Below are 144,179 nucleotides of genomic sequence, written 5' to 3'. Positions count from 1 at the left end.
TTCAGAGGAGAAGATTTTTGTAAAAGATCATGGAGATTTACGAAAAAATGTTAAAAATTGACTATAAAGGGCAATAACTCCTAAAGGGGTCAACTGACCATTTTGGTCATGGTGACTTATTTGTAAATCTTACTCTGCTGAACATTATTGCTGGTTACAGTTTATCTCCATCTATAATGGGGCAGCAACCCAACAATGGGTTGTCTGATTCATCTAAAAATTCCAGGGTAGATAGATCTTGACCAGATGAACAATTGTACCCCATTTCAGATTTGCTCTAAATGCTTTGATTTTTGAGTTATAAGCCAAAAACTGCATTTTACCCCTATGTTCTATTTTTAGCCATGGCGGCCATCTTGGTTGGTTGACCGGGTAACAAAACACACAATTTTAAACTAGATACATCAATGATGATTGTGGCCAAGTTTGGATTAATTTGGCCAGGTAGTTTCAGAGAAGAAGATTTTTGTAAAAGATCATAGAGATTTGCGAAAAAATGTTAAAAATTGACTATAAAGGGCAATAACTACTAAAGGGGTCAACTGACCATTTTGGTCAAGTGACTTATTTGTAAATCTTACTTTGCTGAACATTATTTCTGTTTACAGTTTATCTCCATCTATAATAATATTCAAGATAACCAAAAACTAAAATTTCCGTAAAATTACCAATTTAGGGGCAGCAACCCAACAATGGGTTGTCTGATTCATCTTAAAATTTCAGGGCAGATAGATCTTGACCAGATAAACAATTTTACCCATTGTCAGATTTGCTCTAAATGCTTTGGTTTTTTAGTTATAAGCCAAAAACTGCATTTTACCCCTATGTTCTATTTTAGCCATGGCGGCCATCTTGGTTGGTTGGCCGGGTAACAAAACACAAATTTTAAACTAGATACATCAATATTGATTGTGGCCAAGTTTGGTTTAATTTAGCCCAGTAGTTTCAGAGGAGAAGATTTTTGTAAAAGTTAACGACAGACGACGGACGCCAAGTGATGAGAAAAGCTCACTTGGCCCTTCGAGCCCGGTGAGCTAAAAAGGTGTGGTATGATTGCCAAAATGACAACTCTCATCAACAGACCAAATGACACAGAAATTAACAGCAAAAGGTCACATTATGGTCTTCAACAATGAGCAAAGCCCATTCTGTATAGTCAGCTATTAAAGACCCTGAAATCATCTATGTAAAAAAATCAAATGAGAAAACAGTATGTTTTTAAAAGATTTGTAAGAGTTCCGCGGAACCCAGTGTCTCGCCTATTTTTGCTGTAAATCGCAGGCTCAACAACAATGAGGAAAAAAATCAATAAAAATATTCCTCTTGTTACTATTTTATGATTGTAAGAAAATCTAAGTCCATTTAAAAGTAAATTACAGAAAAAACGGAGTAATCTTTTTACAAACTTTACTTCTGGATACAATCTTATGATTATAAATAAGCTTCTGTCCAAGTTTGGTACAAACCCAGGATAGTTTAAGAAAGTTATTAAAATTTTAAAAACTTCAACCACAGAGTGAATGTAATGGTTCCCCGCAGAAAAACTAAGTCCATTTAAAAGTAAAATATGAAAAAAAAGAATTTATTTATTTACAAAATTTACTTCTGGATACTATATTATGATCATAAACAAGCTTCTGTCCAAGTTTAGTACAAACCCAGGATAGGTTAAGAAAGTTATTAAAATTCTAAAAACTTTAACCACAGAATGTATGTAATGTTTCCCTGCAGAAAAATCTAAGTCCATTTATAAGTAAAATACGGAAAAAATGAAATTTTATTTTTACAAAATTTACTTCTGGATATTATCTTATGATCATAAACAAGCTTCTGTCCAAGTTTGGTACAAACCCAGGATAGCTGGAGAAAGTTATTAAAATTCTAAAAACTTTAACCACAGAGTGAATGTTTTGTTTCCCCGCAGAAAAAACTAAGTCCATTTATAGTAAAATATGGAAAAAATGGAATTTCATTTTTACAAAATTTACTTCTGGATACTATCTTATGATCATAAACAAGCTTCTGTCAAAGTTTGGTAGAAATCCAGCATGGTTTAAGAAAGTTATTAAAATTTCAAAAACTTTAACCACAGAGTGAATATTTGTTGACGCCGACGCCGACGGAATGTAGGATCGCTTAGTTTCGCTTTTTCGACTAAAGTCGAAGGCTCGACAAAAAGCACTGTGGGTTCCAAAAAGAAGTAGATGCATCTTTTTTTCGTGTTGAATTTTTCGTTTCATTTTCATAACTTTAGTTTACCTTAACTAAATTCTTATGTAGCACATGGGGCATCATCAGTGTTCCATGGACTCATTCCCCATTTATTGTTTTATGTTTCTTCTTCTTAGTATTTATCTGATAAGATATACTTTTCAAATGATTTTTGGTCCCCTATTGACAAAGGGGACTTTTTAGGGTTTCACTCTGTCCATTCGTCAACTTTAAAAATTTGACTTGATATTTGTTGTATACGGTAGTTTACACCATGACAAGTTAATGATCAAGTAAGCATTTTGTTACAGTGAATGATTTTTTTAACCAGCAGAGGATTATGTTCTGCAAGGCAACACTCACAGAATGCTTGTAGTATTTTGTTCTGATCTTGTGCTGTTACACCAAAGTCCAAGATGTGGTGGAGGGTTGAATGCTCACAAATATGTTTCACCTCACCACATTCTCTATGTGTCTGTCCCAAGTCAGAATCCGGTAGTTCAGTGGTTGTTGGTTCATGTCGGTCAGATTTTTTTGGTAATTTATTTGTTTTCATTAGGCCTTTAGCTTTCTAAATGAATTGTTTCATATTTCTCACGTCAGGGCCTTGGCCTTTTATTGACTACTTTACGGTATGGGTTCTCCTCATTATTGAAGACTGTACAGTTGACAATAGTTGCTTACATCCACTTCATAATAACATTAGTGGATAGTTGTCTCATTGGCAATCATACCACATCTCCTTTTTTTTATATTCACCAGCTTTGAGGTGAAAACCTACTGTTTAGTTTTGTTCAACTGTTTTTACTACTTTTTTTCTCTTCATGTTGCCTTCTTTGATCTTTTTTTTATCATCATGGTATCATGATATTTGTCCTTAATTTTACATTACCATGATTACACAAATTAATTAAAGTCAAATTAATAGTGACAGGCCAGGAATAAAAGATATAAATCAAAAATGAGATTTTGCTTCTAATCAGTGAACATGAATTTAACAGCTTTTGTCAGACCTTTTAAGTGTTGAGTGGTGAATTTGAAAACCCATCGCACAGTATAGCTCATTTATATAAACCTTGAAACCAAATTTCAGAAATCCTTGTGATGCAGTTTCTAGAAAAGATGTGACTAAAAATATTCATGGTACAGTTGGATGGACAGATGCATGGATAGACAGAGGTAAAACAGTATAACCCAACTTTAATTAGTTATTCTTGACCACTCCAGTGAATATTTATAAAAGTAAATCAGGTTGAAACATGGTGTTTTTTTTTGTGATTTGCAGTGATAATTTCTGATTTATGACCTATTACATCATACTACGGTACCAAAAATACATAGAGATACTTCAGAGAAAATTGCCCATCAGCAAAATCTTTGATTAGTAACCAGTAGGAGCGATTATGAAGTGAATAACATTGTGGATACTGCATATTGTATGGAAGACTTTTAAAATCCAAAATCATATTAACAAAACACTTATTTTGTAAATGAATGTTTCTTTCTTCTTAAAAAATATGTTTAACTACAATTCAAATGTACATAAACATGATAAATGCAATATCTGTTCTATAAATGTGTACTGCTGCACCATAAATAAATATATATAAATAGATGTCCTTCATCAAAATATTGATATAAAATGAAACTATAATTACGTATAATTACTAATTACTAAAATACTGATTCTGGTAGCTGTAGAATTTCAAACAGAAACAGATAAAGTATACATGTAGTATAGCAATTACAAAAGGTTACACCCAGACTTTAGAGAAACTATTACTTTATATTGCAAAATTGAAGTGACTTAATTAGATTATACCCTTTTAACATGTGGGAAATCGTTTATATTCTATGTCATGTATGTAGTAATTCTAATTACATGTAACAATTTTTAGACTTTTGAAAAGGAGATTGTTACACTTTTCCCAGATTTTTAAATTGCCCATGTTGTGCAATCTTTTTTTTAAATTTTAAATAAACTGTACTTTTCAGATATAATGTTCATTGGTTTTAAGTTTTTCATGGACAGTTTTGAAACAAGTCAAAGCAAATTTCTTTTTTTATATGTTCTCCACAATTAGATTTTTCAATATCACAATTTACAGTTTAAACGAAACAAAGAAAATTTCAGACTTAACATTAACAACGATATCGATGACAACAAAAGAATGAGCCTTTTTTTGAAAACAAGCGTAATTTACACTTTTGCCAATAGGTTTAGATTTTAATCATTTTTTAATGTTCAACATATACATGATATAAAAGTGACAACATTCAATACCAGTAGTGTTCGAAAGGATCATCAAAAGCTTCATAATCATCATAGTAATCGACCCAATGATCAGAGAGGTAGTCATCGTCATTTGAGTAATCGGTACACTCATCCTCATCGGGAGGATACTCAACATTGTACAAAGCCTGACTACGTCGGGAATGGTACAAACAATGTGGACACTTTATATGGCACCGTACATCAGTCACTGGAAACTTGGCAATACAAATAGCACTTTGCATTAAAGCTTGAGGCATATCTTCTAATTTTGTCCATGATTTTGTTCTATATGTATATTTGTATGCTGTTTCCAAAGGTTTTTTCGTGGATTGGTCTTTTCCGCCAAATAGGAAAAAATCGTTTCCGTCAGAAATGCTTGCGAAATCTGTCCTTGCTGGGTCTTCTGGTGGGAATGGTAGGACTTGATCAGCTATAGGTTTCCATCTTCTGTCATTTAGATTAAACCTCCTAGCATGAAACTTTCCCATTCTACAAACAGTGATGTCATTTCCAATGGAAAACATATGGGTTTCAAATATTGAACCCTTCGAATGATCAAATCTTCTTTGACTTCGCACATCGTAAACAATAAATTTGGCATAATGACGACTTTTCTTTACCTTTATGCCATGCTTCCATGCCAATACACATATGTGGGAGTTATTAAACACATGAACGCTAACCTGAGTTGAAGGATTGCTGTGGAACAACTGACATTTTATTTCACTTTCATTTCCATCTTCTTTCACTTCCAAAAGTACAGCCTGCTGACTCGAAATAACAGCATACAATCTGTTGTTACATGCTACGATTTTCTGAAGTGAGGCATTCAAATAAGCCTCTGGTACATTGATTTTGAAACTTGTCCAACTCTTGTCACTAATTCTGAACTTGTAAATGTAAAACATTGTACTGTCATGTGTGTGCTCTGTGTCAAATACGTACAAATGTCCTGAATTATCGTAAGTTAACAATGGCCTTCTCATCTGATGAGGTAGGGGAGCTATTTCCGTCCATCTTTGGTCCTGAATCACATATCCATAGATATTACTAACAGCTATCGAATTGATGATCGATGAAAAATGATGGAAAAAGTTATTAACATACACACTGTGACTACAACCACCTGCTACGAGTATAACATCGCGCTGTCCAGTTTCTTGGTACGCCAAGTCTTTCGACAATTTAGCTCGTAGGATGTGAGCTTTACAGTCTTCATGTCTGCTAACCAAATTGTTTTTCTCAAGAATTGTTTCTAACACTTGTTTAGACATTTGTATCAGATCTAACGCACAAAACAATTCACTGAAACAATGAAGTCTATTTGCCTCATCATGTTTTACCCATCTGATTATAAAATTAAAGAATTCTTCTTGGGGAATGTATGATAAGGTCTGATCCATAATAAATGCCAGAATGGAATCATGGGTAAGTGTTAGAATGTCATCTTTCTTCATGACCTCAGGTAAATGTCCCCTGAGAAAGTCATAAGTTTTGTTATAAATGTCAAGGTCATACTGACTGCACAGCAGACATATTTGAACACAGTTGTCAACTGTGACCTCCACACTGAAGAGGTAATCACGACATGCTTGTTTCAAATCACTTATTTGGAAGTATTCTGCCACTTCTAGTAAATCCCTTACATTTTCATATGAAATTTCTACCGTTCCAACATATAGAAAGGCTATAGCTGACCTAATAGCTGCTAATTTCCCTATATGCAGTATCACTTTACCTACAATAAAATAACAAGATTGATTACAAATATAAACATATGTATTTGTTTATTGGTGTAACTGTTTAAAAACACTAAACTCCTAAACTTCATGGCTGTATCATGGTGGCCATTTTTTATTGCGGGAGGAAGCTAGAGAATCATATCATCAACCTACAGTGTATGACCAGAAATCTGGCAAACCTTGCAAATTAAGCTCTGGGTCAAACACTGGAAAGTGCAGGGTTCAAACTAAACCTCAGTTGACAGACCGATATATAATGCCATGTATTTCACTTGTGCAGCAGGATCAGCCTAAGGGGGGTTCGTGTTGTTTATTCTTCGGTTTTCGATGTTGTGTCATGTGTACTATTGTTTGTCTCTTTGTCTTTTTTCATTTTTAGCCATGGCATTGTCAGTTTGTTTAAATTTATGAGTTTGACTGTCCCTTTGGTATCTTTCATCCCTCTTCTACCACTCATGGAGCACCTGATAGTACTTCTGGATTTTGTGGGTTATGTGTTTCTCAGTCTTTCATTTTCTGTGTAGTGCTTCTTTTCAGCATTATTTCTTTTTTTGCCATAGTTTAATTTTTGTCTCAGTACAACCTTTGATTTTTTATTGTCCCTATGGATCCTGCTGGGTTCTTTTAATACTCTGCAACTGAGGTCCCAATTAAATATTTAAGATTGTCATAAAACATAAACATGTTTTAGATGTCAAGAAATATTAAAGTCATAAGAAACGAGTGACCGGTGAAAAATAATGTTCTTTAAATTCTTGAACCAATGCATACAAACATCATAAACTTAGTCTTTTGTGCTCGAATTTATCATTTTTTTCGTGTAAATTTCGTATAATTGTCAATTTTTTTTTCAATCGGTCAGTGTTATTGTGAAAATATGGCAGGTAATTAAAGTTTGTGTTTTGAAGCCGAAGTTTAACGATTGTCACCTGTTTGTCAACAATTGACGAAAAATAAACAAAAAAGCATGGAAATTGAGCACGTGTTTAACATGTAAATTCAGATAATAGTTTATTTAAGGACATCCATGCGTATTGTGGTCACCGGATTTTTTCGAGATGGGTCACACTGAGGTCACCTTGCATACGGAAAATATGTCGGGGGAATTGCTTGCTGGAAGGAAGCTATTCAAATAAAGTAAACTTCTTCTAAATATGAATAAATTAAAGAATTTTCTTCAGAAAAAAGTATATGTACATAAGTTTTATAATGAAAACTATCAATTTAGTTATTAAAATCATATGCATTATTTTTTTTTGATTTGAGGTTTCTTATGACTTTAATGAATAATAAATCAACAAAAGTCAGATTTCCTATTTATAATTATGAATATAACACCTTCCAAATTTTGGGGTTTTCAGATATCAGAGAGACATTTATCATATCATAAGCATATTTAAACTTTATAACAGCTCTGCTAAAAATACCATTAACTTGTATATTATGTCATCTAAAGTGTGTTAAATTCCATCTTTAAACTACACATTTCAAGAATTTTGTTGTGATTCCTATTTAAGTGTTTAATTTGTAGACACAATTTCAATGTTGTAAACAGAGTTAAATTTTGTGACAACTCTGCTGAAAATACTATAAATTTGATTATTTTAGCAGTTAAATTGATTAGTTGATTTCTTAAAACATATATGTATTTTAACAGTTTGTATAGACAATTTCATTACCTGATACTTTTTCATCCATCCCACTATCATATAAGGACTGAAAGTAGGGACAGGATACCAATACATTCCAGTGGGCCTTGACTTCCTAAAATAAAATCATCAATTATTTCATAAAATCAAAATATGTACACATCACCTATTTTTAAGGATCCTTGATTTATCATCTTATCAAACATATTTTATACACAGAGTCTGTCAGATATTGATGGCAGAGTAGTTTAAGTAATTATGCTATGGATAAGAACATGTAGAAAGGCTTTCTACAGGGTAATACATTAATACTTTGTTTCAATTTTCACATAAATACTTACAATATCGCCAACCATCAGGATGACATCACAGAATTCAGTTTGAGATGACATCTGATCGTATAAATGTTGTTGCAACTTTAATGCATGGGAACTTTTATTCCCCATATTTCTGGGGTATGCTTGAAAGTCCATTTTGCTGACTGTAGACCTGTAAACAGAAGAAAAATGTATTACATATCAGTAAATAGATTCGGCAATAAGCAGCAATTCCTGTAACAACCTGTCAAATTACACTTCTAACTAACAAATAACTGAAATTTCACTAAAATTAAAATGTAAATGTTTATTACATAAGTTTCCATAACTCATTTTAACTTTGCATCAGTGATATAATACTATTCATTTACATAACCAATAAACAGTGTCAGATAAAAACCAAAAAAATAGCAATAGGTATTGGCCAATCAGAAAAATTATTGATATCTTTCAGTTTGATTAGCATGACAAAATTTGTGATTTTAATTGTTTTTTTCCAACTGTTTCTGATGGAGCACAATATTTGCTTTGAAATATTAGAAATACAAATGTACCAGGGGATCTAATATCAATCGGGTATTCTTTTTTCGAATTTCGGGACCTCAAGATTTCATGTTTTTTAAGCCCGGGATTTTGGGATTTCGGGATCAGGACCCCTCCTACCCTCCCTCTTGAAGGCAATGATTTGTAGACAATACAAATCCTTGTTAAAGGTAAATAGGTATATATTTGTTAACATCTTTACTAGCATGACTAGTGACATTAATTAGTGTCTGTGTTTGAGGAATTTGTTATTTGGACTCTGTCTGTTGGAACTAGGAGATCAGAAATTTATAGAAGAGATCTGTCACATTGACAGGGCGCATGACCAACCATTGAAATGCTTCATTCCGAAACCATTCTTTACGCAATTTAGGACATTGCAAATAGATAAATAATTTGATAATTACAGTGTTTTAATCACAGAGTGATTGCGAAATTCTTCTTCAGCTCATGGAGCTCTCCAACATCTCAATTACATGGTCCAATTACAGAACATTTGATTGGGTTAAATCTGAAATTTCAGCCAATAGAACGTTGTTTAATATTTTTTCCTCACAAATTTCTAAAAGACAAAACTTAACCGGAATCCTTTCCGTATAAGAATTACAGCTGTTTATACTGATCAGGTCTCCATAACTTGCAAAAGGCTTAGCTTATTTATATAGGAATACTCAGTGCTAAAGAGTTAGTTAAAACTTTCTAAGGACATTTTTTTTTCATTTCATGAGTTTACAGATATTCCATATTATTTTTTTTTTAAATGAATTCACATATATATCTAATATCAACCTAAATATCAATGTCATACATCCGGTATTGAGTTGGCGCAGTTTCATATTCAAATTATTCAAATGGACCGATTTTTGAAAGTTATGTATGAGGTGTGCATCAGAATGGATTTGACTTTTGCCTTCTTTTATTATTCAATCAATAAATGTGTTAACAATTACCAATTAAGTTAATTTTCAGAACACATGCTTTCACCAGCATTATGTCAAATGTGGCGTAAAGCAACCAACAATCAATCAAGTTATTCTAAATTCAATTTAAATAATTAATATGCACAGCTTATATTTTTTTTCACACAATGGGAAAATCAAATGTATAAGGGCCATTGTAATATATATTAAAATCACTGTGTATCATCGCCACCGGAAATTGGGTACTAACGAAGCGGAGAGAAATAGAAAAAAAAAGTAAACAAGTTAAGAATTCATTCAATTTAAAGCATTTCCTCTCATTTGATGAGGGTGCCGCTTAAGAAATGATTTTCTGATATATAATTCTTCAAATTATTAGGCAGATAAGTACAAAATTAATACAAGATTTTGTGTAATACTCCAAAACTTGCCACTTAGTACCGGAAAATTTCGAGGTCGATCGTCCTCTGTGGCCCCATTCTCAAGATATTGAACTGTTTTTCATTATTTTTCCAGACACGTTTTTAGATTATTATAGTCTGGCATCATATTTGCTGAAATTTGTTGTCAAAAACATGTTTTTTAAAGAATATGGACAAAAACATTGTTTGTTTGTTGTACGGCGAATTGCAAAATAACAATTTTTGTCAGTACGGCGTCTTGCAATATATTATAATTTTAAGAGGAAATTAATCACTGTTTAGATAATATCAAGTGACGATATATTGTTGATATCAAAGCTTTACAGGCTTACACATATACAAAATGTCACATTTATACAAATATAAGTCGTTAATTTAGTTCAGAAGTCCTCGTTGCGTACCGCTTTTCGATTTTGTACAAGAAGTTTTTTTTCAACCATATTATCCTAAATACATTTATATATCGTTATACTACTAACGACTGTTGTCTTATTTGTTGTTAGGTTGAAATTGTGTAAGTTCAATAAAATAAATCGTCCATTCATCTTTTCTTGGTGCTAGCTTTTTTTTTTTAGATAAAAACAGTGGAGATGTGGTATAATAGCAAATAAGATAACTATCCATCAGGATAAAATAAAGTGTATGCAAGCAATTATATGCTATCGTACGGCCTTCAACAACGAAAACTCGTACCTTATAGTCGGCTATAAAAAGCACCGACAGAAAAATGTGGAATGACTCAACAAGAAAACTATCGGCCTAAATCATATACAGTGTAACAAAACAATTTATGAAATCAACCAATAAGATAGAGATGAAGAAACAACAACCACCGAACCACAGGATCGAGAATTCGGACAGACAAAATTAAGAAAATACTTTGTTTTCATCGAAATTAAGGAGAAACAAATCGTGAATTGCCTTTCGAATTAATTTTCTTGTCAGTTTCTTTTTGAAAATATATAATTTGCATACATCTTAAATGCTGTCAAGCAAATGGTATTTCTATCTAATGCATTTTATCTAATGCATAATTAGATGGGGGGGAGGGGAGGGGGTCAGTTAACATGTTAACAACACCTCGACTTTGGCAAAAACAGTTAACAACAAATTTAAAATGCTGATAAGAGTTAACAGCAACTTTAATTTACCCTTTTTTCCAAACGAACCCAAAAGCAATGAAAAGGGGAAGTGCATATCTTCAATGTATTCAAAAACTTGAGAACCACTGTACAAAGTCGCAGAAATGCCAAGCTCCATAAGGAATCTTTTATAAAGCTGACTTATTTTCAGAAGACACATGCAAGTACCATATGTTTTTATTGACACATGGACAGACAATTGAACGGATGGAAAAGCAGACGGAGTAATTGACTCCAAGAAAAAGGACTATGTCATGAATAATCGAAAATGCTTCTAACAGCAAAAAGGAGGCTTCTTCTGGTTATGTATATTGTTGAGTAAACGTTTTATGTCAGTCAGTCGTAGCAAACTTGAGTTATCGTCATGACGTAGGAAAGTGTAACAAACAGATAGAATGAGTGAATACTATAGGGCGCGAACAATTTTTTTTTTTATGGCGGGGGCTCTTATAAATTATGGTTACATCTCAGTCAGGGTATTCATACGACTCATTGCTTTCATGATTTTATTAGGAATTACGAAGGTTTACTGACTTTTATTTTAAATCATCAAAACCAGTGTATAAATCAGAAAGTAGCATGTAAGGTGTCACAAATTGAAGCGCTCTTTTATCTCCAAGTCCCAATTAAGAACTCTGAGCTGATATGAAAAAAGCCTTGGTCCATCTTTACATTTCCGAAGTCTTAGACTAGCAAATTTGACATCAATTTGCGAACCAAGTCCTCATTTTCGGCCTCTTCTACCAGGCCACACTGTTCAGTTATTTTACGAATTGCAAATTGAAAAGGTACTTTATTTTTCACAATTCCGTCCAGGTACTCTGGGTCAATATAACTTATCAAACATTCCATATACATCTGAATTATTTTCATCATAGGACTGACTAGGGTTTTAGCTTGATAAGAAGTGGCCTTTCCTTTTAACGTTTTGGATACATTACAAATAGAAGGCATATATAACTACATTGGTTAGACTTATAAAGAGGGGTATGAGATATCCCTAAACATGTTTAACACTGCTGCATTTGTTGCACCTGCATGACCCAACTTGAGTCCGTAACCTTTGCTACATTTGTATATAGTCTTGTATTTATTTCATTTTTTTAATTTTGGTTCATTTATATGTTTCAAGAAACAAACATTGAACTTTTACACCCTTTTTGTAGTTAAATGAGTGCTTACGTAGGAGACAGCTTCAGGTATATCAATACACAGTTACAAGTTTAGTTTCGCATTATAGCCATGGTGAATTTTTTAAATATGAAAGTTTTTGTACAATTGAATTGATATTTAGGTAGTTGAATAATAATATAGCCTTCCTAGTGGGTTTATATGAACATTTAGATTTAGAAATTTTGTATTGTTTTTCAACAAAGATTTGATGCTCGATCTTTTCAATTCAATTTATGGAAAAAAACAGCAGAAATGCATATGATTTTTTTTTAACCTTTTGATAGATATTTGTCTATGGTTTCAGGAAAGGTATCACTCTTATTGATTGAAAATTGAAATTTTCCTTTGGACCAAACTTTTTAGATCTTTGTGACATGTTCAACCCCCTATTTTGCAATATTTGGTATCAAATAAATGCTGATTGTTGCCATGGTAACACAAAAAAAAAAGATTATGTTTCACCATTATTACTATTGGAAATCGAATCTATGGACGATTCTCTTTCCATAAATATACACATGCATAACTCAAATAGTAAGCCTTATTTATTAGGAAGGAAGGGAAAGAGGGTGTTTAAAAATTATGAGTGTCAGTTCTAAGTTTTTTTCCTATCTGTGAATTCACATCCACCCTAGTGCATAATTTTCTCGTTGCGTTGGGATGTTTCTTCTATTTGGTTGGGCTTCTGTTTCTTTGACATTTTCCTCATTTCCATTCTCAATTTTATCAAGGATTTACTATACTCAATTTTTTTTAAAAGACATGAACAGTTACATATATGCTGTATATGTCACTCCTTTGCGGAAGCAACGTAAAGAAGGAGATGGACAGCAAATTTTAAAATGATTCTTGTAAAAAACAGTTAAGAGCAGTTAACGGAGAAAATAATGTCAAAAACAGTGAACATTTTAAGTATTTTAAAAGTAACAGATAACAGGAATCTCAATTTCAAATAAACAGTTAACAACATTGCAAAGTTTAACAAAACAGAAAATCTGATTACAGACAGTGGGTCGAAAACAGTTAACAGTTTTTAAAATTTATCAGTCAAATAAAAATTTTAAACAAAGTTAAACCTTGAAAATGACAAAAGCAGTTTAACATAAAAGGGTACCTTTTAAATACTTTATTTTCTTTGAAAGGACGGTAAATAATTATTCTAAAATTAGCAAGTTGCCTTACAGTTGAAAACAAGTTGCCATACAGTAAATTTGTCAACACGAGCAAGTTGCCGTACCCTAGACTTTGTTTTTCATGGTCTATATTCTTTAAAATACATCTTTTTGACAACAAATTTCAGTAAATATGATGCCACACTATAATAATCTAAAAACGTGTCTGGAAAAATAATGAAAAACAGTTCAATATCTTGAGAATGGGGCCACAGAGGACGATCGACCTCGAAATTTTCCGGCACCCTCATCAAATGAGAGGAAATGCTTTAAATTGAATGAATTCTTAACTTGTTTACTTTTTTTTTCTATTTCTCTCCGCTTCGTTAGTACCCAATTTCCGGTGGCGATGATACACAGTGAAAATAGCCTCAGGGAAAAATACAGACGCTCATTTTTTTGGTGGAATGTTTTCCTACAGGTGTCACAGAAGGCCAGATTTAACCATGCTGTGGGTAATTTTTTTTATTTTGACTGTTTTTATCCCACATTGAAGGAAGCTGAAGGCATCAAAGCAATAAATTAAAATATCCTCCAAACTTGTCAAAGATGTCATAATTATTTGGACTAACATATAATGAGGTCTTGCAAGGCTTCTTTATTTTTTTTACTTTGACGCCTTCCTGCAACTAAGCAAAAACAAGATCTGAATTGCAAATTAGCTTGACTTGACATTAAAATGTGTTGGCTAGGTCAGTAGCTGAAGGCAATGATTTGTAGACAATAAAAATCCTTATAAAGGTATTATCGTAAATACCACACACTTCATGTTTACTATGCACCGCCCCTTATGTAACGTCAGGTCTCTTTGACATGTAACTATGCTTTTCTAATACATCTGTCAAATAGTCAAGACATCTTTTATTTCTATCACCCACTTAATGATATTATGGTGCCGTGACCAAAAGGGAAAATGGACTAACATCGCGTCCGATCACAAAATTGTACCCACTTGAAGTTAGTTAGAATAGCATGATGACAATACAGACTGTGCAATAAAAATATGGAGAAGATAAAGAAATGGACTAATTGAATAGACCACTTTCGAGTTCATCCGTCACCGGAAAAAACTCGTCAATTATACGCGCCTTTATCATCGTCATTTGTGCGTTTAGGGTCGTCGTCACTTCCTTCCAATGTTGAGCGAGTGGTTGGAAAACTATAATTCTATATTGTACAAATTATTCGGCAAATTGAATTCTCAAAATTGACAATCAACACTGCTGTCATTAGGGAAATGTCAGTAAGTACCTACAGAGCAACCATTACTTCTAGTTTATCCTGCACAAAGACGATCACTAAGACGCTTGATGAACGTAAATAGTGCAGGGATACAGGCGAGCCCCTCTATCTGGTAAATGACGTCATAAAGGTGTGTATAATTGACGAGTTTTTGCCTGTGACGGATGAACTCGAAAGTGGTCTATTATACAAAGACTTTAAATGTGTTAATAGCGAGATTCAATTTAGTTTTTCATCTACATTAATTCATTTGAGAAATGCTGAAAGTTTTCAGTTATTTTATTTTCTTAATAGTGAAATTCAATGGTTTTTTTTTTATAATTTCACTTTTGTGTGCCCCCCAGTATACCTTAAATACCGCACACTTGATGTTTACTATGTACCACGCTTTATGTAACATCACGTCTCGAGGTGTTACTATGCTTTTCTAATACATCTATCAAATAGTCAAGACATTTTTTATTTCTATCACCCACTTTATGATAGGTATATAGGTATATATTTTTTAACATCTTTAATAGCACGACTAGTGACATTAATTAGTGTCTGTGTTTGATGAGTTTGTTAATTTATTTGGACTCTGTTGGAGAGTAGAATAGACTAGTCCAAATAATTGTGACGTCTTGAAAGGCTATTGACAAGAAAAAAAATTATAATAGCCTTTCAAGACGTCATTATTTGGACTAAGAATAGACATGATAGAAGAGATCTGTCCCATTGGCTGTTGACAGGGCATGAACAACCATTGAAATGCTATATTCCGAAACCATTTTTTACGCAATTAAGGACATTGCAAATAAATGATTAGTTTGATAATTACAGTGGTTAATTACCGAGTGATTGCGAAATTATTCTTCAGCTCATCGAGCTCTCCGTCTCACATCTCAATTACATTATCAAAGTACAGAACATTTGATTGGGTCAAATCTGAAATTTCAGCCAATACAACGTTGTTTAATATTTTTTCCTCACAAATTTCTAAAAGACAAAACTTAACCGGAATCATTTCCGTATAAGAATTACAGCTGTTTATACTAATCTGAGTAATCAGGTCTCTATAACTTGCATAAGATGCTAATAATTAATCATATAAGTATACTCAGTGTTAAAGAGTTAGTTAAAACTGTCTAAGGACATTTTTTTTCTTCATTTCATGAGTTATACAGATATTCCATATTTTATTTTTTTAAAAGTAACCCTATCATGCCTATGGCTAATGCAGTAATGGTAAGCATATGGCAGATTTTACAATAAGAAGGAATTATTGTTTTTGTGTATCCATCAAAAAAGCAATTGCTGAAACTGTGAAACAGACTTTGTAATGGAGTAATGCATTATGTTATTGAATAAAATGTGTCTTTCTGAGTAAATAAAAATAAAAATTACTCTGTGTTTGTGTTTTTTGTTGGAATTAGAGGGTTTTCAATTTCAAAATATTGGACATGGAATAGACATCATGACCTACTTTACTGACATCCAGCTTATTTGGAGTGGAATTTTGAAGTATAATTTATAAGTGGAGCCTAATAACATGGACTTATATTTTAATAAAAAGTCTTCTTTTGTGTTTTACTCATAACTTTAAGGCAGATTTTTATTGGTAAAGGCTAAAAAAGGTAATTTAATAATATTGTTGCTAACGTCACGTCTTTTCTGTCCATTGTGGTATGTCACAATCGCAATTTTCTTGTTGGTTCTCAGACAGCCAATTGTAGTTATTTTTATCCCGGGTTTTATAAATAATTGAAAATAGCAATCATATTAAATTTGGGTGACGTAAGGGGGTCAAAGGACTTGAGGAATCAATATCATTGGCTGTTTTATTTTTTGCGAACGTTACTGCTCTAGGTTTCCGTCCAAATCAGTGTCACGTGAGCAACATATATTTAGATCTGTAACTCTCCTGTATAGGAGTTACGATATCGCCCTTTGCAGAAATAGATTCGGAGTCAGTTCCTTCACATGATGGGGAAGCAAAGAAGGCAAGTTGTATGTAATATCGTTACAAGAGGACCTTAAATGTATTCCGTCCATCAAAAAGACATTCGCAACAAAACTTAATATCATGATAGTAGATGTTGCTAATGTTACTATTACGAATTGGTTTCTTGTGTATTCATTTGATATAAAGTACACCTGCAAATGACATTCTGTATATTTAGAAATTCTAAACCAGATTGTACAATTTTATTACTCCAGGCATATATTAAACATCACTGTTTGCATACATTTTAACTTTTAAAGATGTTGTTGCTCATGTGACATGTCCAAATGTCGCTAACGTTACTATTTTTTTGGTTTCTTGTGTATTCATTTGATATAAAGTACACCTGCAAATGACATTCTGTATATTTAGAAATTCTAAACCAGACTGTACAATTTTATTACTCCAGGCATATATTAAACATCACTGTGTGCATACATTTTAACTTTTAAAGATGTTGTTGCTCATGTGACATGTCCAAATGTCGCTAACTTTACTCATTTTTGTCTCCGTCACGTTAGCAACATGAAAGTAGGAGACAGAACACAATACTGTAAAATCTGCCATATCACTAATGATTATGACTTTTTAAGTTAAGATTACCTTATTCTTTATAATAATTAATGGAATTTTTTTTTTTGGTTAAAGTCATATGAATCTTGAAATAAAAAAAAGTAAACATTTTGAATAGTTTACTTCAATTTTTACTTTTAGTCATTAAAATACATTTAGCCAGCAGAGTGAAAGTTCATGTATGAGGGAAGGAATGCTCTTTACCGTCAGCAGTCAAACAGTGATTTTTGGCTATTTAATAATTAATTATTTAATTTTACTTTGCTTAAATAGTCAAAATATCATTGTGATTCGTCAGCTGGTCAGTGTTCTCAAGTAATGAGGGGGACAGGACCTTTATCAGGACTCAGGTATAGAGTGTTTTTAAGCTCGGGATTTCGGGATCCAGGAATTCTTTTTTTTTAATTTCGGGAAGTTGGGAATTATTTTATTTAAGTTTGGGACCTCAGGATTTCATGTTTTTAAGCCTGGGATATGGGGATCAGGACCCCTCCTATCCCACCTCAGTAATTATCTTTTCCATCAATTTTGTCAAAATCAGTCGATTTTTTTTTATGATCTAACCACAGTCACTTGTCTTAGAATATATTTTTCCTATATACCTTTATACAACACTATATAAAGGTTTATAGGAATTTTTTTTCTGAGACGAGTGCCTGCATGTGCATCTAACAGAAAGTGTACATTTTAGGCTTTACAACCTGGCTGCATGCATTGGTTTGGTTGTTTTTTTTTGGGGGGGGGGAATCCTTGATATTAATTCAGTATAAACATTATAGATTATACATTTATTAAATATAGAAAATTAAAAAAAGTACATGTAAATGTAAAATTTGTGTGTTCTCCACAACCTCATTATTTTCCAATTTATATTGCATCTCCTCTTTTTTGAAAATCTTGAGTACCAATGGTGGTCAAAGAGCACTTTGAATGTCAATTATGGCAAAGGGTCTTGATAAAGGGTTAAACGATTATAGAATACTAATTATTAAGCCCCAAAAAAATTGTGAATAAAGAGAAATATTACCCCAATATCCAGTACCAGTGACCAAAAATGTGATTTCTATATTAAAGAGTAATCCACAAAATGCATTTCAAAAATCTGATGAAAAATAAATGCTTTGTTTCAAAACTAGTTCAGAAGAATATTTAGTTTTCCACTTTAAGACTAATTATGCTAATGTTTTAGTAATAGTTCCAAAACACATTGATTTCTTTAAAATCCATTTCTGACATAATTACATACATACATTGTATATATATACAAAACAATAGTCTATAAGAATATAAAAAGAACCTTCTTATTACTTTTCTCCACATCACAATTAATGTCTAAAATTAATGAATTGCTAGAATTAAATATATAATAAATTCTTTACAAACTGTCTTATAAGAGAAGACTAACTTTTATATATACATACTCATGATATTGTAGATAGCTATAAGGGTCTTCAGAACCCCAGTGCCCAAGTCCATGAACCAACATTTCTAAAATCAAATGTGTTGCATAAAAATTGTGTTGTTCTATAAACCAGAGAAATATAAATGAAACATATCTAAAGTAGGAAGTGCAGATTTGTGTTTTTTGAAATGATAGCCTGGGTATAAAAGCTAGTAACAGGTAAAACTGTGATAATCCTTAAGTTGGTAATCATGATAATCCAGTGATTATGTAATCACTAATTGTTATCATGTATATTCTTTTGTTAATAACAATACAGAAACAAAAAAAAAGGTGTGAGTTACTAGTGGTTTAAAATGTCTGGTTCTCTAATTGACAAAAAAAACATATTTTGAGGTCATAGGCTTAAATGTCAAGGTCATATAAATAAGTAATTATCTTTTTAATTTGTTTTAAGTGCAGAACTCAACATATTAATCAAAGGGAATTATTATTAAATATAATCTGTAATACTAAAAGAGGTCATACATATGCTTTAAGTCAAGGTCATAAAAATAGGTAATTTCTTTTTACAGTTTTTTAGGAGAAGTGCAGAACTATATTTATCAAAGGGAATTATTTAATCAAATTCAAATATCTGACATTATATATAAAAAAAAAAAAAAGTAAAAACACAAAAATAATCAACTCTGAGGAACATTCAAAAAGGAAAATCAAAAATCAAAAGGCAAAATCTAAAGTCCAAACACATAAAACGAATGGATAACAACTGTCATATTCCTGACTTGGTACATATAATATAACTGTAATACTTATACCTTTTCTTCATCAAATTTGCACTCAGAACCAAAGTAGGTGCACCATCCTGATGTAGATTAAGATGAAAGGTCAAGGCTTAACGGGGTGAACTTTGGATCAAGAACATGGAAAATGCGAGCAATTGCTGTGATAATGATATCAGTTCCAGCTGCTCAAAAAAACAGTTCACTGGAGAACCAACTTTGATAATAAAACAACCTGAAGCAGTTTTAGATGATGTTTATTATCGTTCACTTGAGTTAGGTTTGTATGAATAATTTCTCATTTAACAATATTTTGTTCTTTCATGGTTAAGATCTTTGGAAAAAAAAATTATTATGCCCCTGTCGAAGTTGACAGGGCATTAAGTTTAACCCTTGTCTGTCTGTACATCTGTATGTCCCAAAATTGGTTTCCATTATCTAACTGAAGTTTGCCTCACCAATAGTTTTGAATCTTATATACAGTGCTTGTTACTACAAAACACAGATCATGTTTGTATTTGGGTAGTGTCATGTTTACCATTCTAGAGTTATACCCCTTTACAAATGGAAGAATTGCTGAAATTTTTTGTTTCAATTCTCTAACTTTAGTTTGCCTCAATCAAATGTTATGAAACTTCTACACAATACTTCTTACCACAAAACACAGATTAAGTACAAATTTATGAAGTGTCACTTTTACAGTTGTTGAGTTATGTCTCTTTATAATTATATATGCAAGCCGGGGAATCATTTGTGTCCCATGGACACATTCCCCATTTATTTTGATTCAATTTTCTCGTGTATATTTTCTAGAAAAAAAAATTTTATTAAAAAAAAAGTCCATCTGATTTAAAGGTAAATTTTTAAAATACAACACCAATAATATATATGTAACCAGGTGCTCCACAGGGCACAGCTTTATTCAACCACAGACATAAAACCCTGAACAGTTGGAGCAAGTATGGACACAACATTCACCTTATACAAGTAGTGTAAGGGAGGTAAATCCAAACATACTAGACATTGTATGTTAAATGTTTTAGAATTACCTCCCTTACACTGCTTGCTTTTCAATTGTCTTAATTGTCTTTTGACCAGAAATACCTAGTTTTTCCCCTTCTATGCCCCTAATTCCTGAACATTTTGAGATATAACCCCCCGCAGTCAATATCAACCATACCTTCATGGTATGGAAATATGTGGTTTAATTCAGAGAGATTCATACACTTAAACATAAGTTATTGTTTGAAAACTAAAAATATTATTAATTTGGGCCCCCTCAAAATCAATCCCAACCTTCCTTTAGTGGAATTGAACCTTCTGGTAAACAATTATAGAGATCCATACTCTTATTCAAAAGTTATTTTAATTTTGGCGGTCGTATAAAAACAGTTGTTTATGATTCTAAGAAACTTTGATTTGATTTATTAATTTTGCAGTTGACATATTTGTGTGTACAATAAAAGACAAAAAGAAGACCTCAGAAATAGTGAAGTAAGTTGCACTAAAAAAAAGTGAAGTTTTTTTGTTAAGGTAGATTTAAGATGAAGTTTAAGTTCAATCAAGTTGAAAATTAGTACACATGTTCTCTATGATATGATCTTTCTAATTTTAATGCAAAATTTGAGTTTTGCTCCACTGAACATAAAAAATGGAAGTGCAAAAAGGGTATCCATTTACCTACTATGGACACATTCTTGGTTAGTTTTATCTTTCTGTTTTATTTTTTTTATTTTTTAAGTGATGGTACAACTATGTATTCTTTTAAAAAAAAAATATTAATTTTATTTTCAGAAACATTTGTAAACATTTACCTTTGGACAAGTTATCTCACCTGAAAAGAGTCAGATCAAATACAAATCAAGGTAATGTTTTATTGATAATATTGTTATATATATTTATTTATTCATAGATGGAAAAACACGGAAACTGGATATTAGCGAGACAGAAAATTCCCAGAACTAAAAGAAATAGTATATATGTTTAAAAAAGAAGATGATTGCCAATGAGACAACCCTCCACAAGAGACCAAATAACACAGAAACAACTGTAGGTTACTGTACAGTCCTGAGCAATAAGCAAAGGCCTGTACATACTGCATAGTCAGCTTTAAAGGCCCTGAAATATTATTTATTCGTTTCATATTGATTGATTGATATTTGGTGTTTAACACCTCTTTCTAACCTTTAGGCTATTTTGTGGTGACCAGTTTTATTGCTGGTTGAAGCCAGAGTGCCCGGAGAAAATCCTCTGACCTTTGATAATAAAACTGATAATCCTAGTCAATTGAGATTTGAGTTAAGTACACTCGCAAGAGCAGGATTGGAACCTACAACCTCAGTGTTGACTGGCTAGTGATTACAGAAGTAACTACTGCGACCATTCAGCCTCCAAGGCCCCATATTGGTTTCATATAATTTATTTCTTAATTGCCTTAATAAAATTTAGGAAAAACATCTTGCTCATATAATCTTATGAAATATTCAGTCCTGTATGTGATATTTGTTGAATTGACTTTGAAACAGAAAAGACAAATGCTATGTTTTGAACAGATTGGTTATGCAATATGCAAAAAACTTTATTATGTTGTGTAATTATATTTCAGCCAATGAATTGCAGATAATTGTTGCTGAGAATTATAAAGAAGATTTCTTAACTAATACCTGGTTAGATTTGTGTGAAAATAATCCAGTCTATTGTCATGTTAGTAAACCATACATGGTAAAAGTACCCAAATTACCTCCCTTGACCAGACAACAGTATAACAATGCAGTACAATATTGGCCATGTAGTTTCCATGAAGATAAAAGGTATAATATCTCTATTGAAATAAACAAGAATGTGTCCAAAGTACACGGATGCCCCACTTGCACTTACACTATCATTTTCCATGTTCAATGGACCATGAAATTGGATAAAAAATATAATTAGGCATTAAAATTAGAAAGATGATATCATTAGGAACATGTGTACTAAGTTTCAAGTTGATTGGACTTCAACTTCATCAAAAACTACCTCGACCAAAAACTTTAACCTGAAACATGCACTTTCATTTTCTATGTTCAGTGGACCGTGAAATTGGGGTCAAAAGTTTAATTTGGTTTAAAAATTAGAAAGATCATATCATAAGGAACATGTGTACTAAGTTTCAAGTTGATTGGACTTCAATTTCATCATTAACTACCTTGACCAAAAACTTTAACCTGAAGTGGGACAGACGGACTAACAGATGGATGAACTATCGTAGGTGGGGCATAAAAAGAATATATTAGAGTACTATTATTGCATTGTTTTTAAAGTTGACCCTAACGGGGCCTAACCGTAGAAACAAGATTTGTCACTGAATAATTTATTGTAAGACATGCACTTTAAAACCATTAACCAACAATTTCCCGCAAACATCAAAACCAAACTATTCATTCAAACACTCAGACTTTGAAAATGACAATACATGATCAAGAAAAAAATAACCAAATTCGAAATCCAGACAAAAAACTTGTTTTTTCTTTGACAGTACAGTATGGTCCATGATGCTGTGAAATTTATGTTTTCCTTGATTTGAGCAAAATCAAATACTTTTGAATTTCCATGAAGAATCTGTTAATCATTTAGAATGAGAAAGGGATATTTACTTTAAGATAGGTTTATCTTTGTTTACAGGATAACTAGACTTTTGAACAGAAGTTTTTTCAGTGCAGAAGAAGTCAGGCATATCTATAAGAACATGGAAGAAGCCATTTCTGTTGCCAAGTCTTCATTATACAAGGTTTACTGTTATATCAATTTCAATGCAGATTCTAGAGAGGAAACGATAATAAATTATAAATTTAACATCACTCCATATTAAACTTTCAAGCATTGTTAATTCTGTAGTTTTTCTGGGTTTTTTTTCTATAGATAAGATTGTTCTCTGCACATATTAAAAATAATTTATCACATTGGGATTTTTGTCCTTTGAATACTAAGGTATACATCAGTTTGAGTTTTTGATAAACCATGTTCTTTTTTCTTTAAGTTAATTAAACATTTTTCATATTATTATTAGGGATATTCCATTTAAACATATGTGAGAGGGTAGGAAGAGAAGTTTAGTTATCAAAAGTGGCTCATGGGTCTTTTTTCAGTATACGTCTATTATCATTATGCAAAATTATCTAAAAAATAGTTCTTGATTCTAGGGATATTTAAAGTCCCTTCCTACCCTCCCACATACATTTTTAATGGAATATTGCTTTCCATTTTCGTTTGCGGATTTAAGCCATGTATATTATTTTTTTAAGGTACATATAGGAGCTGTGATAGTAGATCCTAAATCTGACACAATCATAGCAAAGTCATGTGACCTACGACAAGGAAAACATCCTCTCCAACATGCTGTAATGGTGGAAATAGATCAGGTGGCCACAGTACAAGGTGGTGGAATGTGGCGATTATCAGGTATGTTTTAAAAAGTAAGGATTTTTTTAAGAAGATTTACAACACACACAAAATTACTAAAAAAAAATCCTTGAATTCATCTGGTGGAAAAAATTGCACTGATAATATTTGAATCAGGATTGCAAAACTTATTTGGTTGATCAAATAAGTTAAAAAATAAAACTTTTGTTGTTTAGATTGAGCAATAATCCCATGAAATGTGTATTATAAATCTTTTCATTGTTATATTTAGGCATGCTCCCATACTATGAATTGCAAACGTAATGGGATAATATTCTAATTTTCCTGTAAAACAAGACACATTGCTTGTTATTTGGTCATCCATTGTGGTATATGATCAAGACTTAATGTACCCGTCATGAGACTTCTAATAACAAGTACTGTTGGGTTTTTAGTTGCATATTTGATTTACTTTGCAGATAAATGTTTGAGCAATTCTGTACAAAAACATTCCTGTGGTATAGAGAAGGGAGACAAAACAGGCCCCTATTTATGTACTGGTTATGATTTGTATGTCACTACAGAACCATGCATTATGTAAGTGTTAAAATACATATATGTTGTGTTAAATTTGTACCAAACACCTTGATTAAAACTAATTTGCCTCGTTTTATTTTCTTTGAACTGACAAAATATTAACTTTGACACTTTGACAAAAATATAAAATTACAATAAACTTCAACCAATTATCAGAGATATTTCATTTGGTTTAAAGCAGTTTGACAAACACTTATTTTTATCATTGAAAGTGCAATATCATTCCTTAAAAATAAAACGTTAAGCTAATTTTTAGATTGTTATCTCCATGTAGTGTTATGCTACACCTTTATAAGATAATACAATTCTCTTGAAACTGCTATAGGCTGATAGACTATAGCAGTTGTTTCAAAATGTGTAATCTATGAGTATTGTTTTATGCCTGTTTATATGACAAAAAATACCAATTAATGCTGAATATATCAAGGAAAATTTTGTATTTATGTGTTTAGACTTGACAATAGTTGATAACAAAATCAAGGAAAGGCACAGTTTAGTTAAGCTATATACAATTGGGTCAATACTGCTGCTGGTATAAAATGTCCACTGGACATTTTTGGTGGTTTGTAACTGTGGATACATTGTTGTTATGTACACATATGTACACATTTTCATTGGTCTCGGGTATCAAATAACCCAGAATTCAGCTTTAGTACAACATGCATAATAAAATACAAGTTGTGTATACACTTTTAATCAGAATTTGTCACAGCCACAAAATTATGCATCCATGAAAAAAGAATTTTACCCTCAATCTTTGAAATCACAGTGCAAACATTTTGACAAATTAATAACCAAATTTAATGAATTTTACAAAAATAAAGGCTGAAACTGCTTCAAAAAAGTTTACCCTTATTATTGTCGAGCCTTCGACTTTAGTCGAAAAAGCGAGACTAAGCAATCCTACTTTCCGTCGGCGTCGGCGTCGTCGGCGGCGTCAACAAATATTCACTCTGTGGTTAAAAGTTTTTGAAATTTTAATAACTTTCTTGAACTATACTGGATTTCTACCAAACTTTGACAGAAGCTTGTTTATGATCATAAGATAGTATCCAGAAGTAAATTTTGTAAAAATAAAATTCCATTTTTTCCGTATTTTACTATAAATGGACTTAGTTTTTTCTGCGGGGAAACAAAACATTCACTCTGTGGTTAAAGTTTATAGAATTTTAATAACTTTCTCCAACTATCCTGGGTTTGTACCAAACTTGGACAGAAGCTTGTTTATGATCATAAGATAATATCCAGAAGTAAATTTTGTAAAAATAAAATTCCATTTTTTCCATATTTTACTTATAAATGGACTTAGATTTTTCTGCAGGGAAACATTAAATTCACTCTGTGGTTAAATTTTTTAGAATTTTAATAACTTTCTTAAACTATCCTGGGTTTGTACCAAACTTGGACAGAAGCTTGTTTATGATCATAAGATAGTATCCAGAAGTAAATTTTGTAAATAATTAAATCCATTTTTTCCATATTTTACTTTTAAATGGACTTAGTTTTTCTGCGGGGAACCATTACATTCACTCTGTGGTTAAAGTTTTTTAAATTTTTATAACTTTCTTAAACTATCCTGGGTTTGTACCAAACTTGGACAGAAGCTTATTTATGATCATAAGATTGTATCCAGAAGTAAAGTTTGTAAAAAGATTACTCTGTTTTTTCTGTAATTTAGTTTTAAATGGACTTAGATTTTCTTACAATCATAAAATAGTAACAAGAGGAATATTTTTATTGATTTTTTTCCTCATTGTTGTTGAGTCTGAGATTTACAGCAAAAATAGGCGAGACACTGGGTTCCGCGGAACCCTTACAAATTTTTCCTAGATGGTATAAGCTATTGCATATTCAGAAATAATTGTGTGTATTTATTATTGCGATTTTGTCATTTAAGACTTAAATGCGTTTTTTTATTTTTTACGATTGTGAGAAAAATCTGGTTTAATTCATATAAAAAATTTCCAAATGCGAGTTTTGATTATTTCGTTAACAAATCTGTTTCATTTTTCGCAATAAAGAAAACCTCACATTAATTTCTGAATTTACAGTACTCAATTATTTGGCTCTTAGCATTCCTTATTAAGACAAATTAAGAACACAGCAAACCCAGTAGACTAGTGTACAATTACAGTTCGAATCAAAATACTGTTCTGGACATTCCATAAGAAGGCAAATAAAGAAATATGCCTTTTTTAACACAACAAAATCAGTATTATACAATTACAGTTCAAATCAAAATACAATGAACAATAGTTGACAAAATCATTTTTATTTTAGGTGTGCAATGGCTTTAGTACATTCCAGAATATCAAGGGTTTTCTATGGAAGCTCACATCCAGAGGGTGCTTTAGGATCTAAATATAAACTTCATGTACAGCCAGGTATCAATCATCACTATGAAGTATTCTGTGGTGTCCTCAAGGACAAGTGCGACAAACTGATGATTGACACAACTTGACCTACTAAATTAACATATTTACACCCGTATATGGTTAAATGTTGGAATTCCTACAAGTCGTCTGCTACGTAGGAATTCAGTGATGTCTAGAAGCACAGGTGTGAGAATTTATCATCCGACATTGGGTGATAATTATTTCCCATTATGGTCATTTTAGAGTACTTGGATGTGCTTGTGCCTTTTAAAATATATTCAGGATTACCACAAAGACATTAAATAGTTTCCTGTTTTAGCAGCAGTGTAAAGAACAGTTTTATTTATGAATGGATATTTAAAAAACAAAGATTTATTTGAATAAATGAAATGGTCACCATGCTTTATAGTATCAGAAAAAAGAATCTTTATGAAAGTTTAAACGAACACCAAGATAAGCTTGCAAATATGTAATATTTATAGGTACCAGTCTTGTATTACAATTCCAATTTCCGGTGCATGTCAAAACATGGAGGGAAACAAAATAGTGCATTTTTTTCTGAATTTTTTTCTGAACTCAAATTTTTCTTTTTGATTATAGGTTTATGCTGATTTGAAACATATATATTGACTTTTAAAAAAAATCTTGCATCTTTTGTGAGTATCAATCCAGGAAAGTGGAAGGATATCATGTTTACTGGAGGTGGTGCGGCCTAGTAAAAATAGCAAACAGAAAGTAGAAAAACATGTTTTGACTTCAGGATTGCGTAACTTTTTAATCTTCGTGGCAACACCTCCTTTTTTTCCGATTAAATCACAATTTCACATTAGTACATACATGATATGAACATGAAATTTTTTTTCTATGTAGCATTTTTTTATTTTTTATTTTCACAGATCAGCTGCTTAACATGTAAGCCTATGGAGCAGTCAATTACAAGACTGCAACCTAAATGATTTTTCGATCATGTTGCATTTAGATCATAAAGGTTTTATTTGGTATGACTGATGGCAAACATAAATTCAAAATGTCACTGACAAAAGTCATTACTTTTTTTTGAAACAATAAAGTAGAACTACCAAACATGGTGCATTAAGAACATAATTTTATTCTTTATTTTTTTAAGAAAACATCATTCAAAATGTAACAGACAAAAGTTATTACTTTTTTTGAAACATTAAAATAGAACTACCATCATTGTTAACAACAAAGAGGTAAAATTTGTTGACACTTTCAAATGACATCAGACCTCTAGATTTTTCGACAAAAGTCTATTGCCTGTGGTTTGTTACATCAAGGACACATCAAGAACAAGTCCACTTTTACATGATTTGGTATCAATTTTTGTTACAGCATTTGAAGAATTGATAATGTAGAATTTGTCAAAGTCTTCTTTTGCAAGACATGATGGCATTTTAGAGTAAACTTTAAAACGTCCATTCTCAGCTCCTGAATTTATTTTCAAAGTTATAAAGTCGTTTGTTTTTGACTTGAAAATACAAACATTATCTACACCAAATTCATGTATGTCCAATTTTCCAGTGTACTCTATAAGTCTTCTGCTTTTTGTGTCTAATACATTATACAACAGAAGACCCCTCCTTTGACAGTTAATGATCAAAATATTATTGACACAAGCAATCCCAGTACACTCGTCATGGACATCAATGCTTTCTTTTTTTGATGGTTGATATGGGTTCCAGATGAGCACTTTCTGCAGATCAAACATCGTTACTGCAATTCTCCCATCTTTTGTGAAAGTAAGACATCTTGGCCTTCCTTGAAGAGATTCTTCCAACATTGTCAATCCATATTGATCAATAATAAGAACTCGACTATTTTCACTATCGGTCATTGCAAGGTATCCATTAGGAAGGCATTTGATATCTCTTATAACATTCTCTTTCTGTGCTTTCGGTTGCGGAATGGCAAATTGGCGTACTAGAACAAAGGTGTCACCAAATGGTCTTGCTTCAGATTTTTTTCGTACATCAGAGGAGGGGACCTTATTGTAACTCGTCGCTATCGAAGATGTATTTGTTAACTTTGCTGGGTTTTTTGTTGGCACCATGGCTTTATTTGTAGCAGCGAGCCTCGCTGGACATTTGATTGAACTGATACCTGTCCAAAGGAACGCACTGTATCCCTTCAACGCAGGGCATTCAAATTAAAATCAACAGCAAGTTTTTTTGTGAATACATGTCCGTCTAGACTTTGTAGGTATTCTTCATGTTTTGAAACATCTCTGTTCATGTCTTCTAGAGACAAAACCATTTGTTCATTTGATGCATACTCCACCATTGTTTTTACATCAGATAATTTCTTCTCTAAAACAGACCTTTTGGTTTTATAATTGTTTATCTCTAAATCTAAAGCTGATGCTTCTGTGGTATATTTCTTATGTGCTTTTGATTTTAAGTCAGTTGCTAGCTGTTTTAGATATTTTTGGTTTTCATCAAGAAGGTTCCGGACTTTTGCATCAATAATATCTTTTGCTGCTTTTAGGTTGTCCTTATTAGTCTTTCGATCTTTGTGTAGCTTTTCAAAGACATCAACAAAATCTTCTAAGGTAGCCATTATGTCTGTGACAGCTGCAGACGTTTTGGTTCCTGATGCAACATCTTTTAGTTTGCTATGGCTTTTGTATAACGAATGATCTTCTTTCATGCTAGTAAAGCATTTAGCAGTAACATGAATATTACAATAGAATTCAAGATGCTTATCGGAATGTTTATGGCATTTTCTGCTGATAGCTGATGCCATATTTGGAAGTTTTTCATATTCTATCTTTGATAGCAAAGTATGTGCTTTAGTAGCAGTCAGACGTTTGTGATATTTCTGCAACTGTCACAAAACCATTGTTGACACTCGTAGCACCATCGTGTTGCTTCAAGGTATGACCCAACTTCAGCACATGGCTCACATTGGGGTACATTACTTGCAATGATGTAACTTTTCACTACAAAACATAAAGGGTATCAAATTTAAGATTTCTGTAATTGTGGAAAACACTCCTACACAACATATTTATAGATGTGAACAAACGGGCATAATAATCTGTTTGGAACAAGAAAATTACTCTAAATACGGACAAACCTTTCAACAGGAAAAGTTTTAATGCTGAGCAGCAGATAAACTAAAATGAAATGCAACACTTTATGAAAGAATTTAATTTGTATGAATCATTGTGCTGATAGACTTGATTGGATTATGGAAGTATTATATTGATATTGTCGATATAATAATCCATGATTGGATCGATTAATTGATTGTTGGTTGCTTATATTACGTCCAGTGGCAAATATTTCATGCATATTCAGGATGAGAACAAGTTGATTATAAATACAATAGTAACTCTAGTAATAAAGGACATTCAGAATTATGGTTGGGGTCAGTTTGGACTGCCACTGGAAAATGAGTGTATGTTGGATAGTGATATAATGTTTGCCTTGCAACAGGCCACCTCAAAGTGTTGTTACAATGATTCTTAACGTGCAGAGAGTGTGGCACTCTCTTTATACGAGGCATCGGGTTTGACGTCCCCATTCTGACCGGATGTAGCTGCAAACTTTTACATCCCACTCAGTCATAAGGACACCTTATTTTGACCAGCGTTTTACTGCCGGTTGGAAGAAGGCCAATTGACCATATTTCTATTCCCCAGTCGCCCTTGGGTGCAGTAGACTTTAGAATATTTCCATCTGCACAGATTCATCTGAATGAAGAGTAACTTTTGAATAATCTATCAGGATGATCCTTCATTAAATAATTTAGGCATCATATTGAGTACAAACATTGCCCATGAAAAAATAATGAAACATAAGTAATACATTAAGTCCAGGACTATTTAAATAAAATTGAGAATGGAAATTGGGAATGTGTCAAAGAGACAACAACTCGACCATAGAAAAAAAACAACAGCAGAAGGTCACCAACATATCTTCAATGTAGCGAGAAATTCCTCGCTCGGACACACATTCCATAATCTAGTATATTATAACCACATTTGAAAAAATACAATTTGAAAAATGATACATAGGATATTTAGCAAAGGCACTTGGGTAACTTTTAGTAAATATAATTCAACATTTTAACTTCTTTAATGTGTTCTTGGAGAGAGAAAGCACACATTAATATGATATTAAGGGCTTACTATGCAGTAGGAAATTAAAGGAGCTCGAGCCCCTCACAAGGAACTACAAGTGTGGTAAACAGGTTAAAAATGTATAAGGGTTCCGCGGAACCCAATGTCTCGCCTACTTAATGATTCTAAAAAAAAAAGGTTTAGGAACTTTAACTGCAGACTGCATGTATGACACATTCAATAACTGGAAGAAAAACTAAGTCCCTCTATAAGTAACATACGGAAAAACTGGAAGAAAAACTAAGTCCCTATATAAGTAACATACGGAAAAACTGGAAGAAAAACTAAGTCCCTATATAAGTAACATACGGAAAAACTGGAAGAAAAACTAAGTCCCTATATAAGTAACATACGGAAAAACTGGAAATATTTTTTTACGAAATTTCCTTCTAGATACTACCTTTAAACATAAAAAAGCTTCTGTCCAAGTTAGGTAGAAATCCGGGAAAGTTAAAGAAAGTTATTAAAATTTAAAAAACTTTCACCACAAAGTGAATGTAATGTTAACTGGCAGAAAAACTAGGTCCATTATAAAGTCCCTATGTAAAGAACTTGAAAGGGAAAATAAAATTGGAACTGAAGAATGGATTAACTAACATCTTTAACCCCGCCACATTATTTATGCATGTGCCTGTCCCAAGTCAGGAGCATGTAATTCAGTGGTTGTCTTTTGTTTATGTGTTACATATTTGTTTTTCGTTCATTTTTTTACATAAATTAGGCCGTTATTTTCTCGTTTGAATTGTTTTACATTGTTCTATCGGGGCCTTTTATAGCTGACTATGCGGTATGGGCTTTGCTCATTGTTGAAGGCCTTACGGTGACCTATAGTTGCTAATGTTTGTGTCATTTTGCTCTTTTATGGGTAGTTGTCTCATTGGCAATCATACCACATCTTTTTTTATATATTAATATTATAATGGATAGAAAGAAATCATCAACACAAAAATTATCATTAATACCAGATCTATTAATAATGCAAAAATTGAACCAATTCATTGGAGGACTTCTTTTATGAGTTATTTACTTGCATGACTCTTTTGGACTTATAAATGTAGTTCCAATTTTTGGTGTCAATTGTCTAAAATAGATGGGTAGTAAATTCGAGAAGCAAAATTTCAATAAAAGCTATACATCCAGAAAATCGATCGTCAGAAGCTCATGTTTTTATTTTCATTTATGTTTTGCTTGTCTGTGTACTTGGATTTTTTTTCAATAATCGTTCGGTTATATATAATTATAAGTCCTGAAAGCTCGTCGATGCTTCATTTCAATGCATGTAAATGTACTATGAGTATCCGAATTCACAGATAGTGAGATTAAAGACACGACATCTGTGAGTAGTTACAATGGTGGGTCCAGAACTTTTCATTATGGCTGACTGACCTTAGAGGGGGGCTCCAGTCATGTTTCAGTGATTCCCTATATAATCAACTGACCAGATTGCTTGTACTTTGGTGTTCAATTGTCGATAAATTCTGCATTGACATCGTATAAATTATTGTCTCACTCTAAATAAACCCATAATCATGAAATTGTGATACAAATATGGTATTTGCATGGAAAAAAATAATTACATATAGCATGTAAAGGCCTGACCAACACCCTATCAACTTTTTTCCCAATAGCTTAATTACTTGTTATTTTTACCAGGAAATAGATATACCGGTAGTTTTTACTAACAATATGCCACATCTGAGACCGCGGTCACCTAGGAATATTTGTGTTCCCGACGAAGTAATGGGGAGATTATCCCCCTCCTTCGAATGTACAGATCCGCTCAAATTCCTAAGGGCAAAGAGGATTGTTGCAGTTTGCTAAATTACAATGTATGATCGTATACTACCGATGCACTCTCCCCAAGATGTATTATTTTTTACTTGTATATCCAACATATATGCGAACCGTTGGTTTTGTCTTTGAATGGTTTTACACCCTTTAGAGCTTGCTGTGCGTTGTGAGCCAAGGCTCCGTGTTGAAGACAGGTCAGTACTTCAACCTATTATGGTTTACTTTCATAAATTGTGACTTGGATAGAGTTATCTCATTGCCAATCATATCACATCTTCTTATATCTATACACATAAATCTTGTTGAATTAAAATAGTGTACGTATTTTCCCATAGATATCTTTTTATCTATAAATCAGTTCGAATAAAGTAAATCCATAATTATTCTCAACTAGAAATATACAGATAAACAAAAAAATCTTCCGTCCTTTTGTCATGTATTTAAAAAGATATAAGAAGATGTGGTATGAATGCCAATGTCGGAGACAATTCTCCACAAGAGTCCAAAATAACACATAAATAGTAGACCGTGCGCCAATGTAGTTGATTTTAAATAAAAGAATATGTATGTTTGTTAACTTTTTATTTTTGCACTATTGATTACTATTTCATAACATATAAACAATAACAAAATCTTTTAACAAACATTTTGCACTAGTAATATAAAATTTCCGCACCATAAAACTGAAGCACCATTTGTCACATCGCACTATTCTACAATATACATTTGAATAAAGTAAGTATAATAAAAAATCATAAAATAGCTATTTCAACATGAATATATAGTTTATACCGGTAATGTCATTGATTGTGGTTAAATAATCCATCTAGCACTGAAAACAGATCTCTATCATCACATGTAAATGCTTGCTTCCGTTTAGCTGGAGGATTGTTTTCTTCATCCGAGAACAGTCTGCGCTTTGTACCTCTCTTCTGAATGGCGTGAGACAAGGTTGTCCGCTCCGGTGTCTGTTTTTCAGCATTTCGTAACGATGTGGTGATATCGGGTGTAAATAGGTCTGTGATCGATGCTATTCCGTTATATAGGTATTCATCATCGATACTAAGAGTAGTAGAACAGTTTGAAAAATCATCATCTGTGTTTGATGGTGTCGAGGAGTAAACTGAGTTTTCTTCATCGCTATCATCAAGAAATTCATCTATGAAACTGTCTGATTCGTTGCACTCTAAGTCTGTACATGATTCTGAAAACAGAAAATGATATTTAGTATACTGGTAAGAAGGTTTACATAAGCCAATTTTCTTGAATATGTAAATGTTAACTATAAACTTTTCCTCACATGAAAAAATGAAAATAATTATTAATTAATTTTTACCTCAGACCATATAGTTCTAAGTCAGACTCAGTGTAAGATCGTGTAAAGCTTCTTTTTATATTGCGTCAAACGTTTTAAACGTGAATTTGTATTTCACAACAGTTCGCTAAAAAAAACAGATTGTTTTTATGGCATGTGCTAACGTTATTTATAGGAACTCGTAATAATTTTTTTTCAATAATTTTTTTTTGTAATAAAGTAAAAAATATATTATACAATATCTGTTTAACAGTATACGAACCTATTAATTCTTGCAATTCAGCATATGAATCTTGTTTACAGACACAACCGCCTCTTGAGTGTATCAGTAATGTTGGTTGAAGTCTGGCTATAGGATCATTTATTCCCGGAAACATTGTCATATCCAAATCGTATTCATATTCCGTATCAACTGTAAGAGGTGTTATTAACTCGCTTTTAACTTTTATATACATGTTGAGCATACTGAAATTGCTTGAAATATGTCAAAAATAGTAGAACACCCGTTTTTATAATAGCCCATTGAAGTTTTTAGATGCGGCCATTTCATTGGTCCTCGAATAATGTCGTATTGTTTTAATCTGTTAATTGCACTTTACACAAGTAGTGGTAATTAGTCCGATCTGTGTACAATACACGGGGTGACTTGAAACTCACTGGGCGTGGAAAGAATTGCGTAATCACAAGCCGATGAATTAATTAGTACTCGGAATTTAAGTTGATCAAGTGATTATCGGCATAATTTTGAAAGCTTTCATCTGCCGCTGTTGGGTAACCACACAATGTTCTTTCTGTTTGAATTAATTGATTCGAGACTTAAAATTATTGCAACATTTCGGGGATCGAAACAAAAAGTGTGATTTTTTTTCTTTTTTTTAAATCATGTTTAATGAACTTTAATTATGTTAAAATAATTTTCCCCTTAAAATATATACATGTAAATCATTTGACATGAAGAAACAAAGTTTGTCCTGTCGTTATAGTCTCACAAATATCACAAGATTTTTTCATTAAATTATATCTTAAATCTGCATAAAAATCGCACCCTAAAAAAAAAAAAAAATCATCCTCAACACATTTCGCTGTAAAATATATACAAGTACGCTCATTTAAAGGGATTTTTTGCTAGGTGTATCTACCCTTTCAACTGCAAGTGGTAATTGACACTTCTAAGACTTCTAAAATTTGAACATAAGAACTGAAATCTAAAACATGTTTATACTCCCTATAAGTACGTAATTTATTACCGTTACATATGGTATAGTAAATATATATGTTGGATTTTGCTGTGTGTCAAATTAAAATTCTTTTCATTTTTTTTTCATTGGGTTTCTGTCTCACCGAGATTTATACCCCTCTGTCTATTAATAATGAAATGTCTATTTTAGGGACCATTGTATTAGTTCATTATTACTTTCACAACTTTTGTTTTCAAATATATAAATTTTGGCAAATAAAATGCATCGAAACATCGGGGCCGCCCAGATATTCCAACACCCCATTAGTACAGAGATGAAACCTTCGCTAGCCGAGGGTTAAGATCCAGTACCCTCGTGAAAAAATTGCAGAAAGGCATAAATTGGAAAAAAAGTAAGACATTTTCAAAGCACCTTGACTGGAACTTTGGACAAATCTATGGTTGGTCTTTTTATAATTTTAGAAAATAACTTAATACAAAATTTAAATAGATGATAATGATGGTTTTAAATAATCATTGTACTTGTCTGATTTTAAACAACAAAAAATAAGCTACCTTGACCATAAATAACCACAATTTTGGAATGGGGCGGTTCTTGATTTTTTTTATCCTCCATATTTTCATATTTTACATTTTTTAAATTTTTGCCTAAATATCTTAGAAAACTATACTATAGATACAGAGAAACATTAAATTGCAAAAATAATTAACAAGACAAGTTTTACAAATAAGATCATTGAAACACTGAAACATTGTATTTCACTAAAGGCCTCACATGAGGCATGATAGTACAACAATATAACAAATATGAAATAATGCATGAACAAATTAAACGTATTAACAAATGCACGAATAAATGGGAAGGTACATGTTATTTGTAAACTGACATTACAATTTTACAAACTTAGCTAAGCAAACAAGAACAAATGTGTCGTTGCTGTTCATTTAATTAGAGAAACTCGTAGTATATTTTAACTTCACAAATATCTGCTGTCAAAATTTCAGCCGTTCAACATTAAAGAAAGTACAATCATTTCTGTAATGAAATTCATCTCCTCGCACATTTCTGTTACATAAATCGTCAGCCTAATTCTTTTGAGAGTTATTGTCCTTTCATGATGAATTTTACAATGTTTTGCGTTTGTGCCGTATTTCTTTAAAATTAGAATAGAAAGACAGAAAATTATATAGGCAAAAGTGATCAGCAAGACAAGATCAAGGTAGTAGGCTGTCACTTTTTATAGGAGTTATCGCCCAGCCCCTAAAAAGGATCTCTTTTTAACCCTGTGTTATGTTTTGAGCAAAAATTAAAGAAGATAGAGAGAAACAAACAGACTAAACGATCAGCAATACAAGATCAACACAACAGAGATTTTTATGTCCCATTTATGGGCATTATGTTTTCTGGTCTGTGCGTCCGCTCGTCCGTCCGTCCGTCCTCGGTTCTTCTGTTATTCCGTCCGTCCCGATTCAGGTTAAAGTTTTTGGTCGAGGTAGTTTTTGATGAAGTTGAAATCCAATCAACCTGAAACTTAGTAAACATCATTGTTGTTCAGCCTGAGACTAACAGCCAAAGGAGGCGATACATCGAGTTCAGCAGCACCCTTAATAAATTTTGAATAAACTGGTTAAATAAAATTTGCATCACAACAATTGTATCACAAAATGCTACTTAGTTTGAAATCAGTTTAAACAATATTTTATTTTTTCAAAAGTGCACAAAATACAATTATATAAGATGAAACAAGAAGAACTTATATAAACCCGTCTCCCTTGAAGGTAATCAAAATATGATATTAGAATTTTTTTTCTCTATGTATATGCTAATTGATTTTAAGAATACTCAAAATTAGTGAAAGCAATACTGACCAAACTATTGTTGCATGAACTATATTAATATAACGAAAGAAGAATCAATCAAAACAAATGTTGCTAACGTCTCCTGAAAATTCTGAGTTCATTTTTACATCGGATGTGACATTGAGAGGGCATACCGCGGTGTTATGTTGTCGCAGAAATTTCTTCAAACGTCCTTTGCGCTATTGAATGATAACATCATTTTAAAATATCTGTGCACATGTACCGAAGAAACGTGTTTGTCATTTAATCATAATCAAATATAAGTTGCAGTCATCCGATGTTCAGTACCTCAGTACTTTGATTTAAATTATGGAAGAAAAAAAGATACCATTGGCAATACAAAAATTATCGTTTAAAGAAATTTTGCTTTCCCTCTTGAGCGGTTATTCTTGGTCGTAATTCCTTCAGTCCCATGACAGAGTGTGGAAGTGAGTCAAACACTATCAAGTCTTGACCAGAAGAAACATTTATTGTTGGTCTTTCCCTTTCCATGGCACTACACCGTGGTAAAGTTGCATTTAAGTTTTGAAAAGGACCAGATAAATGCCTTGTTGGCTGCTGTGGTGATACACTTTGACAGCGTTTAAGTGAGTCAAATATTGTTTTTTTTGCGGGGAGGAACGGGAGGTGGAAGATCACTAGGAGGGATTTCAGGAGCATTGTCATTTTTTGGTGAACCGTCTTTGCTATAATGATTTTCCCTCCTTGACGATAATGGTGGTGGGGCTGGTAAAAGTCCATCCATTGGTAATTCTTTTTCTTGAAATTCATTATTCTGTGACGGATTTGAACTGTCGTCTGCAAAATACCAAAAAAAACCCGATATCAACATAAATTGGTTTAAATATTTCTAACACAGATTGTCAAAGAAACTAAAATTGGTTTACAATGATTGTAATTTTATTTAGTTACAAGTCAACCTAGATACTGACTGCCAGTTTTTCAGTCAAATGGACAAACACGTAGGCTCTCGAGATCATCACAATGATGGAATGTATACAAAGGAGCAGTAATAAATGAAAAGAGCGAAATGAAATAAATGAATTACAAAATATACGCATTCGACATTTTTTTTTAGCTCCAAGTTAAAGGTCGGTATAATCAGCTAGACAAGACAATACAAGACATTATCTTACTTAAGTCACACATCCTATAATCATTTACATAATATTACAACTTTACATAAAACAAGCATCTAATAATAACTAAAGAGAAATGAGAGACTATAAGAATGATATATTACAATGATATTACATACGTTTTAGTTGTTTTAGTTGTTTTAGTTGTTTTAGTTGTTTTAGTTGTTTTAGTTGTTTTAGTTGTTTTAGTTGTTTTAGTTGTTTTAGTTGTTGGCGAAGCACTAGATGGGTTTCAGTATCTAAAGTAGTAGTTTTCAATTTTAATGTCTTGTATTGTCTTGTCTAGCTGATTATACCGACCTTTAACTTGGAGCTAAAAAAAAAAGTAGTAGTTTTCAATTTTCTTGTGTCTAAAGTAGTAGTTTTCAATTTTCTTGTGTCTAAAGTAGTAGTTTTCAATTTTCTTGTGTCTAAAGTAGTAGTTTTCAAATTTTCTTGTGTCGTCATTCTGAAAATTGTGCACTCTTCAACCTATCAACGACGTGGCTTTTTGTTAAAATTCATTTTGTCCCTAAATCTTTAATTTCTAGCGTTACTCTTAAACCTGAAAAAAAACCGGAAATTATGTAATTAGTTAATAATGGTTCATTAAAATTTAATAGTGAATCGTCAGTATAAAATTAACATAATAAGTTTTGTTTTGTTTTATGTAACTATATTTTAACTTTTAGTTTAGGAAATACCTTTTTGTTGAAACCATTGACATTTATATATCAAGTAGTCTAAAAATACATATTTATTTCAAACAACAAATGGAAGTTGTTTACGACCTTGACTACATTTTTAAAATTATAACAAAATACTTCCCCATACTTTCAACATTGGCCTTATATTGATCTTTACTACTTCCTCATACTTTGTACATTGCCTTTATCTGGTCTGTATTTCAAATAACGTTTTAAAGCTGTATAGACATTAGACATTAGACATTAGACATTATTTTATTTTTCCAATCATGGGCCCTTGTCAGGCAAGATACAAAAACATCATAATACAATGATTATATAAACATTAGTGAAATACACAATAAGTAATACATAAATAATAAATTGATAATATGAGCAATGTAGGATATAATTATAGTAAGAGACATTGAGTGCAATGAGGCCGATTTAATATTAAAAGGATATGATATTAAGTTTATTTTAAAATACGTAAAAACTAAAAAATAGCAAAAATAGAACCGGGAATATAGTATCTCAATCTGCAGTAGTTCTCCTCATGACCAGTGCACAGTAGGGAGGGACTTCATCACAACAATGCAAAGGTCATCAAGGGGGATCCTTCAGAACTAGCTACAGATACACGAGATTACTCCAATAGTGATTCTCCTCATGACTAATGCACAATAGCAAGGGTTAACATTGCTACTGGACAATATTCATCAAGGGACGGTGCTCTAGAACTCACTATATATGGAAATAGTGTGTTAAGCTTGTGCAATTGTATGTCAATGCCTTTTCTAAAAGGATCAGTTTTATTAGATTGCCTTGAATGAAGAATGTCTAAATCTGCATTGAATAGTACATCAGAAACACATAAATTACATTCTGAATAGAAAATGTTTTGTATACAGTAAAAACACTACACCGTAAAAAACATGAAATGCTTCGAGTCAAAATAAACTATAGTATGACTGAACTAGTATACATTTTTGGGTGCGGAATTTTCTCGCTGTGTGAAAGACCCATTGGTGGCCTTCTGTTGTTTTTCTTTGGTCTGGTTGTATTCTCTTTGACACGTCTCAATTTTATACAATCTATAAATTATGAAATATGGTAAGGTAGGTAATGCAACTTTCCATAGGAACTCATTCTTCAACGACTAAAACTATTACTATAAAATATTGTGTCTTAGAATGTTAAGTTTAAATGCAGTACTATTTTTTCATAGGCTAACTGTGCAGCATATTTTTAACATTAAATATGCCTCGAAATTCTAAGAGAGTAACGGTATATATACTTAACCTGTACTACCAAACCTTCACTGTGGGTCTTCATCGGAATTAAATATGGTCGCTATCCATGTGTGTTTATCCTGGTAAGATTCCCTACAAGATGAAACTTGTAGATCATATCTGGGAGCCAGTTGGTAAACAAAACAAACTATCTGAATAATATAAATCTTCCAAAGAGAGGAAGGGTTTGTGAAATAGCTGTGTTTACAAAGTGCAACATGAAATGTCACCAATCTTTAGTATACTTGCTAAAGTATGTAAGAAGTAATTGGAAGTCTTGATGTGGCAGACTGTGTGAATGGAAATAGGGAATATGACAAAGAGACAACAACTCGAGCAAAAATTAGAAAACAGCCGAAGCCCACCATTGGGTCTTTAACGCAGCAAGAAAATCCCGCAACCGGTGTCGGGCTTCAACTGGCACAGGACCTCGGAATTCAAACTCATAAGTAGAAAATAAACTGATAGTTGTCTCATTGGCACTCACACCACATCTTCCTATATCTATTGACAACGCCATAACTTAAAAATTAAAAAGATCAACACCAAATATAGTTGACCTACTGAAAACAGACCGAACACACAAAACTTAACGTTGACCAATTAAGGGGGCTCGGACTCCTGGGTATAATTCAATTTTTTTTCTTATATAGGATTTCGCTATATTTTTTTTAAAATGAACTTTATCATATACTAAAAAGAAAAATGAAATTAAAAAATGGGGTCACCGTCCATTTAAGCTGAAAATAAGCATAATTTTTGATAATGTCCTTTAATCTGTTGAGCTAATAGGAGAAATAGAGGTAATATAATCGAAATATAAAAACTAGAGGCTCTAAAGAGCCAGTGTCGCTCACCTTGGTCTATGTGATTTCAGAATATTAAACAAAGGAAGCAGATGGATTCATGACAAAATTGTGTTTTGGTGATGGTGATGTGTTTGTACATCTTACTTTACTAAACAGTCTTGCTGCCTACAATTATCTCTATCTATAATGAACTTGGCCAAGTAGTTTCAGTGGAAAATGTTAATAAAAATTTACAAATTTTATAAAAATTGTTAAAAATTGACTATAAAGGACAATTACTCCTTAGGGGGTCAATTGACCATTTCGGTCATTTTTACTTATTTGTAAATCTTACTTTGCTGAACATTATTGCTGTTTACAGTTTATCTCTATCCATAATTATGTTCAAGATAATAACCAAAATAAGAAAAATTTCCTTAAAATTACTGATTCAGGGACAGCAACCCAACAACAGGTTATGTGTTAATTTCAGGGCAGATAGATGTTGACCTGATTAACATCTTAACCCCATGTCAGATTTGCTCTAAATGCTTTCGTTTTCGAGTTATAAGCCAAAAACTGCATTTTACCTCTATGTTCTATTTTTAGCTGTGGCGGCCATCTTGATTTGATGGCTGGGTCATCGGACACATTTTTTAAACTAGATACCCCAAAGATGATTGTGGCCAAGTTTGGATTGATTTGGCCCTGTAGTTTCAGAGGAGAAGATTTTTGTAAATGATAACCAAGATTTACGAAAAATGGTTAAAAATTGACAATAAAGGGCAATAACTTCTAAAGGGGTCAACTGACCATTTTGGTCACTTGACTTATTTGTAAATCTTACTTTGCTGAACATTATTGCTGTTTACAGTTTATCTCTATCTATAATAATATTCAAGATAATAACCAAAAACAGCAAAATTTCCCTAAAATTACCAATTCAGGGGCAGCAACCCAACAACTGGTTGTATGATTCATCTGAAAATTTCAGGGCAGATAGAAACAATTTTACCCCAGTCAGATTTGCTGTAAATGCTTTGGTTTTTGAGTTATAAGCCAAAAAATGCATTTTACCCCTATGTTCTATTTTTAGCCATGGTGGCCATCTTGGTTGGTTTGGCGAGTCACGCCACACATTTTTTAAACTAGATACCCCAATGATGATTGTGGCCAAAACCTAATTACAGAAATCTCTTAAATTTTAAAATTATTTAGTTTATGTACAGCTTATTTGAAATCATAATAAAAATATAGGTCACCGATAACAAGGACTGATAATATATACTATATAGTATATACGTCCCTGCCGATGAGTTATAAAACAATTTCAAATATGATACCAAACTAGAGGCTCTAAAGAGCCTGTGTCGCTCACCTTGGTCTAAGTGAATATTAAACAAAGGAAGTAGATGGATTCATGACAAATTTGTAAAATTAAATGAGGCTTAGTTATAAGATGATATTTGATTAAAATTTTTATAAACCAATAGTTATGTTCTAGTTTTAGCCATGGCGGCCATCTTGGTTGGTTTGGCGGGTAACGCCACACATTTTTTAAACAAGATACCCCAAAGATGATTGTGGCCAAGTTTGGATTAATTTGGCCCAGCAGTTTCAGAGGAAAAATTTTTGTAAAAGATATATAAAATTTACGAAAAATGGTTAAAAATTGACTTTAAAGGGCAATAACTACTAAATGGGTCAACTGACCATTTTGGTCATGTTGCCTTATTTGTAAATCTTACTTTGCTGAACATTATTGCTGTTTACAGTTTATCTTCATCTATAATAATATTCAAGATAATAACCAAAAACAGCAAAATTTCCTTAAAATTACCAATTCAGGGGCAGCAACCCAACAACGTGTTCTCTGATTCATCTGAAAATTTCAGGGCAAAAAGATCTTGACCTTACAAACAATTTTACCTTTGTGTCAGATTTGCTCTCAATGCTTTGTTTTTTTAGTAATAATCCCAAAACTGCATTTTACCCCTATGTTCTAGTTTTAGCCACGGCGGCCATCTTGGTTGGTTTGGCGGGTAACGCCACACATTTTTTAAACAAGATACCCCAAAGAGGATTGTGGCCAAGTTTGGATTAATTTGGCCCAGCAGTTTCAGAGAAAAAATTTTTGTAAAAGATATATAAAATTTACGAAAAATGGTTAAAAATTGACTTTTAAAGGGCAATAACTACTAAATGGGTCAACTGACCATTTTGGTCATGTTGACTTATTTGTAAATCTTACTTTGCTGAACATTATTGCTGTTTACAGTTTATCTTCATCTATAATAATATTCAAGATAATAACCAAAAACAGCAAAATTTCCTTAAAATTACCAATTCAGGGGCAGCAACCCAACAACGTGTTCTCTGATTCATCTGAAAATTTCAGGGCAAAAAGATCTTGACCTTACAAACAATTTTACCTTTGTGTCAGATTTGCTCTCAATGCTTTGTTTTTTTAGTAATAATCCAAAAACTGCATTTTACCCCTATGTTCTAGTTTTAGCCACGGCGGCCATCTTGGTTGGTTTGGCGGGTAACGCCACACATTTTTTAAACAAGATACCCCAAAGAGGATTGTGGCCAAGTTTGGATTAATTTGGCCCAGCAGTTTCAGAGGAGAAGATTTTTGTAAAAGATATATAAAATTTACGAAAAATGGTTAAAAATTTACTTTAAAGGACAATAACTACTAAAGGGGTCAACTGACCATTTTGGTAATGTTGACTTATTTGTAAATCTTACTTTGCTGAACATTATAGCTGTTTACAGTTTATCTCTATCTATACTTATATTCAAGATAATAACCAAAAACAGCAAAATTTCCCTAAAATTACCAATTCAGGGGCAGCAACCCAACAACTGGTTGTATGATTCATCTGAAAATTGATAAACAATCTGATAAACAATTTTACCCCAGTCAGATTTGCTGTAAATGCTTTGGTTTTTGAGTTATAAGCCAAAAAATGCATTTTACCCCTATGTTCTATTTTTAGCCATGGCGGCCATCTTGGTTGGTTTGGCAAGTCACGCCACACATTTTTTAAACTAGATACCCCAATGATGATTGTGGCCAAGTTTGGATTGATTTGGCCCAGTAGGTTCAGAGGAGAAGATTTTTGTAAAAGTAAACGACAACAATGACGAGGGACGCCGGACGCTGGACGCCAAGTGATGAAAAAAGCTCACTTGGCCCCATTACACTCATTCTATACACTGTTGATCTACTGCTTATAGTATTTGAGAAACTGACCTAATCTCTTAATTTTAACCGTGTTTGGTCAGGTGAACTATGTCTGATCGACATATAAATATATATATACAAAGAGCCCAACAATGTTAGCAGGATTCAAACCATTGATTCTGACTGACATCATGACAACAAAGCCTGCGACCTGTCCAGAGCATTAGACTACTCTAAAAATGTAGCTTTTGTTGGTTGATGTAATGCCTTTGCTTATTGCTTTAATTACAGTTGTAAAACATTACACATTGTATAGTAGCATGTGGATGGTGTACTTTTTAGTGTCATTTGGTCTTTTGTGGATAGTTGTTTCATTGGCAATCATACCACATCTTCTTTTTTATATTTTCAGGTCAGCTATTATGTCTGTCATCAAAGATGATAAAGCTAATGACTATGCCGCAACATTATTTTTTAAATTTTATTGTACATGTCTAAATATATGACAACTTTATATATCTATAAAGTAAATTTGCAAATTATCGTTAGACTTTGTTGATATAATCAATCATCCCAAAGATGATAATATCAGATTATTACATGGCATTTTTCATTTCGCATGTATTATCAGCCCTAGGTTCAATATCAGCCCAAGAGCAGCATGGCTCAAGGGCTGATATTGACCGAGGGCTGATAATACATGCAATATGAAAAATGACATGTTATGATCTTTTTATCATATGCTTCAACGATTGAGAAAATCAGATTCATATATTGATCCTTCTACGTGGTTCCCAAATAGAAGTTCAAAGAGTGAAAAGTTCACGGACATCAGACCCTAAATTTAGTACATTCGATATGAAATTTTTCTATCATATGCCTCAACATAGAAGAAAAACATTTAAATTTTGACGAAACGACAAAAAAATAATTAAAAAATATACATAATGAACACTGTTTTGAAAAATCAACTTTCTAAATTATGTTTTAAACTTTAAAAAATGCATTTATTTAATAATTTGATTGTTTTTGTTTTATTTTACAAAATATACTTTCCAGTATCCAAATAATTGTTTTGTACTACACTTCTTTGTAATGTTTTTCAGTGAAAACGTAGCATTGAAGTGTATTTTACTGAATTTGCCGAGTTTCACTGGAATGCCATGCGATAACGTTACGGAAAGACATTAGATAACACTCGAAGCATGTGATAAACTTTTCATATCAGCCCGCTAAGCACCAATTTGAAAAATATGGAATTTACGTTAATTTAATGATATTATCATACAGTAAAAATCATATGTTACTTAGTCTAAGTATGTGATAAATATCAATATCATCAAAAATATTGGAATATAAAAGTAAAAATAATCAATACTATGGATTTCATACATTACAGATAGTTATGGAAAACTTTATACAATAAAAATGTTTATACATTTGAGTTTTAGAGCTGTTCATATAAAAAAAACAAAGTATGCAATGCTTTTTAAAAGTTGCACCAGATTTCATTTCACATGTTAAATTGTTGTGAGATGTTTGATAGTAAATTCTAAGTGTAGCATTATAAAACATGTGATTTCTATTTAGAAAAAAAACTGTTGAAAATAACTCCAATCCTATATAAAACCTGTTTTTTTAATCCTTTTTTTTAAAACATCAAATGGATTAATCATATAAATGAAAACAACAGGATGTAAACAAACAATGATTGAATCCATTCATTTTGTTTGTACACAAATATAATGCCCTTTTTTCATACGTTAAAATCTTGGAGCTCTAATAAAATTGTTCTGCCACATAGACATTATCCTAATCCCGAAATAATCATAAAATTCATTATTCCTACATATTCCTAAGTTTCATTCCTTATTTTTTGTATGCTTTATGTCAAGTGGCAAATAGTTCAAATATATTCAGGATAGTTTTCATTTTTTGCCCTTTTGCCATTTGATGTTTGAAATTTTCCTTGATGTTGTTATCTTACTTTTTTCATAAAGAATATAGTTTTCATTGTGTTTTTTGAGTGTAAAATCTCCTTATATTTATTGATTACTTTCAGCATACTCCTTACCAAAATCAGTTTGAAAGCAGTGAAAATGTGCATGCAGTATGGGCTTTGTTCATTGTTGAAGGCCATGTATTGACATATTGTTGTAAATTTCTATGTCATTTGGTCTCTTGTGGATAGTGGTCGCATTGGCAATAAAACCACATCTTCTTTAATATATAATGGTAACCTCTAATAATTGAAAACCTGACTATATGCGATATGGGCTTTTCATTGTTGAAGGCTGTACGGTGACCTAAAGTTGTTAATGTTTGTGCCATTTTGGTCTTTTGAGGATAGTTGTCTCATTGGCAATCATACCACATCTTCTTTTTTATACTGTCTTCTCAGGTTAAATTCTTAGTGCCCCACTAAGGTGGTACCTAACATTACAGGAAGATAACTCTGTAAAATCAGGTATTCTACAGGGAGATAACTCTGTAAAATCAGGTAAACCTTTTAATCACGTTGTATTGTTAAGGATATTTAAGCTCCTCAATAATCAAAATTCATGATTTTCAAACTGCTATATATCCAATGCAAATTTTCCGAGATATGGTTCAAAGATTTTGAATTTTTTTATATTTTGGTCAAAGGGTCAAAGTAAATGTTGACAAAATTTTATGAAAATTAAACGAGCCAAACTAATTTAAGTCAAGGTGTTAGGTACCACCTTTAGTTATACTTCTGTATAAAAAAGAAGATGTGGCATGATTGCCAATGAGACAACTCTCCACAAGAGACCACATGACACAGACATTAATACATTGTACATATATTTCAAGGGTCACCTCTCGCATTAGGTCAGATTTCTATGGTTTTACCATTGGCATTTATACACAGGTTTCACTGTAATAATTATTATGGGATTTTCTTACCCTTGCTTTTTATGGCAGAAAAAAATTGTCAGGAAAAATAATTATTCAAATTAATGTACAAGTTCAGATCTAAATTCGAGATTTCTATAGGACTTTTTAAAACAACAATATAATTTGAAAATGCACAAAATATTAGCTGTAACATCATCTCTTACATTTCACTGTTATGTACAATTTTTATAAACATCATTTTTATGAAAGAATTATTAACATGACTCTTCTCAGGATTGATGGAGAAAAATAGATTGTTCGAAATATGTCAAATATGGATTTCTTGTATAGGAACATACATATATAAAAAATAGAAAATAAAAAAAATAATACAACTCAATTAAGTCATCTTAGGGTTAGGAAAAACATGTACATGTAGAGTTGTACTCAGTATACAGTGTATATATAATATGTCAATTTATACAAATTTATTTCCAAATGCAGTTTTGACAATTAACTATATCAATTTGAGGACAGCAAAAACTATTCAGTACTTTTGAGTGAAATGAACTTCACAATGAACTGTGGAATTGTTAATATCTTGCAGTACCAATTTTTGTGGGTATATGTGAGTCCAATTAAGTACAAATTTCCTATTGACTTGTATGCAGATTTTGGAAAAAAAGGGAAATTAACTTTAAAAAATATAATGTTTCCTGAATCCACATTATTTGATACTCATGAAAATAAATGAATCCACAATAATGATTTTGGATGTTTGGTTTCTGTATACTTATTAGGAATTGATCTTTTAAATATAGGTGTAACTGTTTACATTTTACTTATAGACAGTGCTATAAAAAATAACAAAAATGAATTATATTCAATGAAAAACAAACACAGGCAACAAATGAAAAAAATGTATGTAAATGCTCAGCATGAAAACATATTGTTAATAAATTTTGCTTAAAGCAAGAATGATTTGAAACAAACATAGAAGTCATGACAATAAAAAAGTTATCACAAGAATAAGTTAGGATTATTGAGAAAATAAGTTTAAAAATCTGAAAACCAAGCTACCTAAATGATGATCTTGTCTTTGATCCAAAAGTTTGAGTGTTAAATTATATTATAAAATTTTAGCACTATTTCTGTAAATTTTATTTATCGATTAAATAAAAACAAACAGTAGACTTCATTTAAGGGAAGACATTGTATTTACTGTTTTTTTTTATTTAATCGATAAATAAAATATACAGAAAAAGTGCTAAAATTTGTCTGATTTGTTTGATGAACTTGTCTTTGACAATATATGAATGTTTATATTAATGATAAAAAGCCAGCTATTTTGAAAGAGGATTCCAACCCAGGATGAAAGGGGTCCAACTTCAAACCATATGTCCCCATTCAAAAGCATTGATGGTTAAAATAAAGGGGTCCAACCCCTGTAACCCCCTGGATTAGACAACACAATTATAATGGTAAATACTGTTTATAATACACAGTTTATATAACTAACTTTGTACATGTATACATCTTCATTGTATTATGTAACATTATCACATCACAGACCATAGCTCCCTTTAAACATGATATTTACACATTAAAAATATATATGATATAATGCACTAAAGATATATATGATATTTTCACGTTAAAAATATATATGATATTATGCACTAAAGATATATATGATATTTACACATTAAAAACATATATGATATAATGCACTAAAGATATATATGATATTTACACGTTAAAAATATATATGATATTATGCACTAAAGATATATATATAGATTCTTACATTGATACCAGTGGATTATGGGATTTATCCAATCGAGATAGTTAAATTATCAATTTTAAAGTCCGAGCCGCCTCGGCGAGGACTTTAAAATTTATAATTTAACTATCGAGATTGGATAAATCCGATAATCCACGAGTAACTATGTAAGAATCTGTTTCTCTAATGATTAAAAAGACATTTCCTTTTTTTGTTAACCGAAAATCCCCTTCGAGTGCCTTTCACATTGCATGAAGTTGTCAATTTCATCAACACCTGTTATAAGATTTTGATTCATCCAGTTGGCTAAAAAGGTCATGACCCTAAAATTCATCCAATGGTCTTTTGAGATCACCATCAACCACACGTTGATTAAATATTTTTATACAATGGGTTCGGAAAAGGATAAATTTCCATAGAATTAGAGAAATGATATTTACACGTTAAAAACATATATGATATTATGCACTAAAGATATATATGATATTTACACGTTAAAAACATATATGATATTATGCACTAAAGATGTATATGATATTTGCACATTATAGATATATATATATATCATATTGACATATTTCAGCTATATATGATATTTACACATTAAAAATATAAATGCTATTTACACAAAAATATACATTGTATATGATATGTACACAAAGATGTAAATGATATTTACACATAAAAGAATATAAAATTTCAAACATCTAATATTCATGGCTTGCCAAGTAAATAATGCTAGTGCCAGTGAAAAGGAATATTGGATTAAAGAGGTAGAGACTGGTTCCCTTAAGAATAAAACATGCTTTTTTACTTTTTACCCTTTGGAATATCAAATTTCAACAAACAATGGTAAAATTCCATTGGTACCAAATTTCTTTTATTGCACGCCTTTATAGGAAATATTTAAAGCACATGTGTAAAATTCAAAAATTGGCCCTAATTGTCCTTGATGAACAAAACTTTTTTTCAATTTCCAAACAACAAAAAAATCATAAATATCATAAAAAATTTAATTCAATTTCAATGAAATTTACATTAAAATGATTAAATAAATTTGATTTCAATTACATTTGATTCATTTACAATTGATATTGAAATCTATATTAATATAAGATATTTAGTGTAAATTTTACATGTACAGGTAACTTAATATTTTATATGAATATAGATTTCAATATCAATAAAATTCTCTTTAATAATAAATTAAATTGAACTCTTTTTTTTTTTTTTTTTAACTTTATATCTTTGATAATAAAATTATTCAATTCAATAAAATTAAAATCGAATATCTTAGAAAAAAATTGATGCACATATAAAAATATATTATGTCATAATTGTAATGTATAAATTAAAAATCCTGGGACTAGTATGATAAAGATGATTTGCAAAAGACTGTTTGCTCCCACACGACCTTATCAGAAGGTGACAGGAGCATTTTTGCAATGAAATAGCCCTATATGTTATAAATGTGCCCTATTAGTAAATACCAAACAAAAATTATGCATTATTTCTAACAATCACCAAATTCGCCAATCCTAATTTTATTACAAACATTTTTGTCAACGAAAAAAATGACCTTTCTTTCTTGGCATGAATGAGGGGGAGTAGGAGGGGTCCTGATCCCGAAATCCTGAGGTCCTGAAATTCAAAAAAAGAATTCCCTTGATCCTGAAAGGGTAAATCCTGAAATCCAGAGCTTCAAAACACTTGATCCTGGAGTCCCAATAAAGGTCCTATCCCCCCTCATGAATGTGCCTTATCTAAACAAAAAATTAAAAGTGTTTTATATGTTAACACCGAAGCTCAAAACATGTAGAAGTTTACAATAAATTGTAAGAATTTCAAAAAGCTATCTTTGTGCCAGAATGTATACGTTTTTAACTTTACCACAGTATTTACAGTCTGACTACACTTATGAAAATAATAATTATAGTCCTATTTTTTTCCAGGCATGACTGTATAAACATCATGTTACATGTATATAGATTTTTTTACACAAATCAGGAATACAAAATATACAAATGAAGGTATATGTATAATGTAATTTTCTATTTACAAAGTATAGATGCTGAAAAAGCACATTAAGATTCTTAACACTTTGGCAGTTATTGCTTTGTTTATACCACAAAATTTATTCTGAGTACATAAAAACATGTGCAACTGGAAAAGTTTTAAGGCATGGTAGGACCTAGATATATAATGTTTAAATGTAGTTAAAATCTTTTGTCAGTACTCTGAATAAATAATATGGTGTGAAACAAGGCCTATTTTTCCAAAGGGTTATGATTAACCTTGTCGGGGGCTTCTTATATCATCTATCTGATTAGGTGAAATATCAAAACAGCTGTATTGGATTTAACCCTGAAAATGCATATCTGGATTTTAAATATCATCAGTACTTTAAAATTCTTCATCGTTACAGTAATTAATCAAGATACTTTAAATTCAACACCTAAAAACACTTTGCATAGTGAATAATGAAAGTTTAACATTTTTAATTATCTCCCTTGAATTTGTGACGGTGATCTAATTATGGAACAACATTCCTCCCCTCTGAAGTTCCTCTATTTTGTGCAACAGATCTTTTCTTGGGATTTGTTTCAAATCTTCCTTCAGATCTAGAAGGGTATAATGCTGAAATTCTTCAATCAGATGCATGAAAGGACTCTCGATTTTACGACTCTTCCACTTCTGTTCAAGCTGGTATATTCGACCAAAGGACCACTTATGGAGGTCGGCAAGTTTCTTCCAGTTGTAATAATCGGAACAATCAAGGGTGTCTCTTATCATTACCATAACTGCTTCCTTTAATTCTAATACACTGATTTTGTCGGGATTCGTGTATTCTTTCTCTGTCATACCAGAAGCACCACCTTTAAAGATAAATATTCAATACTTATAACTTTTCCGGTGAAAATACTCATTCACGTTAGGAGAAATGTGTACATCTTGCAATTTTATATAGATAAGATAAGAAAGAGAAGAGAAAGAAACTAAAACACTCAAACACACAAGGTCATGTCAAAAAACAAAAAGCATTTGAAAAGACAAACATCAGCACATAAATCACATAAAATACAGCTGACCAATTGCTCATTATAAATGAAGATATTTTTGTACAAGCAATTACTAGTATAATTTTTACTGAGAAAAAAGATAATAACTTGTACAAATCATTATTCTTTCTTAGCCTAAGTGATGTTCTCAACTGTTCGTTATTATTTAACAAATATTATATGAATAAAACATAAAGGTATAAACATTCAACATGTGTGTACTTTTTGTTTATCACATAATATGAGCAAAACTTTAAAAAAACAAGAATGTGTCCATAGTACACAGATGCCCCACTCGTACTATCATGTTCTATGTTCATTGGACTGTGAAATTGGGGTCAAACTTTAATTTGGAATTATATTTAGAAAGATCATGTCATAGGAAACATGTGTACTAAATTTCAAGTTGATGTAACTTTAACTTCATCAAAAACTACCTTGACCAAAAACTTTAACCTGGACTTCGTACTATCATTTTCTATGTTCAGTGGACCATGAAATTGGGGTAAAAACTATAATTTGGCATTAAAATTAGAAAGATCATATCATTGGGAACATGTGTACTAAGTTTCAAGTTGATTGGACTTCAACTTCTTCAAAAACTACCTTGACCAAAAACTTTAACCTGAAGCGAATGGACGCACAGACAGACGAACGAACGGAGGCACAGACCAGAAAACATAATGCCCCTCTACTATCATAGGTGGGGCATAAAAAGTGTAGAGACAAAAGAGCATGATGACATGATTAATTTTGGAATGAAAATAATTCTTCTAATAATTCGACATTCACACACGTAAGCATAGTATTTATGTAAAGGAAGTAAAATTAAGAGATCTAAAATAGACAGCACATCAAAGATATTTCATACGTCATTATGTTGTTTTGAATGAAGCAGAAATCGCAAAACTCATTTGCAAAGGAGATGAAATTATTTTTTATTGTACAGTTGATAAACCGAGGTCTGGACGCCTTTAGAAATATCAAGAGTAATGCTGAATATTGCCTAAAAATGGATACAAAATAGAAACAAAAGTTGAAATTATGATTGGTTTAATTACTAAAAATCAATCGGAAAGATTCAGACTCAATGTTGGAAATACCAGAGAACACTGAGGCTAACATCATGAAAGTAGTACAATTGCTTTCTTTTAGTGGTGACCATGGCCATGTTCATTGCAGCTGTCAACGTGGCTGTAAGACAGGCACATCTAAATCCAAAAAGTAAAATCACAAAAAATATTGAACTCCAAGGAAAATTCAAAGGGGAAAGTCCCTAATCAAATGGCAAAATCAAAGGATAAAACATATAAAAACTGCCATATTCCTGACTTTGTACAGGCATTTTCAAATGTAGAAAATGGTGGATTGAACCTGGGTTTATAGCTAGCTAAACCTCTCACTTATATGACAGTGGCATCAAATTCTGTTATTTTTACAAAGATGCGTGAACAAAACAGACATAATTGTTAAAATAGTCAAAAAATGGTTACAGCAGTCATCGCTGTCTTTCAATCTCAAGACAAACAAACATATACAACAAACACAAAAAGCACAAAAAGCATCTACCAAATTAAAAAACACATTCCTTGTTTCGCATGTTGGGCGTCATAAAAATGCAAACGTCTTAATAAAAATAATTTTGTCTATTTAAATCAATTATAATTTCACATGGAGAATGGTGCTATGCAGGATTGAGCTTATTGTGTAGTTCCAGATGTCATGAGTCCTTGTCTTGGGCAAACCAACAGATTATTTGATTTATCAAGCATTACTTTTGTTTCCAATACATATGATATTACATATGCAACTTTTTATCATGATTTATACTTGAAAATAAATGGTAGAAGGGTTTTATTCTATCCTTGATTTTAACAACTTTGTCACTTTGCACCAGTAGTCCGTGTATGTGGCAACAAGCTGTTTAGCTAAATTTGCTCAAGGTGTCATATTACCTCATGTTGCTACTTTGGGTCCGTTGTTTTTTTGTTATCTTCTAACATTTAAAAAAAATATCATTGATACTCAGTTGATAAAAAAGAAAAGAAAAACAAACCCAATATAGATTTATAAAACATACGTTGAATGGTAAGAATAAATCAAAAAACAATTAAATAAATACCCAACAGTGGACAAATGTTTCCCAGACTTACAAACCCAAGTTTGTACAAGTAATAACTTGTATGATGGCATCATACAAGTCATTACTCATACAAAGTTTTTGTACAAGTAATAACCTGAACAAAATAATAAAATGAACACGACACATATATATAGATTTAATGCAGTGCAGAATTTTAATAATGAAAGTGAGATCAAGGGCAAGTGTAATTTACAATGTTTTTGTTTTTGCTTTTTACTGTGATAATTGATTGAAGCATATATAAGATATAAGATGTAAGATAAATACAATATATTTTTATAACACAGGGTTCAAAAATTGGCATCAGGTGTTGATCTTGAAGTGAGCTGTTTACTTTGGCATACTTTCCAGAAATCCATTGTTATGGCTGTTTTTTTTTCTCCCATTAAAACACACACTGCACCCTGCTGGGGAGGCAATTTAATTTCAACTATGGATTTGTGTAAAGTAAAGAGAAAATGTAAATGAAATATTCCCATTTGAAAGTGCCTTCCCTTGGTACTATAATTTTTAGCCAAAAATTTATTAACAAAACATACCAGCAGAATGATGAGTCTCATATGAAGGTCCAACATCACTCTGAAAATGCAAAATTTGAAACATTTAAAAAGTACATATACAATAGAAAATAGATTATTAAAACATGAAAAAAACCCATTAAAATCTAAAATAAATCAATATTTTCTGCAAAATAAAACACAGAAGTACAGAAAAAAAAACCAAAAAAACTAAATGATGTGTTAGGATAAAATGGGTGTCTCATTTAAAAAAAACACTATATGATGTGTCAGAAAAAAATGGGTGTCTCAATTTCATTTTTTTTTTGTGGCAAACCAATTTCTTGGGCCTTGATTGAAGGTAAAAAATGTTCATGATTGAGTCTTTAAAATTTGAAGGAGAAACAAAGCCTATATGCAAAAGCCACAGTAAAGATGGTCTAATAACAATATGTCCTACATCTCATAATTTTTTTATTCTGTTTTTTTTTTTAGCTTATATTGCAACTTAGTCACACTTACATGGTTGTAGAGAACAATTGTAACTAAGTGTAATAAACAATTATGAATAATTACCATTTCATGTTTTGGGATAACAGAATGTCCACAATGGTCACAAGAAAGGGTCCTGTTATCTGAAATAAAAAACAAATATTTTTTTTTTAAATGAGAGGAAGGAGCTATTCTTAATGAATTAACAGAGCTAGTTAAATAAGTTATTTGATTACATGAACTTTCTCTGTCCTTCCTTTACAATTCTTAAAAAAAAAAAACATTGACAAAAACACAGTTAATTTGTACAATTTACGTTTGATTCATTACTATTATTTGTAGGATACCTATTATCTTTTACCAACACTTTCCCTAAAATAAATTTGTCTCGTCTAAATTTCATAAAATTATGACAAAGTATTTTACTCTGACCCTTTAACAAAAATTTTAAAATTTCAAAAATTTTGAACCAACCTTTTGTCAGAAAAAATACACTGGTTATATAGCAATTTGACAAACACCATTTTTGATCATTGAGAAGCTTATTATTCCCTTTACAACACAATGTAATTAAAACGTTAAGCTGACTTTACAGAGTTTTCTCCCTGTAGTGTTAGGTACCACCTTAATTTTAAGATTATCTCAACAATTTCGAAAATACATAGAAAAAACTTACAGCATAAGGTGAAAAAGTAGTGTGCAAAAATAATGAAAGATGCATATGATATTTCAATGAAACAATAAAGCCTTTTAATTGAGTTGCAAAGCTCACTTGAAGTATATGTCACTGATTTAAATAATGCCATGTTGTCGGCTAAAATTTCACTGTTCCTATATACTGTTATCAACAATCACAATTTTAATTCCATTACCCAATTTGAAAGGATTACCCAGAATGCAGCTGTTTTAAAATGCTAATTTGCAAACCTGATCCATCTGTCTGTATATTAGGATTATATGTTGGTGTAAAACCTCTGTTGATGGCAATTATCTCTGGTCTAAAGTTCATGTTATTGGTTGTATCAGGTCTGCCAGTGGAACTGCCTGCTATAGATTTTGGCTGTAAGGTATGGAACTGAGGAAAACTTGCAGAGTGTTGATGCAGCGTTTGGCATGAACCACAACGACAACTGTATCCCTGGCCACTCTGACAAGTCATAGCCTGAGGACCAGATGAATTAAAGCTACATCCATTTGGAGAAGACCAAGGTTGTAATGGTCTATTCAGGGTTGGGGACTGGAATTGACTTTGTGACTCTGAATGACAATGTGTTGGCAAATTGCCATGTGACTGTGCATTGCCATATGACATTCCTGCTTCCATATATGATGAAATTCCACTCAACCTTGGATATAAGTTGTTTGTAGCAACACTCTGTAAATCATTTGGTAAACTTTTCCTGTCTCCTTTGTGTTCAAAATTATTCTGTTTGTTTTCTGGTAAACTAACTGAGGAACCTGAAAAAAACAATGAAACTTACAAACTATATGAGGGGGGTTTAGTTTAAACATATTTGTTTATAGTGGATTGGGAAACAAGTTTTACAACTTATATTAATCCCTTTCCACTTTGCGGGTGCAAGTGCTGCCTTGTAGCAGCATTAGCCTACTCTTTTTCGAAATCTACAAGGGTGTCTTTAACGTGCAAGAGATATGACTCTCTCTTAACACGAGTCAGCCATTTATCGTCCCCGTCCGACGGACTATCATCGTTTCCTCAAGACCATACTCGCAAATGGTGTCAAGAGAGAGCCGAAAATTGAGTTCCTGAAATTTTCATCCCAAACGAGAATCGAACCAGGAACCTTTGTGTTAGTAGTCCGATGCACTAACCACTACACCACAGCCGTGGTGTATGAGGGGGGTTTGGAGGGGTCCAAAAAATCATGGTCTTAAAAACATGAAATCCGAGGTCCTGAATTTAAATAAATTCAAATCCCAACATCCTGAAATCCTGAGCTTAAAAACACCTGATTCCGACGTCCTAAAATTGGTCCTGCCCCCTCATTTATGAATTTACATCTTTGCTAGCAAATGGTTACAATCCAGTCCCCTACTCTCCACCTATGGCCGTTAGAATTTCGGATCAATGGGGAAATGATATTCATATGGCGTGTTTAACTAACTGTACTCAATCAAAAAATCGATTTAGGAGCACTTATTTATCTTCTAACAGATACTGCTATCTAATGCAACAATCATCAGAACTGAAGAAGCTGTTAGGAACTTTAGACTAGACTTGTGTGCATGATGATGGTAATGGATGGCTATTTTAATTTTCCAGTGGCAAATCAAAATCAGAAAATGTTAATGAGACATGAATATAAACCCTGCTGTGTACTAGATAAACACACAATATTAAATAATCAAATTTATGAATGTATTTACCAAGATTTTGTTCACTCTTTGACTTATTAACACCTTTCTCCTCAGATTGTATTTTCAAGTCATTCTGGCATTGTTTCTCATCATGATTGTCATCCCCACTAGAGAAAGAATGTCTACTTTCTACAGCTTCTGGTCCTACAAAAATAAATGCAAATCAACATGGACACCAAAAATTTCTATTCTTTGAAACAAATTAATACAAAGTAAGTCAAGGGAGAGAATCAGACACAATTTTAACCAATTTTACAAAAACAGGATAATTCACTTGTCTTATATTACTACATTGTGGATTTATCTATTTCATAGGTACCATTTTTGTGAATATTTGATTTAGCTGTTTTTCCAAAGTCTGCATACAAGCATAAATTAAATTTATACTTTGTTGAAACATTTTTAATTTGTGGTTCATCTATTGTGATCCTCGAGATTGATATCCAACAAATAATGATGAATCCACAATATTGAAAAACTTTGCAGATACATACTTGCATGAGTAATTTTCAATGACTGGTTCACAGCTGGTTCATTTGTAAACAACGAATTGGACAAAGACTCTGCACTCTGCAAGCTCAATGACTGCATTGTTTGACATGTATTTGATGTTTCTGAAATTGTGAAAAAATATATAACATATAAAACTAGAGGCTCTAAAGAGCTTGTGTCGCCCACATTGGTCTATGTGAATATTAAACAGGGGACACATGACAAAATTGTGTTTTGGTGATGGTGATGTGTTTGTAGATCTTACTTTTCTAAACATTCTTGCTGCTTACAATTATCTCTATGAGTATCTATAATGAACTTGGCCCAGTAGTTTCAGTGAAAAATGTTAGTGAAAATTAACAAATTTTATGAAAATTGTTAAAAATTTACTATAAAGGGCAATAACTCCATTTTGGTCATGTTGACTTATTTTTAGGTCTAACTTTGCTGTACATTATTGCTGTTTACAGTTTATCTCTATCTATTATTATAAGAAGAAAAAAAACGGCAAAATTTCCTTAAAATTACCAATTCAGGGGAAGCAACCTAACAACCGGTTATTCGATTCATCTGAAAATTCTAGGGCAGATAAATCTTGACTTCATAAACAATTTCACCTCCTGTCAGATTTGCTCTAAATGCTTTGGTTTTTGAGTTATAAGCCAAAAACTGCATATTACCCCTATGTTCGATTTTTAGCCATGGCAGCCATCTTGGTTGGTTGGCCAAGTCACTGGACACATTTTTTAAACTAGATACCGCAATGATGATTGTGGCTAAGTTTGGTTTAATTTGGCACAGCAGTTTCAGAAGAGAAGATTTTTGTAAAAGATATAAAAGATTTACGAAAAATGGTAAAAAATTGACTATAAAAGTCAATAACTCCTAAAAGGGTCAACTGACCATTTTGGTCATGTAGACTTATTTGTAAATCTTACTTTGCTGAACATTATTGCTGTTTACAGTTTATCTCTATCTATAATAACATTCAAGATAATAACCAAAAACAGCAAAATTTCCCTAAAATTACCGATTCAGGGGCAGCAACCTAAGTTACCTAACGACGGGTTGTCTGATTCGTCTGTAAGATCTTGACCTGATAAACAAATTTACACCATGCCAGATTTGCTCTAAATGCTTTGGTTTTTGAATTATAAGCCAAAAACTACATTTTACCCCTATGTTCTTTTTTTAACCATGGTGGCCATGTCACCCAACACATTTTTTTAACTAGATACCCCATTGATGATTGTGGCCAAGTTTGTTTAAATTTGGCAAAGTAGTTTCAGAGAAGAAGATTTTTGTAAAAGTTAAAGACGACGGATGATGATGGACGATGGACGCCAAGTGATGAGAAAAGCTCACTTGGCCCCTTTCACAGGTGAGCTTAAAACTAAAATATAGAGTGTGAGGGATTTAAAAAAAATCATAAATATTTACCCCAACTCTTGTTCTAAAATAAATCTATGTATGAATGACAGAAAAGGTTGGAACATGGTGATGTAATAATCAACTAGACGCAAATCCCATGGCCTTTACTAATAAATGTACATTTTTCTTTATAAAAAAATTGTGATAAATTATGCCATTTATTGACTCCCTCAATTCAAAACAAAAACTTGTGAATAAGTTTCAACAAATAAACAACACAACAATTTTAAGGCGAAATATCTAAATCACCACACCAGAACTTAGATCTAAAATTCTTCCTTACTGTTTCCATTTAATGTTTTCTTATGTACAGGTATACAGTTCATAAATTTCTTCATACATTAAAATTAGATCATTTAATGTTTAAAAGAACTGAATATTTTTTTTTCTTTAGAATTTTTTATGTACCTACCATCAGACTCTGTCGGAGATTTACATATTTTTGTTGTATAAATTTTGATCAGTTCCTCCTCCGAGTTAACACATTGCCTCCATTCACATTCGTCAAACATTTCCATTTTCTCGCAAGTAACAAGTTTGAAATATATCAACTTGTTAGGCTTTGATGTTATCTCTGAAAAGTACAGGAAGGTTAGAGTAGGCCCCAAAATGGTCCCCTGTTTCTAACAGAAAATTTCAAATTAATATTAGTGGTAATTATCACAATGAATTAAAGTTAAAACATTGACTACATAAAACATTTGTCTAATTTCAAAATTTATATAGATCAGCGTTATCAACTTCACAATAAGCAACATTTTAAAAAATGTCAGCTAAATCAAATGAAAGCACTGCCAATACAAATTAGTTTACCAAAACCAATTGTACATCAAGCGTTTTTTTACCAAAATTATACACGTAAAACACGCAACATTTTGCATGTTGAACATACTTTTATGGCAGGCGAATATGCTTATTTATTCAAAATTCCATTCATATAGAAAACCCACTAAAGTTTTATCAATATGGAATACTTAGTTTTATTGTATATGCTTTTTCTACTTATTTTTTCATAAAATCTGTTTTGAAATGATGTAAACACTTTTGAAAATTAATTTTCAACAGTCTGAGAATAAATAATAAACATCCAATAAACTTCAGGATAAAATGATAAGTGCCCTTTCCTATAATTCTCCCTCCTTTCAAGTTTAAAATCAACCATTCATACTTAGTATTTTGGCCACAAGTCTTCCACAACTTTCTAATAAGTCAACCAGTTCATCATCTAGTATTAGCACACAGCATTTATTTACATCAAGTTCCAATCTTTTAACATCTTCAATTCCTGAAAAATAAAGTTTGATTTTGCTATTGGTATAAATACAATATATATATCACTACTATAAATACAAAATACAAAACAAATAAAATCTTTTGTAAACACAAATAATTCATCTCTTAAAAGGGTGACTTCTTTCATACATATAAAATAACTCTCAACCTGGCTATTGCAAGGACTGTTTGTTCTAATTTGGGTTTAAATTAGACCAGAAGATCTTTAAAAAGTGAATCAGTAATTGACAAGATAGCAAACAAAATAGCCACAGAACATATGGCAAAATCATGATCTGCAAAACTAATTTTTCATTTACTGTCAAATGTATTATGTATTAAAAAGATATGCACAAAATAAGAACTATTCTTCCATTCTATTGTTAAAGATTTAGATAAATTGAACAGCAAGAATGCATACAACAGGGGGGGGGGGGGGGGGGTAAAAACACACACACACTTGAAATCAAACATTTTAGCCACTTAAAAAACTTGACAATACATACCTTTACATTGCCTAACAGTTACAGATATATCCTTTCCTGTACAAATATCTTGTATCTGCTTTACTCTTCTACTGGTAGCTGCATGACATGAACAAATTAACTCCATCTTAATCTTGCAGTGTTTTCATACCCTTTTAACCAGCCTTTTCAAAAATCTTTGGCTGCAAGTATTAAAACAAGTTCATAGTAAGGTAAATAATCAATTCTAGTGTAAAATAATTTTGAAGAGATCAGGTGCATGTTTTTTTTTGAGAACTGCACATTGAAGTCTGCTAAGTATATAAATTATCAAATAAATGCAAAAACTTTTAATCAGCATCTTTTTTCTTTTATATGTACCAGAATGTTTATGAGTTTGATCTCTTGGAAGATACTGATTTTCGGATGAAACAATTTTGCAACTAAGGGAGCTACCATTTGATTTTTATGGGGGGCTAGGATGAAATTTGAAATAAAAGGCAGGACAGGATTTAGAGTTAAAAAAAAAAAGGCAGGATGAGTAACTTGGCAAAAAAAAAGACAGGATGACAATTGTTGTAAAAAAGTCAGGATAAGCTAAGAAAAAAGAAGAAGACAGGACCGAATAGACTGAAAAATAAAAAGGCAAGACAGAGATTACAAATTTAAAAAAAAGGCAGGACACAATTTTTCATCCTAGCCCCCCCCCCCCCCCCCCCATAAAAATCAAATGGTAGCTCCCTAATTCATTTTCGGGAAAAGTTGCCAACCTAAATTTCTATTTTGTAGTTATTCTAAACAAATGCACTGAAAAGCAGCTTTGCTTATCAATTGATATATTTGGCAATTTGGCATTAAAAATCTATACCCCATTTGAACTTTAATATCCTAAATGGATTGTTATGATCTATGCCCATCCCGAAAAAATGCCATTCATGTCACATGGGAATAGGGGGAAGAAGTCGCTTCGCTTTTTTAAGGCAAATTAAGATGTCTATGACAGTGTCAACTGTGTCATCAAATGCAAACCACATATTTGAATAATCTTCAAAAATGAAAATAACTCTTTATATCTTACTTGTGTCCTTGAGATCAAGTTGGACTCTTGTTTTTATTTTCTGTGACTCACGAGACAAGTGGTTATATTTTTTGGGAATTCCCTACTTTCGTTTTGATTTACAGAAGAAAAATCCTGAAGAATTCCGAGTAGACTTTCATTTTACTCAAAGAATAAAGTTATAATCATGTGTCACATTGTTTAAATACGAAACATTAGCGGATGAAAGAAGTTTTCAAATATCAAATCATCTGTTTCTCTGAGTATATATATTTTTAAGTAAAAAAAAAAAGATTTGTCTACACTCCATTGAATGAGTTTTGGGTTTTTAGTTTGAGCAACGAATTTACATCCGGTTATGCCAAGAGTTATTCCCCGTCCTGCCAGCAGTGCAAAACAAGTTGGGACTATGACAGGAGACCCAAATAAAGCGGTACCACTTCCTAGTGGTCCTGCGTCTCTGTGCTTTGACAAAGATGTGTTTATGAAGGTAATATTGCTTGCTGTTCATAAATAAACACTCAGCTTTCAACCTGTATGTCATTTTAAATCTCTAATACTGGTGGCAGAACTTACTAATTTTTCAGGAAAGGTTTAAAAGCATGAGACAGAACTGAGGTTTAAAATGCATCCTATTGTACAAGAGTAACAATGTCTCAATGGGTCCTTTTTCTTTGTATAATGTAATAAATTTGATCCATATTGCGGGTTGTGCCAGTCAGTCTGATTTTCATTATTTATTGAAACATTAATAATTTACACTTGTATGCAGATTATTGTGCCATTATTTAAAACATTAATTGTTGTCACAAGTTATTGCATTGAAATTTAAAACATCTGACACGATGTAAATGTATGTGTAGCTGTGATGATGTTGGAAGGTTACATATGTATTTGTGTTTTAAATGGATTCCAGTTTGTTCTACTCATCATAATACATTTCGGTAAAGCAATATACAAATAATTAATTTGCAGGAATTCATATAATGTTGTCTGACAGGTACAAATATGTAGACAAAATAATTTGTATACCTCTGCCATTGGAGACAGGGCATTAAGTGTACCCTTGACCCACCATCTTTCTGTCTTTTAGTCCTTTTGTCTTTCAGTCTATTTGTTACATTTTTTTTTTTAACATTTGCTTGAAGCATCAGCAGGGGCATTGTATCCTCAGACCAAGGGTCTGGAAACGGTCATATTTGCCAGTCCTGTCCTTAACTGAAACTATAATGTCCTAAATTTTTAATAGGGATTTAGGTCAAATTTTATTTTTCAAACGTAATAATTTCGGTCATTTTGTTGAGATCGACTTTCAAAGAGAGGAGGTTTGCAAATTTTATCAGGAGTCGTCTGAATTCAGCCACTTTTTATTTACAGGATGGATTTGATGTAGATAATTTTGTGATGGAATGCAGGAGAAGAGTACCACTGGAGACACTGAGAGATGATCTAAACACATACTTGAAAATTCTCCGCAGTGCCATGATAGAACTTATTAATAAAGACTATGCTGATTTTGTCAACTTATCTACAAATTTGGTAAGGTTATTGCTAGGTATAATTGCAATTGGTTACTAGGCATTTTAAATATCAATTGATTGAATGGTTGATTCAAACTAAGAAAGCATGAAGCTCAAGGAAATGAAAAATGATTTTTTTTAGTTTAAATTGTAATGTAAATGAATAAATCTATGTAAGTAGAAAATTCAAGAAAATAAATTAAGTCAGATAGAAAGAGATGAATGCTTAAAAACAGGGTGAAAAAGAAGTTGGTATTCAGTTAACTTTGAATTTAATTTACTGTCAAACAGTCTTTAAAAAATATCACTTTAATAACCTGACTTACATGACTAAAAATTGAAAATCACACAATTTCTAAATTTTCATCGACTTAACCCACATAAACATCACTATACAAAAACTTTTTTTATAGAATACAGTACTACATTTATCCTGAACAATGCACTCTTTGCAAACTGCATAAGTAAACAAACAAATAACACAGTTGTAATAGGTTTGTTACAATTTTATATTGTAATGCTTACCATGCTTACATTTTAAATTAAATGAAAAATGGTATACTTTTTTTGTGTATTATGCATTTAAACATGTTCATTCTCTTTAAAGTAAACATTGAGTTCTGTTTACAACATACTCAATCTAGAGCATCTTTTCAGGTTGGAATGGATAAAGCTATTACTAATTTGACAGTACCATTGGGAGAAATGAAAGACCAAGTTATGGTAAGTCCTATATTTTTCTTTTTTTTCTGCAGTGCTGTTTATAAGGGATGAGATGTGAACAAGTGAAATATTTGATTGTTTTTTAATGGGCATCTTAGTTATATTCAATATTGAAAACTCATAGATACCAGACTTAAAAATTCTGGTAGCAAGATTTATGTTTTGTCTACAAAATAGACTCATCAGTGATGCTTGTATCAAAAAAGTTATAAAAGTCAAAATATATACCAATTTTTTTTTACATTTACACATTTGAAGAGCAGTTAGGACCAACATTCCAAAAGAGTTTGTAAAATATAACTTAAGTTAATCTATTCCTGGGTAACTTAGAAAATATTTGAAAGGGGCAAAGACAGGAATAAATCACAATAAAGTTGCTGTAGAGTGTAAATTTATAAAAGTGGATGGTGGAAAATTTGGATGATTTCCGTCTGAGAAATATCCTCTGTATTCTATTTTGGACTATAATACTATAATTGCATAATAGACCAAGATTCTATGGACATTTCACTTATATGATAGTGTTATAAATTTGAGTATTGTTATCTTTTTTCAACATTTAAATTATTTACTATGGATGATACACAAGATTTTGTCTCCTTAACTGATTATGACATTGTTCTCAATGGTGTTTGTCCTTCATGTATGGAATAGTTTTTGTTAGTATAGCCTGCACATTGATTGAACCCTAGGTAATATTTGACTGAAATAGAATTTATGAATGCATTTTCAAGTTTGTTATTAACATTGGTATCCAATTATTGTATATCTTTTGTTGTAGACTGTGAAAGTAGCAATGGAAGAAGCTGTACATGCTGTTGAAGAAAAACTAAAACATAGGGAGCAAATCAGGGAGAAAAAAGTATTGAAATTTGAATAGTTACAAAAATTTGTTTGGGTCATTCTGAAAACAGTTGTCATCCATTGTATATGTTTTAAACTACTGGTATACTTTTATCTGTATGACTAGCACATGTTTTTTTGTGTATTGGAGTTAAAAAAGAAGAAAAATATCTTGAGAAATTGTCTAGGGTTGAATACTGATACTCTTTATTCAGAAGCAATTCCACACTAGTTGCTGGTTTTCATTTTCCTGACTATTAGACGATAAAAAAAAGTCATGAAGACAAAGTGAAATACGGTAATTGATTCCCTCTTTTCATTATGAAAAGTTGGTAAGAGTTAACACTTATTAAAGTAATCAATTTCAATAAGTTTATACAAAATAGACATTTTCAGTGTAAAATGAAAGTAAGCAAAATGTTGTCTAAAACTAATTTTGTCACATAGATTTGTTTGACATGTGTCTATTAATTTTCTGTTTCAGGCATGCTTACAGAGACTGATGAATATCATAAGCTCAGTGGAGAAAATTGAGAAGCTACTGGGTATCTCAGACAATGAGTCCACTACTGGGTGAGTAATTAAAAAAAAATATTTTACAATCAAAAAGCTGCATATTCTGATAGGAAGGAGTCATAGCCAAAATTGTGTACCCTATGTTGAAAGACTGCCATGCTTGCAATATCTTTTTGAAATTTCTGATAATAACCTTTTGCAAGACAAATTTTTCCCTTCATAAAAAAATTCCTGTTTTCCAGTTGCAGTCCTTATTTCTTATTTTCATCTCTGTTAATCTACTAACTAACCTAGTTGTACATGTATCATGTGTATAGCTTGACAGTTTTGCAACTAGATGCACACAATAGTTATTCAATAGATATGATAGATATCAGATCAAAATGAAAACTTAAGAAGACTTTTGCTTGTAATCTTGTTTTAAGTTTTATATATGATTTAACTTCTTTACAGAACACTGACTGGACAGTTGATTGAAAGAGTAGCCAATGAATTCAACAAGTTACAGTTTAATGTTACAAAGAGCAAAGGACATGCCTTAGTAGACAAAATAAGACCAGTAAGTTATCTTTCCTTGAAAAAAATCTGAATTGAATTTGAACTTGAAGAACACATTGTGTACAATTTGGAAATTAGTATGGCGTTCATTATCACTGAACTAGTATATATTTGTTTAGGGGGCCAGCTGAAGGACGCCTCCGGCTGCAGGAATTTCTCGCTACATTGAAGACCTGTTGGTGACCTTCTGCTGTTGTTTTTTTATTTGGTTGGGTTGTTGTCTCTTTGACACATTCCCCATTTCCATTCTCAATTTTAGCTAACCATCTGAAGACTTAGATAGTCTTTATAGTTACAATACACAATGCACATTTAATACTATTTCACAAAAGGTTCCAAAAGTTAATTTTTGTCATGACTCTTAATATTATTATTAGTAAGAAGTGCATTGTAAAGCACTCTAAAATTTAAATGCTTTTTATCATTTTCCAATATGAAAGATGTAAATGTCAGTCCATCAACCATGTGCTAATAAAGATAATTGTCTACCCAAAGAACTATTGAAAATTTCAGGAAAACAAAATCTATCACTAGGATTATTATTTTGGTTACCTCCATTGGAAGCCAGGACATTTCTAACCATAATGCAAGGTTCTGGCTCTAGAATAAATGTTTTGGGTTGTACTTTTGACACAAGTATTTATAAATACATTCTGTACACAGATTTTTGGAAATTCTGTTATTCACTGTAATTAAAACACATTATTTCATTGCAATCTTTGTAGACTAGGGTTGAAATCATTGAAATCAATGGAGGAAGAAGATGTTTTGAATATAAAAAAGAAGGACTGGGAACCAGTCAACACTGATTTTGATTGAGCATGTTGATTAAATAGTTCATACTCAAAGTTTTCAATGGAAGTAGCTGTTGAGTTATATCATGTCCAAGGTTGATTATTTCCCCTGTAAGTTACTCTTAAATTGTCTCCCTTTTATATACTGTTACATATAAATGTTGTTAATTTCTATTTCAGAGAATAACAACAATCACAACGACACTGCAATACAGTTTAGAAGGACATTTTGTTGAGGGTCTAGAAAATGGGAATGTGGAAATCTTGCAGCAATGTCTGAGGACATACGCCCTGATAGATAAGATTAAAGATGCAGAAAATTTGTTCAGAATTAATGTTGTACGACCATATATGGAAAAGGTAATATATTGATTACAACTTTGACATTTATTTTGCATGAATGAAGGGATCTCTACTACAGCTTGAAAGTTTTATTTCACAATTCAAATGTAGTCTTACGGTTTTGATTCTTGTTTATTAGGACCAATGATAATATTTTTGAAAGCACACATAGACCAATCAAAGTACTGGATTTGGTGTTTTAAGAAGAAATTGTGTACTGAGTAAAGTTGTATGATAGAGAACCAAGAAAATTTATATCTACAAGAAAACATATACCGGTAAACAGAGAAATGCAGACATTCACTTTGACACCATTCTAATTTTTTTAAAACAGATCTCCTCAAATTTTAAACATAGAACACAGCTTTGACCTCTAATACTGTAGAATGTATCATTGGAGGAAAAAACTTTTAACAGGAACACACTTTTAACTGTCATTCAGTCTACATTTTTAATTAATATAACAAACTAAGAATTTGATTTCTTTTATTGTGATATTAGAAAGCCAGAAAATGAACTATACATGTTACTATCACTGTTAACTGTATAACTACCATCTGCTGACTTAACTGCTATTTGGTCCCCTTTCTTCAGACTTAATATAATACTGGTTGTTCCGGTCTCATATTGAGAACCTATCATCCATGTAGTTTGTTGTTTGGTATTATTAAGAGCAAGGAAAACGACCAGGTATTTTCCTGGCTTTGACATGACTGTATAAGTAAAATGATAAATTCCACCAATAGGTGCTGTAAAAATACCAGTGGTTGGATTGTATCCATTTCCTATATTGGTGACTGCTTTGTCAAACTTGATGGCATTATTAGTTTGAGGGGTTTGTGATTTAGTCAGCATTGCTGAAAAGGCTGGGATCTTGGTTCTCCTTGGACACTGACAGACTTTATCTAAAATGAATATAAGAAAAAGATATAAGATAAGATCATAACAGTTATGTGTGAATCTTGAAAACTAACAACATTGCTTATTTGTGAACCTTTCTAAAAGATGGTTTGTCACTTAAGTCTTTCCACTTCTAGATGTCAATTATTTAGAATAATAATTTCTAGAGTAAAAAAAATAGAATTATGTAAGGAAGAACGTGAAATAAACTATAAAGAAACATTTAACATAAAATTGTATGCAATCACACAATAATACAACCATCCTTAAAATGAGAGAGATTTCATCATCATAAAGTTTATTTCTTTTCAGTTCTTTGATTTGATTTTTATGTTATTGGAATGGATTGATGTCTCATTGGCATTTCCCATACATCTCCATTAATAAATGGCATATCAAGTTCAATTAGTATTGTCTTTATATACAATCTCTTCGAAAACTGATACAAAGGAAATTATTTAGACAAAATATGAACTTGATGTGGAAGACATGAAATTTTTGCCAATCTGTATACTTTTACTTGGCCATTTATAAAATTCTACTGGAAAATGTTGTCAACACCAGAGATATATACATGTAATACAATTTATCGCTATTTTGTGCATTTTTCCTTTAGATCTTTTTTTTGTGAAAATTTTTAATGCTACTTGCTTGAGATGGAAAATTATCGGTAGAAACTAAGGAGGCACATGGCATTGCTAACGAAAATTGACATGAAATTGACTACGTCTTCATAGGTAAAGTAGCGATAAACAGATTATCATCGGTTATCTTAACTTGATAATTTTTCTGCTTTCTCTGTCCCGGCTCAAGTGAGAAATCAATCTTGTTGACATGATCAAAGATAATTTATCAATAAATGTCTCTGTCAACACCAATAACAAGGATTCATTAGATCAATGATTATATAAAATTGCCATAGTTTATGTGTTTGCAGCATTTAGATTGCACAAGTATATGTAATAGCTACTGATAAATTCTAATAAAACATGGTATGAAACTTACCTGGACTTTTTTGTTTCATTGCCATTTCTAGCAGATCACCAAGAAGTGAACAATCTGAAATTAAATGTTGTACATGTACTTTGAAATGTTTTTTAATATTTTTTTACTGAACTTCTTTTTGTAACTTCAAAAATCAATGTGTATGGTAAGTGTTTGCTCTGGTCTCTGATAGAGAACTCTCTAAAAAAAAAATAGCCCTTTTTGATAAAATAGTAATGTTATCTTCTAAGCCCAAATAGACAATAGTATTTTTCAAGCATTTAATTAGAAGTTCCTTCAACATGTTCAAATAATTTTATATTTTTTGTTATCTTATATCTTATAAGCTAAAAAATATTATTTACCTAATTTTCTGTCAGACTCGCATGTTCCCATAACCATTTCTGCCATTAACAGTAGTGTCAATATGGAAGTGTAGTAGTTAGTTAGTTTCATCTTGAAAGTGATTTCCAAACATACTATAGTTTCTGTGCTGCAACATTTTTATACTGATGGAATTGCGTGACTTTACATGCTTTATGATAACAACCATCAATTAAAATGAAATAGATATTGTTAATGAGTTTTTGTCATGCACTTTGACATGACAGCAATATTATGAGTTTAAACTAGATTTTCCTTTCAGTGATAAGTTTTTGATATGGTCTTGTTACTCTTTTAACTTTTTTTTGAATTTATTTTTTCTAAGGGAAGTCATGAAGGCGTGACATAGTGTTTTTATTTCCTGGCGCATTGTCAGTATTTGTTAAGTTTCCCACTTGAATCAGAATGATAGGAACTACTGGTGGTAAACCAATATTATTTTTTATAGAGTTACATTACTATCAGTGTATATCAGTGTATATCATTATTTATAGGTCCTCTCCTCTAGGTCCTCCCGTTCAGGTCACGGTCAAGTGAGTTTGAATTAACTAGAGATTTCATTAATAAGTTTTTTTTTGCACAAGTCAGTTTGATAGGAGGCCCTACCTCCTTAGATCATGTTCCACTGACAATTAATTACCAATTTACAATTTAATTGGTTTCATTGTTATTCAATAAGTTTTCTGATTACCAGTATGTTAGTTTGATAGGAACTGTTTATGTTAGACAACGTTATTTTCTTTAAAGTTACATGACTATCAGTACACCTCAGTTAGTCCACCACTACTAGGACCCAACAAAACACACATTTGACTTTGATATGACTCTGCTTTTTGTGGAAAAAAACCCACTATCAGCTGGTATTGTATCTACATTTTTAATTAAGTTTAACAAACTAAGAACTTTAATTTCTTTTATTGCGCTATGAGATAGCCAGAAAATGAGCAATACATGTTGCCATCACTGTGAACTGAATATATACCATCTGCTGACTTAACTGCTACTTGGTCTCCTTTCTTTAGATTCAATATAATACTGGTTGTTGCAGTCTCATGACTAGACCCTTTCAGCCATGTAGTTTGTTGTTTGGTATTATTAAGAGCAAGGTAGACAACTAGGTATTTTCCTGCCTTTGACATGACTGTATAAGTAAAATGATAAATTCCACCAATAGGTGCTGTAAAAATACCAGTGGTTGGATTGTATCCATTTCCTATATTGGTGACTGCTTTGTCAAACTTGATGGCATTATTAGTTTGAGGGGTTTGTGATTTAGTCAGCATTGCTGAAAAGGCTGGGATCTTGGTTCTCCTCGGACACTGACAGACTTTATCTAAAATGAATATAAGAAAAAGATATAGATCATAACAGTTATGTGTGAAACTTGAAAACTTACAACATTGCTTATTTGTGAACCTTTCAAAAAGATGTTTTGTCACTTAAGTCTTTCCACTTCTAGGTGTCAACTATTTAAAATAATAATTTCTGGAGTACAAAATATAGAATTATTTAAGGAAGAACATGAAATAAAAAGTATAATGACACATTTAACATAAAATTGTATGCAATCACATTATAATACAACCATCCTCAAAATGAGAGAGATTTCATCATCATAAAGTTAATTTCTTTTCAGTGCTTTGATTTGATTTTTATGTCATTGGAATGGATTGATGTCTCATTGGCATTTCCCATACATCTCCATTAATAAATGACATATCAAGTTCAATTATTTTTGTTTTTATATACAATCTCTTGTGAAAACTGAAACAAATGAAATTATTTAGACAGAATATGAACTTGATGTGGAAGACATGAAATTTCTGCCAACCTTGTATACTTTCTCTTGGCCATTTATAGAATTCCAAGGAAAATGTTGTCAACACCAGAGACATATAATACAATTTATCATTATTTTGTGCATTTTTTCTTTAGATCTTTTTTTTGTGAAAATTTTTAATGCTACTTGCTTGAGATGGAAAATTATCGGTAGAAACTAAGGAGGCACATGGCATTGCTAACGAAAATTGAAATGAAATTGACTACGTCTGCATAGGTAAAAAAGCGATAAACAGATTATCATTGGTCATCTTAACTTGATAATTTTTCTCACTTTCACTGTTCCGGCTCAAGTGAGAAAATCAATCTCGTTGAGATGATCAACGATAATCTATAAATATATATCTCTGTCAACACCCATAACAAGGATTTATTAGATCAATGATTATATAAAAAATGCCATAGTTTATGCATTTGCAGCATTTAGATCGCACAAGTACATGTTATAGTAGCTAATGATAAATTCTAATTAAACATGGTATGAAACTTACCTGGACTTTTTTGTTTCATTGCCATTTCTAGCAGATCACCAAGAAGTGAACAATCTGAAATTAAATGTTATACATGTATTTTGAAATGTTTTTTAATATTTTTTACTGAACTTCTTTTTGTAACTTCAAAAATCAATGTGTATGCTAAGTGTTTGCTCTGGTCTCTGAAAGAGAACTCTCTAAAAAAAAAATTCGCCCTTTTTGATAAAATAGTAATGTTATCTTCTAAACCCAAATAGACATTAGTATTTTTCAAGCATTTAATTAGAAGTTCCTTCAACATGTTCAAATAATTTTATATTTTTTGTTATCTTATATCTTATAAGCTAAAAAATATTATTTACCTAATTTTCTGTCAGACTCACATGTTCCCACAACCATTTCTGCCATTAACAGTAGTGTCAATATGGAAGTGTAGTAGTTAGTTAGTTTCATCTTGATAGTGATTTCGAAACATACTATAGTTTCTGTGCTGTAACATTTTTATACTGATGGAATTGCATGACTTTACATGCTTTATGATAACAACCATCAATTAAAATGAAATTGATATTGTTAATGAGCTTTTGTCATGAACTTTGACATGACAGCTATATTCAGAGTTTAAAGTAGATTTTCCTTTCAGTGATAAGTTTTTGATATGGTCTTGTTACTCTTTTAACTTTTTTTTTAATTTATTTTTTCTAAGGGTAGTCATGAAGGCGTGACATAGTGACATAGTGTTTTTATTTCCTGACGCAGTGTCAGTATTTGTTAAGTTTTCAGCTAGAGTCAGAATGAGGTACTTCTTCTGATAGACCAATATTTTTTTTTAATAAACTTGCATTACTATCAGTGCATATCAGTTTGAAGACTACTTTTAGGGTCCTTCTCTCTAGGTCCTCCCCTCTATGTCATGGTCAAGTGACTTTGAATTAACTAGCAATTTCATTTATAAGTTTTTTTGCACCAAGTCAGTTTGATAGGAACTACATGTGATAGATCAATGATGTTTTCTGTAAATTTGTATTACTATCAGTACTTATAAGTTGGACTCATATTTTGAGGCCCTGCCTCCTTAGATCATGATCCACTGACAAATAATTACCAACTTACTTAATTTATTGGTTTCATTGTTATTCAAAAGTTTTTTCTGCTTACCAGTATGTTAGTTTGAATGATAAGAACTTTTTATGTTGGACAATGATATTTTCTATAAAGTTGCATGACTATCAGTACATCTCAGTTAGTCGACCATTTCTATGACTTGACTCCTAGGTCATGATCCAGAGACTTTTGATTTATAAGCAATGTTGCTGTTCATCAGATTATCTTTTTCTGAATTGTATGCCAACAGGAAAGACATATCTCTGTGTCAACAGTTTAATTTCGTGAAAAGACAGATTTTTTACAAAAACGAATAAAAAGTATTGTGTATGTTAATGTGAGCTTTGTGATCATTGTCAAAAACAAAAATCACAGGCTGGACGTGGCAGGGTAAATATACATTGTACATCTGTACAAAAAAAAAGACACTGATCTGAAAGTACTCACAGTTACTGAAAACTGGTTCAAAGCCAATAACAACTTACACAAAAACTCATGTATCTAAGTCTGAAGTATCAATCAACACACATCAAATAAAGCATAGATTTGACTTGGATACTAACAGTTTGATTTTTTTTATTATGCTATAAGATAGCCAGAAAATGAGCTATACATGTTACTATTACTGTTAATAGAAAAACTATCATCTGCTGACTTAACTGCTATTTGGTCTCCTTTCTTCAGATTTAATATAATACTGGTTGTTCCAGTCTCATGTCTAGAACCTAACAGCCATGTACTGTGTTGCTTTATATTATTAAGAGTAAGAAATACAACCAGGTACCTTCCATCCATAGACATGACTGTATAAGAAAAATGATAAACTCCAGCAAGAGGTGCAGTGAAAATACCAGTTGTTGGATTGTACCCATTATACATATTGGTGACGACTTTGTCAAACTTGATTACACCATTTTTGCCAGGCCTTTGTGGTTTAGTCAGTATTGCTGTTAAGGCTGGGATTTTGGTTCTTCTTGGACACTGACAGACTTTATCTAAAATGAATATGATAAGAACAAGATATATTTTTTAAAGAATAACTTATCGCTGCCCCTCTGATATCTTTCATCCCACTTTTATCGAAGAATTCATATAGAGAAAAATATTCAGCAAGTGACTGAACAACACATAACTCACGAATGTGTGTAGTGCATGAGTTAATTATCAATGTTGTAGGGTCAAGAGTTGAAAATTTATTCTTTTTAGTACATTGACAAATTTTTTTATGAAATTAAGAGTAGAAAATCTAATGAACTATATCTTTTTCAACACATTCACAATGGGTTTTGATCGGACGTTATTGATGTCTTGACAACACCTACTGTTGTATGATGTCAGCGGAGTAAAATTATCTCATTTATTTCATAATTTGACATGTGAAATTATCGGCTTTAAATCACTGGGAAATCATGTTATTCATTGCAACCAAAAAAAACAGTTAGATATGAATCTTGAAAACTAACCAAAAAAAATGTAAACCTTTTTAAGTGGTCATGAATTAATTATCATTTTTTTTCAGTCACGAGTTGATTTTTTTTTTCAATATTTGAATTCTTTTATTAGTTATTCTTTTATTACATTGACAACGGGGGATTTACTTTGGAATTAAAGTAGAAAATGTAAGGAACTCTATCTTTGTCTTCCCATTAGCATTTTGACTGCACAAATAGCGCATCTATTATATAAAAGAAAATAGGTATGAAACTTACCAGGACTTTTATTTTTCATAGCCATTTCTAGCAGATCACCAAGATGTGAACACTCTGAAATAAAAAAAAATATTAGAAACAATAGCTTACAACTGGTATATAAGTTCCTTAAAGCAATTTCTTCTAGGACAAGAAATTGGATAATTCTATATTTTTTTTTATCTAATAAGCTAATCAAAGTGCTTGTAAGCACTGAATGGTAAAGATTGTTTCAATTTATCAAGTGTATATTTATCTTGTTAAATAAGATATTGCATTTTATAAAGCATTGGTTGTAGTTGATTTAATAGTCTAAACAAAGGAAGATAACTCCAATTTTTAAAGATGAGTTTGACAATAACATCATTTATATTTATAGAATTTATGATTTATATAAAATTCCTGCACCTTGCAACAGTTATTTAATTTTCTTCTCAAGTGTAACATCATCTTGTGCCTTGAATATGCCTTGAATATCTGAGCATATATTACATCGATAAATTTCGGGAAATGTTCGTTGGTAGGACGTATAGAATGTTATGATTAATGCACTATATTTTGTGTATCAAAAAGGTAGTGATCAGCCTTGGCAGATTAAGATATCAAGTCAGTTAGTCCATAAGGTTTTGATTGCATTTCATTCATTATGTACCTATAAAAATGGTACTATTTTATTTACCTAGTTTTGTGTAACATGTTCCCATGACCATTTCTGCTAATAACAACAGCGTCAATACAGTGGTGTAGTAATTCATCTTGATCTTGTTCGAGACTAATATTTAGGATAAGATAATTGTTTCTGTGTTTTCACATTTTTATACACTAGTTGAAATGATGGCATCACTTGACTTGAAATGAAGCCATCAATTAAAATGAAATAGATATGGATAATGAGTGTTTATCATGCACTATAACATGATAGGAATATCAAGTTTATATTGCTGATAAGTTGTTAAAATAGTTAACAAGGAACTTACTTTGGAAATTATTGATAGATTTTTCTTGGAATACATACATTTTTATGACATTGCTTCCAATGAATTACCAAGATGTCCCAGTGAAATAATATTCATTAATTTCACATGTAAAATATACTCGTTTATTTCACTCCTCTGAAGTCATACAACAAAAGGTGTTGTCAAGATGCTGTTGAAGATGTGGCATCAAAGCTGACTATGGGGTATGGGCTTTGCTCATTGTTGAACGTTTTACGGTGACCATTAGTTGTTAATTTCTGTGTCATTTTGGTCTTTTGTGGAATGGTGTCTCATTAACAATCATACCACATCTTTTTTTTATTTGTGAATGCGAAGACAAAGATAGGGTTCCTTACATTTTCTACTTTAAGGGGGCTCGCAGGTCTAAATCATTTTTTTTACTTAATATAGGATTTTGCTATATTTTTCTATAAATGAACTTTATCTTATACTTAAAAGAAAAAGAAAAAATGGGTTCATCGTTCTTTTACACTCACAATCTGCCTTCAAAAGAAGCATAATTTGAGAAAAAGTGGTAAATTGGTAATATCTAAATAAAAAAGAAATTACCCAGGTAATAACAGAAATCGCCAAAATTTTACAAAAGTTTAGTTGAGGTACAGCTTGTTTGAAAATATTAATAAAAATATAGGTCACCGATGATTTAAAAAGACATTTCAATTTTAATGACAAAAAATGGCATTTTTGCACTAAAGGGATATAATTTGGAGCTTTTTCAATGATACATACATTTTAAAAGTCATCTTGGGCCAAAATGAATTGATTTATTTGAATAATATTTGCACCATATGATAAAGTAACAACTAATAAAGTAACAATTAAAATTTGTAATGAAAAAGATAAATGTGTTTATTTTTTTTCTGAAATGTTTATACCCTCGAGCCTCCTTAATTCCTCTAAAAAGTTACAAAAAGAATAACTAATCAAAGAATTCAAATATTGAAAAAAATAAAACTTGTGACTGAAAAAAACTGATACTTAACTCATGGGCCTAGAACATCCATAAATAAACGTGTTGTTAAAATCCTCATTGAATATTTTCTTCTATTTGAATTCTTCAATTTGTTAAATTATATAAATATTTCAGAACTATCAATTTATATCCTTTGGGACGATTATCCTTAAATGATTATTTCAAAAGTAATACCTGTATGTCCTTTCAGAAACATATTTTATAATCCAATTGCCATCAGTCGCTCTGACCAGTACTGAAATGGAAAGGCCAATTGCTACTGAATTGTAGTTTATATTCTTAACCACCAATAAAATGGGAGTTTACTTATTGAAAAAAAAGGGCAATAAAATTTAGAAATGTAAACTATGATATGTAATATTAATGATCCTCTAAGTTTGGATGATTACCATTACATGTACTAACTTTTTTTTCTTGACCTTTTAGCAATTATGGTTTTATTTTCTAGGTAATCACAGAACAGTTTTTGAAAGCTAACAACCTTCAAGGAATGTATGCAAAAATACTGGAGTTTGTGCCACTGCATTGTAAAATTCTCAGGGATGTCACCACAGGGTAATAATATTTATTATCATTATTTTATTTGGAAATCATTATTTCAACTTAGAATTAAAAAAATAGAAAAAAGCGATTGTCACACTTATATTATAACATGTTTATTTTTTCAACGATATTTTTAAATTTGTCTACAGTCACTTCTCTAGGATAATGATGCGGCTTTTTGCATGGCAAGAAATATTGCAATTTACCGATTTGATAGACTGCTTTCGGCAGAAATGTTGTTGTTCACTATATTGAATAGCATAAATAATTTCATAAGTAGAATATATTTACAGAAATTTCATTTTAATTTGATGAAATAGATTCAGAATTATTACCAGTTGAGTTGATATTTTAATTTATTTTTTGAAAAACAATAACTAGAAGGAAACAGTTCTATTTAAGATATTCCACTTTTAAAATGCTTTTATGTAATATTTTATTTTTTTAATTTGCCGGAAAAAAAGGGATGACAGGTATATATGCATTGTGGGAAAATATCCTTTAGATTATCGTTAGTATGGTAGTAACTTATTATCATTGAAGTTTATTGACGAATCAGCAATTTTTTTCCATCACACTTTTCTTTCAGCATATCAGTGAAACTTTGCACTTTTATATGTTTTATTTTTTCTTCAGAATAAGTTCATTGTATTTGACACATGCTTTGTGTATTTCAAATGTTAAATTTTATTTAGTTTCTTCTTTCTTGTGACCCCGTATTATAAATGAACACATTTTTCCCTACATTTGATAGAACTCTGAATGTTTTGGTTGCTATTTGGAAAATTTAAAATATGCTGTTTTTTTTGTTTTTTTTATTAAAATTGTAACTTTTGTCTATGAAATTCCAGTAACATTAATAGAAATTGTCTTTATTAAGGATTGCAGAAAATATATCATTGTTCATAAAATTTATGGTTACTGCTTTACTATAATCCTTTTCTTAATATCCATCAAAAATGTTAATCCTATATATGCAAATTAAGTGGACTCTTCCATTTCCAACGAGGGATTATTGTATATTATATGGTGATGATACTATTTAAACTATTTAGAAATCACAGCAAAAATTATTTTAGTGTTCAATAATTTTCTTGTATTTGAAATTTTAAAGTCTTTGAATTTATATTGCTTGGACAAACACAATTGATTCTAAAATTTATCAAAGTTTGGCCAAAGCAATTATTGTTGTTTTAAAAGCTTTTCTTTGAAATTAAAATGTTGATAATATTTAAACCGATGAATAGTTTTTGTTGTGATAACATGACTGTTTCTGATACTTTTTCAATATTTACTGTTTTATATATGGTACCAGTATACAAAATCCTGTCATTTTTGATGTTATGTGATATGGTAAAATTCTTTAGGCTAGTTTTGTGCTCCCAAAGTTCTTGTATAAACATTTTTGAGGAGAAACATAAGCAAATATGCAGAACAAGCCTACTTTATTGTACAAACTTTTATTGGTTATATCAGTAGGCATGCTACACATTATGAATGCCATAGACCTCAGTATAGTTTATAAATATAGTCTTGGCCAAAAATGTTCCAGCTACTAGCCTGAATCAGAAATTTCAACAATTTGCATACATAAGTTAACATAATTCCACCAGATGAATCAATTTCGACCAGACTCTGGCATAGTGCTAGTGCTAGTGGCTAGTACATGAATTTCTTTATAAGTGGTTGATTTTAGACCGATTCTACAGTAGAATGTTTATCAAAAGTTTTTTACTTGCATAGTTGTGCAAGGGTTATAATCAAAATTGACACTAATTTGATGACTGAAAAACATCATGAAGGGGATATGGGGTAAATTAGACCACCCAGCAAACATTTCATACAACCAATATTTGTACCATATTTTAAAGGCTATCCCATAACAATGTATGTCAGACTATATCAAAATGAAAGTTACTGTTTTTTTAGCTTTGTATGTCAGACTATATCAAAATGAAAGTTACTGATTTTTTAGCTTTATATGTCAGACTATATCAAAATGAAACTTACTTTTATTTTTAGCTTTGGGTCTAAATTTAAGCGACCAAATTTATTAGAAATACTTTCACCATTGTGAACATTGTTTAATTCAGGTGAATATGATAAGTGCTGGCAAAACCATTGTGTTGTATTATGTACCTCTTTCTATTATAGCTCATCTGATACAGTTAGAGGTTATGACTTTTTAGTAAATGCTGTCTGGCCTGAGGTCGTCAGTGATATAGAAGCAGGAACTTCATCAATATTTGCACCAGGAAATCCAGCAGCTTTTCACCAGGTAAATCTAATTATCTACAAGTGATACAGTATATACAATAACTGTAAACTCATTGCATGATACTATGAAGAGTTGACAGGATTCAACAAAATATAACACCACACCAACAGTCTACACCTGACTCAAAAAAGAAAATTCGAGAAAAAAAACAACAGTTAACTAGGACAATATCATGTTTAAAGTTTACTCTTAGCAACATAGGTGAATAATCGATTTTTGGCTTTCCTTTTACTGAAACCAAAATTCTTAACATTTACAATTGGGATTTTATGTTTTTATTGATGTAATATTAGCAATCTTAGCCACATAAAAAAAAACAATTTTGATCTCAAGTCTTACTTGCTAGCATACAAATATCGATTCCCTAAAGGCTAGGAAATACTAATTGTATTGCTGCTATATTTAAGGCCAACCAGTTTACAAATAATTATTAAAGCAATCTGACCATCTCTTTGGTTTATTTATCTAAGTATTTTTTTTCTATTTGAATATTAGTTTGCTATGCATGATCCTTTGGACTTGTACAGTGTTGCTAAAGATGATGCTGATGACTTCTGGTTGAATTTCCCATTGTAGATATACTAATACACATGTACTGTATATATTAAAGAGAAAAATGATAATTTGCTAATTCAGTAAATGAGAACCTACTTTTAGAATAAAAAGTAACTGATACAATTTTTTTTTACAGAAATACAACACCAGTATGGATTTTCTGTGTAAATTTGAGAAACTTTGTGGATCCAAAGCCAGCGTAAAAAGATTAAGAGAACATCCTAGTTACCATACATTTATGAATAAATGGAGTCTACCAGTATATTTCCAGATTAGGTAAAAATAGTTTTTTTTAGTCCTGAATATGCATGAAATATTTGATAAATGATTAAGTAACCAACAATTAATCTATATTTTTGTTTTAAATCAAAAAAGGGATGAAAGATACCAAGGGGACATTTTAAACTCAAGTTGATGGAAACTAACAACAATAAGGCAAATGGCTATTAAAAATTAAATGGATATAAGAAGATGTGGTATGTGTGCCATTGAGACAACTCTCCATCCGTTATAATTCCACCAAACAATACATACAATACTTAAGACTGAGCAGCAAAAAAATAAATTCAAATGAATTATAAAGACAAACAACAAATTATATAACAAGTGAAATCACCTGGAAATCCAGATTCTCACTGCAAGGAATTTAATTTTTGAAAAAAAAGGTTTTATTTGCACAACGTCCAATTATCATAAATTCATTTACTTTTCATTCTGTTGGTTTTTTTTGCTCTATGCAGATTGCTAGCAGACTAATTTCATAATTTATTTTATCAATTTTTAGGTTTCAAGATATAGCAGGACAATTAGAGACAGCTTTATGTACTGGTTTAAATACAGTGACAGGTTAGTATCAAGTACACAGTGACAATTACGGTGAAATAGAAAAATTGTTATAAAAACTCAAGAAAACTTAACAAAGACATTCAAATTCAAGGATCTTTATGGTGTATGAGACATAGATGTGAAATGATTGCCATGAGCCAATTATCTACTCAAGACCAACTGACAAGAAAAGGAATGAAAGCACTTCTGTACGCCACCTGACAGCTTCAACAATAGAACCTTAATGGCTCATGGTAAAATTGAATCCACTATGACTTGAATGTTAGTGTTGCTGTCCTCATACTGCAACTTATTCAAAAATTTTGACCAAATTGCAATTTGTTTTATAAAACCAAACTATTTTTATAAAACCAAACTATTCAACTGGTCAGAAATATAAAAGCTTAGTTTGGGCATTTTTGTAGTAATTCAAAATTACCACCTACAATTTATCACCTTTAGCATGACAATGACTATAACATTTCTGACCAGTTGAATAGTTAGGGTTAATAAAATAAATTGCAACTTGGTCAGAATTTTGAATAAGTTGCAATAGGTGGAGAGCATCACTAACAGTCAAGTCACAGTAATTGAACTTCAAAAATTCACAGTATATTTTCCAACTTGAAATCCTTATTATCAATAAGATGTTAATGTAAGAAATGCTTCATGTTGTTTTTTAGAGTCTTTGTTATTGCTGTTTATCATTATACCTGTCTATGTTCTATAGGAAACAAACATTTCCATCTTCATTCAACCGTAACGTTAGAGGAATGTGTACGGAGATGTTGGGAAGAAGATATATACCTACAGCCTCTTTGTCAGAAATTCTGGAGGCTGACATTACAGATGTTCAGTAGATATGCCACATGGATCCATGATTTATATCAAGATGAGGTACAGTACGGGTAGGGACTTATTTTTATGGATGTCTTAATCCGTCTAGTCGGATATGAATAATCCGACATTTTTATGGTAGGTAGTATGGTCATTAATCAACAAATCCAGGTGTGATTGGCAATATATTTGTCCTTTCATCTTAATCCGTGCTGCTAGTATTACGGTTCACTGATTTCAGAATCAGGTTACCTGTAATTTTAACCTCTCAGTCACTGTATTGATTACATCGTTTTTGACATAAAATATTTTTACAGGTGAAGTACTGGAGAAAACTTTGTTTTAATAAAAATAGCCTATTTTTTTAATTATAGTTTTTATATTTCAAATGCTATTTATTTTCTAATTTGTTCCTCAAAATTATTTTTGTTCTATGTTCTTTGTTGTTTATTTTTTGGTTTTTTGTGTATCTGTTTCTTATTTGTTTGCATAAAATTTCAAACATAAATATTTTTACATGTATTCTATTTCTGGAAGCTTACGGTTATTTTTGTGTTACTCGTAAATCCATTAGAAGAATGCTGTCTCTAGGGTTAGTTTGATGCGGCCACATGCAAAATATTTCTATAATATGTATTTAATATTCAGTCTGTGTTGGGTCAGTTCCGAGATAAAAAAAAATAATTACAGTGAGCAATACTTGTATATTATTTAGTAGCTTGCTGATTCTTTGTAGTTTTAACTTTTTACTGTAAACAATTTATTGTCCGAAACTTCAAAGTTGAAGATGTATCAATAAAATAGAACGCAAATAATAACACTAGAAGAAGATATTGATTCTTCCCGGACATAAGTTTATTTTAAGATTTCTGTGTTTGTTCATTATGCGAAATTTATATAATTGATCTGCATTTGGGGGTAGGGGGTAAATAGGGTCCGGATCTCGAAATCCCGGGCTTAAAAACACGAAGTCCCAAGGTCCCGAATTTAAATAAATCAAAATCCCGACATCGCGAAAAAAAGAATTCCCAGATCCTGAAAGTGTTAATCCCGAAATCCCGAACTTAAATTAATTGCGTAATATTAATTTACGCACAATCCATGTAAAAAAGGAAACTTGTATGTTATATATTTTTAACAGCAATTTGTTAAGAAAAAATTGCCGTGAAAAGATAATTCCATGCAACATATATTAGTGATCAACAGCATGTGCACGTGGTTGAACTTTAACTTGACTCCACTCACAATATTATTGAATGCTAATAAAAGATGTTAAAGATCGATTTTGTCCACTGCACGAGATTTTTATATGGCGGGAAATGTCGTAACAGTAAACTCAGGTGACCTTACTGAACGACCGTGGGAAAATCCATTAATGATTAAATTTGATGTGGAATGATTGACAGTATTGTGCGTTAGTTTTGAGGCTCTTGATCGATTGACCAGAATAGAAATTTAATCGATTTACATACATGTAAAATCAAAACAAGATTTAGTCTTCTATAACTATTTTTTGTTTTATTTTTATCAGTCATTTCCCGGATTCCCATTTAAATATTCTACTTTGGAGAACTCCTTTAAACTTCAGAAATAATACAACATCGATTTAAAAATTCTTACGGACTGCGCGAGCTATAGAATGACTAGAAGTACGACGAAAAAGTAAACACAGCTGATCATGAATAGTACGATTAGCCTTCAACCCCATTGGGGTTGAAATGTGCATTTATTCAATAAACTATATAAGGTTAAATTTTGATTTTCGTGTATCGATTCGTAAAATACATTTATAATAAAAACACCGGCGATTTTCATAAAAGAGTCGACTGAGACATGAAAATAGAAAGGCAATATCTCGAATGTCAACATTTTTTTGTTAAATAAAAAATAGGAATCAAAACATGCTCACGGCGTTATAAATATTGTATTTAAAGAAACCAATTGTTTGACTTTCAAAGAGATTAACGGGAAATATGTCAAAATAGAAAGCACGAGTGATCTGTCTGACCATAATGTTTTACTTGCGAGAAATGATTGACAGGTGTGATTTGATGTAGAGGCTCCGACGGGGAAAGTTGTATCAAAAGGAAAATAACTTTATTCACAATGCCTATACATATTTTTTAAATACGATATGTTGGCCTTATACTTAAAATTGTGTTTCTAATAATAACATATAAAGGAACAGGACGTTAAAAGGGGGGAAATAATATCACCATCAATGAAAACTCGTATAATTTACGGGATTGATGTCTCAACAATTTGATTTAAACTTCGATTGAAAACAGTCTTGGTTGTTATTAGGCTTATTATTTTGAATTTGATGAAATATTTACGGTTTACAAATACAAATGCAAAATACAAATTAGTTTATTGGCATAAAACTATTATAATAATTGGCAACACAATATATTGTTAAAAATCGTCTTTATTTCATTTTCAAATTATTAAAAAAAAATCCCACATTCATGATATTTTAAAATTTTAATTTTAATTCTAAATATTTAATTTTAATTTAAATTCTTATATTTCATTTTAATTTCAATTCTTTCTCTTTGAATAAAAAACAATATTTTACATTTATCTATTCTCCATAAATACTAATATATCTGTACAGGTAAAATTTAATTCTAATCAAGCTGGTACAGATTGATTTACGACCTTCCACTTGGATATTGCACAGCAGGTGTTTATTACTCTGGGACAACTGTCCGACCAGTCTGACATCTAGACGGATTAAGGCTTCCATAAAAATAAGTCCCTACCTGTACTGTAGGAAGTTATCCTACAACCATATAAAAAAGAAGATGTGGTATGATTGGCAATGAGACAACTACCCACAAAAAATCCAAAATGACACAAACATTAACAATTATAGGTCACTGTACGGCCTTCAACAATGAGCAAAGCCCATACCGCATAACCACCCTTTTTACTGAGTTTGATATTTATATTTTTTATCATGACAACCAAACTAGCAACACATACAAATAACTTTTATTTGATCATTATTGTATCCATGGCAACTGTTTTATGTGCATTTATAATTTATCACTGGTATGAAATATTTAACAACTGTTTTATCAAGGGACATATTTATAGATTTTACTTTTGATGAAAGGCACTTGTTCATCATTGTTCAAATTTGAAGGTGTATTCATTTTTTTTTGTGGATTGAGAAAAAAATGCATATGCATGGATATTTAATTTCTTTGTTTTGCCAAATTCTGTAATCAAGTCCATAAAAAAAATCAAAAAACTACATTGACCTTTATACACAAAATTCAAGAAAATTGATGTCCTAGGAACTATAATAAATCTACAGTAGTGAATTCTGGATTTTAGTTTCTAAGCTTTATTGGGATGCTGCCTTCATAACCCTTTATGTATGTTTGAAATGCTGAAAAAAGTATGCTTACAATTGCAGGTTGTAAATAAGAAAAGTCCAGAGGTTAAACCAAATCCAGTAAATGAAGACAATCCTCCAGAAGGCCAACAACAGAATGACGGCCCCACAGTACCAGTTCAACCTCCTATCACTAATGGTCAAATACTTTGTCTAATATCTGATGTGGAAAGTTTGTCACAGCAGGTACATATATTAAGATCTTTAATAGTCTCTGGGGTTTAAAGATAGTCTTTGAATAATGAAATAAAACAAAACCTAAAGAAACAATTTTCTTATCACTCTAGTCATTTTTCACTCAAGGCAAATTCTTGCTTTTGGATTGATGATATCAAGTGCCAATTCTGTGTAAGAGAGTCATCCAATTATCTCCTTTTATAATTATTTTAGCATTGCTTTTTAAACTTCTACTTCTTGGAGATTCTAGTTTCCATTTCAGACACCAATCAAAACCCATATTAATTAATACCTGTGAAATTTTATTTATTACAATCACTTCTATTTTTAGGTATCAATAATTTTTGCAGACATATTGAAACCAAGATTGTGTGCCTTGGGAGTTGATAATGTAGATTCTTTATTAGGTAAGTTTTCATAGGTTTACAGCAGATTCCATTGAGTGTGTAGCGAAAGGTAATATCTTTGGTTAGCTTGCTTGTTAGCTGAACCGTGATGTCATTGTTAGATTAGGCATGCTACCCTCCTTTCAACATAGCATAGTCCAACAGACAGAAAAAATTATTCTCTGTCAGACTAGTCTATTCTTAAAGTAGGGTAGTTTACCTAACCTAACAATGACTTCATGGTTCAGCTAACAAGCAAGCTAACCAAAGATATTACTTTTGGCTACACTCTCAATGGAATCTGCTGTATAAGTCTGTAACATTAAGATAGACAACTGGGTTACATTGTTTTTTACACAATACAAACATGGCAAAAATTTCTGAATTCACTTTGTATTGAAGTTGGTGTTTAACAGATTAACTTTAAAGCAGCTTCTTATAAGTTTGTCTTAAATTTTAGCTTCGAATTATTATGAAATTGTAATTTTTCTTTAATAAAAAATCAATACTGTTGCCATATGCCAAAATAATAGTTAAAATAATTGTGAATTATAGATAATATTAGAGAAAGCAGTGACCAGATTAAATCTGAGCTCCCACAATTCCAGAGTTATATTGTACAGGATGTGTGTAGTCAGTGTGCTGTACATCTTAAACAAGTCAATGACATTCCAAGGTTATACAGGAGAACCAATCGAGAGGTAAGGTCTTTTGAAACTTCAGAGATACATCCCAGATTTCTCAATTTCATTCAATCCAGAAGACGATCTAAGTTGCAAAACTTGTGTCTAACCCTATTGTCAATGTTTTTTAAACTAATTTCATTTATTTGGGCCATAAAGATCTTTAAAACATACAAAATATTTACAACCTTAGGTGCATTTTAACAGTACAATATAATGGTTATGAACATAATGAAAAAGTTTGATTTGGTTTAACTTCTGTTCACAACTATTATTACTCTTTCAGGTGCCTAGTAAGCCTTCCCAATACATACAGAATGTTTGTAAACCACTCACAAATCTACTGGAAGACAGTGGCAGTGTTCTAAGTGAAGGCGTCAAGAATGGCCTCTTACAAGATATATTTTCTTCACTTGCTGAACAGTATGTAGTACAATTATTTCAATAGGATTTGTAGCCTCTAAACAAATTAAGACAATAAAGACAACAAAAAATAAAAACTACAAAAGGAAAAATAGTTGGTTAAGCAAATTGTCTAGTCTCTTACAGGATATATTTTCTTCACTTGCTGAACAGTTTGAATTATTTCAAGAAATTTTTCAAGAAAAAAGTCTCTCAACAAATGAAAGTACTAAAATTGAAAACCAAAAAATGACCACTAAAAAGAAAAGTGTAAGCTATTTCTATGTGAATTCACTATAGATTTACAGGACTTTTGGATATTGATCATACAAGCAATTATAGCTTAAACACCTGGTACTGTTTAAATTATTTGCCATAAAATTCATGTAGAGTTGACAAGTTGCAAAAACTTTCATTACCACGTGACTAAGTTTGATGTAAATTGTACTTTTGATTATACAAGTTTTGTTGAGCTCTATACATATTTCTCTTTATTGAAAACAATTAAATGGATATAGAAAATTAAAACAAATGCACAGTTAGATTTGTCTGATTAAAAGTTACATATATGGGTTTTGGTCTAAGACACATTTTGACCACCAACCTATATTATTTTCCCCAGTAATTGGCAAATATTTCATAACAGAAATTTCACTATTAATTAATATTGTAACTGCACTACGGTGATGACCACAAAATTGCTTTCACGGCACCAATATCTTGTATCATGTTTCTTGTGGTTAGTACTTCGCTTAAGGGTAAGTAATGTATTTATATCAAATTGTATACAAGTTATGTGGCGTTGTGCACAAGGCAATGTTACTTAAACAATAGGCAACGTAAAACAATAGGTAATGTTTGTGACGTTAGTTACTTAGTAATTGTACAGCGGCAAATGTATTAAAACAAAATAAGAATTTCCATTTTCATATATCAAAACTTATAATTTGAATATTTAGATATTATTCTTCAACCTCTGATGTTCTGACTTCTGTAAAGAAAATGGAGGAAAGTTTAAAAAGACTGAAAAAGGGTAGAGGGACAGATAAGAGTGCAGGATCACAAGGGTTTACAGATGATGATAAGATACGACAGCAAGTTATGATAGATATAGAAAACTATGGGCAGCAGGTATGTGAAAAATTTAGACTCTCAACAACCATTATAAGATGTGATTTGATTGCGAATGAGACAACCATCCATCAAGGTTCAAATGAAGTGGATGTAAGCAATTATAGACAACTTAGTTGCCTTCAACAATGAGAACAAACAGTCTGTATAGTTGGCTGGCCCTGAGATGCAAATGTGAATCAATTCAAATGGGAAGAAACATATTTTCATGTACAAGTGTTAATGTTATCAGTAACAAAACTTTCAGTATTTTTTTTTTTTTTAAACAAATTCAATGTCTTAGCTGAATGAAAATATAGAAGCATGGTTCCTTCCTTAAATTTGCAAAAAAATGCATATCTTGCACAATACAAATAAAACCATAAAAAAGAAAGACAGTAGCTTTAAAATGTGAAAATACAGGCACATTATAGAACTAGTGAACAGTTCACATCTATTGTGTACTAATTTTATCATTCTATTACAAACAACTTAGTATGAGTATTAGGTATGAATTTAAGCGAAAGGAGTGAGGTACACACAGAAAAACAGTATGATGTATGATAATCTTTCGTAAATTTAAATGATATATTTGATATTTTGTAGATAACAAACTATGGAGTAGACCCAGCAGTGCTTGAACATTATCAGAAATTACTTCAATTGTCAAATGAAGCTAAATCTGCTATGACTACCAGTAACTAACTGTGATATTTTTTATACAGAGGGATAATATATTAAATTAATATGGGATCTGTGTTATTTATGTTTCATTCTCACATGATGTGATGTGTGTGGTTTCATTTTGTGGTATAGTCCCAGATAAGAATTAGGTAAGCCATGATCAACCAAAAGTTATTACTGGCAAATACACTTTGTGCACTAGACATTGGTCGTTAATCATGCTACAGAAATACATATTTGTTTTAGTAGCTTCCCCTTTATAGATGAATTCTCTCTGTAGTCTTGTGTCAGTGTACTTGACTGGAATGACAGAGGTGGTTAAAAATTTACATGTGTGCTACTCTGCTAAGCATGCAGCATTTATGAGTAAGAGCAAAAACTTGTCAACTCAGAGTCAGAATAATATGTCCAGACAGCGTTACACGTATATATGCAGACTGTTACAAAGCAGGGTTTATATTCATATCACATTATAATATTTAAAAGAAGATGTGGTATGATTGACAATGAGACAACTGTCCTCAAGAGACCAAAGTGACCCAGACATTAACAACTATAGGTCACTGTACAGCCTTCAACAATGAGCAAAGCCCATACCTCATAGTCAGCAATAAAAGGCCCAAAAATGACAATGTTAAACCATTCAAACAAGAAAACTAACAGCCTTATTAATGTACAAAAAATGAACGAAAAAAAAAATATGTAACCCATAAACAAACAACGTCCAGTTAACACAATCTCAGGAGAATCCCTCCAGAAGTGTGGGAAATATTTGGTGTCTTAATACCTGACAAGTAAGGCAATTGAAAGCAGGACCTTGGCATCAAATTTAGCAAAGTTGCCAAGATGAAAAGTGAGAAAATCAAGACTTGAGTAAATCAATTACATTATAATATGACCTACATTACTTCAATGATCACAACTGGTGTTGTTGAAGTTTAAATAAGATATGTTTGCAATATTGGCAACTATCAACAGTTTAGGTAGTAATACACAGTTAGGAAAAAAACTTAAAATTGACACTCATAATTTTTAAACACCCTCTTTCCCCTCCTGTCTAACAAAGAAGGCTTTATATGTGTGTTATGCATGTTTATACTTTTAGAAAGAAAATCTTCCATAGATTTGATTTCTAATGGTCATAAGGGTGAAATATAATCCCTTTTGGGTGTAACCATGGCAACAAGCTGCATTTCTTAGATACAAAATATAGCAAAAAGGGGGGGGGGGGGGGGGGGGGGGTGAACATGTCACAAAAGTCTCCAAAATTTGGTATAAAGGAAAATTTCAATGAATTACAGTGATACCTTTCCTGAATCCATAGGTTTATATCTATCAAGTGGTCCAAAAAAAATCATATGCTTTCCTGCTCGTTTTTCCATAAAATTGAATTGAAAAGATCGAGCGCAAAATCTTTGTAGATAAACACTACAATAATTTATGGACCTATGAACGGTACGGATAGGAAAATACGGACTGTCAATCATAGAAATGGCCTATAAAACATGTTAAAATCAATCTAAATGTTCATATAAACCCACTAAGAAGGCTATATTATTCTTCAATTATCTAAAAATCAATTTTATTGTACAAAAACTTTCATATTTAAAAAATTCACAGGGGCCATAATGCGAAACTAAACTTATAACTGTGTATTGCTACATTACCCAAAAGCCATTCTTTGTATTTTAAGAGTTTTTGCAAGAGTCTTAGTCATTGGATTCATTTAATTTTCATTGATACCAAGTTTTGTGACTTGAGGAAAAATTTAATTTTTGTGAAAACAATCCCCTTATTAGACTTATTCTAATGGTCATCTTTAGGTGTTTTTTTTGTTTTGCCATGGTATTGTTGGGTTGTCTTTAACTAATATTGTGAATATCCCTTTTGTATCAACCAGCTCCATTCTAACATTGGGCATAGAATAGACTGTGTACGGTACATAAGTAATGCAATGAATACCACTTGTGGAGCAGGATCTTCTCACCACTTGTGGAGCAGGATCTTCTCAACACTTGTGGAGCAGGATCTTCTCACCACTTGTGGAGCAGGATCTTCTCAACACTTGTGGAGCAGGATCTTCTCAACACTTGTGGAGCAGGATCTTCTCACCACTTGTGGAGCAGGATCTTCTCAACACTTGTGGAGCAGGATCTTCTCAACACTTGTGGAGCAGGATCTTCTCAACACTTGTGGAGCAGGATCTTCTCACCACTTGATGCACCTAAGATTGCCCCTGGTTTTTGGTTTTGTTTTTGTTGCTCAGTGTTAAATTTTCTTATGTTGTGTTTTGTAGACTTATGGTCGTCTTTAGGTGTGTTTTTTTTTGTCATGGTATTGTTGGTTCGTCTTCCCTTAAAGTGTGAATATCCTTTTCGTATCAACCAGCTCCGTTCTAACATTTGGAATAGAATAGAAAGGCTCTTTACAGAACAGACAAAGAAGTTACAGTAAGAGTAGGAATAGGAATTAACCAATGGATCATGGAAAGGATAGTTTAAAAAAAGCTTGAATGAAAAAAAAATCAGCACATGAGGTAGTCTTAAAAAAACCCATTGATAAACGAATAACTCATCCTAGACATACCATTTTGATATTTTTAAAGCAAGTGTTCATCTTTTTTCAAATACATTTTATCAGCATGGCATGTACATGCACACACTGCAGTAAACTGGACTAAACTTCCAAGCTGAATCAAATTTACGTGTAGGAAAATTAAACCATTATTTCGAACTGCAACATGTTCATTTATGCATTTTCTTGTATAGAAACAAGCATTTTCAGGCCAAAAAGGAACATTAGTTAACAATTGATATATTATTTTATTTTGATAATAATAAATCCAACAATAAAAAGAATTGCTCAACCAAATGACAAAATTGGTATTAAAACAAAAATACACAATTTATAAATACAACAATGTATATAAATATTTTACATTTAGTCCTATCTGCACAATTGCACAATTAAACAAAAAATACATGACATTCCATTTGTTGTTTTTTGGTGGGTTTTTTTAACAAAATAAGCATAAAAACAATGATATATTTCATGGGAAATAACTGTTTGCATCTACAATGTAACTATGATTTTGATATAAAAAAAATATGTAATAGTGCTCTCCCTTTCCACCAAAAATGAAAATAATGATAAAGAAATTGAGGTTAGGGTAAATGATTAACAAATTGATGGCTTAATGTCCAGTGGTAAATATTTGATGCATAACCCTAACAAGTGCAAAAAATATATATATCATTTACCAGGATCTGAAAATGGGTCAAGCAAATCCGAAATAAGACTACATGGATGGAATAGACATTTACTGATTCTAGATAAAAATATTGAAAGATAAATTTACTTGGGTAGTGATAATTTCAAAATGATCAACATTCTGAGCTGCACAAAATAAGTGTCATTCAACCAAATGAGCCACCACCATCTCAGATAGTTGTACATATTGTAATATATGACCTCAAATAAACTTTTTGTAATAAAATGATAAGGTTAAGCAAAACTTAACTCAACCATTATCCACTCCACAAGTTACAGGGATGTCTGATGATAAATGTTTATTTTTAAATAAACAGATCATTATTTCCATACACACATCTGTAAACCAGGGTAACAATAAAAGTTTAATTATTTATTTGATTTGATTCAGATCTAGTATAAAGGTTAATTTGTATTGAGAGATTCAGTGTACATTTATGCAAATAAGTCATTTTTTATTTAGTGTTAAGATTTCAAAATCTCAACTCAGCATATCGAGACAAACAATGAATATATACATCAGATATCTCATCCTGTCAGTACTTTTGCAACTGAGACTACCATAACTATTGTGGGCTAGTTTATTTTTGTGAATACAAATTATAGTGGTTTAGGAAAAGCTTGCAATTTCTTGGGATATTAAATTTCGTGGTTTTGCAAAATTCTGCACATATTCCAATAGAAAATTTAACAAATTGGTTCCACCGTACCCATGAAATCCACAAAAATTGATATGCAACAAATAATAATGAATCCCCAGTATGTGTTATAGTGGTATCAGTAAACCTCAATATATAAAACATTCTCAAAAAAAAGTAAAATAATAAATACACAGGATCATGGGACAGTACAAAGTTAGTTCTAATAAAAATAAAATAAAATGGATTAAACAGTTGTATTGCAATACAGATGGCAAACTAACACCAAAAATATGAGGGACATAAAAAAATATACTTTTTCTTATGGCTATAAATTATGAAAGTTGATGTCTTAATCACCATAGTAAGTCATTAATCCAACACTTTCATGGTCAATAGTCAAGTTATTTGACATCGTAAAAGGAGTCAACTTAAGCAGGAATTACTCTTGCTATTAGTTTTACTGAAAAAACTTAAAACATGTTAAATATGATTAAATACAGCATTTACCTTGTTTACAGATAGTCAAAGATTGTTTTCTCTCCCAACTTTACAGAATACTCGCTTTTTTTAGATTGATTTTAACTTTTAAAGTAAGGGCTTGGAGGTTGACCGATGTGTTTTATGTGTTTCATCATACCTTAAAAATAAATTACCAATACAGAAATAAACAAAATAACTGGGTATCACAATTCAATGTTCACAGCACTTTCCATTCAACTCACACAGTTACCAAAGATCTATAGTGTCTTAGTTTTTTAAAACTGATTGTTTAAGAGGAGTTACAGACAAAATTGTTCTAGTAGAATTAAACAAAAGTCACTTGGATCAAGCCTTTTCAGCTTTATATACATGATGATGTAAGCATTACTTTTTTCACATCCTTTTAAATTTTTCAAAAGTTTTTGGATTAATTTAAATTAAAATTGATTTACAACATGTACAAAGGATCCATGGTTCATGCTGTAAGACAAGAATCAATATTAAAACTAGGAAAATAGATCATTCCAATGCCATGAATGTTTTAAGATCACATTTCAATATATTGATTAACACAGACACAGTAAAACTGCTTTTGTTTGTGAGACAAATAAGTTATTGAATAATCACAAAATTATCTTCATTACATCATGTACATTAATATCAATGAACAGATCCTGGTCCAAATCTCAGTTCTTTTTCTAGTTGTTCTGCAGTAAATGTTCCATCAATTCTCTCACAATTTTTATTAAACACAGAATAAGCACTTAAATGATTCGGATCTCTCTCAGTCCTCATACTGAAGTACATTATGAACAGTACAGATATGGCAAAATAAACGGCACCAAATTGTAACTGTATGAAATAATACCAAAGTCCTAACCACACTGATAATAGCACTGATAGCTGTATGTATCTTGGAATGTGGTCCAAGAGCTTCTGGATTATTGATTTGGGTTTCGGTTGCAGAACGTATTGGTTTGGATAATCATTAGTGGCAACTGTTGTTGTTTTGTCCTCTTTTTTGAACTGCAATATAAGACCAACAGTTGAAAATTTTCATGATTTTATTAAAAAGTAAAATGATTTCATTAATGCCTTCTAAAAATAGCTGAATTTGAATATTAAAGGAAAGTTGTACTATAAGGGTACAAGTCAAATCGGCACCTGGTCAAATCGACACCCATAGAAAAAGTCATATCGGCACCAGGTTAAATCGGCATCTAGTCAAATCGGCACCTATTCAAAGTCAATTCGGCATCCAATAAAATTTGATATAATATATGGGACTGGGACTATTATGCTTAGTTAGTAATTTAAGTATACTAGCATAATAGTCCCAAATATATATAGATATTTCTAAAAACGTATAAATTCGATCATGATTTATTTTGTTAAAAAGCATCAAGCTGTAAAAATACAAAAGTTGATCATTTAAAGTTTTCTCAACATTATGTGACTGATGTTTTCATGGTTTTGATAAATTAAAAATTTTCTTTTCAATTAATAAATAACTTTAATCAAGTACATATTGAAAACACAATGTAACACCAGCTTTTGTTTCGCATATTTCTGTCATATTTTCACAACTATATGACATAATCTAATAGCGAGAATTAATACACAAACATGATTAGACCACAAAAAGACTTTTTATGGATATATGTGGTATCAGGAGAAATTAAAATTCGAATGTAAACTATTCAGGTATCCTCATTTCCATTGTGAGGACAAGGGTAATAGCACGAAATGTTAGGTTAAAGTATATAAATTTGAATTTAAAGATTGAACTAGAACATTTTTAAAGATAAACTTGTATCACCTGGTGTAAGAAAATGTGTGTCAAAAAACTTATAACTTGTACCAAAACCCTGTACAAATTATAAATTGTACAAAGTTATATTTTGTACACATCATATATTAAACAAATTTAACATGGGTGCCGAATTGACTACATCAAGTGCCGATTTAACCAGGTGCCAATTTGACTAGGTGCCGATTTGACTATACTGGGTGCCGATTTGACCAAGTGCCGATTTAACCTGGTGCCGATTTGACTAGAATTCGTACTATAAAATATAGTTGAATTTGAACTGAGCAGACTTTCAAGGATGCATTGCAAAATTTATTTCAATCTGATGTAAATTTGACTTACATGTATTTGTAACAAAACAAATTTTATCTGATGATGTAATTTTTTAATTGAAATTGGCTAGTTATGATAAATCAGTTGATTGCAGTTATAAATTTACTCTTGAATTTATAAACAATTGTAATCTTTTCTGTCCCTTAAATTTAAAACTATAACCAGATCATCTGAATTACAAGAACCAAGGATTTGTATACTACACAAATCCTTGCAAGAACAAATCTATATTTGTTACATTGCAGTTTTGAAGAAATCAGGTAATGCATTATATCAGAGGCTGCGTTGACACCAGGGACTCCACTGTACATCAAGGTGCTGTCAGCTTTAAAACTTGTAATAAACATGAATATTTTTGATAAAGTGTGATATAAACCTATGTCTTTTAACTGCTTTCCAAAATTGGAGGGTGAAAGAGAAATCAATGCATGAAAAGGTAGATCATCCATAAGCTTTGTCCTGAATAAGAAGATAATGAACCTGTATAAATTAATAAGCGAAAGTTGCAATAAAGAATAATGTAGTCTACTTTCAGTTTCACTTTAAATTGTTGCACGCCACGTCATCGCGAAAAGAATAGTAAAGGGTGGTTAATTAACATATATTTATAATTACATATGGAAGTTGAATCCAGCTGCAAAATCTAAAAAGCCTCTCGGACAAAGTTTGAGTCTTGTAATACTGTTTTTGCTTTGCTGCTCTGTATTGGGCCAATTTTTCTTCCATGTTTACAATTGAGGAGATATTAATTTTAGAGTGTTTTCCGGAGTAGGATCGACGTGGTTCATCCTGTTCCCACACTACTGAATTATTGACACAACGCACGACAATCCTTCAACATCATTGAAATTGTTTGGTCAAATTGATTTCACGGATAAATATTATTATCCGTACATCGTATATTTTAAGATTTGGATTATCTTTTTTTGTTGAGAAAGATTTCTGCAGATATTTTCAGGTTTGTTTGAGACATGTTGTCAGATGGGACCCATTAGTAGTTTCCATGTGGGAAACTATCAGACCGATCTATTTGATGTCTGCGGCGGTTTTAGCTGTTCCCCTAATGGATCGGAAGTTTATTTCCGATATCCTTTGTCATAGGATTTTCGGCTTTCCTCTGACCAGGAATACAGCTGGGTATTTAGCGGTATCGGTTTGGATTCCAAGTATGTCCTCTCCGGTTTCCCGTTCGTTGTCTAGGCATTTGTGCGGCATCCGGGGTGACATTATCTTTTATTTTGTATATAATGTTTTTTTTTATATTATGCATTTTTTTTATATATTTTTGAGGATGAGTGAGTCAGGTGAGTGGGTGTGTTCGTATGCTGTATTACATTGTACTTGTTGTTTTGGGGAAGGTTAACTTTCGGGTAGTAAGACCCGTCACGGCCAGGCTGGGAGACTGGATAGGCAAATGCTCACATTAAATCTGTACCGATCGCGATACAGTGTGTTAAATGTCTTCCTTTTTACACCATAACCCATGGTGGTGCTCCTAATAAAGGAGGAAGACACAGAACATACATACATACATACTGAGAGCAATTCGATGTTTGCAATTTTTAAATATCCCAACTTTCTTGTTTTCGTTTCTTCAAGTTTAATTAACTTTTGAATGAATAAATGAAAAAATATGGTCCGCAAATAGTCAAAAAATAACACAAGGACCTAAGAGCCAGAGGCGGATTTAGGGGGGGGGGGGGGGCAGGGGGCCCGGCCCCCCCCCCCCCCCCCTTTTTGGGAAAAATTTGTGTTTAGTTTAGTTTTAGTTTAGTTTAGTTTTAGTTTAAACATATTTATTTATAGTGGATTGGGAAACAAGTTTTACAACTTATATTAATCCCTTTCCACTTTGCGGGTGCGAGTGCTGCCTTGTAGCGGCATTAGCCTACTCTTTTCGAAATCTACAAGGGTGTCTTTAACGTGCAAGAGATATGGCTCTCTCTTAACACGGGTCAGCCATTTATCGTCCCCTTCCGACGGACTATCATCGTTTCCTCAAGACCATACTCGCAAATGGTGTCAAGGGAGAGCCGAAAATTGAGTTCCTGAAATTTTCATCCCGAACGGGAATCGAACCAGGAACCTTTGTGTTAGTAGTCTGATGCACTAACCACTACACCACGGCTCTCTAAAAAAATGTGTGCTGCTTATATAGGGAATCACTGGAGCGTGACCGGAGCGGGCCCCCTCTTAGGTCAGTTAGTGGGCCCCCACTTACGAAAATTTCTGGATCCACCACTGTAAGAGCTACGGTTCCGCAGTTAAGAAGAGGGACGAAAGATACCTTAATTGAATGAAACTACATGTTGCTAAAAAAAATATACTCAGATGAGTAAAATCTAAGACCAAAAATACATGAACAGTGCAACAGTAGTTTCATGCATAGGCGCCGCGCGTGAATTCAGAATTCGGATTTTTTTCAGTCGTTTTTAGCACTGATTTTTCAATTCAAGGTCATTTGTATCTGGGAATCGTATATTAATATAGTCACAGTGTGTATATAACATACTTATGGATGGTAAAATAAGAAATTTTTCTTGAATTTGATCACAGCAAATTTACTCTCAACACGAAAATACGTATACTATTGTAAACATTCAGTACTGAACTGTTCGATCGAAAGTACCAATAAAATCAATATATAAAACACTGAGGCTACCAAAGAACTGTTCAAGTTATCGCGAAGACCACAAGCCATGATTGATTGTTGTTTGCTTTATGTGACATCCAGTGGCAAATATTTCACACAGAACAAAACAATAATTATTTTGACTGAAAGAAGGCTACATGCAAAGTGGTCTGTCTGATCGAAAGGCAAATATTTTTTTAAAGGTGGAATATATCTACTATATTAAATACATTTCACATAGCTGCTTTACTAAGATGATGACGCGGAGCTGAACCTATATAATGATGATGGATTGGTATTTAACGTTCAATGGCAATTTAAAATACATATCATGACAAAAATAGCATTATGTACCCTCATTTGTACAAGACCGACACACAGAGTCGAATTTTATATTGACCTGTGGCTTGTTGATCTTCGACTGCTGCTTTTTAAAGGTATTTCTCAATGGAAATTATACATCTAATAATTTTCACATAATCTACAAGGCAACAGTCCGAAATCTTCATGACCGAACTAGTTCTTATTCCAATGCGACGATTATTTTTCCTTACTCCTAAATGCCGCATGCTTAGTTTAAAAGCAAAACATCTTTTGGTTTGGCTCGATCGCGGATCTGTTTCACAACCTCCTGCACTCGAGCCGATCATGCTACAATGATCGAGACCACAGAGGCGATTATACTAAATAAGGCGAATGATACCAATGGAACGTTCAAGCTAATTTTTTGGGGCCTTTTATGGTCATAGCTTGCTGTTTGATGTGAGCCTAGGCTTCGTGTTGAAGACCGTGCGCAAAAGCGGACCCAGTCATCTTCCAAAAGGGTGGTTCCAAGATAAAAAGAGGATTCCAGGCATATGTCCCCATTCAAATGCTTTGTCCATTGATCGTCCAAAAAAAAGGGGTGATTTAAAACCCCTGGAAACCTCCCCCTGAATCCGCCATGCTGTACTGCCTCGTAATATTGCTGGTTTGTTGAAATGTCTAATAGTACTGTCGGGTGATGTTTGTCGTAGTGTCTTCTATATATTTCTGTCGATTGTTGTTGTGTTGTTGGCGCTGTTATGCCTTGTATTTCTGTTGTCTGGTGTTGGTATTGTCTGTTAAGATCACTGTCTAATTCCATGTTTCAGTTATTCCGTTTATGGCTTCCACTTTCCCTGTATAGTTTTGTAGATGGCGGTCACATTCCTTGTACATTGTTCTATGGCCTTCGTATTCACTGTATAATTCTATATTGATATATATTCTTGTGATAACTTATTAACGATCATTAACTAACACACTAGTATCAAAAACTGGTAACACTGAACTCATTAAATAACACAATGAATTAGAAAACACGGATAACAACTTATTAACTAACACAGTGAATCAACAAAAACGAGTAACAGCTTTCTAACTAACAAAAAAAACTAACAAACCTGGGTTACAACTGATTAATTAACAAAATAATTCAATAAACACAGATACCAACTAAAACAATAAACTAACAAAAAACACGGATAACAACTCATTGGTCGTCACCACACAGAAAAAGAAGATAACAGAGAATCGGACAAAACTATCCCGCAGCTGCGCTGTTACAATACTTCGTCATAAATGTATCCAATGCCGACGTTATTGTCGATATATCGCCAATACGTTGTAGCAGGATAAAATTTTATAAGACATACAATCAACTTTGTTCAGCATTTTAGACATTAGACAATTAGAAAGACAAGTCTGGTGAGTAATGTTATTTCACTTTTTTCAATTCACGTGTTTTTTTTTATCAATTTGTTTATTGGAAACCCCCTTTGAACTCAAAATCTGCATTTAAGAAATAGCAGTATGATCTCAAATCGAATCACGACATTATATTTTTTATTGCTGATGGCATAAACATTTCAGGTTCAGTGGACATTTCTGTTGAATTCATTCTTTATTATGAGCGGGACCTCCTAAAAACGTTAAATCCACAAATCGATTCCAGAAAAAAAACATACTTACTTTAGACTAGTCCTATAACATATGACTTTGCATTCTTATTCAATTTTTAACGTTTTTTAATGCGATAGTATTTTTTTTTATCAGAAATGTTAATAGAAACAGTAAATAATGCCCTGATGTCATATGTCATAGGACTTACTTAAGACAAACATTTTGGAAATATAACATATAACAGTACTAGTAGCCAAAACCGAGAAGAACATAAACATAAAAAAAGAGAAAAAAGGGGGAGTGTCGGGTAAAAGGATTTCGTAATAAATTTTAAACATTATAGTTATTCAACAATTTATAGGTTAAGAATGTCCACTAGTGAAGAGGAAAATAAGCGTTTTGCATTGTCTGGATTCTGTGAGGCACGTTCGAGTACGGCTGAATTTGAATGTTCGCTTGAAGACATACCCGACAAAAAGGCCGCAGAAGCGAAGGGTCCAGTTTGGAAAATGATATTAAGTAAGTCAGTAATAATAATAATTAATGAAAGAGAGAGGTGTTTTTCTCTGATCCGATTAAAATCAGGCTTACAGTTGGATAAAAAGATCAAGTATTGTCCAACAAATTGTCAGTTCCGATTCTGTCACTGTATTATAAGGTCCATATTTATATATCTGTTCACAGTTTTGTAAGATGTTTTCTGTACTATTTCGTTTGATTACGTTTGATAGTTTTACTCTTTCGATTCAAGATTGAGTTGCGGGAGACATTTACGGCCAATCATCATATACAATATGTCTCGCTAAAATTCGTGAATAACTTAAGCTTACAGCCATCAAACAAGGGCGCTAAATATAAACTGTTTGACCAATTATGCTGTTTTTACAGTTTATAAAGAATAATTTTAATGTACCATCTCAATCTTTCCGTTTGAAATTTAATATTTGATAACCAGTATTTAAAATGTGTAAACTGGCTGATTTTCCTAAAATATGAATATTTATTTAATTATTTTTTACAGAAAGTATAAACAATGACGAGGAGAGACCAGACAAGGATGAGGATGTTCCAAAAGAAAGTGAAAATGAAGAAGAGGAGTTACCAGACAAGGATGAGGATGTTCCAAAAGAAAGTGAAAACGAAGAAGAGGAGTTACCAGACAAGGATGGGGATGTTCCAAAAGAAAGTGAAAACGAAGAAGAGGAGTTACCAGACAAGGATGAGGATGTTCCAAAAGAATGTGAAAATGAAGAAGAGGAGTTACCAGACAAGGATGGGGATGTTCCAAAAGAAAGTGAAAACGAAGAAGAGGAGAGACCAGACAAGGATGAGGATGTTCCAAAAGAAAGTGAAAATGAAGAAGAGGAGTTACCAGACAAGGATGGGGATGTTCCAAAAGAAAGTGAAAACGAAGAAGAGGAGTTACCAGACAAGGATGGGGATGTTCCAAAAGAAAGTGAAAACGAAGAAGAGGAGTTACCAGAAAATATTGAGGATATGACAAGAGAGGAAAGAATGGGTAATTGAAATGATTCTCTCATAATTTTGTTGAATTATTACTATAACCGTTTGCTAGTTCTAAATCTGTTACGAATATTTATCAAATTTTTTCACTGCTAATGACATATCTGATTAAATAAGGAGACGTGGTATGATTGCTAATGAAGTTGATGTAAGCACAACATGTGACTGGACGGCCTTCAGTCACATAAAGATTGTGTCGGGCTATAACGTGTTTGAGAACACTCAATCTATTCCAGTATAGATATAAGAAGATGTGGTAAGAGCGCAAATGAGACAACTCTCCACCCAAGTCACAATGTATAAAAGTAAGCCATTTACAATAGGTCAACATGGAAAAAGATTTTCCTATAATATGAATATTTATTTAATTATTTTAGCAGAAAGTATAAACAATGATGAGAAGAGACCAGACAAGGATGAGGATGTGCCAACAGAAAGTGAAAACGAAGAAGAGGAGTTACCAGAAAATATTGAGGATATGACAAGAGAGCAAAGAATGGGTAATTGAAATGTTTCTTTCATAATTTTGTTGAATTATTACTATAACCGTTTACTAGTTCTGAATCTGTTACGAAAATATCAAATTTCTTCACTGCTAATGACATATCTGATTAATAAGGTGACGTGGTATGATTGCGAATGAATTAAACTGGTCCGCCATTCCATCTATGTATAGCCTTGCACCGATCATATCGCCTTGTTGAATGTTCTTTCCGGTAGCCTTAGTTAGTAGACAGATATATCATATACGATAATTTGTCTATAATATAATATGAGACTACCATAATATCAGATAATAATCTAATAAGCACAGCATGTGACTGGACGTCCTTTAGCTACTTAAAGAATGTGTCGGGCTATAACGTGTTTGAGAACACTCAATCTATTCCTGTGTATAGATATAAGGAGATGTGGTAAAAGCGCAAATGAGACAACTCTCCATCCAAGTCATAGTGAATAAAAGTAAACCATTTATAATAGGTCAACATGGAAAAATAGTCCAACAGAATAACACGATAAAACAGAATGTTACCACTAAATATTTTGGCCCAGGAAACGTTAGTTATTAAAATATTAACTCTTTTTTTTATTTCTAGAATTTGCAATCAAAATGATAAACAAATATAGGAACGCACAGAATCCACCAAAGAATGACATCGACCAGACCATTAAGGTAAAATAGATAAATAAGAGGAAATTAGTAAACGTGCAATTGTAAATTATGATACAGCAGGAACATATATATTAATAGATATACTGTTCCCAGGATACAGGTATCAATCACAAGTTAAGCTATTACTGCAATAGTGTCTGAATTGCTGTTCTGAATAAGCATACAGTAAGTTAAAGGTTTTAACAATGAAACAAACAACAATATAGAGAGATTAGTCGTAATTTGTAGAGAGAGAGAGATGAGTCGTAATTTGTAGAGAGAGAGAGATAATTCGTAATTTGTAGAGTGTAGAGAGAGAGAGAGATTAGTCGTAATTTGTAGAGTGTAGAGTGTAGAGAGAGAGATAATTCGTAATTTGTAGAGTGTAGAGAGAGAGAGAGAGATTAGTCGTAATTTCTAGAGAGAGAGATATGAGTGACAACACCACCCACGAAGGTATTACATGTTAAATGTTATATGTTTGTAGGATCCAGTCCAGAATTCTGGTCAAAATGGATCAGCGAATGACAAAGAAACAAAAAATGACGAAAAAAGGAAGAGAAGAGAAATTATAAAAGAAGAAAAATTACAGTTGAAAAAGTCTAAGGAAGAGAAAAAGTACGTAAACGCACAATGTAAAGCTATTGAAAAGAATATGAAGAAATACGACAAGTATGTCAATTTATTTAGGAAGAAGGAAGAAAAGAGAAGAAAAAAGATGGCAAAGATGGGAGAAAAAGCACAAAAGATGTTGGAAAAGGGTATTTATTTAATTGTCATTTCAACTTACTTCAGATTTTTCCTAATTAAACAAGTTCGGGTGCACGCCGGTGACACGACGAATAGTCTTCTTTTTTACTTCAACACGTGTCTATGAAGGGAAAAACTCAATGAGAGAAATATATAAAATTTGAATTCCATCATCATATTTCACACATGTTTAACTATCTAGTATGAAGCACTTAAAAATGAGGGGCGGAGATTCCAGAGACAGAGACAGTCAAACGCATCGATCAAATAAAAACTGACAATGCCATGGCTAAAAATGGGACAGACAAACAAACAAAAACTGACAATGCCATGGCTAAAAATGGGACAGACAAATAAAAACTGACAATGCCATGGCTAAAAATGGGACAGACAAATAAAAACTGACAATGCCATGGCTAAAAATGGGACAGACAAACAAACAAAAACTGACAATGCCATGGCTAAAAATGGGACAGACAAACAAACAAAAACTGACAATGCCATGGCTAAAAATGGGACAGACAAACAAACAAAAACTGACAATGCCAAGGCTAAAAATGGGACAGACAAACAAACAAAAACTGACAATGCCATGGCTAAAAATGGGACAGACAAACAAACAAAAACTGACAATGCCAAGGCTAAAAATGGGACAGACAAACAAACAAAAAATAGTACTATGCCATGGCTAAAAATGGGACAGACAAACAAACAAAAACTGACAATGCCATGGCTAAAAATGGGACAGACAAACAAACAAAAACTGACAATGCCATGGCTAAAAATGGGACAGACAAACAAACAAAAACTGACAATGCCAAGGCTAAAAATGGGACAGACAAACAAACAAAAAATAGTACTATGCCATGGCTAAAAATGGGACAGACAAACAAACAAAAAATAGTACTCAAGACACAACATAGAAAACTAAAGACTCAATAACACGAACATTAACAATAACTGGGGGTGATCTCAGGTGCTGCGGAAGGGTTAGTAGATCCTGCTGCACATGTTGCAGAACTCACACACTGGGATGTTATAAAGTCAACACTATGCATGTATAAATCATATATCTGGCAATTTTCCTTTTCACCCTAATAAAACTTAACTAATAACTGTACAATCTCTTGGCTTGTTAGAATTTCCACTGTAATACTGGCAATAACTCTTTCTAAGATATTATTCAGAGTTCTACTACAGAAGCACATTGAGGACCTTCCAAAAATATAGTTTGAACTCAAAATCACGATTAGACACATACAATTTATGAACAATTTGACTTATTTGCAGTTTGTTAGGAATAACTTGGTAGTTTAGTGAAAAGAGAGACAAAATGTATACATAAAATTTTACAAATTTTTGACAAATTTCGGATGAGGACATTCCCTCCCCCCCCCCCCCCCCCCCAAAAAAAAAAACCACCCCAACAAAACCCAAAACAAACAAACAAACAAACTAACACACAAACTCCATTATGCATCTAAGTTTAAAACTTAATAAAAAATACTTTTTGTTATTAAATCCAACGTTTACGTTTATGTTTCCAGAAATGAAGAAGATCGAGAAACAAAGAGTAAAGGACGAAAAGAAAGAACAAGTCAAAGCTATTGATAATGTACAGGAAAAACAATATGATATAAAAACAGTGAAACCAAATGAAGAGACAGGGAATGGTGAAGACGAAATGGAGAAAAAAGATAAAACTATCGATGTTAATGGGCAAACACAAAATGATGTCACGAAAAACGAAACTGAGAAAAAGACAGAGAGAATCGAAGAACAGATAATCAGCTGTAATAATATTGAAAAGAATGAAAAAGATGCAAAAGACGTTGAAATGAATACCAAAAATACCGAAAAGAAAACCTCATTTACTGCCAGAATCAGTGGATTCTTTCGATCTTTATCGTGTATCAAAGGGCAGAAAAAAAGCAAAGATGTGTGTTGATGATTTTTTGTTATTTATTCTAATTTTTTACATTCCATGTTCTTAATAAAAAGTCTTGAAGGATCTGTTTTATCAATAGACATTAATTAAGCTTTATTCTAGCATTTTGTTTCCAAGTTAAGCTGTGTTGATTAACAAGTTATCTCATTACTGTACTTAATAAAATCAACGGTACCAATTTTGTTGCACCAGATGCGCATTTCGACAATACATGTCTCTTCAGTGATGCTCGTGGCCAAAATAAGCGTATTTTCTAAATGAGAAGGCAAAAGCAATTGGTTATTACTAGTAGTAGGTAGTAATTTGGCAACAAACTAGCTTTTAAAAACAACTAGATATAGGAAGAAGTGGTATGGAGTGCCAATTAGACAACTCTCCATCCAAGACACACGTTATAAGAGTACACCATTATAGGTCAATGTACCGCTTTCAGTTCTATTAGTAAGGCATCAGTCTGGACAAGGGATTTTTTTTTAATTTTTTTAAAATTTTCTAAGCCATACGATTTTTCAAACTGTACTGTAAGTTAATTCAGTGAAAAGTGGATTATCCTGATTAAACATGTTTTGAAATCTTTCGTATCCAAGTTAAGTTTTGAATAACTACTAAATAAACACACACATACACACACACACCAACACACCAAAACACACACACAACCACACACACACACATGTCAAAACACTTTTTTAAATATTAATATACTTACAAAGGTTCTGCAAAACTTACTGCCGATTGCATTGAGTGTGTTTACAAAGGTAATATCTTTGGTTAGCTTGCCTGCTAGCTGAAGCATGAAGTCATTTTGAAGTTAGGTAAACCATCCACTTTTAGAGTAGAATAGTCCGACAGATAACCAATATATCTGTTTGTTGGACTAGGCTATTTTGAAATGAGGGTAGTATACTTGAACTTTAATAACTTCACGGTTCAGCTAACACCCAAGCTAACCAAATATATTACCTTTGCCTACACACTCAATGCAATCGACTGTAACATGATGTTCCCTTCACATACTAGTAGTCAGCACCGATGACCTGTTGGTACTGTTTGCTTTTTTTTTTCAATTTTATGTTAACATTGATCTTATCTATATAGCAGCTTTGATTGTATGGGATTACTATAAGTCTTCAATTCTTCGTACTATGAACACCAACATTATTTCATTTCTCCTGAAATACTGTCCAGGCACCTCACGGTAAATGAAGATTACGTAGTTTTATCGATCATCAATTGAATAGTTGTATTGTTGATATTCACCCTATATGTATCAAGTTTTAGATTAGTTTAATTGATCTACAATAAATTTCTTGGTATTCCTAAAAGGTAGATTATACACACAGAAGAAGTATACTTAACAATAAAATTATTTTCATTTACCTGTTATGTTGTGATGTTATACTTCAGTAGAGAGAAGGTTTGGTTCCATTAAAACGTTTAATCCCGCTGCAATTGTTGCACCTGTCCTAAATCAGGAATCTGATGTACAGTAGTTGTCGTCTGTTTATGTGGTTCATAAGTGTTTATCGTTTCTCGTTTTTATTAGACCATTGGTTTTCCCGTTTGAATGGTTTTACACTAGTAATTTTTGAGGCCTTTTATACCTTGCTGTTCGGTTTTAGCCATTGCTCCGGGTTGAAGGACATACTTTGACTTATAAGGGTTTACTTTTGTAAATGGTAAATTGGATGGAAAGTTGTCTCATAAGCACTCATACCTCATCTTCCTATATCTATCAAGCATTTGGAAATGAGGAACGTGTTAAAGATATAACAACCCGACCAAAGAGCTGACAACAGCCGAAGGCCATAATGGATCTTTAATGCAACGAGAAACTCCAACACCCGGAGGCGTGCTTCAGCTGGCCCCGTAATAAAAAAAATATACTAGTTCAGTGATAATTGACCGCATACTCCGAAATATACACAAGAAACTAAAATCCAAAATCATTCAAGACTTACAAAGGCATGGGCTCCTGACTTGGGACATGCGCAAAAATGCGGCGAGATTAATATAAACATGTTTTTGAGATCTCTACCACATGTTTTGTCAATTCAATGAACAACATGGACAAAACACAGATATACATCAACATTAAAACGGTAAAATAAGACGCTTGCTGGACAATGTCTAATTGTGGTGTTTGAAAACATGTTTTTACAAATCCAGCCACGAAATCACAGTGTAAAATGCATACAAAAAGCTTCTTATTTGAAACAGCAAAGTCAACTGTGCTTCTTGAAATAAGTATTTCCATTTGTATTCATCTGAAGAGTTAATGCTTTAATAAAGTTAATCCTATTTTAGCTGATTTTTATAGTTTGTTCTTATGGTTGTACTGTTACGCCACTATGCCAGTAGTTTTGTCTCTTTTGGAGAGTTATCTAACTGCAAGCATCCTCATCTAATTTCGAGTATTTGGTGCTAACATCGAATTTATGAAATCTATAATGGCTATGACCAATGAAAACAGTTAAACATAAACCCGATGAGAAAGACATTCACACCAAAGAAAATACAGTTGCACTAAGGGTGGTGAATACCACAATGGCTTAATGTGAATCTCTCAAGTACGTAGTAAACTATTTAATTTATTAGAAAAAAAACCCTGGAAATTCTGTTAAAAAAGGGACCCATAAAGCTGGTAATATCTGTTAAATATTGCTACTTGTAGCAATTCAGATCGTGCAAAATTCAGCATAAAAGTACTAAAGTATCAGGAATCAAACCAAACGATTATTATCCACATTGATCTGTGTCCACACTTGTTGTGTAATAAAATATCAGTATTTTGCGGCGTCTATACAGCATTCATAATTTTTTTATGTCAAGAACATGGTCCATGACTGTAATTGACAAAGAAAAACTTGAAACAGCAGAAATATTCTGCAAAGTATAACCTACTAATCAGCTAAATGACACGGTGAAATAGTCTACTGGTCCCTTAATTATAGCAGTTATTGCTTTCGAAAAGTGATTTTTATCAACAATAGCTAATTTGGTCTTTCGAAGAAACTATGATAGGTGGGGGATTCATTTAAAAGCTGGAAACAACTAAATCACAAACACTTTGAACTTTTTTGACAAATTTTAGTTTTGACTTATTAACAAACACTGGCAACAACTTATTAATATTCAAATGATAAATTATAGTTATACCAGAAATAAGTTATTTACGCCCAATAAATGACCAAACACTGGTATCAACTTATCAACACATAATAAATTAACGAACACAGATGAACTTATAGACAAACCAAAGAAATTAACAAAAGTCTGTGACAACTTATTGACGAACTCATTACAACTTATCGACGAACACATTACAACTTATTAGCCGTCTTCACAAAGAAAAGGGAGATAACAATAAATACGAGAAAACTCCTGGTTGCATTGTTACCATGGACACACAATTGGAACATTTTTTGGACAAACACAGTGAACAACTTATTGATAAACACAGCACTGTGAACAACTTATTGATAAACACTTGGAACACTTTAGGAAAAACTCTGTGGTCGGGTTGTTGTCTCTTTGACACCTTCCATTCTCAATTCTATTTTCAATAAATTTACAACATACGGGAACAATTAAAACTGACAAACATGTTGCAATTTATTTGGCGTTATAACACAAAAAGGGTAGTTAGCAGTGAACCTGAGAAAACTATGCGCTGCTACCATACTTCGACGTCATAAATATCCCCAATGCCAACGTTATTGTCGAAGTATCGGCAATACACTGTAGCGGAATAAGTTTTCAAAGTCTATTCAGCTTTTTGGAGATAAGAAAAATTAAAAGAAATTTCTGGTGAGTAATGTTATTTCACTTTTTCAAGTAATATACTTTTTAATCAGTAATTTATTTAAAACCCCGCGTTTAAAAAATCGCTGTATAAGCTCCTATCAAGCCACCACAATATCTTATCTATTATGCTAAAACGTCTAAGGTTTAAATAGATGAAGAATTAGTGTTGCTTAAAAAAAAAGGTATAATTTTGTTACCGTTTGTCGTTCGCAGGTCAAATGCATTCTACATTATATGGTCAGACTTCATGAAAATGATTATTAATCAAAATGTATTTAAAACAATAGCCTAACTACAGGAACAAGGGTTGTATAAACAAAATAACTTAAGAAGAAACACAGAAAAGACCCCCCCAAAAAACAACACCAACTGAACAACAAAAGCGAATACTGTGATGAATGCAATTTAATTTCCATCATGATTGGATTAGCGATGCATTAATTTAAACATGTATACCTAAAAAAAATTCTCTTAAATGTATATCAATATTTTCATGGAGAACTGCAAAATTCTTTGCAGTGAAACCATATTTGATTGCATGATTCAGCAAATTTCTAAATTTAAATAAATGGAAAAGGGTGGGGGGAAAGGTGGGGGGAGCGGTGATACAAAAAAACTTCATGATACATTTGAACTAATAGTTGGTTCAACAATTAATAGGTTGATAATGGAAATGTCTACCCAACAAGAGGAAAGGGATCATTTTACCGTGTCAGGGTTTTGTGAGGCCATTTTGAGTACAGCAGAATTTGAATGTTCGCTGGAGGACATACTACACAAAAAGGCCTCTGAGGCAAAGATGCTAGTTTGGAAAATGGAACTTAGTAAGTTTCTATTTATACAATAGAAAGAGAGAGAGAGAGATGCAAAATGCAATGGCAAACAATGGTCATATACAATATGTGTCGCTCAAATTCGCGAGTAAATTTATATACGGTCATCAAACAAAAGAGTAAAATTTAAACGGGTTACTATTAATTGATTCTGCTACGATCTATTGAGAACAGTTTCATGCACCATTGTTGTAAAAATTTAGAACTGATTATCATTCAAAATGTATAAAATATCTGATTTTCCTCATTTGGATATTTGTTTCGTTTATTTCAACAGAAAGAGAAAATAAGGAAGAGAAGAAAACAGAAAAAGATGAGTATAAGGAGGAGGAGAAAAAAGAAAAGCATGAGGATAAGAAAGAAATCAAGCCAGAAATTGGTGTAGATATATCAACAGAAAAATTACGGGGTAATTTTTCTTTGAGTTTTGGCGAGTTATCACTATGCTACGTTTCTTATTGGAGTATATCTTTTATAAAAAATCATCAATTTTCCTCACTGAGAATAACAGCTCTGAATAAAAAATAAGGAGATATGGTATCCTAACTTGTCAGATGAAAGTTTATATTTTAATTTTAAAGTCAGTTGGTGTAAATAAATGCTAAATTGGACTCATAAATTTAAAGGCCCGATGAAAAGCAAGTAATGGAGTTTTCTTCTGTTCTTTCTAGAATTGAAAATAATAAAGATACACGAGCAGAGAATTGGAGAGAACCCACTGAAGAATGCCGTCGGACATGTAAACAAGGTACAATAGAAAATTAGTGGGCATTAGTGTGAGGTTTATGTAAACGATAATACCAATGCAATATTATATTCTTAGTGGAACAGGACTTTCGTTGCTGTTCTTCATATTCACAGGGTGAGATTAAGGCCAATGAGACAATGTCACTTCTGACAGCAAGACCTTATACTCTTTTTTCCCGATACAAACAAAAAGTAGCTTGAAAGTTGCAAGGGCATCTTCTACCCCATTGATTTGGCGTTAGTCAAACAGAAAGACAATAAATGGACGTAACTAATCTATTGTTTTCTAAATTGTGAAAGTTTAAGATGTTCTACTGTGTCAAAAGATTGATTTAATTGTGTTCATATGCTAGTGGTTTTCTGATAGTTCTAATGAAAACCATGCATGTTATTTTTAAAGTTTCATTTGAATCTTATGTATGTATGTGTATAAATCTTGATTAAATCAACAGATTGTTTCAAATTAAAAACAGCTTTTTTGTCTTTTGGTTAATAAATAAGCTCTTCGTTTTCAACCATATTTTGAAATATACATTGTATCTTTAAATAGTAAGTAAGCCGAATTTTTGCACCATTTTAACACCAGTGTTACCTTTGCGTGTTGTGTTTATTTTTAAGATGTTATATAACTATTATAGGATTCAGTCCAGATTTCTGTACTAAGTGGAATAAGTGATGACAAAGAAACGAAAAAGGGCGTAAAGAAAATTAAAAAAGGACTTGAGAAAGAAGAAAAGATAAGACAGAAGAAAGTTAAAGAAGAGGAAACGATTGTGAAAACAGAATACAAAGCAATCGAAAAGAGTACTCAAAAATACTCAAAAGATGTCAAGTCAAAATGGAAGAAGGAAGAGAAAAAAAGAAAACAGATGAAAAAGATGGGTGAAAAAGCACAAAGGATGTTAGAAAAAGGTATCTATTTCTTAAATTTGCAAACTTCCTTCAGTTTTCTCCTGACTTAACGAATTTTATTGGTTGCCGTAGACATGGTAGACTTTATTATCTGGTGGTTGCCGTAGACATGCATGGTAGACGATACTATAGTCTTTTCTGACTTCAACCAAAAATCAATAAGAGAAATGAAAAAATTTCTTATTCAATTATCATATTTCATATTTCTATTATCTAATTTTAAGAAATTAATTGGTTTAATCCGAGTTCCATGTACATGTTCATGAAAAGTTTGTCTAATACCATGGTTAGAAATTTTCATTAGTGGGCGCCATGGCCACTGACTGCATAAAAGGGGGGGGGGGGGCAGCTCCGGTAATGCTTCTGGGATTCCCTATATAACCAACCAAATTTTTCCTAGAAAAAGGGGGTTCCGGGTACCCTGCTGACCTCTCCCCCTCAAATCCGCCTCTGATTACAGTTTGCAATTTAGTTGGTATAGTTCGATATTTTCATTTAAAAGAAAGTAAAAAGCTTAGGCTAACAGAAGTATGAAGCAAATATTTTTGATCAGCACTGCCAAAAATAAACCAGATTGCACTAAGTTTAAATCTTTTTATATAAAACATTGAATTTCTGCATCTATGTTTATGTTTACAGAAATGAAGAAGATCGAAAGAGAGAGAGTAAGGGACGAAAAGAAAAAACAACTCCAAGATAGTGATGTTGTTCAGGAAAAACTAAATGATTTAGAAACAGTGAAAACAAATGGAGAGACAGATAATGACGAAGACGAAATGAAGAAAAAGGATCAAACTATCGATGTTGATTCGGAGACACAAAATTATGTCACAAAAAACAAAACAGAGAAAGAGACAATCATCTGTGAAAGCACTGAAAAGAATGAAGAGAAAGAAAATCCCGAAAAAGATGCAAAAGCCATTGAAATGGACCCCAAAAATGCCGGAAAGAAAACCACATTTGCTGCAAGAATCAGTGGATTCTTTCGATCCTTGTCGTGTATCAAAGGGCAAAAGAAAAGCAAAGATTAGTGTGTTGATGAACTGTTGTTATTAATGTTATATATGTTATTTTTATTTTTATTTTATTTCTATTTTATGTTTTTATTGACTACCCCCAAAAAATGACATTTAGTTTTGGAGCTTTGAGCGATCATTTAGTAGAGTGTATACGTTTCATCGTGTTTTTTGTTTTTTTCTTTTTGTGTGTGAGCTTCTTGTCGATCTGATCAGTTATTGTGCTTTTAAACAAATATCCTATATGGAATAAGGACAGAGACGCTCTCACAAATATGTTAATCTCTACAACATTTTTGTATGTCTATTCCAAAAGAGTGACAAAAGATACCAGAGGCTCAGTCAACTCGTAAATCGAAAATAAACTGACAACGCCATGTCTAAAAATGAAAAACACAAACAGACAAACAATAGTTCACATGACATAACAAAGAAAACAAAAGAATAAGCAACACGAGCCCCACCAATAAATAGGGGTGATCTCAGGTGCTACGGAAGTGTAAGCAGAACCTGCTCCACATGTGGCATCTATCAAGTCGGGAACCTGTTGCTCAGGGGTTGTCGTAGGTTGCTGCCTTTTAGTTTATGTTTAACGTTTATTGATTAGCATTAAAAAGGCTGTTGATTTTCTGGTTTCATTGATCGGATGTCGCTGAACAGTTTCTTGTTTTATATAAAGAGCCCGAATGATTCTGGCTACCAAACCGAATTTCCGATTCTTCTTTTAAACTGTGGTACCAGAGTTGCTTCCCTTTAAACAGTCCAGTACACGATCAGCATCCAGATATAAACAAGTAGATCGATAATATATTATTTATATTTTTCCACAATGTTGCGGAGAATTTTGACTGGTTCTTATCGTTTATTTGCCTTGTTGGTATTTTTTATGCATTGGCTATTTACACATTAAAATCTCACCGAACAAACAAGTCCAAGATTGCACTGACGTCTGACGACCTTTTTTCAGGACTTGTGAGGCCTGTTTGTACGTGACCAACAAGTAATAAAAAAGTAAAAATCACATAAATACTGAACTTAAATTAAAATACAATAACGGAAAGTCCGTTTTCAAATGTCAAAAACTCCCAAGCTCAAACTCGTCAAACGAATGACTGTCATATTCCTGACTTGGTACGATTAATCCTGATTTTATAAGTAGCTAGCAGATCATCTCACTTGTATGACAGTCGCATCCAATTCCATCATGTTGACAACGATGTGTGAACAAAACAAAGACATAATAGGTAAAAATGTCAAAAATAGGGGAACAGCAGTCATCATTGTGTTATAATCTCGGTCAATGTAAAAAAAAGATAAAAACAATATGGAACACAGAAGCACAAAGATGCCATAATAGACAGAGCACATAAGCAAAAATTAGAGACCTGGTTACAAAAATGTATAAAAGCACAATAATGGGATGTATAAGTACAGAGCCACGTCATATGTATATAGAAACACAAAACGCATATATAGACAAAACACAATAGCAACTATTAAGGAAAGAATATAATCGTTATCATAGAACAGTAACACATGTACAATGATTGGATGTATATATAAGGCAACAACCATTTTCTTATCTGGGGTGGGGGGGTGGGGCTGGGATTTTTATTTTGTTCATAATTTTTTTTTCAGAACCTTCGTCCGAATTTTTTTTTTTTTCTTTTGAGAAGGAAAGCAAATTTTGTTTTCCTATAATGTGGAACAGAAACACATTTTTTTTTCTCAAAACCATATAATTTACATAAAATTCATTTCAATCTTTATGTCCCACCTACGATAGTAGAGGGGCATTATGTTTTCTGGTCTGTTCATCCGTTCGTCCGTCTGTTCGTTCGTCCGTCTGTCCCGCTTCAGATAAAAGTGTTTGGTCGAGGTAGTTTTTGATGAAGTTGAAGTCCAATCAACTTGAAACTTAGTACACATGTTCCTTATGATATTATCTTTCAAATTTTAATGCCTAATTATATTTTTTATCCAATTTCATGGTCCATTGAACATGGAAAATGAAAGTGCGAGTGGGGCATCCGTTTACTTTGGACACATTCTTGTTTAAATTGATGTAAAATGTAAAGTGCATAGCTCTGTCTTTATCCTGGCATTGGCTGTTGTCTCTGTTTTTTTAGCCCACTTTCTACATTATGATATTCTCTAAGTCCGTCTTACAGGTACCACATTCCTCGAATTTTAATACTGCAATTGAAGTGGCCACCATTGCCATATGTAATGGCAAAGAGTGAGTAGCTCCAAATTATAAACATCCACTGTTTCCAACTATGATAATTGACATTCCATTAAAAAAAAAGAGGTATAAAGAATGATACAGAATGATACAAAGGAAAATACTACCGGCATACAAGTCTGTGTCATACACAATCAGGGCCTTTAAAAGACTGCTTATCATACCATATCTATCCCTGTTATAAAAAGACCATTTCATGTTTATAATAGTAGCATACATGCAGGAGATTTGGAATGCTTTTAAATATTTCTGGATCAAACACTATTACAGGAAAATACAAAAAGTAATAAGGTATAAATAGAAATCTTAGCGTAATCTGTATACTGGACAGATGCTATAATTTGCTGTGAAACACCTCAACTGTTGTTATTTTTACTATTCTCAAATTCAGCAGTGCACTTTTTTTTTTCATGCAGGTGACAGCATAATTTTTTTTCAGCTACAATGCATATAACATTTTTTTTTCTTTCAGCTAGGCCATCAAAATATTGTTTTCAAAAAAATACCAAGTTGTTGCCTAGGAACGAAGCCAGGGCATATGTGTCAAAGAAACACAAAAAGGCATATAGACATAGCACATTAGCAAAAATGAAAGAAAATAATACAAAAATTTGCTATAGCACAATAACATAATGACGGAGTGTATAGGTACAGAGCAACGACATATGTGTAAGAAACACAATAAGACATATAGACAAAGCACATTAGCAAAAAATGAAAGACAAGAATACAAAAATTGTCATAGAACAATAGCAAAACGGTGGGATAAATAAGTACAGAGCCACGTCATATGTATATAGAAACACAATAACATATAGACAAACCACATTAGCAAAAAATGAAACACAAGAATACAAAAATTGTCATAGAACAATAACAAAACGGTGGGATAAATAAGTACAGAGCCACGTCATATGTATATAGAAACACAAAAAACACAATAACATATAGACAAACCACATTAGCAAAAAATGAAACACAAGAATACAAAAATTGTCATAGAACAATAACAAAACGGTGGGATAAATAAGTACAGAGCCACGTCATATGTATATAGAAACACAATAACATATAGACAAACCACATTAGCAAAAAAGGAAACACAAGAATACAAAAATTGTCATAGAACAATAGTTAAACGGTGGGATAAATAAGTACATAGTCACGTCTAATGGATATCACCAGAAACAGAGGACAAGTTCACGACCAATGAGCTGTCCGTAATCTGAACTTCGTCAATGGTTATCTTTTGGTGTATATTTACGTCTTTTGATCGTTCGATCGTGTGTAGTGGTGTGGTTGTCGGAGAGGGGTTACGACTTAACAGAGGTTTATTTTGATGATGGGATAGATATATCTTTAGTTGACTCTGGTTTTTCTTGACCATGGTATGCAAATTTGCAATCCTCAGCTGAATCCGCCGAGTTGCATTGTATAACTCACCGGGTCTTTTTGTTTTGCTTCATATTTGGCTTACATTTTATTTATATCCAACGTATTGGTGTACTAGAGTGATTATGAAGCACAGATATAGTGTGGGGAAAGTAACGACTATTTCATTCTTTTGTCACAATGTATTGCAATATTCCATAAGTCGTTTTCCTGTTATTTTCAGGGGTCTCTCACACAAAAATTGTAAACAACTACCAGTATTTTCTATTCATTTGTCTGTTTTCGTATAACACAGTCACTAGAGGTAAAGGGGGAGGGTTGAGATCTCATAAACATGTTTAACCCCGCCGCAATGTTGCGCCTGTCCCAAGTCAGGAGCCTCTAACTTTAGTTAGTCTTGTATGATTTATAATTTTAGTTTCTTGTGAATAATTTGGAGTTAAGTATGACGTCCATTATCACTTTACTAGTATACATATTTTTTTAGGGCCAGCTGAAGGACGCTTTTAAAGTAAACCAAGGATTTGTATAGTCAGTCTAACTATACAAATCCTTGAGTAAACGGGTGCGAGAGTTTCTCGCTACATTGAAGACCCATTGGAATTTGGTGGCCTGAGGCTTCGGCTGTTGTCTGCTCTATGGTCGGGTTGTTGTCGCTTAGACACATTCCAAATTTCCTTTTTCAATTTTACTATGTAATAATAAGCACTTGGTTTTTCGATTTTATTCTAAAAGACCCCGGGTTTCAATGTTTGAATATTAAACCTGAGTATATTTTTATAGTACCCTTGGGGTATTGATACTATCTCTAATGGACTGACATGAGTTTGGCAACTTCATTTAAGAGTGTAATTGACAATTTAAATCTTGTAAAATTAAAAGTTTAAAACCATTCAACAAGGTCAAGCGATCAATTAAAAGTTAATAAACACAAGGGTATTAAAATAATCTTGCTTAACTAAGTTACAGGCCTTAAATAGATTGAAACATGGAATTTTAAAGCTCGTTTCAAAATATTTATGTATTTATTTAATCAATTCTAAAATCGCAGTTCAGTTTTATTAAATCTCATTGACATGGGCATTGTATGGTCAGAATTTGATCGTCAACATCATAGGATTATAAAGCATATACGTATTAACATACATATATAAGATATTGGCAAAGTTACCTATACGATTACCTGGATAACCTATCTCTCTCGGTAATCATGAGACCACCAGGTAAGAGAGATGTTTTTCTCATTTTGAAATTATTAAGACAAATTAAATTAAAAAATCACGGAAGAGAAAAAATATAAAAAAACCTTTTATTTTGATACAAAAAAAATTATCGAATGGTAAATGATTTAAATAGTATTTTTAAAAGCGCAACTGGTTCGGTGTTTACGTTCCAGTGTAACGACTTTTTTAACCGAGGGGGAAAACAACACGAAAGAAAAAAAAATATAAAAAAAACAACTTTCATTTTGATACCAAAAAATATCGAATGATCTATCCACATCTTTTTATTTTTGAATGAACAAAAATATCGAATCCTAGTTTAATTAAATTATTGAAATAGTAGATGTAAAGCGCAGTTTGCTCTTTATTAACGTTCTAGTGTTATGGCTTTTGTAACAGGGAAAAGAAACAATTCATTTAAAATACAGATAAAATTTAAATTGTAATTTGATACATCTTTGGCAAATGCAAAACAAACAAAAGAGATATATAGTTGTTTAATTGATAAATTTGTATACTGAAAACTTTTTTGTGGTACCAATACAGAAAATTAACAAACAAGCTTGCGCTCAATTTTATCAAAGAATGTAAAATTTGCGCAAATGAAACTACAACTAAATTGTAATAAGTCATGGTCCTTTACCATAAAATAGTATGGAACGACTACTGTATTCCACATTTTGTTGACGTATCATTGCAAAATGAAACATTGTATAACAGTTGTTATTTGCAAGCCAAGTCACTGACTGAGTCTGGCTTCAGCAAACTGTAGTCATGTTAAACACAAACCTCAAAATAGAGATAATTCTCCAAATGAGTACGTTGTCCTTAAAATGAAGATTATTTTCTAGTGTTCAAAAACTATTTCATCACATTTTAATTCTTGAAAAATTTAGAAATATTTGTTAAATATGAAGAAGCCTGTCGTGATTTACTGAGAAGTTACCAGCTTATCAATACTTCGAAAAATTGACCATTTTCCAGCTACTTACTTTATCAAAAGCCAAAACAAAAATATGGTTCTTTGGCAGAAATTGTTCCATTTTCTACTTTTTCTATATTTAAATCACTAAGACTTGTTTTATAAAATTTTGAATAAGCACTATCAAGTGATTACACAATTGAGTGATTGTTACTGATCTGCGGAATAGTTTCCAAATGGCGGGTTGTCCCTTACCTGTCAATGGTTGCACTATCATGCAGTAGCAGGATTTTTAAATTTAATTCTACTGAAAGATGATACAGTTTCTTTGTGTTGCAAAGAAAGGAAGAAAAGAATCACTGAACAAATAACAACAAAACCATTTTAAACGTTGCAGGATTTTTCAAATTTGTTCTACCGAAGTAGGCTATAAAATAGTTTATTTGTGTTTGAAAGAAAGGAAGAAAAAAGTCACTGAACAAATAACAAAAAACCTATGGCAGTAATTGTGCATGTGCAGTGCAGCCTAATGAGGCGAATGCATTAAGTGCTTGTTTGATCAGAAGGCAGATTGGAACTCTAATTTACTTTGATAAATCAGAAAACTCTTCAAATCTTAATGTTTATTCATAGTTTATTCCTATATGTCACGATTATGGACTTTAACTGAGAATCTAAAAAATCCAATAAAATTCATTAAGTCGATAAACCGGCCAATGTACGCGATGGTAATCATAGGGAAAATTTATACCCAAGTATATATTGATAAGATTTGATACTAATCTATTTTTAAACAATAATACAAGATGATCAATGATTAAATGATTACACTGAACAGAAATTTGCATACGTAACGGAATTGCAACGAGCACGTGACGTTCATTATCATGTTTTAAATGTGGACCAAGTTCATCCAAGGAAGCCATTACAAATGAAAGGGAATGTTTTGAATATTTTACTCGTACAATGATTTGTTGTTCTCTCTCCCTGTAATGATTTTTTTCTACAAAGACATGTTGTTCTCTTTTTATTTACATTTTTTTTGGCACTTTTGATTTATTTGGGTTTGGTCGGAAGTTTTTTTATTCGTATTTTGTTTTGTAAAGTTTTTTATTCGTGCAAATCAGCATCGATTATCTGTATGTTAGAGACGGTTATCACTTTTTTTCAACATTTCAATGGTAAAGTTAACTTTCACTCAAATATGAACTTGCCAATTGATGGGAAGAGGGATGTATAGATACGCAGCCACGAACAGTTTTACTTAGGCATTAACTAAATATAAGTATTACATTATCCTATGATCTCTAGATGCGCTAGCATCTTTAAAACACATGTTCTTGTTTTGGATCAATATGTAGCTTGCTTTAATTCTACATTCGTTTGATTGTTTGGACAGCCATGTCATGACGTTGACTACAATAAGCATGATAGTAGATTGAAACGTGAGCAAGCTGGATTCGGTCTGCTATATATAAAACTAGATTCAATCTCCAGCTTTCTTTTAGAAATGCCTGTACCAAATCATGGCCGTGACAGCTGGTAAAACGCCTGTGTTCTCACGAAGAGATTTACTCTTTTCTTAACAGATTGTTGTTTTTTTTTTATATGCGTCTTTTTCAGGCCAAGAAGAAGCTAAAATTCCCTAGTTGTCGTTGGTTGCTATCCGTAATATTTGGTGTACTTATTTAAATCGGTTTATATTTTATAATGTCGGTCTCTTTATGTTTAACTATACTATATGGACTTTGCTTATATATAAAAGTCCGTACGGTGACCGACAGTTGGTTACATCGATTTCCTTTGGTCTCTGATGGAGAGATGTCTGACTTCCGGAGCACCTGAGATCACCCCTAGTTTTTGGTGGGGTTCGTGTTGCTTATTTTTTAGTTTTCTATGTTGTGTCATGTGTTTTATTGTTGGTCTGTTTTTCTGTTTGTCTTCATTCATTTTTAGTCAGTCGTTGTCAGTTTATTTTCGATTTTTGAGTTTGACTGTCCCTCTGGAGTCTTTCTTTTTTTTTTAATCTTTATTCCACATCTTTTTATTTTTGAATGAACATTATAATGGTTTACTTTTATAAAATTATTATTTGGATGGAGAGTTGTCTCATTGGCACTCACACCACATCTTCCTATATCTATTGATTTAATATATATCTGCTCATAAGGAGGATTGTTGTCTCTTTGACAAATTCCCCATTTTCATTCTCAATTTGATTAAAGTTCGCCTTCATGTGTTATTACCTATCATATACATCTGCAAATACTTGGGTATTTCAAATTAACACATATCCTTGATATTAAATCAAAATATGGATTTGTTATTTATTTATTCAGTTTTCAATTTCAAAGTACATCACACCTACATTTCACTAATACATTAAGCAGATAAATATGATATATGACGTCACATAAATACGTAAACTTTGGAACATTTTCTAAAACTAATTTTGTTTTTGCGGATAAAGTCGTTTGAAGCGTTCATTAAACTTTTCCTAATCCTGATAAAATATATTGATGAAACGATTCCACATTCGTGAGTATGACCGAAATTAAATAGAAGCATTGTTAAAGCTTAGTTTTACGTACACTAGTATCGGAGTGTTTGTTGACTTTGCAGATATCAGTTTTTCTACGTATTGATTTTAACTTTCTACCCATAAAGGTATAGTAAAATGAAGTACTTGGGGAAGTATTAAATAATTTGAACACCACTGACTCATGGCAACAGTGTCCACTTAGCTCAATGTCACGATTAGTGTAAATATTAGCTTTTAGTATATGTAACAAGCTAGAAAATGTTAATACTCTTGAAGTGTTGTTACATCGAAGCTGATACATGTATACAAGGTTTAATCGAGTATACCATTGATAAAATATGATGCACCTTTTTACACATGACGTTTTTTGCAACTGCGTGGAATTTTGCATTTATTTTCACTTTAAACATTGTAAATATTAGCCGCTTAGTATATGTAACAAGCTAGAAAATGTTAATACTCTTGAAGTATTGTTACATCTAAGCTGATACATGTATACAAGGTTTAATCGAGTATACCATTGATAAAATATGATGCACCTTTTTACACATGACATTTTTTGCAACTGCGTGGCATTTTGCAATTTTTTTTTCTCACTTTAAACATGGTAAATATTAGCTTTAGTATGTTATAAGCTAGAAAATATTAATACCATTGAAGTGTTGTTACATCTAAGCTGATACATGTATACAAGGTTTAATCGAGTATACCATTTAAAAAATGTAATGCACCGACTTTTATCTTGCTTTTTACACATGACCTTTGTGCTACTACCTGGCCTTTTGCATTTTTATCGGTTAAAACATACAAAATGTGTTTTTAGTTTTATATTAACCGTTTTTCTGAATAGTGATAATTCTAAATAGCAACATGCTTTCATACCATATGCAATGTTTTAAATATCACATGACAAATGTACCAACCAATGGTAAACGTTTTAAGAAAAGGGACAAGCGAAACATTAGAATATTTGAAGGATTAGCATTGCACACAAATTTCAGTGGAGTTTTTTTTTAAACATTTGCTATATTTTAAAAATTGCAAATATAAGAATTTAACAAAGATTAAGTTTATCATCCTTTTGTTTTTTAATTTTTTTTATTTGCCATATAATACTGTTGTTTGATACTCGTCCAGATTCTTCGATGTACTTAAAAAAATGTAAGGCTATAAGTTCAAATGGTAATTATATAAATGGCATATGTTATTGATACATTAATTGGTAAACTAAAATAATTATCATTACCAGCATATTTTTGTTCAAGGTCTCGTCTTTACGAGAAGTAAACTTGAAGCTTTCTTTGGATAGTGAAATGAAAATTGGCGATGGAATGACGTAAAAGTTGACGGATGGTTGATTCAAATCTATTTTTTTATATTGGTTTCCCAATCATTTTTCCATATCATGGCTCCATGGTGTTTTAGCTACGTTATACTGAAGATCAATAAAATCCCGTTTTAGACTGAACTTCTATTTACAGGTGCAAATTACATTTTCATTGTGCGATCACACCTTTGTTGAATGACACTCAAGTCAGATTCAGAATCAAAAACAGATTCTTAAAAATTTGTGAGCTATCCATAATAGTGATAAAACTATTGGGTATCGGAACGTTTAGAGACGTATAATGGATAACCTATTTCGATTCCTCTTAAATATTTCATGAGTTAAAAGTTTCATCTTACAAGAAGAATTGCATCTTTATCTTCAAATTGGAATTGAATTAATGTTTATGATACGATAGTTTATCCTTTTAAATGTTCACATAGAACATGATCGATCTATGTGTACATTGTACCATGACAACCGGGGTTTGACAAAGACGATTTAAAGAGTTATTTATACAATACATACCGTGGCCTTTAACATGGAATTAAAGTATGGAATCACACGTTGTAGTGTTATGTGTTAGTTTGTTCTAAACTTCTGATATATTAAAATAACAACTTTTTACATGACTGTGGTTTTCAAAATTTTGCTTGAGGTGAGTTTTTGAACTATTGTATTTTAAACGTTTAACGTGGCCTTAGATCAGATCTTAGAGAAGCACAGAGCAAGAACATTCACAAGGAGTTCCGTTAAATAATTACACATTCTGCGGAATGTTTTCATTGTAAAGCTTTCAATACTTAGTTATTTTCATAGCTGTTTTATATTTTATACACGCACAATTTTATAAGGATATTTAAACAATTCATATGCCTTTTATACTTACACATATATTTAAAATGACATAAGAATTTATTATTTATTATTTTAATTCATTTACCATGCTCTATGTTCCGTTCAATGCACTTTTAAATTATATATAATACGTCTTTTTGAAAATTGACGAAAATAGTATAAAAAATGCATGGTACATCAATTTTCAATACAGTCTAGTCACGTGCAGTGTCAATATGTATTTACAAAAAAATCAGTAATTGCTATAATTATTTATATCCGTTAACAAGGAATAAAATCGAAAGTGTAAACAAAATGTAAGGTTTTCTTTTTCATTGTTATATATTTATGAAAAGATGGATTGTGTTTGGTAATTTGAAACGCATGATCTTTAAAATGCCAATTCTTTCTTTTTGTCTTTTGTTCGGCATTTTAATTAAGTCTTGACACGGAATTACAATGTATATCATAATGTAAACAGTTCATTGGTCTATTTACAGGTTTCAACCATGTAGATCATGGCCTCATCGAATGCGACTATTGTTAGTAACGACAGCGATCCAGAACCACCCAGAAATTCTTCAGATAAAGTATTGTCTCGAATCAATTTAAGTTTTCACGAATCAAAAGCAGATCAGATATTCAGACTTGTACAAGACCAAGAGGAATTAAATAAAAAGTTTACCGAACGCGCCTTACATCGCCAAGACGATCACTGTGCGGAAGGGGATAATAGCTTAAGTGATAGCTCATTTAAAGAGACAGAAAAAAGACTATCACAACGTCTCTCTGTGCATAAACAAAAAGGTGGTAGATCTAAAACTTCTATGGGATTTCATAATGATAAAAATATAATAAATAATTCATCATCAGACGAGGAGGAAACAAAAATGGCCGACGAAGAACGAATGATAAATACCAGGATTAATCGTCCAAAATCCAGTTACGTCCGACGACGCCATCTACCGGCGGACGATGAAGATGAGAGTCCCGTTGACTCTACTGCACAAAGACGCTGCCGGTCTACAAGACCAACTTCTAGACTAGGAAAACGAGATGTCGAGGGTTCATATCGCGAGTGTCCTAGTCGACATGAAGGCGATAACAGAAAAATGGTGCTAACAGAGACATCATTTAACGTCCAGGCTCCGCCAGCCACGCCTACTAATGACATTATTGACCCTGTAGGGTACGACAGGTATGCTCATATGAAGACACCTGTACCATGTGTTGAACCTGATATAACACGTGAACGACCGGGTATTTCACGTGAACGAACTGGTATAATACGTGAGCGAACTGGTATAATTCGTGAGCGAACTGGTATAAGACGTGAACGAACTGATTTACGAAGCACAAATAAAAACTCTGAAAATACCAATACAACAAACACAAGCTTCAGTAAAGCACAATATGAAAAACATGCCAGAAATCGTCAAAGAGAAGACACAATGTCTGAAATTTCGACCAGACAACGACATCGCAGGCAGCAATATGGTAATGTTCGGGCTAGTCGACCTACTTCTGAAAATGTGTATCTTGTGCGTCAAAGAACGGAAGCGAGGTTACTAAAAAACGGAAATTCTACTTCAAATATGAACAATAGACCGAAGTCAGATAGGGTCATTATGACTTCAAATGGACCAAAGCCTATACTGTCAATTGATTCTAATCCAGTCAATAGTACGACATTAAGTTACCAGAAAAATAGTGTTCAGTCGTCACAAAATACAACATTGGACTATACATCATCCTCACGACCTATGTCTCGACGTGGGGGACGTTCTTCTCAGGAAGTAGCAAATCGGCCTCCAGGGGTAATTGCAAATAGACCTCCTTTAAGTCTTATGAAACTACCGCCTTTAGACTCCTCTGTTAGTAAACGTGCTGAGAGGACACTAGCTTTAACGAATGCACGTGAAACGTGTGTATAATGTAACTAAAAAGATGTTATATTTACTTTTGTGCATTTTACGTTGCCATTTATGCTACAATTTTGTGCTTTATGTAACAAGGAATTTTATAAATCCCTTATTATGACGTAAGTAACTGAGAAAATTACACATGCAATAAATAAATTGTATGTGGAAATTGATTTGTTAATAAAAATCATAAAATAAAGTATTTTATAAGTGTATATATTATGTTTCGGATATGCTAAAAACTAATATAAGCATGACACATTTTCCCCTGCTCGTTAAACAAACACCATGCAGTCAATTACTTAATTAGCCATTCATCAGGGATGATTATACTCATGTAAATGATTTTGCTCACATTTTCAAGCTTTCTTAAGCGTAGTGACCGTCATAAATAAATTTGAACATATATATCGTTTTGCTGAATCCAATGTACTAGTACATTGAAGGATTGGCTGTATATAAGTCGGAACTCAACACAAGGCCAAATTAACAACCAAACGATAAACCACCCACACACACATATACAAGGAACTATCACACATTCGACTTAAAAAATCCGCGAAAAAGGTATAGAAATCAGATGAATATTGATTTATTTCACTTACTATCAACATTTAATAACTGCCAATCAACAGTTCTCTAAACTAGAAAACTTGGCTTAATGGTCATGTCATAAAAATATTATGACTTATTTTTCGTCATAGTGTTTTCAGTTGGGCTGTTTTGGAGTCAAGTAAACAACTGGCTAATGTCAGTTGTAAATGATCTTGTACATATTTTATCTTCTTTCAATTGATACTGTTAATAAAACAGTATGCTTTTTCGATATTGAAATAAAATTGACAGTTTTTAAATTTCATTATGGCACGGAAGACTATAACTGGAACCCCCCGTTCTTGTTACTGTATTAATCCCAAAGTTGTCATTGTATATCGAGCATTCGGAACCCACATAGATTTGATACTGTAACTAATCGAAATGTGTCCGTAGTGCAAGGATGCCCCACTTGCTGTATCATATTTTATGTTCAGTAGACCGTGGGATCATAGGGAAAATGTGTACTAACTTTCAAGTTGATTAAACTTCAACTTCATCAAAAACTAACTTGACCAAAAAAAATAACCCTAAGCGAGACAAACGAACGGACAGACGGACGGACGGCTGCACAGACCGAAAAACCGAAAAACATAATACCAGTAAAATGCTGTGAAAGTGACATCGCCAGTTACAACACGACGAAGACTTGTCTGATGACTGCTGAGTGCACTGCTGTGTCATTTAATTAGGTCCGTGTCCGTTCTAAAATAAATTTGTAATTTTAGTTCCCCGTGAATAACATTGATCATTAAATGCTTCATAAAATATTCAAATTTATGCAATACATCAAGCAAAATTAAAATTTTCATGAATAGAAAATTGATTCAGATACCTGCTTTAAAATTATACTGTTGTTATGTTTTAAAAACATGTAGAAAGATGATACAGCGCTTTGACTTCAATTTCAATTTGCAAATGTCAGCAACAACGACAATTTAAAATATTGCAAAGTTTTTCTACCTATTAAAGCTATTTAAAACGTATTTTGCAGAATCATTGTTTGCATTGAACCCAATTTTGTTTTGTTTTTCTCATCATTGTTTTGCCGTCATTGATTGTTAAATTTAATTAATATGAGAAAAACTCGTCGTAATAATATTTCAGTTAATATTGAACCAGTATACAAGAACTATCAACATCTAGATCAAGTACCACAAAGAACCGAACAAAATACGGGGAAGTATGTAAAGTATTGATGTTTAAAATAAACAAATCGATTGGAAGATATCCAAAAATTGAGATAAAAAGGTTCAGATATTAGCTATGCAAAATAGTTCAATAAATATTTCCTATCAACGTATAATATTCTGCTATTGTTATCGAACTAATTTTTTCTCTAACATACCGCAGTAAGAACTACGTTGTTAAAGGGTCTTAGTATGTATTATAATGAAAGACGAATAAGGAAAGAATGTGATATTGAGCAATTAGTTTACATTTTTGAAGGCTTCTATACCATCTCCGGAGAGAAATGATTTCACTTGCACGCCTGTCCTCAAAACACACAAATTATGAAAATTATACAAAACTTGAGGGCTACCATACCAGATCTGGACAGAAATAATGTCACTTGCACGCATTGTCCACAGAACACACAAATTAAGAGAAATATACAAAACTGGAAGGCTACCATGCCATATCCGGAGAAAAATAAGGTCACTTGCACGCCTTGTCCACAGAACACAAAATTAAGGAGAAATTTACAAACATGAAGGCTACCATACCATTTCCGGAGAGAAATATTGTCACTTGCACATCTTGACCACAGAACACACAAGTTAAAAGAAATATACAAAACTGGAAGGCTACCATACCATATCCGGAGAAAAATAATGTCACTTGCACGCCTGTCCTCAAAACACACAAATTATGAAAATTATGCAAAACTTGAAGACTATACATACCATATCCGGACAAAAATAATGTCACTTGCACGCATTGTCCACAGAACACACAATTTAAGAAAAAGTTACAAAACTTGAGGCTACCATACCATATCTGGAGATAAATTATGTCACTTGCACGCCTTGTCCACAGAACACAAAATTAAGGAGAAATTTACAAACATGAAGGCTACCATACCATTTCCGGAGAGAAATATTGTCACTTGCATGCATTGTCCATAATACACATTTTTTTTTAAAATAAACTCAACTTATACATGTTATACATGTACATGCATTCTCTATCCTATGCGACATTACAGATGTATGGAAGAAAGCGGTTATTCTTCTAAGAATTTGTAATATTATTATATATATTCTCTCCGGATATGGTATGGTAGCTTTCAAGTTTTGTTTATTTCTCTTTAATTGTGTGTTCTGTTGAATAGGCGTTAAAGTGACATCATTTATCTCCAGATATAGCATGGTAGCCTTCCAGTTTTGTAAATTTCTCTTAGTTACCAAATCAGTACACCTACAACCAATCTTAGTCGTAAGTTTTTTTCACGGTGAAATCGACTCCTGGCAGATATATAGAGCAAAAACAGAAATTTGGTTACTAACGTTAATATATTTAGGCTGACACCCGAGAGCTTGAAAATATCAAATTTGTCAATTAAATGCAACATTTTGACATCTATTAACATTCCAAAGTACCGGCTAGTCTTCCCCGGATTTTGGTGTTATTCGTGTTACTCGTCGTTTAGCTTTCTATGTGATCTTTTTACGACCCTTGTTATGATTGTTAACTATCTCCTAGACAACACTACCATTATAACTCATCTTTTAATGTGCTACCAGTTTTGACGCGTTTCTAGTCTTCTAGTTTCTAAAACTTCACTCCGGTAGACACTACTTGAGCAGGATCTGTCACGTATGCTTCGAGACACACGAATCCAGTTCTAGTTTTTATATAGACTAACATTGGACTATACATCATCTTCACGACCTATGTCTCGACGTGGGGGACGTTCTTCTCAGGAAGTAGCAAATCGGCCTCCAGGGGTAATTGCAAATAGACCTCCTTTAAGTCTTATGAAACTACCGCCTCTAGACTCCTCTGTTAGTAAACGTGCTGAAAGGACATTAGCTTTAACGACTGCACGTGAAACGTGTGTATAATGTAACTAAAAATACAGCAAATAAAGACAACCTATGAATAGCAGGTTTTAGGCCTTAGCTTTCTGTTTTCTGTTTTGTGAGTTTAAAAGAAAGTAGTGAATGTTGATGCTGACAAGGTATATATGTGTACCGGCAGTTCATTAATTAAATATATCCAATGGTTAGACGAGAAACTAAAATCAGTTTGACGCCAATTATGGTGCCGTATCACAAGACGTATTTATAAACTATTACAACACAACGCATGTAAATATAGTGCATCAGGAACTGTTTATCCTTTCGGAGCACCTGTGCTCAACTATCATGGTTTTGTTTTGTTGTAGCTTATCTTAAATTTTCCATGTAGAGTCTCTTGGTCTTTTTTTCATTTGGTCGTAACTTTGTCGTCTGCTTTCCTTTGATTAATGGGTTTTAGTTGTTTCCTGGTGTTTTGCTACTTTTTACAAGCATAACTCAAAAGAAATACGAGACCGAGTTTAACAATAGAACTAAAAAAACTGGACCTGGTCTGGAAATTAACTGCCAATAAAAATGATATTTTGGCTAGAGTTTAAAATTTTGCTATTGTATGGTTCCCTCATGAAAAGCTGACTTAAATGTTAAAAAAACCCGAACATGTTCCAGTTTGAAAAATAATGATTTTTGTCCGATAACGGTTAAAGATGAATATATGAATTTCAATATTTAAATTAATTCGATATTTAAATGAATAGATAATGTATCAATGTTTTTATACAATGATGATTAAAGCATAAATCTAGATAACTTGAACTCTAACTTAATATATCTTTAGGATAGAAGGACGTCATACCGAATCGATTTAATGAAGACAAGATTAATTTGATGGGAAAATCAATCGAAATTCATCAATCATACAAGAGATAAGAAACAGTGAAGCACCAAAAGTGCGGTCACCCTGAGTTCACTGTCGTATAAAATATCCATTTTTATCCCTACAGATATTAATATAATATTTTATGTTAAATTGATTGCCGTTACAAAAAACTACAATATACCTCGGTTAAATACTATCTCATGCATGCGTAAAGTCTGTTCGACTTGTTATTCATTCAACGGTCACAAACATGCATCAAAGGACCATATGATAAGTCCAAAATATTGTTTTTCTCTACTTAGTTTCAAGTTGTATAATAGACATTTTATGTCCTTGAAAGTTGATTCCCAATGGAACAAGGATGCCATTATGATTTTTTTGGAATTTGGTTTTGAATAGTGGTTGGAAAAAGAAATATTCATGAGTTCAAAGTCATGTCAGTTAAAAGAACAAAAGATTGGGAAATATTCTATAGTTCATTATACCTACTAAATTACTACAATTACAACAAAAAGAAGACAAGTTGAAGGCCTCATGAAAGTAATTTAATCCTAAGATAATCTAATGAATATTTAAATACAGTGTTTTCTTTGTGTTTTAGGGCTTTTCACTTTCCTGTTTGTGCAGAACATGTTTGCTTTTTACAAAATAACAGCTACGGCATATGAGGGAAGAACATTAGTATTATCTGCTTTGTTTCTCTTTTAGGTTTGTTTGTTTGTCTCTTCACTTTAGCTCTTTTCTTCTGACTTAAGTTTGTGGTCTCCGCCGTTTTGTCCTTTCTTCAAACTAAACACATACTTTTCTTTTGATTTTTTTGTGTCCTTTGGTTGCTGTTTCGTTGACTTAAACCGAAAGTATCTTATCCAAATGATTTATTAATTCTTCAGCAAGCTTATAATCATAATCATTCTTCAGCGGTTTTTAAGTAGTCAACATTTCTTTGAGCTTCATTCATCTCGTTTCTGGAGCATCATAGTTTTCAAACAAAAAGGGGGAGAACCAACGCTTTTTTTTATTAACATTTCTTATAATCTTAATATTACATTAAAATTGTGTCTGTTGTATAAAACTTTGATAGCAATATTATTTCCTTAGATTTGATTATATGAGCAAAAAAAAGACTTATTGATTTTACATGCTGAAAATAGAAGACTTTAATGTCAAAATAACAAGATTAAAATTGGACATACCTTAAACGATTTAATTCAAGATTTAAACATTTATTTGGCAAATCTCCCGTCAATCTGACATGTAAACAGGGAGGTTTTTATTAAAACTTGTGATGTAAACCACCATTACGTTTATAACTACGACATCAAATAAATCCTTGATTGCGAGGGACATGCCAGCCACTATTTATGATTTTTCATCGATAATCAAAGTCATTTTATTCAATGTAATACCTAGTACATCATGATAAAATACTATTTTTGTAAACCCTTTGTTAAGATGTGTATCTTTAAAATCCACGGAGTAAAATCGTTTGTCATTGTAATCCTATCTCAGAAATTCTCATGCAGAGATTTATTGATTTATATAATGTATTTTTTTTTAGCAAATTGGTAAAAATGCATGCCTCTTGTGCACATCAAACCCCTGCAACCAACTTTAAACTAAAATCATCACGTCATACATACGTATACTACTGTTTCTGATAAGGGAGAAGGTTTGTTATCATTAAAACGCTTAATCCCGCTGCAATTGTTTGCACCTGTCCTAAGTCGGGAATCTGGTGTTCAGTGGTTGTCGTATGTTCATGTGGTTCATAAATGTTTCTCGTTTTTCTTTTTTTTATATAGATTAAACCGTTGGTTTTCCCGTTTGTATGGTTTTACACTAGAATTTTTGGGCCCGATATAGCTAGCTGTTAGGTGTGAGCCTATGTTCCGTGTTGAAGACCGTACCTTGACCTATCATGGTTTACTATTATACATTGTGAATTGGATAGAGAGTTGTCCCATTATCATTCATGCTACATCTTCCTATATCTATTCGTCAATGTTCATATGTTGCTGCATTTTTCATGGATATGGTATTTTTCTTTAAAACAGCCGTTGGACGTCACAGTAATCTCGGGCTACCGCAAACAGCGAAAAGGTGTCTGACAGATCCGAAAAGCGCTGCCAAGACACAACTCATCACTGTCAAGTTGACGATTAAATATAGCCTTTTTGTTCAGAAGCGCATGAGAATTAGTTATGCAAATATCTTTTCGACGAACGGACGAACCATTCGAATTTTTAAAGAGCCTCAATTCTTTGAGCCCATTGAAATTCTTAGTAAGGAACAGTATAGATTTAAACATTTATAGAAAACTCCTAAAGGGTTTCTTATAATTGCAGTCACATCTAAATTCAGCCTTAAACAAAACATTATGAATATAACCCTTCCCTTTTCTACCCGGAAGCAGCCTTTTATACTGTTATTCATTTCGTCGACGAGACGTCATCTGCTTTTATCTCATTTAATTATATTTGGAAATTTTATTTATAAATGTAATTTGATTTGTAAGTTGTTGTTTTTTTTTAAACTTGATGATGCATATGACTTTCTTTACTATTCATTCAAATGTCCGCTAAAATATAATTGCTAATAATAAATCATGTCATCGTATGACATACTTGCACTAAACTGATTGAATTTAATCTGATCGGAAACTGCGAAAAACTTATTTCATGTGTTTACCTTGAAGTGTTATATAGTTTTTTTTATAAATCCTGAAACAAAATCGTAATTGCTTAAAAGTGACGCAGGATTTTTATTGGCTTTTTATGTAATCAACTTTCATTATTTCAACCTTCACCATGTTCATTGCAAAATGTTGTCGTGTGGGATATACATAAAGGATAGATTGAGTACAACGTAATGGTATCATTGATGTCTCTCATTTCGCAGTTTTTTTTTATAAACAGGGGGCGTCCAATTATAAATATGGGATGAAAACATACACAGCCACGACTATACCCCTATGTTTGATAAGTTAAAGTATTATGTCTGTTTGTTTTGTTCACACATCGTTGTCAATATAATATAATTTTATGCGACTGTCATGCTAGTGAGAGGTTTAGCTAGCTATAAAACCAAGTCTAATCCAGTATTTTCTACATAAAACAATGCCTGTTTACAAGTCAGGAATATTAAAGTTGTTATCCATTGATGTATTTGAGTTTTGAGGTTTGAGTTTGCCATTTGCTAAGGGAATTTCCGTTTAGAACGCTCCTCGGAGTTCGGTACTTTTGTTATTCTACTTTTTTTTTGAACGGCGGTCCAGTTTCATGGCGATTCTTTGAATGAACTTTCCTCTGAGTTCGGTATTTTTGTTATTCTACTTGTTTGGAACGCCTGTCCACTCAGTTCATGGCGATGCTTTAATTCTTTCATTTCTATCCCTGTAATAACTTTTTGAAAGGTCTTTACGTGACATCTTGCCGAAGATATTAAACCGTTATCAATTGATAATGGTTTTTTTCCAACTGAATTGCAAAGGAACCGACTGTCCAGTTTAATTTTTTAAGTAAGTGGACAGAAGCTCGTTAACTCGACAAACGCACAACTTTGAAAATATTCGGAAGGCCAAACATTTGGCTTCTGAAATTGACTGCATCTGCGTACTAAGGTTCCTGGCATCAGTGGATGGACGTTATGGTAAACTTAATTGAATATACAATGTAACCACCATTATATGTAATCAAGGATTTGAAAACAAGACAACGACAACCCAAAGAAAATAATGAAATACCCACGAAATTGCCTGTCTAGAGTTAACCTATTCTAAATCATTAACTGTATAGCTAGATTTCCAGATTCGTCTCTATTATGAAATTGGATATATAAACACATAACTGAAATCCCTTCACATTGCCTTCAACTTTAAAATACCCTTTCACAAAAAATATCGTTGGTTAATGAGGACTTCTTCATGACTTGACAAAACATTTCATGCAAGTATAGGACTATTCCGCTCTCTTTGTGTTATATAAACTGAACTAAAAAAATAGACATTTAAACAGAATATACGGAGAGAAAAATAAAATATATGTCGATTGAACAAATAGCCTTCGTCAGTGTCAGTGTTCGTTTGCTGCTGATTTTTTTTCATATAAAGTGTATTTTTCGTTAGAAATAGAGAAAAGGTTGATGCCATGTCATTGTAAAAGTTATTGCATCTTTATTCAGTAAAAACAAAAATGCACGCGTTGTCTTGCTAATCATACCCTATCGTAAATCAGAGCATCTGAAAACACATTAAAACTCATTACTACCAATTGCAAGTTGATGATTAAATATAAATTCAATCTGCTCACATGAAAAGTTGATAGTTTGTTATCACTATTAAAATAATCAAATAGTAAGGACTCGAACAGACCCGAAAAGCGCTCACACGTTGCAACCCATCACAGTCAAACTGCAGATTTAACAGAGAATTGATTGATACAAAACTTTGTACGACGAATATTTCGATGAGCCTAAAATAAACATATGTTTGGAAATTATCATAAAACGACAGTATTGACAAGAAGTTTACAGAAAACTTTTTAGTGTTTATAATCACTGTAGTCGCATCTCAGCCAAGCCTTGAACAAAACATCATGAAAAATCCCTCCCCCTTTTTCTACCCGGAAGCAGCCTTTTATACTGTTCTCCATTTCGTCGACGAGACGTCAACTGCTATTATCTGATTACTTATATAGATGTAGGAAGATGTTGTGTGAGTTCCAATGAGACAACTCTCCACCCAAATAACAATTTAAAAAAGTAAACCATTATGTTTGGAAATTTTATTTATAAATGTAATAAGATTGGTAAGGTTTTTTAAAACTTGATGATGCTTATGGATTGAATGACTTTCTTTACTATTCATTCAAATATCCGCTTAAATATAATTTCTTATAATATACATATATTTCAACCAACTAATAGAAAGCTGTTATTTCTTTTACATGCTAGTTCAAAGAGTCTAACTAAACAATTGTGTAAATTTCTTAATGCGGCATGGAAGTTAAGATCACAAATAATCATTGCATAACAGTTGCAATTATGTGCTTATTATGACCATATTGTGTTGTTCTCTGTTTGTTTACTGTCATTATTGTAATTGTATATTATATTATTTTGCTAAAGCATTATGTTTGCTTCTGCAATAAAATATATTCATTCATTCATTCATTCATGTCATCGTGTGACATACTTGCACTAAACTGATTGAATTAGATATGATCGGAAAACTGCAAAAACTTTATATATAATATTTCATATCATTACCTTAAAGTGTTAAATATATTTGTTTTTATAAATCCTGGAACAAAATCGTAATTGCTTAAAAGAGACTTAAAAGTGCGGATTCTATTGGCTTTTTTTATGTAATCAACTTTACTCGTTTGAATCTTAACCGTGTTCGTCAGTAAATGTTTTTGTGTTGGATATAAATAAAGAATTGATTGAGGAGCTATATCATTGACGTCTCTTATTCGGCAGTAAACATTTTGACAAAGAGGGGGCGTCAATTTAGAATTGTGGGATGTATACAGACACAACCACTACTGGTTGAAGTTAGATTTGCTGCCCCGTGTCATGTCGACGCTCTAATTCCATCTCTCCTATCGTGTAATATTTCTTTGAGGGATCCTTGTGTGACACGTTGCCAACGAAACCAAACCCTTATCAATTGATAATACTTTTTTCCAAAGTAATTCCAAATTTTACCCAAATATCCAGGTTGAATTTTTAAGTTAGCGGGTTGGTAAAGCTGGTAAACTTGACAAACGCAAAACTTCGGGAATGTTCGGAGGTCCAATGATTTTGCCTCTGAAGTTACCTGCATCTGCATACTAGGTTTTCTGGAATCAATGGAAGGACATTATGGTAGTTTTGGTTGAAAGTGACCACCATTATGCATTAATCAAAGATTTCAAAACAACAACACCGCAAAGAAAACCACGAAATACGCACGAAATCAGCGTTTTACCTTTCATTTTCGTCTATTTGAAGTTAACCTATTCAAAATCATTAACTGTGTAGCTAGATTTCCTGATTTGTATCTATTATGAAATTGGATATATAAACACATAATTGGATACTTTCACATTTCCTTCAACTTTAAACGACCCTTTCCCATGAAAATCCTTGTTGGGTTAATGAGGACTAATACTTCTTCACAACTTGACTGTCACTTAAAAATATTGATCTTAAAAAAAATCTCTTGAAACATTATTTGTGGTGCAATCATATATTAAAGTCACTGAGTTGAAATCACATTAATAAGGCAACACTTGAAGCATCAAAATATGTTGCTACGAGCATCTAAATCCAAATATTTAAAAAAAAACTAAATATAGTTTATGCTGTATCATTCCAAAGTACATTTCTTGCCATTGGGGATTTTTTTTAGTAATTCAGCGAGGCTATAATTGGATTCTTTCTAATTGGAGTCATTAATTTTATTGCTATTTCAATTGGTTTGTTATGCATTTTAAAATTGTTTTCACTTTAAAGTTGCTAAAACAAGTAACGGGTTATGAACACCATAATGTTATGGATACATGTTAATCGATAGGCGTAGTCTTGAAAAAAAGAAGCATAAACATTATGAATTTCCGATGCAATTGATAGTGGAAACTATGTAAAAACGCAATCAAATCATTTAAATTTTAAAAAAAAATAATTTTAGTGATGTGTTCAAAGACATAATTTTCTAAAAATTAGTCGATATTTTAAATCATTATCAAATTGAAAAAGTTCAAAATGATGTGTTCAAAGATATCATTTCTAAAATTTTGTTGATATTTAAAATCATTATCCAAATGAAAAAGTTCAAAGATATAACTTTCAAAACTTTTAACAATTGCCTTATTGAAGCCATAAATTATGCATTGAATCTGCAGACTTAATTGTAAAAATATTAGGCTAATGTCTCCAAGTTTTTTATTATTATCGTTTTGTATTGAAAAATGAAGAATTGATGTTAATGTATTATATAAACTGCAGAAAGATATGATGTGGAAAGCCGCAATGTATCATTAATTGTTTGTTATTGATTATTAAACAAATAATACATCTAATGTTTTCTATTCACTATTACCTCTGAATAGCAAAAGGAACCTGGTGTTCAGTGGTTGTCGTTTGTTGATGTGGTTTATAAGTGTTTCTCGTTTCTGATTTTTTTTTATAATAGATTAGTCCGACTTGGTTTCACCCTTTAAATTGATTTACACTAGTAATTTTTGGCCCTTTATAGTTGGCGGTTCGGTATGAGCGAAGGCTCCGTGTTGAAGACCGTGCTTTGATCTATAATGACTTATTTGACAAATTGTGACTTGGATTGAGAGTTGTCTCATTGGCACTCATATATCTATGTCTTTATCATACTACCGGAAGGAGAATTGTTTTCCAACATTTAGTAAACTCAGCTAACTTGCCCTTTATTTGCAAACAAATAATATATAGTTAGCTTTTGCTAACTTGCAAACATATAGATATAGTTATATGTGAGCTAGATTGCCATTATATTACCAGCATATAGTTATATCTGAGTTAGCTTTCCATTTTACTACTAGCAAATAGTCACATGTGTAAATTTATTTAGTGGATTGCTAACATATAGTTACCAAAAGTATCTTGCAATTATTTTTTCCAATACACACAGTTAGTTTTGCAATTCATAACTAGAAGTTCATTTACCTGCGTTATAATGCGCAAATCTAACTCTAACAGAAACAGCAGTCTGATTTATCTTGACAGTACAGTCTCTTACTTTATATATCCTTTTGGTATCTTTTTTAGATGTGACTGTTAGCTTTAGAATAAATATAAAATCAACGGTACCAATTTTGTTGCACCAGATGCACATTTCGACAATACATGTCTCTTCAGTGATGCTCGTCGCCAAAACATTTGAAATCCAAACCATATATAAAAGATGAAGAGCTATAATCCAAAAGGTCCAAAAAGTATAGCCAAATTCGTGAAAGGAATCAGAGCTTTGCATGAGGGAGATACATTCCTTAATTTTTAATAATTTCTAATATTTTGTAACAGCAAATTTTAATAACACAAAACATCCGTATTTTCATGCCAGTACCGAAAATCAGTTTAAAAACATTGTTTGAATACATAAAATAAAATTGTTACTAATATTTGTTATAGTTACACAAATAAAAAGAAAAAGTTATGAAGTTATGATAATCATATATGCCTAACCCCTAGCCAGGAGCTTGTAGTCGAAGTTGTATTCGTTAACAGTTGCTGTCTGTCTCACTTGTTTTTTTTATTTGTTTAATGACATTAGCTTACATATGACCTTTTTTTTTTTTTTTTTATCTTTTTGAAATTGTTCATATTTTGTTAGCTGACGATTATAGCTTAATTTTCAGTATAGGAATTCACTTATTGACATGTATTTGTTTGCACCCGATTTCATTTTTTTTTATATACATTTGCATCAATGGAAGTCATACCTCTTCCCCATACACTCATATATGTTACTAATTTTGTCAAGAATAACAGGTTTCACTTAAATCCGCAATTTCGATACAAAATTGTAAAAAATAGTACATTCCTTAATAACTAAAAATTTGAAAGAAAAAGAACCCGAAATTTTTTGAATCTTGATTCCAAAGCAGGATTCTGGCAGGTTATTTAATAATTTGTAAATTCGGGAAGAAAGGAATGAAACAATTATAATTAATCATTATTTTTTATTCTGTAAGCATTTAAAGACTGAGCAACACTTATTTAGTTTTATGGGCATAATTAGTATAATAAGAAGAAATCGTGTTGTACACATCATATTTGTTATTGTTGTATATACAATTTGTACAAACGCTTCCAAAATCTTCAATCGGAATAAGTATTTTAGAAAAGTAATATTATCACTCAATGTGCTATCTTGTGCTAACTTGTAAACATATAGTTATATCCGAGCTAGATGACCATTTTATTCAGTACCAGCATATAGTTATACATGTTATATATGAGCTAGATACCAGAAATTGCTTAGAGTCATAGTGACCGGATATTCGTGAATAGTTGCTGAATGTCTCACTTGGTTTTGTTTTTATTTGTAACATGTTATTAGCTAACATACGGCCTTTGGTTTTAATTGTTCATATTTCGTTAGCTGATGATAGCTTAATTTTCAATATAATAATGAACTAATTGTTGACATGTATTTGCTTGCTCCCGCTTCATTTGCTGGATATATGTTTACATCTTTTGAAGTCATACCACGTCCTTTTTTGTTTATCTATTTTACTAATTTTGTCGAGAAATGACAGGTTGCAAATACATCCGCAATTTCGAGACAAAATTGTAAAATGTTTTGCATCCGGCATGAATAACTAAAAATTTGAAAGAAAAAAAAACGCCCGAAAATTTTTGAATCTTGAATCCAAAGCAGGATTTTGGTAGGTTGTTCAATAATTTGTAAATTCGGGAAGAAAGGAATAAAACAATTATAATTAATCGTTATTTTTTATACTGTAAGCATTTCAAGACCGAACAACACTTATTTAGTTTTATGTGCATAATTAATATAATTAGAAGAAATCGTGTTGTACATATCCTATGTGTTATTGTTGTACATATAATTTGTACAAACGCTTCCAAAAACTTCAATCGGAATAAGTATTTTAGAAAATAAAATATTATCACTAAATGTGCTATTGGGTTTCTCCTTGAAAACAAATTACCCGTCTGAATATATTTAATACACTCGTTATCTTCAGAGATACGAAAGATACCATTATATTATTTAACCAATCCATGTAGTTTCCAAAAAGATCGTATCAAAGATATTACTTATAGACCTTTTTGTTCGAGAACGTGCTAATTCTAAAATTACGTCTGCCCAAAATTGACCCGATGTTAATAAACTATATGTTAATTTCAAAATTGTTATATTATACAACATAATGATGAATTAAAGGAGAAAGAAGATACTCTACTTTTATGATAATGACGTTTAGAAATAGATAAATAATCAAAAGTTCCTCTTCAGGTTAATTTGGTTAATGCTTTCGGATCTAGTTTGCTTTAATATATCTAATGTTCCGAAAAGTATCACATTAAACTTGCAAAATTTGTTGGAAAATTATTCCAAAATGATTTTGAAAGACGCCTTTATGTATCAATCTTCACAAAGGCGTTGTTTATAGCGGTTAATAAAATCTTCATTACACCTCTTTACAAGATAATAACCGTCATCAAAAGAACTGTATACAATATATAATCACTTTATAACGGTCACGATTGCTTTTGTTCCTTTTAAACATTTATGTCACTTTGTCAAATTTCTTTACAATGATGTAATTCTAAACAGTTCCGTTAAAATACAAAGTCGGAGAGGGCAGGACCTACAGCAAGCAAAATGAAAATCTGTACACGGGTTGGTTTACTGGGTGTCCTTAAATGACTCTAATGTGCTCTTTAACTGTTCCAGTTCTTAACCTACTGGCTGAACCCCGAGGGTTGAATAGGGTTGGAAATTTACTCAGCTGGGTTTCTCCGTTCTGGAAGTTAAAGAGAGTTGTCTAGGGGTGACACGTTTTGTCTTGAAGGATGTATAAATACGCAGCTACGTCGTGTCGAAATGGGGACGTTAAATTCAATGGAAAACACCCACACAATAGTCCAAATTATGTAATTGCTACTAGGAATTTAATTCAATTAATTGCATATACATTCCGTCGACTGAACTTAAATACATTATGTCAATGCCAAAGCAGATTTTTTTCAAGTGATTTTCCAGGAATTCATTCGTTAACAGTCAAACCCATTTAAGTGGCCGTCTATGAAATTAACTATTTTGCTGCATGCACTGGCAAACATTCCATTCGATATACATTATCATGTAATATGGTAACATACATAACCCAAAATTATTTTGTCGATGAATAAACATCAGATAAAAAATAAAAAAACACAAAAATAAACCACAAACCAGAACGACAACATAGAGAGAATGAACAAAGAAAGAATATAAACAAACAAAACAAACAAACTTTGACCAAATTGTCTAAGGTCAGATTTAATGTTCCTCATCTCGAGAGCGGCCGAATATTCTTCAATGATAAACTAAGTCTTGTACATTACAAAAACGACTAGACGGCTACAAGATTCTGTTTAGCAGTAGTCTCCAATATTCATTTCTCGAGTGTTGGGGCAGGTCAGATAAAAGATTTGAAAAATGGCAATTGCTGCCCCTCAGTAAATTGATGTAAAATTCAGGTGTTTGCAGAAAAACTAAAATCAGCTCAGGGAAGGATAGGTTTAGATGTCTCCGATTGGTTGTTATAGTTTGAAAAGAGTGACGAAAGTTATCAGAGGGACAGTCAAACTCATAAATTCTTGATACAACTAAAATGTGTGCTATGCATATGTTTTGTACTTTCATGGCAAAAAAGAGGGGACAGTATCATTCTGTCTTTTTTTTTCCAGTGTTGTTACTTTTTAATACAATACTTAAATCACCCTGACAATTTTAATACAGATATGTTAAATGCTGGTGCTCTTCGTATAACAACGGTTTATTATTGAATTCAAGTTTTATTTTATTAAACAAAAAAATCGGAACAATAATTTTAGACAACTTTTAAAACGCTATCTTTTATATAATTTGAACTACAATCGTCCTTTAAATTTGCATAAAAAGATCGTTCTTTTCTTATCAGCTAGTGCAAAAAGAACAATTATTCAGTACAATTGGCTCTAAATCCGATTTACCTAGATTTCTTGCGATTCATTTAAACATAACCTAACGAACCATTGGGCATATCTCTGTATACTAAATATCTTAAGACGCAAAGGTCTCTTCAGTATGGATTTGTTTATGACTTTGTACCTCTTTTAGTCTCGTTGAACCTTGATTTCTAAAAAGCGATAATGTATGCCGTATACGGCCATTTTAAATCGTTACTGTTAACTCAAATTAATTGTGTTATAGCAAGTACAGTTTCGTATACTGCAAGATAAAACTTTTAACTAAAGTTAAAATAAAATGATTAGTTTTGTCCATGTAACGTGTTAAAACAATGAAAGCTGTTTGAAATTTTTAATTATTTAGACTTTTTAGGTAAAATAGGAAAATTTGAAAATCCCTAAGATGTTATCAATATGTTTCGGTTTTGAACTTGCTGCTTCAGTTTCAAAATTAAACAAACTTACTTTTCAATATGGAACTCAATGTATGTAGCGAAGCAGTACCCTGCACCAAGTCAAGAGTATGACAGCTGTTACCCATTCGTTTGATGTTTGAGCTTTTGATTTTGCCATTTGAATAGGGACTTTCCGTTTTAAATTATCCTTGGAAATTAGTATTTTTGTGATTTTTCCCTTTTATACTCTTATGAGGAACGTTGGTGTCATTGTCTTACAAAAAACATATTATGGAGAATAGAATACGCATCATCTGAAAAATATATTTTGGTCAGTGCATGTGTTCCCCCATTTGAATAAGATGGTAAATTTTTTTTCAGAGTAGAAACTCATAATTCAACCGTTTCGAATTATCATGATCTTTACTTCAAAATTTTGAACTTAAAAGCCTTCCTTTATCACAGTTATCTATAACATGTGGGAGAAACCGGAACGATTACACAACTGTTTTGGCACACGACTCCAGTTTTTTCCAGCTTTCTTGGGAATTTTTAATAGAATTTCATTTGAATTTTCTGTTTCATTTCTTTGCTTCCATGAAATGTAAAAAGACAAATTGAATGTTTTATTGGGATCAGTATATGTGCCATACCGCTATTATATTTTCCGAATATTTTTGTTGGTTTGATTCCTTTTTTCAAATCGAGTACACACAAGTAGGTAAAATATGAATCAAATTAATTTTAACCACTTTCTAAATGCCATTCTTAGATTCAATAGACTTCAATTTAAATTGTCAGTGACCGACCCGCTGTGATGTTGCTTTAAGAGTGTGATACTTAAATAAATTTCAAGTGTTATATGGTTTCAAGCAATTAGAAAGTTATGGTTTAGTTAAACTTGTCTTTTGTGAAAATATGCCATATCTGAGTTCGTCTATATACTGCTGTTATAGTTTAGAACACATAGAAAAGTAATGTGTTGCATTTATATTTATTTACTGCAAAACTACCATTTCTCTTCTCTTGGTGTTTTTTTTATCTGTTATATTTATAAATATTGAAGAGAAACAAAAATATTCTAACGAAATATACTATATGTTACGTCACTTTTGATTGGATGACGGTTTGATGGTTGGGATCATCAGTAACATCGATGCAATCGGAATTTCCAGCAGATCTCGAGGGTTTTGTTTTGGACACTTCTCGAGTATTTTATGAGAATAGGAATAACAGTTCTGTTTTTTGAATAATTCGACGAAGTGGATTTGACAGTCGCAACTCTTCAAATGTATTTGTTTAATTCCTTAAATATTTACCATATTTTTTTCATACCTAGGATAATTATAACTTGGTTTACCACAGTCTATTTCAATTTAAGACAACATAAAAATTATTATGTACATTATCCATTTTAATGCCCATTTTAAAGTTAATTTTCCTCCAAAGATGTGATATGCGAGTGTCGTTTTGTTTTCTGATATAGTCTTCGTAGACATATATGTTTATTTAGTACTGGACTACGAATGATGGATGTAAGAAGAGTCCGTCAGTTTAACATACTTTTTGTTTAATACACCTGCATTGTCATCATAATTTAATGTGATTGTTGTTTTGTTTTTAGTTATTAGAAATAATAATATTTTGAATGAAGATCAGTTTTACATGAATTTAATATATATCGTCCGCATATCTTGATAATGTGCTGTGATTGGCTTTTAATTTTCAGTCACTATTGTCTTTTGTCGGGCAATGAGTGATAGAGATCAAGTTTAGACAGAGTTCACCAGTGTTATATATGCAGCTCAAATACAAAATCAATCAGTACCAGTTACTTAGTAATTTGAAATAAATGAACGTCCTTAGCGGTGGTTCAATCTTTCAGATCAACTTAAGAGATTTTCCTTGAAATATTAAGATGAAGGAATCATATATATATATTCTGGGTAATATGTTCTTAAGCTGTGATTGGTTAAAACATCAGAAACAAAAAGTAAATCAACCAGGCGTATATTTTGTCTGTTTTTGGACGTACAGTTTATCTACACATCATAGAGCCTCACACACGACAAAATGTCTATCCAGTTTTGAATTGCAATTAATTTCAATTCAGGGATAAAGGCGAAATTATGAAAAGAACAATTTCATTACAAAATTTTAATATTTACTTTGGTACAAGATCATTATGAAAATTAACAACAAAATATCACTCCCTGAGAACAACGAATAAGACAAGGCATTATTTGTAGCGTACTTTGATGTCCATAAATACATTCATATACATATATATTCCAAGTTTCATGTGCATACAGTTGAGTATCATACTCTAAGTACACGTTAAACAAATCTGACAGAAATTGCATGCACCTGTTATGCATAAATTACGTTTCCAAAGGATGTTCGTTCTGCTGTTCGTTTGTGTCATTTCGTACACCCTCCGAAATTTTAATGAAGTAATGAATAAAAACTTATAATCAACCTTTACAAAATATTTTCAAAATCGCGTATTTTTCCCCATTCTTTCATACGAAAAGGCTAGAGAATAATGTTCCTCCATAAACATCATAATATTTTCCATTCGATGTTAAAATGTACTTCCTTTTCGGATATGTTGTCATCAAATATTTCAGAAAGGAAAATCCTTTACTAAGCCTATGTTACCTCT

At 32.0% G+C, this 144,179-nt stretch overlaps 13 protein-coding genes across 23 annotated transcripts in view; 5 read left to right on the top strand and 8 right to left on the bottom strand.

Annotated features, from left to right (window-relative positions):
• Positions 1–3,758: 3,758 nt before the first annotated feature.
• On the bottom strand, positions 3,759–18,993 carry LOC134710968 (kelch-like protein 21). Of its 3 annotated transcripts, none has more exons than XM_063571388.1 (4): positions 18,787–18,993; positions 8,219–8,366; positions 7,908–7,992; positions 3,759–6,224 (listed from the first exon to the last, which is right to left on the bottom strand). In XM_063571388.1, the coding sequence occupies exons 1-4, from the start codon at positions 18,849–18,851 to the stop codon at positions 4,489–4,491; spliced, it is 2,034 nt and encodes a 677-aa protein (XP_063427458.1). In that variant the 5' UTR covers positions 18,852–18,993; the 3' UTR covers positions 3,759–4,488. The 3 variants fall into 3 exon arrangements, with proteins under 3 accessions (XP_063427458.1, XP_063427459.1, XP_063427460.1); XM_063571389.1 differs by lacking the exon at positions 18,787–18,993 and adding an exon at positions 15,642–15,739 and having other exon boundaries at positions 3,760–6,224; XM_063571390.1 differs by lacking the exon at positions 18,787–18,993 and adding an exon at positions 15,629–15,702 and having other exon boundaries at positions 3,760–6,224.
• Positions 15,795–27,231, top strand: LOC134710970 (probable inactive tRNA-specific adenosine deaminase-like protein 3). 2 transcript variants are annotated; one of them, XM_063571391.1, is made up of 9 exons: positions 15,795–15,859; positions 19,612–19,829; positions 20,989–21,043; positions 21,344–21,414; positions 22,155–22,359; positions 23,192–23,315; positions 23,830–23,986; positions 24,406–24,523; positions 26,804–27,231. In XM_063571391.1, exons 2-9 carry the CDS (start codon positions 19,691–19,693, stop codon positions 26,982–26,984), a joined length of 1,050 nt encoding a protein of 349 aa, XP_063427461.1. In that variant the 5' UTR covers positions 15,795–15,859; positions 19,612–19,690; the 3' UTR covers positions 26,985–27,231. The 2 variants fall into 2 exon arrangements, with proteins under 2 accessions (XP_063427461.1, XP_063427462.1); XM_063571392.1 differs by having other exon boundaries at positions 23,210–23,315; positions 26,804–27,228.
• A 6,220-nt stretch (positions 27,232–33,451) lies between these two features.
• Positions 33,452–34,713, bottom strand: LOC134709318 (uncharacterized). The gene is made up of 2 exons (XM_063569486.1): positions 34,411–34,713; positions 33,452–34,037 (listed from the first exon to the last, which is right to left on the bottom strand). Exons 1-2 carry the CDS (start codon positions 34,610–34,612, stop codon positions 33,634–33,636), a joined length of 606 nt encoding a protein of 201 aa, XP_063425556.1. The 5' UTR covers positions 34,613–34,713; the 3' UTR covers positions 33,452–33,633.
• A 16,497-nt stretch (positions 34,714–51,210) lies between these two features.
• On the bottom strand, positions 51,211–62,356 carry LOC134710958 (uncharacterized). The gene is made up of 10 exons (XM_063571381.1): positions 62,233–62,356; positions 61,197–61,357; positions 60,587–60,703; positions 59,831–59,992; positions 57,990–58,109; positions 57,505–57,639; positions 56,044–56,574; positions 55,201–55,259; positions 54,667–54,706; positions 51,211–51,801 (listed from the first exon to the last, which is right to left on the bottom strand). The coding sequence occupies exons 2-10, from the start codon at positions 61,300–61,302 to the stop codon at positions 51,455–51,457; spliced, it is 1,617 nt and encodes a 538-aa protein (XP_063427451.1). The 5' UTR covers positions 61,303–61,357; positions 62,233–62,356; the 3' UTR covers positions 51,211–51,454.
• A 202-nt stretch (positions 62,357–62,558) lies between these two features.
• LOC134710956 (conserved oligomeric Golgi complex subunit 2-like) lies at positions 62,559–88,810 on the top strand. Its single transcript, XM_063571378.1, has 18 exons — positions 62,559–62,701; positions 63,589–63,750; positions 64,389–64,454; positions 65,236–65,316; positions 65,782–65,870; positions 66,267–66,372; positions 67,346–67,525; positions 77,299–77,405; positions 79,548–79,671; positions 80,363–80,502; positions 81,011–81,072; positions 81,782–81,948; positions 85,316–85,480; positions 85,803–85,878; positions 86,413–86,558; positions 86,827–86,963; positions 87,902–88,073; positions 88,659–88,810. Exons 1-18 carry the CDS (start codon positions 62,570–62,572, stop codon positions 88,755–88,757), a joined length of 2,211 nt encoding a protein of 736 aa, XP_063427448.1. The 5' UTR covers positions 62,559–62,569; the 3' UTR covers positions 88,758–88,810.
• LOC134709317 (complement C1q-like protein 3) lies at positions 67,994–69,851 on the bottom strand. Its single transcript, XM_063569484.1, has 3 exons — positions 69,757–69,851; positions 69,413–69,466; positions 67,994–68,412 (listed from the first exon to the last, which is right to left on the bottom strand). The coding sequence occupies exons 1-3, from the start codon at positions 69,845–69,847 to the stop codon at positions 67,994–67,996; spliced, it is 564 nt and encodes a 187-aa protein (XP_063425554.1). The 5' UTR covers positions 69,848–69,851.
• On the bottom strand, positions 70,690–72,545 carry LOC134709316 (complement C1q-like protein 3). Its single transcript, XM_063569483.1, has 3 exons — positions 72,450–72,545; positions 72,106–72,159; positions 70,690–71,108 (listed from the first exon to the last, which is right to left on the bottom strand). Exons 1-3 carry the CDS (start codon positions 72,538–72,540, stop codon positions 70,690–70,692), a joined length of 564 nt encoding a protein of 187 aa, XP_063425553.1. The 5' UTR covers positions 72,541–72,545.
• LOC134709315 (complement C1q-like protein 3) lies at positions 73,771–75,634 on the bottom strand. The gene is made up of 3 exons (XM_063569482.1): positions 75,559–75,634; positions 74,901–74,954; positions 73,771–74,186 (listed from the first exon to the last, which is right to left on the bottom strand). Exons 1-3 carry the CDS (start codon positions 75,632–75,634, stop codon positions 73,771–73,773), a joined length of 546 nt encoding a protein of 181 aa, XP_063425552.1.
• A 2,776-nt stretch (positions 88,811–91,586) lies between the features above and the next one.
• LOC134710950 (SAYSvFN domain-containing protein 1-like) lies at positions 91,587–96,027 on the bottom strand. Its single transcript, XM_063571373.1, has 2 exons — positions 95,886–96,027; positions 91,587–94,153 (listed from the first exon to the last, which is right to left on the bottom strand). The coding sequence occupies exons 1-2, from the start codon at positions 95,994–95,996 to the stop codon at positions 93,788–93,790; spliced, it is 477 nt and encodes a 158-aa protein (XP_063427443.1). The 5' UTR covers positions 95,997–96,027; the 3' UTR covers positions 91,587–93,787.
• A 4,164-nt stretch (positions 96,028–100,191) lies between these two features.
• LOC134709313 (glutamic acid-rich protein-like) lies at positions 100,192–105,296 on the top strand. 2 transcript variants are annotated; one of them, XM_063569480.1, is made up of 6 exons: positions 100,192–100,344; positions 100,847–101,344; positions 101,727–101,849; positions 102,447–102,523; positions 102,990–103,263; positions 104,800–105,296. In XM_063569480.1, the coding sequence occupies exons 1-6, from the start codon at positions 100,194–100,196 to the stop codon at positions 105,198–105,200; spliced, it is 1,524 nt and encodes a 507-aa protein (XP_063425550.1). In that variant the 5' UTR covers positions 100,192–100,193; the 3' UTR covers positions 105,201–105,296. The 2 variants fall into 2 exon arrangements, with proteins under 2 accessions (XP_063425550.1, XP_063425551.1); XM_063569481.1 differs by lacking the exon at positions 101,727–101,849.
• Positions 105,297–109,672: 4,376 nt separating this feature from the next.
• On the top strand, positions 109,673–112,534 carry LOC134709312 (uncharacterized). Of its 4 annotated transcripts, none has more exons than XM_063569476.1 (4): positions 109,673–109,831; positions 110,118–110,249; positions 111,226–111,499; positions 112,139–112,534. In XM_063569476.1, exons 3-4 carry the CDS (start codon positions 111,457–111,459, stop codon positions 112,528–112,530), a joined length of 435 nt encoding a protein of 144 aa, XP_063425546.1. In that variant the 5' UTR covers positions 109,673–109,831; positions 110,118–110,249; positions 111,226–111,456; the 3' UTR covers positions 112,531–112,534. The 4 variants fall into 3 exon arrangements, with proteins under 4 accessions (XP_063425546.1, XP_063425549.1, XP_063425548.1 ...); XM_063569478.1 differs by lacking the exons at positions 109,673–109,831; positions 110,118–110,249 and adding an exon at positions 110,261–110,588; XM_063569477.1 differs by lacking the exons at positions 109,673–109,831; positions 110,118–110,249 and having other exon boundaries at positions 110,261–111,499.
• Positions 112,535–117,197: 4,663 nt separating this feature from the next.
• On the top strand, positions 117,198–125,120 carry LOC134710947 (uncharacterized). 4 transcript variants are annotated; one of them, XM_063571366.1, is made up of 2 exons: positions 117,198–117,375; positions 123,504–125,120. In XM_063571366.1, the coding sequence occupies exon 2, from the start codon at positions 123,522–123,524 to the stop codon at positions 124,935–124,937; it is 1,416 nt and encodes a 471-aa protein (XP_063427436.1). In that variant the 5' UTR covers positions 117,198–117,375; positions 123,504–123,521; the 3' UTR covers positions 124,938–125,120. The 4 variants fall into 4 exon arrangements, with proteins under 4 accessions (XP_063427436.1, XP_063427437.1, XP_063427440.1 ...); XM_063571367.1 differs by lacking the exon at positions 117,198–117,375 and adding an exon at positions 122,392–122,824; XM_063571370.1 differs by lacking the exon at positions 117,198–117,375 and adding an exon at positions 122,864–122,953.
• Positions 125,121–143,687: 18,567 nt separating this feature from the next.
• Positions 143,688–144,179, bottom strand: part of LOC134710944 (uncharacterized) — a 16,072-nt gene continuing 15,580 nt past the window's right edge. The window contains exon 2 of the mRNA XM_063571363.1: positions 143,688–144,179. This exon is cut by the window's right edge and continues 929 nt beyond it. The gene's annotated coding sequence lies outside the window, so the exon portion shown is untranslated.

The sequence above is a fragment of the Mytilus trossulus genome, chromosome 3 (assembly GCF_036588685.1).
Source record: "Mytilus trossulus isolate FHL-02 chromosome 3, PNRI_Mtr1.1.1.hap1, whole genome shotgun sequence".
NCBI lineage: Eukaryota > Metazoa > Mollusca > Bivalvia > Mytilida > Mytilidae > Mytilus > Mytilus trossulus.
Note: the sequence above shows the minus strand (reverse complement) of the source record. Positions and strands in the feature narration are given on the sequence as shown.

Bases quoted from the DNA above. Each gene is read 5' to 3' on its own strand.
- LOC134709316 (XM_063569483.1), bottom strand. From the start codon at position 72,540: ATGAAACTAACTAACTACTACACTTCCATATTGACACTACTGTTAATG. The intron at 72,160-72,449 runs GTAAATAATATT...ATTTAATTTCAG, and splicing joins TGAGTCTGACAGAAAATTAG to ATTGTTCACTTCTTGGTGAT. The intron at 71,109-72,105 runs GTAAGTTTCATA...TATTCATTTTAG, and splicing joins AATGAAACAAAAAAGTCCAG to ATAAAGTCTGTCAGTGTCCG.
- LOC134710958 (XM_063571381.1), bottom strand. From the start codon at position 61,302: ATGGAGTTAATTTGTTCATGTCATGCAGCTACCAGTAGAAGAGTAAAG. The intron at 58,110-59,830 runs GTAGGTACATAA...TCACAATTTCAG, and splicing joins ATCTCCGACAGAGTCTGATG to AAACATCAAATACATGTCAA. The intron at 51,802-54,666 runs GTATGTTTTGTT...TTATCTTTAAAG, and splicing joins TGAGACTCATCATTCTGCTG to GTGGTGCTTCTGGTATGACA.
- LOC134710947 (XM_063571366.1), top strand. From the start codon at position 123,522: ATGGCCTCATCGAATGCGACTATTGTTAGTAACGACAGCGATCCAGAA.
- LOC134710970 (XM_063571391.1), top strand. From the start codon at position 19,691: ATGGAAAATGCGAGCAATTGCTGTGATAATGATATCAGTTCCAGCTGC. The intron at 21,415-22,154 runs GTAATGTTTTAT...ATTATATTTCAG, and splicing joins CAGATCAAATACAAATCAAG to CCAATGAATTGCAGATAATT. The intron at 23,316-23,829 runs GTTTACTGTTAT...TATTTTTTTAAG, and splicing joins CCAAGTCTTCATTATACAAG to GTACATATAGGAGCTGTGAT.
- LOC134709318 (XM_063569486.1), bottom strand. From the start codon at position 34,612: ATGCTCAACATGTATATAAAAGTTAAAAGCGAGTTAATAACACCTCTT. The intron at 34,038-34,410 runs GTTCGTATACTG...TTCTGTTTTCAG, and splicing joins TGAATTGCAAGAATTAATAG to AATCATGTACAGACTTAGAG.
- LOC134710956 (XM_063571378.1), top strand. From the start codon at position 62,570: ATGCCAAGAGTTATTCCCCGTCCTGCCAGCAGTGCAAAACAAGTTGGG. The intron at 80,503-81,010 runs GTAAAAATAGTT...ATCAATTTTTAG, and splicing joins CCAGTATATTTCCAGATTAG to GTTTCAAGATATAGCAGGAC. The intron at 81,949-85,315 runs GTACAGTACGGG...TTACAATTGCAG, and splicing joins ATGATTTATATCAAGATGAG to GTTGTAAATAAGAAAAGTCC.
- LOC134709312 (XM_063569476.1), top strand. From the start codon at position 111,457: ATGAAAAAGATGGGTGAAAAAGCACAAAGGATGTTAGAAAAAG. The intron at 111,500-112,138 runs GTATCTATTTCT...TTATGTTTACAG, and splicing joins ACAAAGGATGTTAGAAAAAG to AAATGAAGAAGATCGAAAGA.
- LOC134709313 (XM_063569480.1), top strand. From the start codon at position 100,194: ATGTCCACTAGTGAAGAGGAAAATAAGCGTTTTGCATTGTCTGGATTC. The intron at 101,345-101,726 runs GTAATTGAAATG...TAATTATTTTAG, and splicing joins GACAAGAGAGGAAAGAATGG to CAGAAAGTATAAACAATGAT. The intron at 101,850-102,446 runs GTAATTGAAATG...TTTTATTTCTAG, and splicing joins GACAAGAGAGCAAAGAATGG to AATTTGCAATCAAAATGATA.
- LOC134710950 (XM_063571373.1), bottom strand. From the start codon at position 95,996: ATGGAAGAAAAATTGGCCCAATACAGAGCAGCAAAGCAAAAACAGTAT. The intron at 94,154-95,885 runs GTAATTATAAAT...CTTATATTGCAG, and splicing joins GCTGGATTCAACTTCCATAT to TTCAAAAAAGAGGACAAAAC.
- LOC134709315 (XM_063569482.1), bottom strand. From the start codon at position 75,634: ATGAATTACTACACCACTGTATTGACGCTGTTGTTATTAGCAGAAATG. The intron at 74,955-75,558 runs GTAAATAAAATA...TTTTTATTTCAG, and splicing joins AACATGTTACACAAAACTAG to AGTGTTCACATCTTGGTGAT. The intron at 74,187-74,900 runs GTAAGTTTCATA...TATTCATTTTAG, and splicing joins TATGAAAAATAAAAGTCCTG to ATAAAGTCTGTCAGTGTCCA.
- LOC134709317 (XM_063569484.1), bottom strand. From the start codon at position 69,847: ATGAAACTAACTAACTACTACACTTCCATATTGACACTACTGTTAATG. The intron at 69,467-69,756 runs GTAAATAATATT...ATTTAATTTCAG, and splicing joins CGAGTCTGACAGAAAATTAG to ATTGTTCACTTCTTGGTGAT. The intron at 68,413-69,412 runs GTAAGTTTCATA...TATTCATTTTAG, and splicing joins AATGAAACAAAAAAGTCCAG to ATAAAGTCTGTCAGTGTCCA.
- LOC134710968 (XM_063571388.1), bottom strand. From the start codon at position 18,851: ATGTTGGTTCATGGACTTGGGCACTGGGGTTCTGAAGACCCTTATAGC. The intron at 7,993-8,218 runs GTAAGTATTTAT...ATTTTATTTTAG, and splicing joins TCCTGATGGTTGGCGATATT to GAAGTCAAGGCCCACTGGAA. The intron at 6,225-7,907 runs GTAATGAAATTG...ATTTTATTGTAG, and splicing joins GATGGATGAAAAAGTATCAG to GTAAAGTGATACTGCATATA.